Source organism: Macrosteles quadrilineatus, unplaced genomic scaffold, assembly GCF_028750875.1.
Source record: "Macrosteles quadrilineatus isolate MER2022 unplaced genomic scaffold, UCM_ALF_1.0 Scaffold_21__1_contigs__length_2333173, whole genome shotgun sequence".
Taxonomy (NCBI): domain Eukaryota; kingdom Metazoa; phylum Arthropoda; class Insecta; order Hemiptera; family Cicadellidae; genus Macrosteles; species Macrosteles quadrilineatus.
Window position 1 is genome coordinate 504,421 of NW_026542614.1, and position 144,179 is coordinate 648,599.

Sequence of the window (144,179 nt, forward strand, 5' to 3'; positions counted from 1 at the left end):
AAGATTTCCTATTAATTGTCTCCTCCTCCTGTTTTCAATATTTCTCCTTTAAATTCAAGAATTTTTTTATCTTCCAACAAAACAGATTAACTGTTTCGATTAATTTATAATCTCCTAAATATTACAAACATCAATATTTACTCCCAAAAAGATGGTGAGTTTATTTTTATATAGGTCTACAGCTGTTTTTGTTTTTAAATTTGTTTTCAATGTAATTCTTATGGGGAAAATTCGACCTTTGAGAGGGTCTCGTGCTGTTAAGGGTAAGAGATTTTAAATTCTAAAACCTTTATGCAAAACTACAAATTGAGACAGATCATTTGACACCTCAAACGTTAAAATCGGTCCAGAAATAACGGAGGAGTTTTTGCTGTTAAGGGTAAGAGATTTCAAATTCTAAAACCTTTATGAAAAACTACAAATTGAGACAAATCATTTGACACCTCGAATGTTAAAATCGGTCCAGAAATAACGGAGGAGTTTTGTTCACAAAAAACAGTCCTCACGTATTAATATAAAAGATTATAATTCGGGAGAATTTCAATATTAGCAAAGATGAACAAATTACAATCATCTCCTCTAAACGGTTGATTCTTTATAAGATGTGCCAAAAAGTTAATGTTGAAAAAAACACCTGGCATTGCCATGAAACTTGTGAAAAATAACATACTTAGGCTAAGTCAATTGAATGTACAAACACATGCAAACAAATTAGACTCTTACACTATGTTTAATCTATGAAAGTCAGTAGCTTTTTGATGGTTCGAAACTGGACCCAGACCCAGGTGTTCCTGATCATTGGGCTTTAAATAAATGATCCTGACTGATGAACCAGCTAACCTTAAGCTACATAGATCTCACACCATTCTACACTCATCCTTTAATTACGGTACTCATATGGGTGAAACTTGCATAACTTTTCAACTAGTTTAAAATGTCAACGATACGAGTAATACACAGTGTAACTATTAACTACACCCTTAGTTAGACTACAATATAAACCTTAGCACCCATCAAACCTCGTAATAGACTACAAAGCCCAGACAGACGTGTCGATTACTCAGTTATGTCTTCACTACGCCGTTGAATGGTTATGTCCCAGTAACAACAGGGTCCATGCCACGGACTATTGATTAATAGAGCTGACCGGTTTATCTAATTATTCAGGTGATTCTAGGATGGTTCCCACCGTAGGGCTGGGTCGTTCACCTGATAACGGTCCAGGATTTATCCTGCATGGACGAGTACTGATGTCGGCGAGATTACGATCTCGGGGCGGCTTGGGATAAGTCACTGAGTTATTTTGGGAATAGTTTCTTGCTGGGGTACGCGAGGACGTTCATATCTCTTATTTCGAAGAGATCCCTCCCGATCTATTTTTTTGGTGTTGGGTGTTGCTGTATCCTCCCTAAAAAGTTATAAAAGACCAGAATCGTATCAACTATAATCAAAGAATAATAAATGTTTAATTTCACTTTCATTTAACTATACCGATGCTCTGATGAACCCTTGTGGACTCTACTACATAGTAAATCATGAATAAGAATATAATTAACGTTCACGTTAATGAGTTGTTTTCAACTTGATATTTTTCAGTCGTAAATGTAAAATTATGTTTCTACAGCCAAAGGTACGTAGATATTAGTCGATATAAACAACCGTTAAATACTCCGACAAAACTTAACTACCCATAAACAAATCTCTGTACCCTTTGACGGCCCAATAATTAAGGAAATAATGTAGTTAATCTAAGTAACCTTCCGGTTATCTATTCGTCCAAGAGTTACCCCGGGTTCAAGGCTGTTTAGGTAGGTGGGTTTGCTGTGTTTGTTTGGCAAGACAGCCCAGTTTGTTCGTCAGTTTGCCAGGACGTCCACGCAACCTGAAACAATAGTTGCGTCGTCTCAGTGAAAGTGAGAGGTTAGGGCAGCCCAGGCGTAGACCAGTTTTTGTGATGGTAGCGTCAGTCGCCGTCAAGGTAAGTGCAGTCATTCCTCGGTCTAGGTTATGTCGGGCACGTGGTCACTGGTCAATGGCGGCTGTTTAGATCAAACCAAAACAGTATAGCAAACACTTTCATCTGAACTGAACAGTTGTTTGGGCTTGTAGATTGCGAATACGCAAAAAAACGAAAATGTTTTGTTTTGTTAACATTGAGTTGTGTCTGTGTTTTGTTCTAGTGTGTTAGGTACTAGTGTCTCTTTGTTCAGTTCTGAGTTCACAAGAAAATTCGTTTTTTACATCGATTTTTGAGGTTAATTATTCAAATCGTGGCAAGTGTAATATAGTTTTAATTTAAAGGTCAAAGTCAGTTCGCTGCCTTGAATTTCTGAGCATGGCACAAGGGTAGGATCATTTTTTTTTTAATTTGAAAGGGAAGTAATACTTTTAGAAATTATAAAAGTAAATCCCAACATATCCTTACAATAATAATAACAACTTAGATTGTGAATTGGCCTCTGAACAAAAGAACAACGTGCGAACAGACTCGACTCGTTGAGTTGTTCTTTCTTGGTGCGTGACTAATAGACCAAACCCAAATATAGCTGAGATGGTCGCAGTTACTTTAGTAGGGTGAAGGGGTTTACGGTTCTGGAAAACAACAAATAACTTTTAAGCCGTAAAATTAATTTTTTAACCCAAAAAGACGAACGTATGGAGCTGTAAGTTTAGTAACCTATACTTTTATTTAGGTAGGTTGATTGATTGAATGGATATTATATCTTGGTCAATAACATGAAGTCAGGAGCACCACAATGCATATTTTAATCTGAATGTGAGTAAGCGATGCGTGTAGATTGGAGTGACGTGTCTTTTACTACCTTTTACTGACTAATACCTTTGTAGTATCCAATAGTCAATGCTAATACAAGCTGTTTCTTAAGCAAGGGTAATAATTTTTCCCAAGGGGCAAGCCCGCAGATTGCACTTATTGATGCTCTAAAGCTTATTTTGTTACGAGAATGTTTAAACCATTATTTGATAACATTAGTTCGTATTAAATTAAAAACAGGCTCACCTAAATTTACATGATTGTTGTAAATATCACTGAAGTTTCTATTAATGTTCATCCAAGAATAATAACATTTTCAACTGAAATATCCCTGTGTTGCATTTACACTAAGGGATATTTCAATTGAAAATGTTATTATTCTTGGATGAAAATTAATAGAAACTTCAGTGATATTTACAACAATCATGTAAATTTAGGTGAGCTTGTATTTAATAGGTAGGCCTATTTAAATTAATAATTTACTGATTCAGAATTAATTTGGTTGATAGTTTGTTTACCATCCTATTGGGTCATTGTGTAGTGGTTATGGTATTGATGGTTCTAGAATGAATAAATCACAAACACAAAGCTCTACTCACGATGCAATCACATCCAATTACAAACTTTTTTCTTGTTAAAAATTTGATTTATTGCAACAGCTTTATAAAGGTATAGCCCACAGATTGTAATCAATTTTAGATTTCATAGATGAAACATTATCTGAATCTCTCTGGACACCGACAAAAATGTCCCTTTACGCCACCTCGTCTACGTCTTCTTGATAACTCTTGTCTGCACAGATGTTGACAGCCGTGGTTCTGTGCTGTGTGATAACCGCTGTTCTGGGACGACACTATGATCCTGATGATCCAAACCTTCAGTCAGTTCTGCCCAGCAAGGACACCGCCAAATATCCCTGTATGAATGTCTTCTTGATGACTATTGACTCTTGTCTGAACAGATGTTGGCAGCTGTAGTTCTGTGCTGTGTGATAACCGATGTTCTGGGTAGACCCTATGATCCTGATGATCCAAACCTGCAGTCAGTTCTGCCCAGCAAGGACACCGCCAAATATCCCTGTATGAATGTCTTCTTGATGACTATTGTCTCTTGTCTGAACAGATGTTGGCAGCTGTAGTTCTGTGCTGTGTGATAACCGATGTTCTGGGTAGACCCTATGATCCTGATGATCCAAACCTGCAGTCAGTTCTGCACAGCAAGGACACCGCCAAATATCCCTGTATGAATGTCTTCTTGATGACTATTGTCTCTTGTCTGAACAGATGTTGGCAGCTGTAGTTCTGTGCTGTGTGATAACCGATGTTCTGGGTAGACCCTATGATCCTGATGATCCAAACCTGCAGTCAGTTCTGCCCAGCAAGGACACCGCCAAATATCCCTGTATGAATGTCTTCTTGATGACTATTGACTCTTGTCTGCAGCACAGATGTTGGCAGCCGTAGTTCTGTGCTGTGTGATGACCGCTGTCCTGGGACGACCCTATGATCCTGATGATCCAAACCTACAGTCAGTACTGCCCAGCAAGGACACCGCCAAATATCCCTGTATGAATGTCTTCTTGATGACTATTGACTCTTGTCTGCACAGATGTTGGCAGCCGTAGTTCTGTGCTGTGTGATGACCGCTGTCCTGGGACGACCCTATGATCCTGATGATCCAAACCTACAGTCAGTACTGCCCAGCAAGGACACCGCCTTCGAGGCCTTCTACCCTCGCGAGGCTTACGGCGTTGAGAACGGCAATTCTCGTCCTAGGTGAGGTAACCTGTAGGAAACAATTTTAGATGTAAGCACATTTAATTTGGATGTCCTCCTCTACTAGCGACGAGACAAAAGTGGCAACGCCGCAATTCTGGCCTGTCGAAACAGCTGTTGCACTTGACAATGGAACCTATGTGCAACGTTTATGTTTACGTTTGTTATTAATGTTATTGGGGTTATTATTAAATCAACAGACCGGCCGTTGCGACAGTGCCATACATTAGTAGAGGGTCTGACTTAGGGGAGGTACGAATGAGGCATTAGTTCAAAATTCCTCCGTGAACAGCGCTGTAGTAGAGAGCACTTTGGCAATGAAGGTTTACTAATACTAATCGCAAAAATCGTTCTGTTCATAAAATAAAATTATAAATGCCTCAAATTCAATTTTATAATTTTTAAAATATAAAATTAAACTATCATAACCTAACCGAACTAACCAAACTTGCTGATAATTAAATAATATAACAAATGTTTAGTAATGAAAAAATAATTCTGTTTATTAAATAAAACTAGAAATTGCTAAATTAAAATTTATAATGACTTATAATAAAATTAAACTGTCATAACCGAACCAAACCAACCAAACTTGCTGATAATGAAAATATCTTGGACAAAAAGTTAGTGCTGCCAGCGAGATTCGAACCCGGGACCTTCAGCATATCAGCCCGGCACGCTGACCACTAGACCACCGAGGCCGATGGCCACTGACCGTATTGTTTCGGTAATGGCATTCCTTCAGCTAATAAGAAGTCCACAGCTGTCATCGTAGCCTCTTCTGTACCTCCCCTGAGTAAATACCATTAGTAGATGACCTTTTAATAGAGGAGGCTATGGTGGTTGCCGAAGGTTCTACCCACAATGCAATTCCACGTGGGACACTTCTTAAAGTTTCTTAATAAAGGCTAGCAACGAATTTAACATGGGAATGCAATCGAGTACCATCCTTAGTCATAGATTAAAACTAACCTAAAAATGGTTTAGTTTAGATGTTTACCCCTTAACCCCTGTTGCAGCCACGGCCATGCGTCTTTCTACCAACACCGCCACCCCGCCCTGGTGGACACCAACAACAGTCCCGCCTACGGGTTCAGGTTCGACGGCAAACGACGCTTCAACTTTGACGATGAGGAGGACTAAGCGACAATAAACGCTTCAAACCCGGCCTGCCTTGTTTATTTACCTTTGGGGTTCTAGATTACGTTATGTTTTCTTACTATGTCAGAGACTAGTGAACAATGTGGAGATCATGGACACCAAAGAATTTCATTTGAATTAATTTTAATCTTTTGTAGTTATATAAATAAATATTCATATTTAATGTTAATCAGTTACATAGACCCTAGTTGTATGAAGCATCTAGGTCCTAGAGTATCTAATTTCAAACATATTTATGTGATGCAAGACGAAAAGAACCAGAAACAAACACACATATTATATCAATGGGTACTTTACAGCATATAAGTTTTATCTTTGACTTTTGGATGTTGTAACCTAATTCTATAAATATAGGTTTTATCCTACAATCTGCCTAATATACCTGCAAATAAGCATATGTTAAAAATATGAGAAGTTTTTAATCATTATTACACTCTTAAGTATGTGTTTTGAGTAAACATTACAATACATTCGGAGATTTGAACATTTTGTCTTCAAACTTCCTAACACCACAACACCTATTCAATCTAGAGCTGTTTGCAGCTCAATAGCGGGTCTGAGGTCGGATATTGGAGGGCAAATAAAAACAAGAAAAGAGCATTACCATAGCCCTAGTCATCCTTGGTAGGAGGGGGTGGCAGGAGGGGGGGGGGTCAAAGAGTTGCCGCGATGTTAAGCTGACTCATCTCAGATCTGATAACGTTTCTTGTGGTCCAGACTTCATCACCTCGACCACTGGACAACAGGTCTTCACCACGGAAGCGGCGAGAGTATTCTTCCAATGAAACTTGTCATGATTAAGAACTTCTGAAATAAAAGAACATGCAGAATTAAATTGGCTGAAACGAAACGGACAGCATTCATAATATTAAGAAAGGGTCAGAAAAGGATGTTATATTGTTATATTGAAAAATCCTAGACCTCGAATTGAATAACGTTTTAGCTTTGGCTATTAATGCAACAACTGTATCCAATAGCATTGAATATATAACACAGAGTGTTATATATTCAATGCCAATAGTCAATGGTTTTAGGCTGGAAGGGGAGAAGCATACAGATCTAGTGACAGATGTGTGCCGATTAAAATAGAGGCGTTAATTTACTGGCTTAAATGATCAGCTGTTTGACAAGTGTCATCATTCTGAACATGCTTTGCTTGTTAAAGAAACACAAATATTTATGCATTGTTAAAAAAGTTAAATGTTTCACTGACTGTGGTTTTTTTTTGTAATTCGTTTTGATATACTGTGGTCAAAACGTCATCTTCTAAACGTAAATTTGGTTTAGGTTTAGGTTTTATCCCCTTCTTTGATGTTGTGTAGTACTCTCTCCCTCTCTCTTGGATCGGCTGGAGAAGACAAAACTCTTCATGAAAACAAAAAGTTAAAATCTCAAGACCAGTTTGAGATTTCAACAATCTTAAAAAAAAAGTTTTTATGCTCAGTGTTGAGTTATCTCTCAGAGTAAATTCTGTTTCCTTGGGTGTGTTTAAGTTTCCATGATCTTTATTTCTAAAACTTGCCCTTCGAGTTCATCTTATAACCTCCGTATCAATAGACTGTGAATGAGTTTAACTTTTATTGGTAGTTACCATTACCAACGCATTGTCTAAAAATAATATATGTATTGGATGTACGGTAATACGTACCGGTTTATTGTCTTTCAAGATCTCCAATGACGAAGAGTAAATTTTGGTAGTTTATAAAGTTTTAAATCCATTGTACATATTGTCTAATACATTTAACACATGCATTGCACAGTTACCTACTCCATAATACATTTGCTATGCTATGAGGGCCCAACGACAAAGTTCATAGTTTACTGCTAACTCACTCGAGATAAGAAGATTCCCTGACGCTGGACTTGGCGTCAGGTCTGGAATCCTCGGTATTTTGTAATTTGTGTAGCGGGAGCTCAAGGAATAATTGTTAGAGGTAAGAAGAATGCTACTAACCCCAGGGCAGACATATTGGACCCTGTGCCTTGAATACATTACCTCACCTTCATAGCTGCTGGCGTCCATCAAACCAGAGGAATTTGACTGATTGATTTCTGTTTTTTACGTCACTGTTCATTAGACCGATAACGATCATTTACAACACCTTTTACAGCTTCCCTCTCAGGACCAAATTAATAGATTGAAAAATGAATTCAATGGTGGTCTAATTTTGTTAGACAGATTGTAACTAGACTTTGAATAAATTATTCCTTCAAGGGTAAATTAACTTTTAGATTACAATTATATTCAAGCTGAAATGGTGTGAACATTATTATTACCAAAAGATGTGTTAAATGTCTTCATTGCAATGATATTTAGCACACTCTTATTTATCCTGAATCAATTTGATTATTATTATTAAAAAGTACAAGAAAAAACTGTTTTATTCCGTTATAACGACACGTTTACGTTTAATTTGGCATTAGGAGAGAGTAGCAATTAATCTTATGTGTTCCCTAATTTTAGGGCAACCCCGAGTGTATGATGCGAGTTAGGAACGATCCTGAAAGGAATCTGTGTATGTCGACCTAAAACCATTACTAGTTTATTCACAGCCTTATTGACTTCCAGTCTTCAATTAATTTATGGAATTAGATCTCATCCAAAAAGTGGGCCGAAAGTTTGCCCAATGGAAATGAAATCGGTGCGCTACCCTACCCTAACCTAGTTTCTGACCTAACCTTCGTCTGATTTAACCCAACCTAACCCAACCCAACCTAACCTAACCTAACCTAACCCAGCCAACTTCATATGACTTCCGAACCTAACCTAGCCAACTTTCATTGACTCAAAACCTAACCTAACCTGACTTTTCCTAACTTGCATAGAGAAACTTTTACTAGTGGCGGGCCTCTTCTTGACAACCCGACGGAATTTACTTAAAGGTGAAACACCTCAAACATCTAAAGGGTTGAACGCATAGCCTTGAACTCTCCCCTATCTTCCATCCTAGTTTTTGTCTAGACACTTCGCCTCCATCAGCTTAGTGGAACACCAATCATGAGTCACCTTCAAAATGATAAGAGTTGCTTCAGGGGTGAACAGCCAAGTCGACAACTTCTTAGGCAGGTAATGCGTGGTAATGCCAAGAAAACATTCAATTTCGATAAACATGTGGTAATCAACAGAGGACACAATAACCGCATAGCAAAAGTTGGTACTTCTTTCTAGTCTTAATTGTTAGGAAGTGGTTTCTATCAAAAGTGAATTGTTCAGTTATTAAGCTCAAGAAAATATACACAATCGACAACAATTGATCTTTAACACAAGTTTTAGTTACAGACCAATATTCTTGAAACTTAGCTATTTTTATTTGACCAACGCTAGTTGTGATTTTGAGTTTTAGGAGTTGAAAAACACTTTTTCCAAAGTCCACCTCTCTCCTAGGACCGTTATGTGCTTGTATGTGCCACAGTGATCTATGGACCGGACGCTAGAGACTCATTCATTGACCGGTCATTCCGGTCGGAACCACAGGATTCAGTGTTTGTTTTGGTCGGATTCTTCTCAGAGGATAAACAAACCCTTTGTACGATCTAGGAGAGCAAGGTAAACGTACTCGAGGTTGTACAACCACAAACAAGCCTGGAACTGTGTTCTGTGGCGCCTGCTTGATTGATAACATAATGAAGTGAGGTAAGATTAGCATATTCCATACGTTAGTCAGTCTTCATGTGAATTGGAGAAAACCATACAACACGGCAAGAAATGCAATGCAAAACAACTACTGAAATCATCGGCTAGCCAAATTGTGTTGGCCAATTTTTTATAGTCTATCTATGGAACCTAAAACTAGGGTTAAAGGTAGGTTTTTTTCTAGAAGCATCGCAAACGCAGGGGAAAATAGTCAGGGCTGTAGGGAGTTAAGTCCGTAAAGAGGGCATAGTCTTAGGGCTATTGTCGAATGACCACAAGTGTAGTACTCACAAGGCTTAGTACTCTAGTTTGAAAAAGCGTCGTCATTGAATATGACAGGAATATGGTAGAGCTTTTTAACATTTCCGACGAATATGAGATGAGTAAAATTTGAGAACATGAGTGACATACCGAGAGACCTTTTAATTTTGCATGAGGAGGATGCAAAGTTAGTAGCCAAAACCATCTGCCAAAAATGTTGCGTTCTATTTATTGGATCTCAACAGTTCTAAAAAATATCGTCGTTAGTTCCAAAATATGGAGCATCGCTTTTACTCCACACTTATACCTTTGTAATATTCCTTAATACCTGTTACATATTGTTATTAAATGTTTAATTTACTAGTACTAAATTACCTGAATGCTTATTGTTCAGTTGTTTGAACAAATAAAAAAAATAACATAACAAAAACGTAAACAATTTATTAATTAATTGCATTGATTCAATATGCATGACCAAAACAAAAATTTATCAAATAAAACAAAAATTCTCAAACTACAATCGTCCAAACCATTTTCCGCTTTCAAAATCAAATACCTCTTCAAAGATATCATCAACGTACAAGACCTTAAATTTTCATTTCGGCTGCCTCATAGTTCATTTGCCAAGTTCTATCCACTCTTGAACAGAAGCACGGCGACTTGGCCTAGGTAGAAGTACACGAAGTGCCTCGTCTCGTGGGTCACGTAGCTGCCGAAGTTCCTTCCCACAATGCAATGCCACGTAGGGTTGTACTTCTTGTCAAATTCTTTCTTGATGAAGGCAGCAATATCCTTCTCGATGCTGAACTTTTCGAGAGCTTGAGTTGCGCAGTCCACTGCGTCTTGCTGCATCTCCTCCGACATGTCGGCGTTTTTGATGACAGCTTTCCGTTCAGACATGGCGGAAATTCTAGTGCAATCACTCAGACAAGATTTTAAAATACCACTCTGAGTTTCCTCAATGTGTGTCAAGACTTTGGTTATGTTGTCTTCCAACTACACATGTTTCAAATAATGAGATGGAAAAGAGTTAAAGATCAGCTGACGCTAAATTTATTTCGGTTGGAATTATTTGATCCGGTTCAAAGACGTTTGAAACTGCACGAACGAAATCGGTATATATTAGAATAATAAGTACATGATTGAATCAATAACTAAACTGATTTTATTTTTAGCAATCGTTATGTTTACATTAGTCAAATATCAAACGTAAATACAATGAAGTGATATAACGTAAACAACTTTATTTTAACAGATGTATGAACTAAATAAAATAACAATAATAATAAATAAATAAAATAACTAAATATAAGGTAATGGATAATATATCTTGTATAGTTTTTAACGAATGAGGCTAATTCGAATTTATTTTTACTCTTTAATCAATTATCCGTAAGAGGTTTTAGGTAAATGTAAAGATCTTATGGACTGCTGAAGTATAGTTCAGTACTTCATACACAATACTTCAAGCGAATTTCATTATCTTATAATGGATCGATAAGAGAATTTGATTTTCGATTAGAACTTACAATTCAAACACATAATAAGCTCAATTATAGACCACTGTCTCGAGGTATAGAATCAGGTTTACACAGAAAACAATCACAAATTACCCTGATTGATAACAAACACTGGAAGAATGTAAAACAAGGGTTGCGTGCAGTAATAGATTACAATTACTCTAATCACCCCTTTTGCTGGGGCTAAACCGTTCCAGGAAGCTCTTATGAGGTGGAGGGGGAAGGAAAAAATCCTTTTTCGAAGCCGCTGGACATCAAAAAGGGTTTCTAACCCGTTCCGAACCCCGAGGAGGACCGAAAACCTGTGAGAATTATGGAAATGACTAAGACTTCTTCGTCTAGCGTCGATTATTATATTACAGCAGGTCATCGCCCTGTGAATGACCACAGTGATGCAAGACTTTGTCGAAATGTTTATGTGTTCTTCTACTCGTAAATATTACAGCCGTGAGAATCTAGCCACAGGTGTTTAAATCACGCGATGAAATGTGAATGGAGATGCAATACACTTACTGACCTTGGACACTGAGTAGATTCATTCAACTATTTCTCATATAGTTAAAACTGGTAATCGCGTGCATTTGAAACAACAGTAAAAAATAAATTAACATGCTGTAATAATAGATAAACTAGTTTTTGATTGATTTCTTATTTATAGCCGTCACTTTTCTCTGTACAGGTCTTAGGATGTGTAAAATCTATTATACAGGGGTTTTTATGTAACCCGAATTACAAGTAATGAATCACTGTTTGCAAAAGAAGCTCATAAGATGGCAGACCTGCTTCCTCTTCCTCATTTCCAATTTGATTATAAACATAGCATCGTTGTCTACACGGTTTAGTGTTATTGTGAATTTATCGTGAACACATTTTAGATCTTAATGACAACGAACTCCCAATAACTACAAGCCGTGTAGACACAATGCTAAAAATGTTTATTATCAAATTGGGAATCGGGTAGAGGAAGCAGGGCAGCCAGAAAAAGCTTCCTTTGGAAACAGTGACATTCTATACCTGTAATTCGGGCTGTGTTAAATCGCCTTACACAATGACAGAACAATGGCTACACAATTTTGAAATGAATATGGTGCAACTCTATTTACAGTTTTGGAACAAGTGCAGGTTTCAAGGAGCTCACAAGGAACTTATAGTATCTAGGCACCTAATCAGACTGAAATTCTTCTGTAATATTAATAACCATGATGAAGGCACATTTGAGTTCGATTCATTGATAAATATTTCTTCCAAGCCAATAAGCTGATATACAAATTATGACTAACTAACACTCTTGTCTAGAGATCTTGCCTAAAGTTTCAATTATTATTGAAACTCTCTAGGCAAGAACGTTAAGTTGAATTACCGATTCAATGCCTATCAACTTTCTGTTCAGATCAGTGCCGGATCCAATACATGGGCCTTCAAATTAAATGAAAGTACATATTGACAGTGTTTGCGGACAGTGAAGACTGTGCTACATGTGCGCTAAACAGTTTGTTATGGTTTGTCAAATGACAATACATAGCATTATACGTCAGCTTAGACATATCGATGATATAAAGAAAATTGGTCACAAATGGTTTGAGTTGTCTAGGATTCGGAGGACATCACCAATGGTTTGTGTTGTCTAGGTCTCGCAGGACATCACCAATGGTTTGAGTTGTCTTGGTCTCGGAGGACATCACCAATGGGTTGAGTTGCCTAGGTCTCGGAGGACATCACCAATGGTTTGAGTTGTCTATGTCTCGGAGGACATAACCAATGGTTTGAGTTGTCTTGGTCTCGGAGTACATCTCAAATGGTTTGAGTTGCCTAGGTCTCGGAGGACATAACCAATGGTTTGAGTTGTCTTGGTCTCGGAGGACATAACCAATGGTTTGAGTTGCCTAGGTCTCGGAGACATAACCAATGGTTTGAGTTGTCTAGGTCTCGGAGGACATAACCAATGGTTTGAGTTGTCTAGGTCTCGGAGGACATAACCAATGGTTTGAGTTGCCTAGGTCTCGGAGACATAACCAATGGTTTGAGTTGTCTAGGTCTCAGAGGACATTTCCAATGGTTTTAGTTACCTAGGTCTTTAAGGACATCTCCAATGGAATTCGGTTGCATATGTCTTGGAGGACAACACTGGATCACTTCTGATTCAGTAGTGTAGTGACTCAGGTTAGGTCAGGGCCAGGGTTGAGGTATATATTTGGACGAGAGGGCGCGGCGGCCCAGTTGGGCAGACCCTCCTCGCGTCACCTCATCATCTCATCACGCCCTCACGCACGCACGCTCACACGCACACCATGGTGACTGTACAGGGACTGTTGGTGAGTACTTTCATCACTTAATTAGGTTTAACTTTTGAAGTTAACTATACTGTTCAAACTATTATCATCAACTTATTATCAAATCAATGTCAATATTTCCCCTTAAGGCTCAAGCTGCAACAACATAACAATGAATAACCAGGGTCACTATATGTTCAACAATGTTATTCTTAAGAAGCAATTCATCTCAATAACAGCGTTGGAATTTTTTAATGCGACAATTTATAGTGATTTTGTTGAAAATAAGACAAATTTGCGACACAGCAAGTGCACATAGATGAATTAAATTTATTTATATTTTACATCTTTTGGTCACCTTTTACTATTTGGTACACTACATATTTATCTCTATAACTAATTACTATTGAAAAGGGACCAATAAAAAAATTCTCTATAACATAAGCTAACCCGGTGATAATATAGATTAAAATCATTACATACATTTAAAAGTTTGTATAAACATTTTGGAAGAAAATTATATTAGTTTAAAAACTGTACCTTTTGTAGTCCAGAAAAAAACAATAGTTCAAAAAATTGTAAAGCTTGAAACTAAAATATTGACACTATTCAATCTTAAAATATAGTGGTACTTAAAACTTCTAACTATAGTTATAATTTTTACATATTTTTCAAAATCTAGGTTGAAATTAATATTAATAAGGGGTTTGAAAACATAATTCTAAAATTCTATAAATTACATTAAATAAAAATTTTGTTTATTTGTTATACTTGTGTATTTTTTACATCGTTGAAAAATCAATTTGAAAGCTCCTTCGTTATTGGGTCAACTTTTTACTAAATTATGCAGCAATATAAATATTTTATGCAGCCCAACATGCTTAAATGCTTGAAAAGCATTTATGATACAATTTCCAATATTTTTTTATTATGCTTTAACAAATATGTTCCATTCCAAAGCAATACAAACCATGTTTTAATGATGGTGTTATATTTTGAGGTTTGGTTTTATGGTTCTATTATTCAAGCGACTCAAAACTAATTAAAACTTTCTCACGCGTAATTTGAAACTTGAGTCATCTCTACTCAATCCCCAAAGAAGTTAAGCCTGGGAGTTTCTCAGGTTTGGATTGGAATGCGGTCTCTCTAATTCTCCCTCTCTTTCTACCACCCTGAAGTCTTTCTTGCGACGGGATTTAATCTTTTTCCCGCTTGATTCATTTTTTTGGATCCGCCCTCCGTCAACCCTTAATAATTTTGTTAATGGTCGACCCCGACCGAGCAGCTATAATTGTGGCGGGTCTCAAAAGATTGCCTGAGAGTGAAGTTTCGCCGCCGAAACGTCTGTTCCTTCAACTCAGATCGCCATGTTGTGGTGGTACACAGTTTAAAGTTGAAATGGTATTGTAAAGGTTTCGTTGGTTAGACTAATAATATAACCAAAACATGTAGACTTCTCATAACATTGTAGATTTTGAATATAGTGGTTGGTGACACTGATGCTATTGTCGAAAAAAATTGTTCTCTCTATTTTAGGGTTAATTTGATGATTTGTGCGTCGCTGCTTAAATGAATAACTAGGGAACGAGATATCGTTTATGATTAGATCATTTTATTTTAATAAACGAGGTTTTAAATAACTGAAACACAAGAAACAGATTGTAAAATAAACACATCCTCTACAGTGCACCGGACAGAACTAACAATAAAATTGGCTTCAGCTGTTTTATAAGGATTATGCTTTATCAATGATTTTATCCATGGTTCCGTAGATTAGACTCATTATAACAAATAAACTATTCATACACTTTTCACTAAGAAAGTTCTATATGTTGGCATTAGCCTTCTTTAGGAACAAACAAAACAAAGTAGATTAGACTTACTTATTCATGTAGCTCTTCCGATAAGTTATTTCAGTAGTTTCAAAAAAAATGTGTGATCCAACAAATTACAGACCAATTTCTCTGTGACCTAGATTCTGAAAAATTGAGCTTTTAGGCACTATCGTACACTTATACACGGACCAACTGTAGCAATTTTTCAAAGAAAATAGTTGATTGAGCTGCTTACAGAGGATACTTATTGTACTTATTGTCAGGATTAAATGTTTTCTACTATCATTCTGTACTATGATTGTCCTACTAATATTATAAATGAGAAAGTTTAGATGTATGGATGTATGGATGTATGGATGTATGTTTGTGACAAGTGAACGCGAAAAATACTGGTCGGATTGGGCTGAAATTTGGCATGATGATAGCTCACATTCCCGATTAACATATAGGCATATTCTTATTTCAAAATTCCTTTCGGGCTCCGCCCCAGTGGCTCTGGAGTTTCCCATGTTAACCTTATGAGAAATGGAATTATTGAATCTTAACAGCTGTTTCAATTAAACAAGTTGGTTCTGTTCTATGATGTTCAATAGCATTAAAGTTACAAGGATTACCAACAGGGTGCAGCACTATTATTTCTTTTACATTTATGACAACAGCTAATTTGCAACCAAAAGGTGAGTGAGCGTAGCGAACGAACTTCAACCTGGAGGCGAGTTAGCGTAGCGAACGAGCTAACCTGAAGGCAAGTGAGCGCAGCGAACGAGCTCCAACCTAAAGGTGAGTGAGCGTAGCGAACGAGCTCCAACCTAAAGGTGAGTGAGCGTAGCGAACAAACTTCAACCAGGACGTGATTGAGCCATGCGAACGAGATAATCTTGAAAATTAAGAAGTTAAACGGGGCAAAGCCCGCGGGTTACAGCTAGTTTACTATAAAAGATTATATAGTTTACAATTAGTTTGTCATTTGGTTTTGTACTCTTTTGTAATGTACATGAAAAATCTATTTTAACCACAAAAACCTTATAACATTGACTTTCTGTATGTATGTTATTTATTCCCAGTTTTATGTGAACAAACTAGCTAGGCTAATAAATCCAATAGGTGTTAAACCTTCTAAATAGCATGACGTTTAGCGTAGGTTTTTTGCACAGTAAACCTCAACCAATTATGACGTTAATAAGAGCAACGGAGAAGTCAACTGTGTAATTATTGGCTTGAGAAGGCACTTGTTATTCAAGGTGGTGATTTTGTGTCTGTTATTTGGCTTTCACGTTAGCTAATTGGTAAGGTACGCACCAAATGTGCAAGCTTATGAACAAGGCACAGTGTGGATACAAACTTAATTAATAATATTTTACAACTTTTTATAGTATAAGTTAGATCTCGCTTCTTTAATATTTCAAAAGACTATTGATAAGGCACAACAAAATTTCTAAAATTTATAACAGCTGATGTTAGTGTTAATGATTTATTGAGAGTAAAGATGGAAGAATTTGTGATTTACTTGGAAGAAAATTGACCTAAAAAATGTTTATTTCAATTTAATAGTAGTTTTGAAACTTCGAAATTCAAAATGACAAAAATAAAGAACAAGATATGTAAATAATGGACATGAAGGTAAATCATGTATGTGAAAATGCTATTCCAAAATTTGGTAAGTTTTTCTCATATCAGCATACACAAGATTTAAAATTAACCAAAACTAAAATGACGGTTTCTACTACTTACCAGATTGAAAAGCCACGAACGTTTCTATAAAGGTCTTAGATTAGATTTGGTGACCTAACTGGGATAGTGTTAAAAATAAATAACTTTGGTGAAATGTGAACACTTTTAATTGTCAAATAATTATCAACTAATCACATTAATAGTCCTAAGTGAAATTAGTAATGAAGTGAGTACTAAAATGAGTAATAAAATTAGTAATAAATGAGTAATAAGGTGAGTACAGGCTCCTTTCACATAAGTAAGTAAATGAAATTCATTACCAACGCTCTAATAATTATAATTCTTGTTGAAACGTTCTAATCACATACCTGGAATTTATTAATAATTATCGTGATTTAATATAAATTATTACGAAGATAATTATGATAAAAATTATTAGGATTAATACCAAACAATCACTGGCTTATTAAAATGGTGGCTAACCTGGACAATATAGTTTTTTTAAAGTATCAATACAGTAGTAAATTTTTAAAGTATCAATTATTAATAAAGTAGTCGCCTTACCACAAACCACGGCGACGGACGAAGTGTCCCCAGTACGCAACATTTATTATCCCGGGGTTTCATTGATTTATATTATTTACTTGTTCAAATATCCAAAGCTTAAGAATAAATTACTGACCCGTTATAAAAGATAGCTCGATTATACTAACACGACTTTAAAATCAATGGGAAAAGCCCTACGGATGGATATTTTGTAGCAAAAAAAGACACTGGGAGTTTAATTCAAATTTGGTACAAGTTTACAAGCTGTGGAAGAACGAAAGTTTTTTAATGATGTGCTAAATTAAGGTCAAGTTATTTATTTGTAATAAAAAATAGCACAATTGAAAACGGGAGGAGTTTTCTTACTTTCCGAAACGTGGTGTGGTAAAAACACTTTGCGTATGAAAAAGTCAATATAATTACACAGGTTTAGAGCTTGCAACAATTAATAGTTTCCCTCAAATAGTTCGTCCAACAATTACTTTATTCCACGTTCATTACCGAGATGAGTAAAGTATGGAAGTACACAAAACTTGCATAAAAATACTATTATTTACAACCAAACCTACCGCGCCTCAATATACATTATTCTAACTACCATTATCAAACAAAATGTATGATCAAAACCGTCCGCTCTACGGTTAGAATACAAATGTTTCATTACAAGTTACGACTTGCGCACGACTGGAGTAGAGAATATTTTTAATTTAACACTCGGGCCACTAATTACAGAGCGGCCCTAGGAAATTTGACACTTGACAAGCAACTATGCTAGGAAAAGTAAGCAAACCACGCACGTTTGCAATACTGCAGTATAATTTAGGAAACTCTACTAGGTTTTATAATAAACAACTACTATTTTGTAATTAGATTAATTACATTTCTTTGTACACTACAGGTCTTACTTAATACGAATAGCTATTTTTTAAAGGAATCAATGAAAACTGTATGAGGAAATATTTCTTAAAGTGGACCACCAATATTTTTGATACAGGTACTAATATTTTATGTTTTATCCCCAGTCCCAGCTATCTTTTTTGGGCCTACTTTGATTATAACATTACGTTTTTTATATCATGTTGATAAAACCATTCCTACAGTTTATTAGTTAACCCCAGCGAGTACATTATAGTAGAACTCTTGATTCTGGTAAATACACCTTCCCCGCGGTCTCCTGTTTTTATAACTTATAATCATTCGCAGAGTATATTTCAGTGCAACTTTAACAGTTGTGATACGAAATAGTAACACTAGAGCACTTTCAATCTCAGTTGCAGACAATTTACTAACACATAATCACCATAAAAAATTAATAAAACGTCAACGCCATAAATTTCCCAAACACATAAACGCATCATTCAGTCAGAAGCAAGGGTCAGAGTGCATCTGGGACGTGCAACCATAATTATCTGTCAGACGCGCATTTCATCGCGCACCTCCCACCAACCTGCGCACTGTATCAGCTGATGCGCCTCGCCGACAATGGGACATGCGCATGCGCGGGGAAAGCGTCGCAGTGATCGGGGCCGAGCGTGCGCTGTAGATGCGCTGAACATCACGACGCTCAGACACCCGACCCGGCCATCGTGATACTCGCATCGGTTCACCGTGATTAATGACGGCTTATCTCCTACACTTGCCTGGTATTTCATCGACCTATCGATATAATCACCGATTACTTTTGAATTATCACAATCGACTATGATGCACTACGCAGTGAGGGTGTAAAGGTCGCTTCGGTGAGTTATCGGCTGCGGTTTTAAATGGGAAAGTGAATAATGAACAGTTATTTGACATATGAATACGTTTGCGTATTGTAACTAGCTGGAAGATTTGCAGTGAGACAAATGCTTTTCTTATAATAATTGTACGGTATGTAAAACTATGATGAAAGAAACTTTTAAATAGTTATCAGCTCTAACTCTTGAAAATAATCTTTCCGCTGCGTTTTGATTCAAACGAAATGTTTGCTGAGTAAGAGAAAACTAAGGGTGTATGTCTAATTATGTAGGGCGAAATTTGTAGCGCAATGGCCATTTAGTAGACCATTTTATGAAGCACCACCTCAAGCATAAGCTCAATAATCCCTATTTTAAAGTGGGGTAAAGGCAACTTTGTCTATAGTGTACATTTTTTTTAGAAACACCAAGCCAATTAGATGCCAAAATAAGTCGTTTATACCACCTAATACAATTTTATCCTATATAAATAAAATCCAGTAAAGCAATCAAGTAATCGGTCACTCTGTGTGGCAGCCTCAGTCAGCGATCCGTGGTTCATCCAACTTCGTGCACCTTTCTCGGGATGGCTTGTTAACACACTTCTCCACTTGTGGTCATAATCTAGGCTTATCGTAATCCGCGTTAACAAGTTTGAGCGGGTCACGAACATCGCGATTCGTGTTTAAAGACCGGCAGCGCTTCGAGTGACTTGAGGGAGCGAATCGTTGAGGCAATAACCGTGATCGTTGTAACTTTACACCAGTTAGTGACTAAGGCTGACATATTCCTTATACACAGCTGTTAATTAATAGCCCATACAGCCAATGGCAACTAAGGGACCTACAAGTGGACTCCGATGGTAGAAGCTGTGATCGTAGTAACTGTGATCGCTGTAACTGTGATCGTAGTAACTGTGATCGTAGTAACTGTGATCGGCGTAGCTGTGATCGTAGTAACTGTGATCATAGTAACTGTGATCTTAGTAACTGTGATCGTATTAAGTGTTATAGTAGTAAATTTAATCGAAGCAACCTTCCATTTAGTAGATGGACACTGTACTGTAACCATCAAGGCAACAACAATCAAAAGTCATCGTAGTAATCGTATAGGATTCTGTTTTTAAATCGAAACAAATCTTCCATGAGTAAGGATTTTCAGTCATCACAAACCTTTGCAAACTCTAGTTAATAACTTTGAGTAGGTTGGGTTCCTCAGTAGTTAATTACAATGGATTCTAAAAACTATTACCTAGGATAGAAATAAGTATAGTTTCAGTAATAGAAAATTAAGCATGGTTTTTTTTATATTTTGTTTTCATAATTAACTACGATGGTAACTATCAGTTCTAACTCAGTTACTTTCGGGGGAAATTAGAAAAATTAAATTTCACACCGTGTGGAATTCAAGTGAAAGTAGCATCGAAACTATCCGAAAATCCAAAACATCCTGAATGTAATTTTAATTAAACTATCCGTGAACCAAACACATCGCTGAAGAAAGCTATCGAACGCCTCAGGGTTAGTTTTATTGAGTAATAAACATTTAAATTTATTAGCAGGTGCTATCGATGACTTTATGCAGAGCGAGTACCGACTCCATTGTATTCAAACCATCTTCAGCATCAGGTCAAAGGTCGGAGGAAGACTCGGTCGTGCCTCCATCGTGACCCATATCTGTGGAATTAATGAGTTTAGGTCTTAATACCCCACTGACCCCTCCTCCTGCAGAGGACCACACTTCGGATTCGGTTTAACAATCATGTTGTTGACTTTCTACAATATTGTATGGTGAATATCCTTCCGAAAATCCATTCAAAGGTATACTTAGGTGATGAACGAAAGGAAAAACTTCAATTAAAAACATTGCAATCAAGTATGAAATAGATCCAGTAAAACATTCTGTACAGTTGTTTGTAACAAACACAACTTTATTAGCCTACTCTAATGGTCAACTTTTTTATGAACGAGGTGTGTTAGCATGAGTGGAATAGTGGAGGGGGGTTAATTTTGTTCTATAACCAATGGTAATTTTCCACTGTAGATAAAAAAAACATTCTATTTTTGCCCCCACCCCATTAAGAGACACGATTAAAGAAACTAGTTAAATAATCAGATTCAGTCCCTGTCCGCTATAGATTCACAACATCTGTTTGAACGAATATGTTTGAACTATTTTCCCAATTGAACATTGATAGTTAACAAGTTTTGTAGCAATTTCTACAAGGAAAACCTCCAAGAGTCTAACATCTCCGACATTTATAACAGTTACATCGATGTGCAATTCCTACCACATTCTTTCAAGGTTTTTACTCTGGAAACGTGTTCCGTTGTGGTTCGTAATTCGAGCTTGGATTTGTACAGAATTGTGCACACGACACGTTTTATATCAAGTATGTTAAAATAAATATCAAAAATCTATTAACCTCAAAACCTTTATATATTCACACAATACATATTTTAAGGTGCATATATGATCAGCTTGACGTCACTATATAGGTTCCAAGTAGGACATAAGGAAAGTGCTACATACACTTGGGCACTTCAGTGTCAAATTCACGAATATTTGAGAGAAGATTCAGCTCATTGTACATCTACATTGTAAATCATGGAGCCTGCGGCGAATCTGTAATCATCTGTTCAGAACTTTCATAAATCTTCGATTCTCTTCCGAATGTTCATGATATATGATCTCAGTAAGTGGCATCGGTTTCCTCTGCGAGTGATTGTGTGATTGGTATTTTCTTTGAGGCAGAAGGTACATATTTCAAAATTCCATTTCTAACCCTCTCTTGTCTTTTAGAAACAGGGTATACTATAACAAATATCTAAAATTATTGTTGTGAATATTGTTAGGAACACTTAATGGTCAACAATCTATTAAAACAAAATAAATAAAAATTTTAAAATAACCTACATACCCAAGATTACAATGGTATGTATATTTTCGTTTAGGTATTTTAACTAGGCCTAAGTGATGTCCCTCAGCATTTCGAAGTTAAGGATTCGGGAAGTAAATATCGATTGGTCTCTATGAGAAAGAAAAGTAAATATGTGCAACGGTCACATTTTGCTTAGAATACCTTTTCGTAGCTGTTACCCTTTCATAGATCTGAATAAAAAATAATATAATATAACTAACGAACTAAAGATTGCCATTTCGTTCCTGGGAAAAGTCAATAGGTAGCTTTTTGATTGGTCAAAACTGGACCCAGCTGTTCCCGACCATTGGGCTTTAAATAAATGATCCTGATTCATGAAACAGCTGATCTTGGTCAGTAACAAAGCTACATAGATCATCTCACAATCTACACTCATCCTTTAATCATATTTAGGTTAAAATTCGCACCTAGGTGGCGTCCCCATCTCAATTGATAATAATATTAACAAATTATCTGCATTTTGATTTAATCATATTATTTCATTGTGCAAAAGAACTACTGTCGTTGTCTAAGGACGGAATAAAAGTGTTCAATTTTATTTCATATGAATAAATACTGTACAACTGCCATGTAGAGTATTTACTCATTCCTGAAAAGAAAGAGTTAGTTTTGAAATAAGCTTAAAATGTAGTTCAAAACCATCTAAGAGTATTTGATTGCACTTTTACCAGCTAATATAGTATGAATCGCAGACATTTCACTATCCTCACTTACGGAGAAGGCCAGACTGAAAACAAGTTTATGTTCTACGCATGAGTACCGTGTTAAAGTCTAAACGCAGAACATTCTCATTTACTCCTAATAGCACTGAAGTACTAAATTGTATGTAATACAGTCCTTTTGCTTATTAGAAAATATCTACTCTCTAAAGGAATAGCGTGGGATGTAAGTTGTAGTGTTTAAAAAACGTTGACATCTTATGCTGACGAATCACACTTTTACTTAACAGAACCAGTAAAATTTCTGTAAACTGTGGAACTGTCTTTGCAATTGGTGTACTTGAAGGGACCCGAGTACAAATAACACTTTCAATCGTATTCAAAACTTGTTCCCTAGTTAGAACAAATGATGCAATAAACTTTTACTTTTCAAAGATTTTGTTTGCTTAAGACAAATGATTAGGTGAAAACATGTTATTAATTTACAATAAAATAAATTTGTAAGGGTTTACACCTACACCATAAAGAGTGGTTTACCTTCCTCAATTCGGTTACAAAATCAATCTACAATCTATTGTCATGTTTGCCCTTAATCCAATCTGATTGTGGTAAAACACTCAACTGAAATATCAGTTGTAAGAAAAGTTTGTCAGCATCATGGAATATTTGAAAGTGATGTATAGAAATAATCAAACGCTAGGGGGCGAAGCCCTACCATTTTAGTTATTATTGGTCAATCAGTTACATCATTAGCTTTAAAATGACACTTCAATCGTAAAAATTGGTTAAGAGGAACAGCTGGAAAAGGGATGTTACAGAGGAACCCCTTTATCTATTAAGTTCATAGATCGATGGATGTATAGGTGTTTGAAAATAATAGACATTAGTTTTAATTGTTAAGTTATTTATTGGAAAAATATACTAATTATAGCTATAACCATCAAACATATGGACAAATGCTTCATTTTGTTAAATAAATAAGACAGGAGTTCTAAAAGACCCCTTCAGTACTTGTTCACTTTTTCCTTTTGATAAAAAATTAAGTAGTCCAAAACTCACCACGATGAATATTACCGACCACCTATTAACTGAATATCGACAACAATTCTATCACGATTCCACGGTGCGGAAACCCTCTGCTATTCGCACGGAGTAATGCAGTCGTAATTGGATTTTACCTGATCTCAGCACAGCACCTACCAGTGGAAAGGTCAAGTATAAAACTGCCATATCTTACTGAACGTACACGGAGTCTGTAGACGATTCTCTAATGATTCCGCGAACGAGTCGTGTTATCGTAGAGAAGACACTCGATGGGTATGGCGACGTCACGACGGCTCCGATCTATTATTCAGAAGACATCGGTGGCTGAGGGTAGAGTACAGTCCTACTTACAGGTAAGGACTGACGGATTTATGTAGTATTGTTGCGGTGAAGACGGTGTCTTCGCGGGGGTTCTGGAGAATCTGGGGAAAGGTCGACGGGTTAAAGAAGGGTTCTTTGAAGCTATGGTTCTGTAGGATTAGATTAGGTTCAATTGATGCAACTTGTGTGATATTGATTTGGATAATGAAGTGCATACCACATTGAGCAACTGAAGCAAATTTTATATTCAAATAGAGACGTAAATGAGTCATAGAGTGCGCTACTGTGGACATTCTATTTTCTACCTCAAACTTGGTACTTTGATAGTCCAGTTGGATTTGGCTATAAGAAGCTGTACTTTACAATTGGTATATTCGGCAGAAGTCAACCTCACACTCCTAACTCAAAGACTTAGAGAGTGTATAGGGGAAAAATTGGAAATTGTATCTTACGGTTTCGTTTAAAGATCACATTTTACGAAAAATAAGATGACTATTGTGAGATATAAAACTTAATGAGCATTTAATACGTGTCTTATAAGTAAATCCAAATGCAGAAAATAGATTCATTCTATGTATTTAAAAATTTAACTCGTAGAGAAATAAAATCTGTTCCAACGTAACCTTAGAGAAATATTTAAATATAATATTTCTCTAAGGTTACGTTGAAACAGATTTTATTTCTCACTTCGTAAAATGAGTATATCCTTTTCGTCGCTATTTTTTGAAAATACCACACTCCGCGTTGTAAACCTTGAACTCCCGTCGTATAAAAGAGTACATTTTAATTAACACTCCACTCACGAATCGAACCCGCTCCCGGCACCCGATGGGAAGCGACTGTATAATGGTCATCACAATCATTACTGTTGGCCTAAAATCTAAAATTGTTTATGGCTCCTTGTTTCGTCCAGAGCCCAGGTCGTGGCTGAGGTCAAGTACTGACCTCCAGATCATGCTTATATCCTGGAGATGATCAGTACAGCCTCCCAACACGCAACCAATAGTCCATCTCTTCTTCGATGAAGGAGAGCTCTGAGGTGCTGGTCATGTTGGATAGGTTTGGGCTATCGTAGCTATTGACTGGTAGCATCCTAATGATTCGGTAAGAAATCACAACCGGGTAATTATCAGGAATGAGCCATTTGGTAAGACCTTTAAGGCAAACTACACGATCATTGTCTCCATTGTGATACTGAAGCGTGACGAATTTATTTCCCAAACTTCTTCTAAGTTAAAATAGGTATTATGTTTCGCAAACTCACGATTCCTTTCGTCATACACAATTAGTTGTAGATTCATGCGAAGCTGAAAACAAAAAATACCGGTATGGATCATAAACATAAACAAATGACGTTGTTGGCCCGAATCCTAATACTAATAGCATTGAACATATGTTTTGGCAGTTCCATTTAAGCAATGTTAAATAATGTTTATTTTCTGGCTAAAAACGTCATTTGTTTATGTTTATGATCCATACCGGTATTTTTCTAGTATTCGCGGTGAAAACCATAGGATCTTTTTATCATTCAGCTGCATAAATAATTTGCAGCAGTTAAAAACAAGCAGCCTTTGATGTCAATATCGTCGTTCAAAATCTAAAATCCCTATTTATGGATAAGTATCGTGCAATCTGAAAAAATTAAACGTCACATCACATTGTTATAGCTATCGAATCATATATTCTATCTTAAACAGCCTATTCATAGAGACCATGATTTTCCCCATAGAAGGAGGTTTGCGTTACAGGGAAAGCTCGGTCAGTTGCCGTGATCATAGCTAAGGTGGAAGGTTGGGGATGAGTCACACCACTTAACCAACGGTGTTTATTTAAATTACACCCTTCAAGAGCTAGAAAACACGCTAATCCGTCTCACCCAGGGATCGCAACAAAAGACATTCTTTGTACAACACATGCTGTCTATTGTAGAGCGACGTGCGGTATTGTTGACAAAGGTCAGGTTGGTGAAAACATAGAAATGAGAGATATAACAATGTAGGGAGAAGAATCCACTAGGCTTTCTTGTCAAACATCAATTGGTCAATTGGTTTTGTTAGTTTTATGAACTTAATGAAAATGTCTATTGAATGCCAAGACACATTCTTAACACAAAGTACAACTTTCATTAATGCAATCAACCATCGTCAGAGTGTGCTCAGCCTTGAGTCGTACTATTAATTTGGTATAAAAAGTGTAAGCGTTTTAGAAAGTGAAAGGAGGAAATCATTTCAGTTCAACAATTTCTTGGGGCAGTGAATTTAATTCGAACAAAACACCTACACCTAGCTCATCTTCCTAGACAGAAACTCGTTAGTAAGAGCACGTGTTTAAACACTGTAAGAATACAGGTATAAAAAATAATACTATAATAATAATAATACGACGTAGGAAGTGGCGTAAGAAGTAGTAAAGTTTAGCAACGCAGAGTGTGGGAACGGTTTGTGGCAGTTAGGTCAATGTATCTGTAATACCTAAATGCTATGAGAAGGGAAGGATACAGGTCCATGGCGTAGGAAATGGTGAAGGAAGTAGTAAAGACTGGCATCGCAGAGTGAGGGAATGATTTTCCCCGAGCAGAGCTCGGTCCCCAGGTACTAATAAATAATTTAAACACTTTGTTTTAGAATTTATTCTTTTGAATTTAAATTTTGTTTCTCTGTTTCAGACATTCTCTTGCCTCCTTCTGGCTGAGGTGATGGTTTGCCATGGATTTTGGTATTTCTCCAGCAGTCCATCGAATACCGCCAAGAAAATGTGAGTACTTGAACTTCAAATTCCTCCTATCTATTGCGATCTGTTGGAAGTCAAATAGAATATTTACAACCTCAAACAATTCCACAACGAGCCTACTTGCACCTATCTAACTGATGCAAATATAAACACAACACAGGAAGGCGAAAGTCCCATGTAGTTTCCACTATCGTTTTGCACTCATCGAATATCGAGGAAGTTTACAGCTGTTGTTGATACTAAACTAACCAGAGTGTCTCCACTCTCCGGGTAATAGTAGTCGATAGACTCCAGAAACACGAGACTTTCCCCACGATACTATCAGCAACGCCTCTGAGGCAGCCACTGCTGAGCAGATGCTGAAGTCTTGACCAGGGTCAGCATAGATACCGCAGGACAACTGTATGTCCTCAATAGACCAATGACCTTAGATGTCCTGTGTCGGAGACATCTACTTTAACTGCCTCCAGGAGTGCACCGCTGACCCTTCATGTCTTCAGCTGGCGACATTATCCTGAGTACTCCAAGAAACGATTGTGCATTCGTATTTATTTTGCGAGATTTGAATGAATAACGGATGTGGTCGAGGTTAAGCATATCCAGAGGAGGTAATTTTATGCGGATTGTTTTGTGAAATTCCCTCCATGGAGGAGCATATAATAGTGGTTGAGTTCAGTTCAATTCGTGTCCCTTGTAAATTAAATTAAAAATTGTTGTTAATTAATATGCACTTTAATAGATCGTGGGATGGAGTCTACGAATTGGTGATTATGTGGAAAATAAAAGTCTAATGTTGTTTATTGTCGAATACCAAAGAGTTTTCCTTTCTTCTATCAGCCCCAAGAAAATTATCTAGACTTCTTTAATTGGTGTAGTGATTATTTATGCATTTATTACAATTTTGATATCATATCCACTCAATCTCCTCTAAAAAGACTTTAAATTGGTGTATAACAATGGTTTTATAAGGTTTATACGTTGATTTGTTTTTCGAAATTCCACAAAATAGGTTAAAGCGTTTTTGATGTTTTCTCTTTACTATTCTACCTGTAAATTACACCAAACAATATTTTCTTGTTCACTTATCACAATGGCCATAATGCATGGCTGATGACTTCCAAAATGAAATAAGCTCCTGCTCGTGTATCAGACATATAACAATATCTGGGTGTATACAAATTTAGAGAGTTCTTGAATCCTTGTTTAGGTTTCTTGTTTTAGTTCTCAATCGGTGGCCTATGCTATGGATTGTCCAAATTTAGGTTTTTACAGATAATCATATCAGTTCAAGTATTGATTGGACCCAATGTACCTTCTTCCAATACATAGGAAAGTGTGTAGTAGTCATTGCTGCTATCGCTGAGCATTATACAGTTTTCACGGAGGGTTAGGCGCAAATCGCACGACTTCTGGTGTGTAATTTCCGCGAATCACATGGTAATGAATTCCTCCCAGTCGCTTCCCAAACTGAAATCTGTTCATAAACTCACACCCGATTTGTAATTTACGCCCAAGATTGAAGTGATTTTACCAGGAAAAGGGTTAAAGAATGTTCTCCAAATTATTAAAGTGATCCCAAATGAATGATTGAGGGGTATTAAAATGGGTCACGATAAAGATGTTCCCCACCAAATCAGCCATTCTAGATCATAATACACCAATGACACTATTGGGAGACTTTTTTTGTGATAGAGCGCAGGATTTTGTTCTTGAGGTCCTAAGTTCAAATCCTAGCTATCACTAATGGCTATATGACCTTCTAGGCGGGCATTAATTGCGCCAACTAACCTGAGCCAGGTAGTCAGGTATTCCAGAATTGCGCCAGCTACTCCAGGGAGATATCCGATTCGTTCATTAAGTGTAACAAGTGGCGGCCCTCTTTGCCTGTATAAATAGTAGGTTAGGATAGGTTAGGTCGACACTTAAACAAGGACATTCCTTCTGCCAGCAATTCACCCCTCTGGCTTGGGCTTAGTGCAATAAGGAACATTTTTTGGGACAATTTAAGGGCTTGGCGCAATTAAGGAACTCTTTTGCGCAATTAATGCACTGCCGACCTTCTAGCTTAGACTCAAATATGTTGTGTTCTCGGCTAGAGACTAGCATGCTAGGACGCAAACACTAATAGTCTTGCAATGCTTAGTTTTAAAGTCAAATTTCCCCCTTTCCCGAATTCCAAAAATGCCGTGGGAGCCGAAATGACCACGACCTTGCCTAGTGCATCCTCCATTACCATAAACGTGCAAGAAAGCGAGTGCACGAGGCCCGTGTCATTCAATAAATTACAATGTAGAAACTATACAATTATCACGGGGTAATTTGAATTTAGCGTCCGTCCGGCGACGACCCCCTGACCCTGACCACGGAGGTGTGTAGAAAGCCCCGGGTGATAAAGTACGATTTTGGCGATATGTGAAGCCTCTGCCCCTGCCACGCCTACTGTACTTGCTTACTTTTCCTAGGAAAATCTTCTGACTCTGAACTTAAAGGTTAATTGATATAAACAAATCAGAAGTGAAGAAAATTCCGGCTGATAACCTAGGATGTTTGTGATGTTGTGACGATTTTGCCCACACCCTTGTATATACTTTTTAGCCGGAATAATTCAATTTCCCTAATGGAATTGGTATCACCCATCGATGTATAATAACTCTACATCGATGGTATCACCCGGGCAGTTACCTTCTAAGGACTCAGGTATTTTTCTAGCAAACAAGAAAATATAACTGAGTAGAGCAATAAGGGCGGGTATTAATTGCGCCAACTGACATGAGTCAGGTAGACAGGTATTCCTGAATTGCGCCAACTACTCCAGGGAGCCACCCGATACGATAATTATCGGCTGGCGGCCGTCTTTGACTGTATAATTGAGTAGGTTAGGTTAGGTTAGGCTAGGTTAGGTTAGGTTAGGATAGGTTTAGTTAGGTTAGGTTAGGATAGGTTAGGTTAAACAAGGACAACCCTTAGTTTCTCGCTCCTTTCACACTATACGATTTCGCTCGTACGAGTGTTAATCGTACGGGCAGATGATCGTGGGTCTGTTGCTTTCACACTATACGATTTGTAATCGTACGATTAAAAAAATCTTAACCCCCACTCCACTAGAACAGAGTTCATTGACATTTCAGTGGAAGGTTTTAAGTAGTATGGATCACGAGGAAATTATGCCGGCAACTCACCCCTACCTGGCTTGGGCTTGGGGCAACTAAGGAACATATTTTGGGACCCTTTGAGGGCTTGGAACATTTCAGGAACTCTTTGGCGCAATTAATGCACGGCAGACAATAACACCCCGATTTCATCGATATGAGAAGCCGCTGTCCAAAATGTTTGTTTACCTCTCCCTTGGAATATTTTGGCTCCTATGCAGTTTAATTGCTCCTGTAGTGAGTTCTCACACAACTCACTCGAAGGGTAATTTTGTGTAACCAAAAAAGAGCTGTGTAGAATATCTCTGGTCTTGAACTACTATATTTTTGGGATTTGTGAATACATCCCAACTCTTCCAGGTACTAACTTATCCCGAAGACTTTAATACTTATAATTATATTTAGTTTAATTATTCCCGAGCTATGTCTATCACACGGGTAATTACACTCAAAGGGTAATTTGATGTAACCAAAATTACCGTCGAAGGTGAAGTTCACCTTAAATTACGAGGGAGTTGTAATCGCGTCCACTTAGCTAGGCGTGATCGTGTGGGAAAACAGCGGACAACTTAAGCCGGGAATTTGAAAGCGGTTAAATTACACTTCCAAGCAATTTTTTTGAACGCTCAGGTTTCAGCGTGAAAAATATAAATGGCTTGATGTAATGTGTGTTAGTCGAGAAATGTAATGAACCTCTCAATCGGTTGCGGATTTACCTTATTTTAAAGATCACATTGAAGATTTAAGGAGCCAATTTACTAGCATACTACAGGTCAATGATACAACTAACAGCTGTTTTAGCCTATCTCACGGAAATGCAACAATGTTAACAGCTGATAAAATAGCAAACAACAGTAAAGTCGACAATTTCAACTCCCAGACCAAAACTAGACAGAGGATGTTGAAGAACTTAGTAGGTTAATACTGGTAATATATTTATATTGAGTTACCATAGGCTACTAAGTATCAAGGCAACCCGTTACTTTAATGTTTGGTATTAACCTTTATAACGATTCCGGCTGCAATAAGATGGTTAGGTTCATTTGTCTTCCCTATTAACATAAGTGATTTGAATTGTGGTGTATTTGCGGTTGACATTGTGCAGTTTCTCAATTACTGTTGGAAAATGAAACTATCTAAGTTAAATTGTATTTTATTTGTTAGCTCGTTTAGCAAATAGTAACTGCGTTGATGCTTTTATAATTTGTTTAATAACTAATTAATTTAGAGTATGTAATGAAACAATGAAAGTACAAGGGTAGCTCAATTAATCGCCATATTGCATTATAACCTTGCATTACAGTTAGCCCAAGCAATATATTTTGAATAGTTTTAGTTACCTTCTATGTTCTAACTACTAAAGATTAACGAAAATTGATTATTGATATGATTTATTTCCAAACCAATGGCTGTTTAATCATTTTCAAGTACTGAACATATTTTTGATGATACATCCAAGGAATTGTCAATTAGAAAAAGAAACTCAATTTAAGCATAATGAATGGCATACAACACTATAACAGCCCTCAAAATGTTTAACTTTACCATGGGAGCGAGCTGGTCGTGTAAGTGTGTGAAGCTTCGGTCCTCGAGGCCCCGGGTTCAAATCATGCACAACATAAAAGATTTATTTATCTGATAACACCGTAACCATATAGGTCTAGCTTGAAGTTTTGTAACGTTTTATGACGCTGAATGTGTAAAACTGGTCTGGGCTAGTATGCACCCTAGGATGTAAACATGAAACATATTCAAGCCAATAACAATCCACATACATTATCATCGATTTTACAACTAAATTTCTGTCCAAACTGTCTCATAAGTTCCCCAAAAATTCAAAATCGGCCTTACGTATTAAACATTCTAAATTTGATAAAACATTGACCTTAACACACAAATTAATTATTAATTTCGTCAAAACAAGTCTAGTGACAAATTCAGGTTTGACCGAGGAATATTTTAAATGTTCACAACACCAGCCGTGTTTTACAACAGTGAAGTTGGCGCTATAACTCAGATCTTCCCACTTTCTTCACAGTGTCCGGCTTTGCCGATATTGTGGGATATCCGGACTCGGACATATCCTTGACCACGACTGTGAGATGCGCTGTGAGCTGTGACTCACTGACTCATCGCCGGTGGTGAGATGTCGCTGTGTAAAGAAACCATAAGTTAGAAATTATGGCTTATAATTACCACTGTGCTAGATTACAAATATCTGAAAGCAAATAACCTGTGTCGAATTGAAAATTTAAATACGATTAGCTGTAGTTTAGGTCCTATTTTAACGTTAAATGAAGCTTCATATAGATAACCGTCACATAAAAATTCCAAGATTTTTTCTGGAAATAGAATAAAAATAGAAGACGCATAAAAGTGTTAACTAAAGTCGGTAAGTGTACAGCTGATTTATTTTAGACTAATACTTAGTAACGGTCTATGTAAAACATTTTCCAATAAAAAATATGAGTTAAAAACAAATTTGACACAAAGTGATTGAAATAGTGAAAAGGAATTTTACAACTTACCTACCTTTGTTTACCAACAAGTAATGGACAACATTTACGCCCAGTTTTTCCGCCTTTTCTGCAAGCATTTTTTTCCCTTGCAAAAAAATTCTCCAGTACTTCCTTCCGGATCTATATTTTCTCTACTCCTTTTATAAAGTTTTACTGCATTTTCGTGCTAAGCCTAAAAAATAAAATATTTAAGCTCGTCAGTTGGTTACATGTATAACAGGTTAGGGCATTCAATAACTTTACAAACAATTATGATGCCTTTCAAGACACCAACCTCGAAAAATATGCAAACTTTCGAAAAGAATCTAACTATGTTAAAACTATGTTAAATTTGCCTAAATAAAATAATTTTTCCTACAGTTACCTAACAATGTACATGTTCTCTCACTGATTTGAGAAAGCAAAGTGGCCAATTCGCTCATCAGTGAGACAATGTTAACATTGTCTCACTCTAATTACTTTGTCTCACTCCAGATTTGCAACGTGAAGGCACGAAATAGTGAGCGCGTAACATGCAGGCAACGTCGTATGCGCGCGAAATACGTTGGCAGCACTGGCTGTAAATCAGCTGGTCAGCTGTTGTACTGTTGTATTTGTCACTTCACATTAAATTGATTAAATGTTATATTAAAAGTTCACTTCTGTGTAAAATAGGTTATGTTTCTTCACCAATTTATTTGTTTTATGGTAACTGTAGGAAAAGTATAATGTGCAACTCGCGTTCAAAGTACAATTGCCTCACTCGAGAAACCATTCCTCACTCGCCTACGGCTCGTGAGTAAGGATTTCTCTCGAGTGAGTCAATTGCTCACTTTTCTCACTAGTTGCACAAATAACTATTTCCTACAGTTACCTAACATTGTACATATGTTCTCTCGCTGATTTGAGAAAACAAAGTGGCCAATTCGCTCATCAGTGAGACAATGTTAACATTGTCGCACTCTAATTACTTTGTCTCACTCCAGATTTGCAACGTGAAGGCACGAAAGTGGCCAATTCGCTCATCAGTGAGACAATGTTAACATTGCCTTACTCTAATTACTTTGTCTCACTCCAGATTTTCAACGTGAAGGCACGTTTCTTTACCAATTTATTTGTTAAATGGTAACTGTAGGAAAAATATAATGTGCAACTCGAGTGCAAAGTGCAATCGCCTCACTCGAGATACCATTCCTCACGAGCCGTTTCTCTCGAGTGAGGCAGTTGCACAAATAACTATACCAGCTGGGCTTAGTGTAAAGTCGTCAACTTATTACACGTATATTTAGGGGGTTCAATAACTTTGCAAACAATGAAACGTTTTCCGAATCAACCTGACAATCTTCCGGAAAGAATCTAAAAATGAAAACGAAGCTAAATTTGCATCTGATCGTGCCCGCCGGATTGTTTATACAGTAGCTAATTATCGAAGCCGCAATCCACACGACAGGTATGCATTCAGTAATTAGGTACATTAGCCAATACCTGACGGGGAGGCATCGACTACGTGCAGGGCTTTAACCGGACTACGTGCGCGGAAATAATTACATATGGCTTAATCAACTAATGAGCCGATTTTCGATATTTATGCAAGCAATTATTGCTTGATTACTTTCCTGTTTCGGAGTTGAGTCACGCGTTGAACGTGTCCAAGCTGTACAGGGAGAGTGGATAAGAATTATTTGTTTGGGAACAAAGATTCTGTAGTATAATGGTGTTTTGAAATTATTTTACATACACAATAGTAAGGTTTAACAATTATAATTGTCACAGTGATATTCAAATTGTTCTCGAATACGAAAACACTAGTGTTATGTTTTAAATATTTTTTTAAGAAAACATACGGTGTCTATGATCGTTAAATTTTGTAATTATTTGAAATCACAAAATTTCACTCAATAACACAAGTACTCATGTTTACTCTAGCCGAAAAATAATATCTATATCTACGAGATAAAAGATATTTACAAAACCTACATATGGAAAGATCTAAAATATAGTATGGAATTATTATTCCGTACTTGACTTAAAGTCTATATTGGAGGAGGAGTCATTCAGCACTCTTAACAAGGGGTTTTTATATTATTTGTAGTCACTGTCTACTTAAGAAATTAAAAAAAAACACTTTTAAATGTACGTAATACTAGTTAACATAATAATGTGAACACAAAAAATGTTAACATTCATTTTTAATAGGATTTTTCAGAATATGATAAGGTTTAACAATGTTTGGTTTCTACCAACATATATTTTAAATCAATGGTGCCAATACCATGGTTAATAAAATTCTTTTGCCAAATATTGTATGTTGTAAATGAAGAACTTTATCTGTGTTACTTACAACTATCTTATGTTGTTTGTATTTGGGTAAGCAATGGTATAGAAAATTGAATAACAAAATCTAGAATAAAGCTTGAGTACTATACTTTTGTCAAATACTTACTTGTGTTCGCAGGGGCGGGCCTCCTCCGCCGATGCCAGGGTACTCCGTGAGGTCCGAGACCCCCTACGGTCCCTGGTCAGGTCCCCCGGCCCCCTACCAGGCCGACCCTAGCGGCCACCTGACCGTAGCTCTGCCAGTGGCCGTGCCCTACCAACCACAGGTCAGTATAGGTTCATCGCTGAAGACAGGAGAAAGTTTCATCCTGGAGACTTATCGTAAAGGGATTTTAAAATGGAGAAAGTCAAATTTGGCTTTAATGCATTTGGAAAGTATATGCGACTTTTTTCTACAGTTGGCACTTTTCACTTGGAAAATGTTACATGTTCATCTTATGTTATATTCCTTTTAGAATTTTAATTGTTGACAGTTTTATCATGTTTTCGTTAGAATGCTAAATAGAAGTACTGTATAGTGAAAAGAAAATATTTCATATTAATATTAATTTGAGATGGGGAGACTCAAATGTGCGTATTTCATCCCAAATATGAGTGAAGGATGAGTGTAGAGTGGTGTGTGCTTTGCGTAGCTTTGTTACTGACTAAGATCAACTGTTTCATTAGTCAGGGCCATTTATTGAAAGCCCAAATTAACAAGGACAGCTGGGTCAAGATTCGAACCATCAAAAAGCCACACTTTTGTCATAATCGAACCGGCGACCTTTTGATTACTAGATAAACACTATAACCACTGAGCTACCCAGCTGCTGCACAGACTTGTAACTGCATTAGACCGCTCTATTAGACAGACAAATATTTTATTTATTTATACATCACGATTGATCTATTGAGCTCTTGTAGAAATCAAAGGTGGTTTGATTGACAATCCACTAATAGAAACCCCAAATTTAGTGGTCCTAGATAGTTTCATACAAGCATCGAATAAAAAAATGTTTTGTAAGCCTGGTACTTAATCATTCCGGTGAACCCAAGATTACCTTTTTCTTAGACTGAAAGAAACAAATTTTATACGTTTTAGTACACAATTCTATGTCTGTAATATGAAGAACCTCAAACTGCATTCCATCAAAGTTGATAAGACCTTTATGAAACACCCTATACAATAACATTTCCTAAAAACGGTTACTTCAATAATTTGTTTTGCTATTCAAGCTGCATCTAAGTAAATAAAAATTGTATATTGTTAGCCATGTACAGAATAAATAAACAACCAATTTCGTTTGTACCCAAAAACTATCAAAAAGTTACACCGCATAGTATACTTAACCTTGGTTTCCATGGTCCAATACTGCACCCAACTGTCCTTGAATAGTCTTTCCTAACCAGCTGATCTTAGTAACAATGAACCACCCACATATGGCGTGGAGATGGAACAATGCCGATATGCAGAGTTTCCTTTTCACCCTACATTTTCTCACAGCGAACCACCCCTGGTCGACTTGACAGTTCCCGCGATAATTGTAGGAAAGGGCAACCCCGTCTCAGCGATCTAGAGATAAGGACCTCCATAATCAATGCTCATGCGAGCTTCGTGTGAAAGCCATGCGGGAAGCTCCATTCGTGAGATGTCCTGCGCCTGCGCTGTACCACTTTCCGTTCTCTCCCGCCATCCCACCGGAAATAGATAAGTCCCTTCCAATCACCATCAACCGAAGGTAAAATAAAACTCGAATCCTTCGTCGAACCCTTTTTTTCCTGCTATAAAAAGAAGATTGTGATTGCTCTAGAGGTTCCACCCGGACGGTTTCTTTGGTGACATCGTGATTTGATGGGACGGTTAGATGAAACTTGGTTTTTTTGTGAATAGATAAAATTCCTCGTAAAATTAGTTACATAGCGCGTTCAACGCTGTAATCTAACAAGTAAAAGATTGATGAGAAATATACATAATTTTGTAAAAAAATTACAATCAACTATCGTGAAAATTGTGTGTAAAATGTGGAAGAATACTAGTTTTCCCGTGACGGCTTTGTAACTTTTGTTCTTGTAACAATTGACAATTTTACTACCAATTAATCAAACATACTTCTCACAAACACGAGGAATCTCTTTCTCAAAAGGTTATTTTCATCACGTGTTTTTCAGAATCACAACACTCACTTATATCTATACTATTATATAAAAATCTAATGGTGTCTGTCTGTATGTGTGTTACTAATAGGTGCAAAAACTACTGAACCAACTGGGCTTAAATTTTACAAAAAAATAGCTACCATACCATTATACCATTATACCACCACCATTATAGGACTATTCACATTTCAATACTGACCGTAGGCTTTGCCCCTTTGGCTTTTTAAAAGTTCTGAGGTGAACATTTTAAAAGTAAATATTGATTGGTCTCCATGGCTGCAATGAGAACACTAACAATATTTGTTTCCATTTTCTTTGACAATTAAATTTAAACAAGACGAACTGCTAAACTGCATATTTCACAATTTCAGATAGCTGATACAAAGAAATGAAATATAATATTTTCCATAACTATGTCAATGATTATAGAAAAAAAGATTCTCTAACCGTTGCTGTATCAACTCGAACTCTGCTTTGGATTTTTTTAAGCGTCTAATTTATGAAAATAATGTTATTGATATGATTTCATGGAAACATTATGAAAATTACAATGTATATTAGATGTTTTGTATGAATTTGGAGGCTACTTTAAATAAATTCGAACTGATTAACATGTGTTAGATTAACTTAACATAACTTGCACATCACATTGTTTTTTTATACGTATATTTAGGTAAACTAAGTTATTGTGTTTTGCTAAACCTATGCTTAAATTAACCTAAAGAATATTATCAATAACTAAATTGTACTTCGTTGATTTTTGTTTTCTAAAATCTGTTGTATATGTGTAACTATATTTATTTATCAAATGGTAATACAAAATACTCTTATTTTATCTTAACATAGCTTTCAGTTCACATTTAATTAATTTGATACATTTATTCTTTTGCCACACCACTGATCAAATTAAACCAAGGAAAATATCATAAAACTAAGCAGTACACAGTGTTCTTTTGTTTCTAAAATCAATGAAATATCTGTTACTATATTTACTTAATGGTAAGTGTGAAAATATAAAGGCAATGGACGATGGAACTGATTAAAGAACTGGTTTGTATATTAAGTTGTTTGTTGATATTTTTGTAGAGTAGAATCAGAGATTTAATGAAACATAGACTGTATTTGCTATTACATTTTGTAGTCCTTGATGCTTTGATAATCATATTAGTTTTGTCTGCTATCTTTAATGCTAAATTATTTGTTTAACATTTTTTATAGTACCTATAGATATAGTTTCGTTAATATTTCAAAAGACTGTATTGATAAGGCACAGCAATATTTCTGAAGTTTATACTGTAACAGCTGACTTAGTTTTGCTAATGATTTATTGTGAGTAAAGAAACTGAAGATGGAAGGATTTGTGATTTAATATAAAAAAGAGTGAAATAAAAAAAAATCATTTAAATTTAATAATTAGTATTTTTGAAACTTAAAATTTGAAATTTAAAATGTCAATAATAAACTAAAAGATACGTAATTAAGGGAGATTAAGGTAAATCATGTATTTCAAAGTTTTATTGAAGATTTGGTCAGTTTTTCTCATATCAGCCTACACAAGATTTAAAATTAATCAAAACTAAAATAGTGGTATCCACTACTTACCAGATTTAAAAGTCATAATCAAACGTTTCTATTAAGGCCATAAAAATTAAATTTTGTTTCTAAAAGCGTTGGCGGATGTGTAACTATTATATGCAACAGATGTAAAGATTAAAATGTTTCTATTTTGTGTCCTCTTCCCGTTGCAAAGCACGGGTACAACAGCTAGTTAGAACATAAACGGTAGAGATCATAAACACAAACAAATAAAGTCCAAACCAGCTGTTGCTGTTATAAGTATACGATTCGGACAAGATGTAAATTGTTTACGTTTATACTGTTTCTGTTCTGATATTCGTGATGGGACCGTCTTGGTTTTGATGGCTCAATACTGTACCCAACTGTCGTTGAGAAATGGGCATTGCAAAATTACCAGCTGATCTTAGTAACAATACTGTCATGTCCAACGCTCATTCTTCAATCGTCTTCGAATAACCTCATTGTATTGGTGTCGTAAAACTAACGTATTTTTCCCAAGTTATTGGAACCAGATCACCTTATTCTTCATGGTGAAATCCATTGATTTAAGAAACTATCAAACATAAAAAAACTATCTAGAAAACATACATGACCATCAAACCTTGTAGGAAGTAGCTAGACAGTTAATCGTGTAGATTCCTCTTTTAATCAATCTAGAGTATCAATTTAGTCACTAATGGGTTTAAATAATCCTGATCCTGAGTGATGAAACAGCTGACCTTAGTCTTGGCCAGTAACAAGCTACTCAGATCACCACACAACATAGTACACTCATCCTTCACTCATATTTGGGTTAAAATACGCACCAAGGTTGCGTCTCCATCCAAACTAATTGATAATAGTATTTTTTTTATTTCCTCCTGAAGGTGATTCAGTTCTGTAAAATATGTCTGTTTATATTTCTACTTCTTGTCCCCAGATGGCACCGCCTCCACAGACCCTTCAAGGTCGCCTCCACGACGTGCAACTCGTCCCCTGCCTCTGCCCCGTCAGCACCCTCATGGGCAAGGACTTCGACCCCTCGCAGCCCCAGACCCAAGGAGCGCCCCAGGCCTCCAACTACGCTCAGATGCAGCACCAGGCGTCATCCACCGCCAACAACCCCTAGGAACATCAGAGATCCTTGTACAACCTTCCGGACGATTGACCTTGGAGCAGTCGGATAGCAATTCATCTTTTGCAACAACTTTGTTCCTAAAACTTGGTTTTCCTAGGCGTGGAAGCGGAGAGCGGAGAGAGGAACGCGGAGAGCAGAAATGATATTAACATGGTGTTCCGCTCCGCTTCTAGGAAAACAGTAACATTAAATTACCAAGTGGACAAGTGGAGTCCGCTCTCAGCGTTCCTCTCTCCGCTCTCCACTTCCGCGCTTAGAAAAACCCGGCCTAAGGAAGTTATGTTTTTACACTTTTATTGTTTGAAAAAAAATAATGTTCACTGTTTGAAAGTAATAACAGACAAAAAAATTTAATTTTCTCAAAAAGCCTGCTCAAAATTTTGAATTTGGCATTTTCAGAAAAAGAATATTTGTTGAAGAACTATACACATTCGAAAAACGTTTGAACGATAAGACTGATTAAAAGACTGATGATTGTATTTATTTATTTATTAGGATGCACTTGTGTTTAATTATAAGCTTAAATATAGTTGTTTAGGATTTTACAGTTGTTTAGTTATTTGCATTTCCTGATTTGAGACCGTGAACAGGATGATATTTTATTGAGTCATTATGGTCCAATTTTGAGTCCTGATTGAGCAATATCGAGTAATGGGAACGTATGGGATTGTTATTGGGTTTTTAAATTTAAGGAAATTAGTGTTTTCAAGTTTCTACCCTTAATGCCCAGTGTTGACCGCCATCATGTAGAGCTTTTGCATATTAAGAATTTTTTATATTGAGACATTTTTATTCAATTGAAAAACACAAAAAATAAAAAAAAAAAAACTGTACTTTTAGAGATTGTAAGTAATTCTTATCAAGGAAAGGAAAACTGTTTAAGTGGGCTATCTACAACTTAACAAGTTTAAGTTATAGATATGTTTTGATCAAATTTAACAAATTCACTAATCTAAATACTATACTATTCCCCGTATCAGCAAACCTAAGTACTCGTTAAATTTAATATTACTTGAATACATTTTTAATATGATTTGTTTATGGAATTATTGTGAAAATCCAATCAAATGGATTAACATTTGCTGAGTCTGCAGGATTGCTGCTTTGGGCGCATTTGACTATATTTACTTCAAAAAAGTTCGCAAACCTTTGACAAACCCCAGTTTGCAGGAGTTGTTTGTGTACAACAACGCCTGGAGCTTGTTTCTTGTTTCTTGTTGGAGTGTGATTCAATCCATAACACAACCATGACTAAGGTAGCCCAATTAACGCCTTTTACGACGGGAGTGATTTGGTTTAATGGTAGAGCTCGGGACTTAAGTCCCCAAGGTCCCGGGTTCAAATCCCGTCGATGACCAATGGATCTAAGTGATAATGCCCCCCTGACCTAGCCTAAAGTAATGTAGAAAACATGAGCTAGAACCTAAAGGATCTAAAAACCCCTTTTACGACGCACTATGTACATTAAGTTATAATTGAAGTTATGTATTGAGGAAAATGTTTACAAAACCTCTACGATTCTATCGCATTCCAAAAGCGATGCGTGAGCGTGGACAGGCCACGGAACTGGTTACACACGGCACAATTCCTGCGGACATTTGACCATATCTCTTCTGCGCCTACTTTCCACGCTGTTTTGCATTGGCCTATGGCAAGATGCGCTGGGGACGCTTTCAGCAACAGCGCACCGCACCGCCGGGTTCCCATAGCAAGGCACGACTCACAACAGAGGGGTAGAGACAATGCTCGCCATACTCATACTCATCTGTTAATTCTATGTCGTGTCACTTTTTGCACAATTATACTGAGTCATTGTACATCTATGTTTTGTGTTTGTAAACACAAACCACTTACTAGTTGTGTCAGTTGGAATGGATTTATGTTACACAATATTATGATCGTTTTGCTATGTAAAAGCAAATAACAAGGAACATAAGAAATACTAGTTAGTTGTTTATCTGAGTAATGTTAGCTTTTTAGCTGGTTAATTGACTATAGTCTGCATGATGGAACCGGTCTCCTAGGGGCTGGAACCATTAGCCAGTCTTCGGGTGGACGGAAGTTCAGGAGACAAGTTCCGTCATAAAGAGTATAGATGTAGCTCAAGTAATCAATTGGCTGCCGAGTCGTTTCTGAGATGAAACAGTAGCTTTTGGTTTGAATCTGCACACTGTCCTTGATCTTTGGGTTTATAATAGGCAGTCTATATTAATTTCGGTAACAGCTGATTTAACAGGTCCATTTAAATAGTAATCTACCTATCTATATATTAATAGGCAAGCATGTTTCATTAAAACCTTTTTTCTCAGCTCGTGTGCATCGCAGGGAAAATCTACGCATACCGTTAGAAAGATATTTGCCTGAAGATGTGCAGAACCCTTTTATAAATTAAAACAGGCTCAAAAATATGCACAAAATTTAATTAAAAAAAAAATAACAATTACCTTATAAACAGAAAATAAAACAAATGGAAGAAATTAAAATCATATGTTTTATTTACAGCGTGGGGTGAACATATAGAAGTCTATACATTACATATTTTTGGTCGAGTTTTCGACCACTGGATGACCTCTAGTATTAATAAAATCATGTTTACTTACGCGCCAGTGACATCATTTGTTTATGTTTATGATGCATAATCGTGGATACACCTTCTTCTAAGGGCACGGACCACGAATACTAGAAACGGACATAGTTAAGTGTTGTATTTAATCAGACTTAAATATTAAATATGCATCAGCTGTTACTTTTGTTTTATTTTTTTAGTTAGTTTGTTTACTTGTTTCCGAGTTAATAATATAAGATGTTTACTATTAAGTTAATAGTTTTGATAATACAAATAAATAAATAAATAAATACCACGCAAAAGCATATGAGATTGTCATTTTAAAGCAATAAGTATGATTGAGATTTGCCTGTATAATCCATAGTTACTTTTTATGTTTGTTCCATTTGCGAAGCTATCTAAAGGAGCCAAAAACCATCCACTGACCAATTTTAAAGGTAACCAATTTTTTACCCACCCACTACCCGCATGTCGCCTAGGCCCACTTCTGGGTGTGTGTTCCTTTCTCTGAATTATCTCCAAATTCCCAGCCAGGAGTGTTTATGGTTTCCGTCACGAGTTGCTCCTGAGGTCCCGGGGCCAGCCAAGTGACGAAGAGATCCCGAAGGTAGCAATTAGACGATCTCTGGAGAAACGGCAAACTACTCCGTGTGGGGCGCCTGGCGCGTTCACATGCCAATTACCGTGGTATCGGCTCACAGTAGCTTCCCATTGTACTGTCTACATGTTGTTAGATGTGTCTGGGACGGGTCTACCACAGTGTCATTATTGTGAACAAGGATGCTTACCTTCCCACCACAGCAAACCTGCAAAGCGAATATCCATTTGCCTGATTTGATTTTCCCTTAAATCTATGTTTAATTAATGGTAACATTAGGTTTAACAAGTACCCAGGTTTGCTGCTACACGGAGTGTAGTAAAGTGTGTTTATTGTGAAATATTAATAGCTTAGTATAAAATAAATCAATTTGCTAAGTTTGAACAAAATATATACATGAACAAGAAAACTACAACAGTTTAATCTATAAGAATAACATGGGAATTTACCGTGTTTTGGAATTTTTTCCATAAGCATTTAGCGCATGAAAACACTTAAATTAATTAAATATTTTTTTTAAGCTTCACAAAATGGCTTGAAAAGAAATTGCAAAATTTTATATTTTGAGGGTTAAAATGGGAAACCCTAATTTTTACCCCATAAAACCAGCCATAAAACCCTGTTCCCATCGTCCGATCTTACTGGTTTGCGAACTCATTCAAGTTTATCCCGCCATTCTCCTTCAAGCCAAATTTCATCAAAATCGGACAAAAGTTATTTAAGTTATCGCGTTCACAGACACACACACACATATGGTACATATATAAACATTTGAACGTTAGTGTTAAATTGGTCCCGGGTCCAGGTCTTTACGTGCCACCTACGGTAATAGCTACTTCCCTATAGGGAAATTCGCTAAAAGTACAACCGCACTAATCCGGTATACTGTGGTCATGCACATTCAATGGCCTGGTATTACTCTTAAGGGATTTTCGCAGTAAAATGATCAGATAAGTGTTGATAACTTCTCCATTTTAGTAGTAGCATTGTAGTAGGCATACTCCAGTAAGCGTTGCAATAACCTTTTTAGACTGTGAACAGTAATCCGGTATTCTCTATGCTCTCTGTAGTCCCAAACGTTACTGACTTGTGTTTTCTGTAGTATGTTCTATAGTAGTCGACTATTAACACTGAATAAAATTATAAATAAGCACTTAGTTAATTATGGAAATAAATGTTACATTCTTAATAGTCTAAATAGTTTTTAAATTAATAAAATGTTTTGAGGGACAATTTAATTGTCTAGCTATGCTGTTGAGTAGTAATAGTGCTAAAAAAAACCCTTCAAATCTGAAGGTCACTGGTTCGATTCCTGTGATATCGTAACTGGACCCAGATTCCAATTGTTTTTGTGCCTCAACTAAAAATGCTATTTATCAAAACGTCCGAAAAGTCTACGTTACATGGTAAAAAGACCAGAGTTTGGATCGTTCCCTTAAAAAACTAAAAAAATGCCAAATGCGTAATAAAACCAAAAAATGTTTAAAATTTGTGTAAATATTCATGCATAGTATTTAAGAAACTGATCCGTCAATCTCCTCTAAACAGATTTTTGATTTATGATAAACAATATTTATGGTAGCATTGAATAAATAACTTACTTATCCTACTACTATTATAAATGAGAAAGTTTGGATGTTTGGATGTATGGATGTATGGATGTATGGATGTATGGATGTATGGATGTGACAAGTGAACGCGAAAAATACTGGTCGGATTGGGCTGAAATTTGGCATGATGATAGCTCAAATTCCCGATTAACATATAGGCATATTCTTATTTCAAAAATCCTTTCGGGCTCCGCCCCAGTGGCTCTGGAGTTTCCCTTGTTAACCTTATGAGAAATGGAATTATTGAATCTTAACAGCTGTTTCAATTAAACAAGTTGGTTCTGTTCTATGATGTTCAATAGCATTAAAGTTACTAGGATTACCAACAGGGTGCAGCTCTATTATTTATTTTACATTTATGACAACAGCTAATTTGCAACCAAAAGGTGAGTGAGCGTAGCGAACGAACTTCAACCTGGAGGCGAGTTAGCGTAGCGAACGAGCTAACCTGAAGGCAAGTGAGCGCAGCGAACGAGCTCCAACCTAAAGGTGAGTGAGCGTAGCGCACAAACATCAACCAGGACGTGATTGAACCATGCGAACGAGATAATCTTGAAAATTAAGAAGTTAAACTGGGCAAAGCCCGCGGGCTACAGCTAGTTGATAAATAAAATGCAATGTTGTTTATTTATTCTATGATGGTAGTCTCTATCTAAGGATGTATACAAATAGTTCCTAATCGCTTCTTACCCTATCTTTCACTCTTATTTTACCGCTTCCTATATACCAAAACCTTTTCCTGAAAACGAAAGTGTTCGACTTCCTAGTGGACCTAGGGACTGGACATCGGACGTCCTCGTCACGGCGACCGCGGCCAGCGAAAGGAAAAGTGACTTTCTCTGGAGCCGATAGAGAAACTGTAACACCATCAGATATGACGAAACGCGGCTATACTGGCCGTCCAGGGGGCGGGGGGTGGGTTATGTAAAGGTAATGTTTTGACTGCAGTGGAACTGACCAGTCAGGCTAGGCAAAGCTGGTTGTACTGCACTAAGAAAGTGCATTTAGGAATTAGCTGAAAGTACTTCATAACTGGCCGCTTTATAGTTCACCAAATAGGGAGTAAAGTTTGCTGGTGTGTAGTCATATTTTGACCACATTACGTTTCGGAAGGTAAGGAAACTCCTCGTGTTTTTAAGTGACTAACTTAACCTGAATTTTACCTTACTAAACTATCCAACATAATCTACATAAAAACACTAGTTAGGGTTAGGTTGGATAGGGTAGTTGATTGACAGTTAGTCACTTGAAAACGGAAAACGGAACTTGGAAACGTAATGTAATCAAATCACTTAGCGTAGGAGTCCATAAACAAACATTTAAAAAGGAGTCGATTTATGAGTTTTCAACAGTGGATGTTAAACAAGTCATTATTCTAACCTATTTTGAAACTATTCTAAACAATTTAAACTTAACTACTGTAAATATACGGAATTGCGGTACAACTAAATAATAGACTTAAACTTGTAAAATCTTCATAAAGAGAAATACATCTTTAAGGCACTTGAACCTGGCACTTAAACAAACGTTACCACCCGATACGCATTACATGATACACTCTTCAAAACAGGCTGCAGACATCAGTAATTTCAGGATGAAAAGTCTACTTGCACAATTCGATTATTCAAAGCCACTAAAGTCCAAGCTATCATCTGCTGTAATACTACCATTTATTTACGGTACTATCTATCGAATATCGGATACTCGTACTTAAGCTATCGGATACTCGGATAGTAGCCGAGGTCGAGCCTGTATCTCGCGGTGCCATCTTAATGAAGCCAATGATAATATCGGCGACACGGCGAACTCTGGCCTACGACACACATCGACTACATGGGGAAGCGTCCATCGCGCATGGTCGTAAATTTGGTCCTAATTTGCTTTACACAGAATGCATTTTCCTGCAAGGCTATATCTCAAAGAAATGACATTTTAAATTGCAACTCGAGAGTTCATTCGAGAATGAAGTTAGAACATCTTTTCTCTACTCAAGTATTCAATAATTTTGTAATTAGTAAACAAAGGGGATATTATCAAAGATTTTTTTCTATCCATATACGTCTACTATACTGGCATAACTCATTAGTCGAGGAGTACATAAACATAATTTAATATATGTTATTATGAAAATTTCCTTAATGTAAAAGGGTGCCTTAGACCGTTAGTGTATCCCACCTACTTACAAGTTGCCTTGTTAGAAAATACATTGATATTGTGTTGTATACTTGATATTAAGTGTGTATCAAGTAATTTACTGTCACAGGGGAAAATCCAAGTATGAATGGAGATGAGTGTATGATGAGTGGCGCAAGACTGACCTGTTCCTTAGACACAGCTGTTAAAAAAGTCCATATACAGCTAATGGCAACTAACTAAGGGACCTACAGCTTATAGTGGAATCTGAACCACATTTTTGCCTTGTGATTATCGAATTTGTCTAATTACCAGGATAGTACTGCGTGCAGTCGTAGTACTCACTAGTGTGGACGTTGATCCACACCAGGGAGTATCGCATCCACGGTGCATACATATAAATATCCCCAATAAAAGAATAAAATTTCTCGTAATGGTTCGATATGCAACTTTAATCTAATACATTATTATTAAATTATAATTACCTTCCACCACTGCATTATGACACATAACTACAGTCGGGTGTAATTCTAGTTTTCCAACATTTCAACTATTATTGAATTGCCTTCTTCAGATTTGGATGTTGCATCGTATAACCCTTTTCAACAGCCATATAATTAACTCTGTTTAAAATGCTAAAGACTTAGTGATAATTATGAGGAAATATTTCTCCATCGTAAAATTATTTTGCATAATTCGCTAATCTGCATGCGAGAAGCAAGCAGGCTACAAAGAATAACGTATAAACCAAAAGTAATCACCACTAAGAATTCCCGTTTCGCCATTTAGTATTAAGATATCCCCTTACCAGTGTCTTAAAGTCTTAAGCCATTAACCATACAATCGGTGTTTTCTAGAAGTTCTCGTCGCGGGCGCCAGACGGACCAACCGCTGGAAAGTGGTTGTAGAAACGCTCGTCGATCACTGTAATTCGCACATTGTGAGCTAAACCAAACCACAGTGGTCAAGACGGTGGTCATCGCTGACCACACCTGGGGTAAAGGTCAATATAGTTGGTCCGGGTAATGCAGTGTTAACTGATGACGATGTGCAACTGATGTTTACACCTAGAGAGAGTTAAGTCTCAGAATAGCAAGTGTAGTGAAATGGGGAAGCGTAGATGTACATATTAATAGGCAAGCTGTTCCTTTAAAACCTTTTTTTCTCAGCTCGTGTGCAACGCAGGGAAAACCTACGCATACTGTTAGAAAGATATTTTCCTGTAGATGTGCAGAACCGCTTTATAAATTAAAATAAACTAAAATAAGCACAAGAATGAGTTTGAAATTTCAAAAAAAAATACATGGGCCCTATGGGTTGCCATGATGGTGCAGAAATAACAACGAAATACAAAACAAATTGAAGAAATTCCAATCACACGTTTTATTTACAGCGTGAGTTGAAAGAATAAAAGTCTGTACTTTTTGCCCAGTATTCGACCACCTGGACGTAATACAAATAGTTGACAGTGTAAAAACTGTTTGTATAGCATAGAGATTTGTAAAGGAATCGATTTCATTCTAAATTAGTTGGTATTGTTAGGTTTTAGCAAAAATTGCATTGTCAGAATTTTTGGCCAGCGTAGTACAACAAAAAAACAGTTTGAATTGAATAAATTAGGAATGTAAAAGAGATTAGTAATCTTGTAGAACAATTTACAGAAAAAATCAGAATCTGTCCGTCCAAATGTTTCTGTTAATTCAGAAAAATGTCCGAATCTGTAGCCACAAATAAAAACATCTGATACCAATAAGTGCTTTAGTTCAACAGAAAACACTATGGTTCAACTATATGGCTTACAAGCAATCGTATGTTATAGTAGCTGATGTACCATTGCTTTACAGCGGGAAGATGTACTAAAAAAACTAATCCAAACACTTGTTAAGTAGTTCGAATTTATGAACAAAAAGCCTCCAAATTTACACACAAAATTATAACCTACATTTTAGTTATAGCAAATGATAATGCTGTTACAATGATAATCTATCAATAATATTATTTTCATAGCTTACAATTGAAGAATCTTTGTTTATTTCCATAATCAATAGTTTTAGAATAAATAACCTATGACAATGTTTTGGACTAAAAAAGCCTACCACATAGTTTTGTAAAATATTTTATTAAACTTGTTTGGATCAGCTGTCTGAACTTTTGAAATAAGCATTTGTCAGTTCTGTTTGTTTACGTTGAAATGTCAAAGCAAAGGTAAACATAGTCAATTTTCTCATGCTTCCATGGAGACCAATTAATATTTATTTTTGGAAACCTCACCTAAAAACTTTGGACATCCAAGAGGCGTAGCCCGAGAGGAACTCAGGGAAATGAAGGGCCTATGACATTCCAAGGGTATGTGGACAATATTTGAGCTTAATTTTGACTGTATTGGTTTAGTATTTTAGTCCTGACAGCTGCCCAGACAGACACCACCTAAATCTTATAATAGTACAGATAGATATACTAACACAAATGAACGGAATCCCTAAACACCTAGACAATATGAAAGTTAGTGTACTTACTTATAAACTGAGTGCAGTAACGAGGTGGTTTTAAGATGCGTGTCTCCACGATAGCGACACACGCTGTATAAATAACGGACAATGCGCCAGTATAATGCAATGGTTACGACGTTACTGCCAATAAGGACAATTTGCATGCGTCTTCGGTTCGTATAGCTACGATAGAATAATAAATAGAGAACATTATGTATTTAACAATTTATCTTTTTAATTAACAGCTAGTAATGTTGTACGTTCCTTTTACCAGAAACGCATTGACTTGCTGAAAACTGTGTACTATGTATTTAGAATACGTTTTTGTACTGCTTTTAGCGAATTTCCCTATAGGGAAGTATAGCTATTACCGTAGGTCTCATGGTAAGACTTAGGCCCGGGACCGATTTACTTTTTCATTTTGATGTCCCCAGAGGCCAAAAACACCATTCGTTCTAATTTTTATATATATGTATATATATATATATATATAGATTTATATATATATGTGTCCGTGAACACGTTAACTTGAGTAATTTTTATCCGATTTTGATGAAATTTGGTTTGAAGGTGTAAGGCGGGATAAACTTGAATGAGTTCGTGATCCAGCATGATCGGACCATGGGAAGAGGGTTTTATGGGGTAAAAATTGGTTTTTCTCGCTTCTGACCCTCAAAACACAAAATTTCTCAATTTTTCTCTAAACCTTCTTAAAGAGCTTAAAAAAAAAACAATTCAGTATATCAAAGTGTTTTTGTACGGTTATTGGTTACGGAGAAAACTAAAAAATTGTAAATTTAAAATTCCCATGTTATTCTTATGGAGAATATTGTAAAATGTTGTAGTTTGCTTGTTTATGGATATCTTTTGATCAAACTTGGCAAATATATTCATTTTATACTAATCAATAATTATTTTACTTAAAACACACACTTTATTAGTTTCCTTGTAGCAGCAAACCTAGGTACTCGTTAAACCTAATGTTATTTAAATAGATCGATTGAAAATCAATTCAGCCAAATGGAAATTCGCTTAGACGGCAGGTTTGCTGCGGCGGGGGTATTATATTGTTTGATTCATCTGATTTTTATATCCCAGTATTAGGCCTAAATTTGAAGGATTGGAACTTACAAAGTAATTTTAATATGTGCGGAAAATAGTGTAATTGGATCAAAATTAAAATATTAATCAAAGTGACTGAGTATTCCAAACCGTTTTAAAAGGTTATTTAATCTTTGCCCATTGATATCTCATTACGATAGTAACTCTTGCTATATATACTATTAAACATTCCGTTGATTAAAACAAATCAACTAGATTTAAGAAGAGAAAAACATGAATGAATATAACCTTTTTAAAATGTAAGGGTACAATTCAAAAACTAAATTTTTTATAGGTCAGTATTTACATTGGGCACCATATTGGAAGATGAATTAAAAATAATCAGGTAAATATTTATTTTATATTTAGTATAAAGTTGTATACATCTAGCTAAGTGTTTATAATTTTTGTCTTATAAATTAGCTATTGGAAACTAAATAACACCTGAATACCAAAAATATTGTAAGTTTAAATCATTTTGTTCATGAAATACAGGACGTTTTTAACACAACCTAAATTACAAGTACAAAAATTCACTATTTAAGGTCAAAAGAAGATCATGAATGTTGGCAACCTTGCTCCTTTTGTCTTATTGTCCATCAGCTGATAAGCATTTTAGCATTGTTGTCTATGGCGTTTCGTTTTTTTATTGTTAATAAAACTGAACATGGTGTTTTCACAAGCTTAAAGAGTATGAATTGTCCAAGCATGCATTAATAAGCTATCCGTTTTATGCAAAGGCATTTTTGTAATCAAGCTCTTAGAGATTCAGTAACTTATACATCAACCAAAACTTTATATACTACAAAAACCAATAATGCAATACTTATGTTTTCCATAAATGAGTATTATTAGTCGTAAACATGGGTTGCGTTATAGAGAAAATCATTTTGAATCTTGTTCACAACATTTTACAAATAACACCAAACCGTGTAGAAATAAATGATAAAATGCATATCAGCTGATCGGTAATTAAGTAAAGGTAGCAAGGCTGCTAACATGTGAGCTTGTTTTGTCCCTAAACAGTATATCTCTGTACCACCCTGGCTTATTATGAAATAGTCTTAAAATACGAATTAATTTAAAATTTAAAAACAAATCGTATTTTGACAGTACAGTATACAATGTTATGACGGCACTCTATGCAATACCCGCCAAACAGCCGAGCCCCTAGATTGCCTATTCGAGCCTTGTATAAAGCTTGTATCTTAAGTAGTGATTTTAATAGAGTGTCTAATTGTTTGGCTGTTGGGCAGAAAAATAACAGTTGATATATTTATCACTAGCTTTGTCTAAGAAGGTTTTTAAAAATATTAAATTGACGTGAAGTCTTTCTTTATCGAATGCAATCATTACACAATGTTTTAGTTTTACGAAGTAAAAGTGGAACACAGTTTGTCGGAACCCCCTTTTATGCCAAGCCGAGGAAAGATTATATAAGGTAAAATAATATGATCATGTTTTATAATCCAAACAAATCACAAAAAATGGTTGTAAAATATTAAAATTTAAAGCTGTAAAATTTAAAAATTAAAGGGACTGATAACAATCTCTTTAAGTATACTTTTATTTACAAATTGTCAACACTATATTCTTGTAATTTTGTCAACATTAGTTTTTATAAGAAGGCATCAACATAATTTCTTCTATTAATTCTAGTAGTACTTAGCATTTTCTAACTATTTTGAAAAAATGTACACACTAGAGAAATAGGTCTATTATTTTACATGTCAGCTTAGTCACTACTCGGTTATTTTGAAATGTGACTATTTTATTCGACCACTCCAGTACGAGTCGAGTGATGTATTTAAGTTCTCTCCAATCCAGTTAAACTAGTCTTTGAAATATAGATGGAATAGCTAGGGAATAAATTATTTTTACATTTCTCTAGTGTAGTCAGTTAAGTGCTGTTTTTTTAGACTCAGTTGTTTTGAGTTTGGTTTATGCAATCACTCCAGTCTTCTCCAGTGATACTACTTCACGTTCCCTCCAGCCCAGTCCAGTCAGACTGAAACTGTGAGAAGGTGGACAACAGAAGTAAGAGTGAGTCATGTGAATTACTGTTCGCGGCATCTACAGAAGACACTACAGACGAGATAGACGTAATGTACTGCAGTGTGTGGTCATGTCCAAGAGTATCTGCTACATTATGGGTTTTCTATTGTTTTCACTCATTCATATCCCGTCTGTTTTATCATATCTGTCAAGACTATTTATTAACATTCCACCGTATAAATTGTCAACGTAAATATCTTGGTTTGCTGAAACTAGTGTTTTTGATTAGATCAACTCCCTATAGAGTGCCAAAGAATGTATGCCATATACGTCATAGAGTTTAGTGTTATGCGTGTGTACAGGTTTTATGTGAGGTACTCATTTTTTTTAAATATATTTGAAAAATGAGTTTAAAATATATAAATAGCTATTTGCGTAACTAGAGGGCGAAGTAGCAGCAAAGGCAATTTGTACATCATATTTTTCCTACAGTTATTATAAAGCATAAAAGTTATTAGTCTTTCATACACTGAACGTTTAAGGTTAGGTTAAATCCAAGCGTTGAACGAAATGGGAAACATTGCAACAGCTGATCGTAGTCGTAGTATATTTAAGCGTTGCCAACCTATTTTCTAGCGTCTACGGATTACGTGCATAATAAATGCACGCTGTTTTGTGTTTTTTTTTTTATAAAAAAGAGGTTGGCGGCCTCCTTTAACCTTGCATTTGTCCGTCCACATAGACTACAGATCTGTGCGTGGAACGTATCCAGCAAACTCAACCAAACTCAGAAAGGGGTGAGCCGGTACAGTACAAAGGTTTGGTTGGAATACTGGTGTGCGACAAGTAAAAAAGTGTGCGGCAAAGTAAGTAAATGCAGAGATTAGCAGCTTTCTGTACTATAATCAGTGCAAGGAAGCCCACTTTGTCGGGTGACTGTAGGAAAATTTTATTTAATGGGATATAATGAATCTTTGATTTTTAAATAGAATTTTTGTTTTTATGAATCGGTCACACGCCATAGTCAACAGGTTAACCATAACGATGGTAATAATCTTTTAGCGCAATGCAACTCAGCTGTGATTTCACTTATATGCGTGAAGATAATTAATTTTAATAGTCTGAGTTACATCAATATAACATTCCAATATTACCTCCTTGACCATCTTTGGCGAAACTTCATTAGGCGTTTTACTCAGCGCCATTGCCTCTTCACTGTTTTATCGTCTGAAGTTCAGTGCTATGTCTATCAGTGACCTACTGAATTAGTCTTTCCATTGCTTGGTCTGACCTATGTTCTTATTTCTGAGGATTTACAAGTAGTGACTCTTTATTATTTAATGTTTCTCTCTCACTAATATAAATTGTTTGACAGCTAACTGTAACAATGTTTGGGTTTTAAAAACTTTAGACTTTAATTTCGTATTACTTTTCCACCCATCCTGATCATGGATAGGGCGAGATATTTTCACCAATACTACATTTCAAAGAAAACCATCTTGTCTACGAGTTTAAAGCTATTATAATATGTATCCAATCCCAATTGTACTGGGGACATTTTTCGACGATGGGTACGTATATTGATCCTAGTTAAACTTTTAGAGTTTTCCAAAGAGCAGTATGTTGAATATTGGAATGTAGGCCTAATATTTATTAAAATCAATTCAAACACGAGCTACAGTTTTGATTTTGGGATTGAATTTTGTGTTTGAATTACCTTAATCAAACTAAAATTTCCCTAAGAAGACATCACCGCCACCAACCTGTGCTCATCTTCCACTTGAAATTAATACTTTAAAACTTTTAATCCTTTTCTTTGAAATGATGACCATAAAAGGAAGGTATTTTAAGCCAAGTATGGATGGAGATGAGTGTAGAATGAGTAGCGCGATCTTGTAGTCTTGTTAGTGACTAAGGCTAGGTTATATTCCCTAGACACAGCTGTTAATTAATAGATCCATGTTTGCCTCCTGGATTGATTAATAATAATAATAATAGGTTAAATACCTTGTATACGTCCTCAATCCAAGTCGTCTTTTACAATGACTATAGTTTCGGGGCCAACAGCCCCATTGTCAAATTTTCTGTCTTGTTAATTACTGTTTATAGCATTGGTCACCGTTGAAGTTTACATATACACATACACTGACACACGAAACATTTATATTTACACGTAACATTGAAAAATTATACTTTTGTTTAGGCCGGCCAAAAGTATAATTTTTCAATGTTACGTGTAAATATAAATGTTTCGTGTGTCAGTGTATGTGTATATGTAAACTTCAACGGTGACCAATGCTATAAACAGTAATTAACAAGACAGAAAATTTGACAATGGGGCTGTTGGCCTCGAAACTATAGTCATTGTAAAAGACGACTTGGATTGAGGACGTATACAAGGTATTTAACCTATTATTATTATTGTTAATTAATAGCCCATACAGCTAATGTCAACTAAGGGACCTACAGTTTATAGTGGAATCCGAACTGCATTTTTACATTGGTATTAACGAATTGGTCCAATTATCAGGATAGTAATGCGGACAGTCGTAGTACTCACTAGTGCGTACGTTAATCCACACCAGTGAGTATGTCACCCACAGTGTATGCCTATAAATATCCACAATTCGTGACCTCGTAGTAGCTGGATTACAGTACGACAGTGTAAACAATTCAAAGACTTGTTACAAAGTCAGAGCTCAAACTAAAACATCCAGACAATATTTAAACTCCAGAAGCTGTAGCCTGAACGTCACACTGAGTTGAGTTGACAGTCATGGCGAGTTTGACTCGCAAAACTCGAACTCAGAACCAGTTCGCGGCTGATCTCTCAATCGCGGGGATCAAACTTGTCAACCTCAATCCCACTGAACGGTGACACGAAGCGGTTAGATGACTTTATGGTGTTGTACTGCAGTCAGGTGGCTTCTGTTTTATAATCTGAGCACATCTCTTGAATATCTTGACGCTGAAATACAAAGTCCTTGGCAATTCTGACTTTGAGGCTTGAGTTCTGTCAGTACAAAATGATTATCAATATTGGCGTGAATGATTTGAGTATAAGGCACGATATAAGGTTTTTTTAGGGTACCTTATACGTTGTGGATGGTGTTTTCTGTAGATTCAATTGGATTTTTTATGATACATAATAGTAAATCAACCAAATACTAAGATAATACTGTATTAAAAATCTGTATTATAATCAACTAAACAAATAATATTTTTGCACTTTTCTTTTTCGCAAATAAACCTTTTCATTGAGCAATTACGAAGCTAAACCTCGCTTTCACCACTAGAAAAGAATAGTTGACATATAAATCAAAAAAGTATAAACAAATAGCATCTATACTTTAAAGAAGTATATATTTACTTGTGGCACGACCCAACTGAAGCTGTTTACACCCAAACACACTAGAGAGTTGTATGTGAAAGGTATCAAGACACAAACACTATAAGACTCTTATGTTAACACGACTCACACAATCTTAGTCGTGACAGTCCATATAGAGACTGGAGACTTGAGCGGGTGGTAGTACTGATGGCGCATGGTCTCTACGGTCCACTCATCACTATTTCAAATATTGTCGTGTTCTTGGCTCAACTCCTGATGACGGAGTTAGATTGCAGATGTCAAAACTTCCTGAACAATTTTGATTTGTATTCAGTTGTGGAAAATATTCCTTTAGTGATACACAAACAAAACACTTCTCTAGTAAAACATTGCAGCACTGTAATGATGTGTTGAAGGTTGAGATAAAACTTTTAGATCATTGGGATTTTTCAGAATATTTTGAGTAAGACATAGGTACAATTGTATCCATTCCTAAGACACAAATTAGAAAACATTGTAAGAACAACTGCACAGGTTACAGTAGATACTTTAATATAGTCTTAATATTAAGTTAATTAATTATAACTGGGCAATCTTGGTTTTCAACGGGAACCGGAGTTTTGCCAACGGGTGTCAGGTAGATGGGGGGGATGCCTTCGGCCACCTCTTGGTGCGGAGATTTGCCAACGGTGGTGGTGGGAGAAAGAGTGTGACGGAGGGAAGGAGAGCGATTGTCAGGGTTGTCTACGCTTGGCAGTTATGCGCTTGTCGCAGTGGGTTAGATTAGGTTAGGTTAGGTTAGGTTAGGTTAGGTTAGGTTAGGTTAGGTTAGGTTAGGTTAGGTTAGGTTAGGTTAGGTTAGGTTAAAAATTCAATACATATCCTTTCACAGTCAGAAGTGCATAACTCCATTACTTTGAACACAGTCAGCATCCTGCCTGGTTTGTCCACCCCTTGCGGAAGCCACCCTCACGGTCACGTGTAATCTCTCTCTCTCCTCCTCCCCCTCTCGCGCAACCCACAACCGTTGGCAAAACTCCGCAGTATGTGGAATTCATGGATGGGGACCCTTTCTACCTGATACCCGTTGGCATAACTCCTACACTCGTTTTCAACCATCCTTAAAAAATGTTTAGTGTCAACGGATATATACAGTTTAGATTGAACTATAGTTATATAAAACAAAAAAATATTTTAAAGAAATTTAAGTTGTCTTTAAAGGTGACTTTTTAGTTGTGCTTTAAGGAATGTACAAATGTACTCGTAATATATTTTATACAATAGATTAATAAAAAGTTGTTTTTGCATTAAATATATGCACTAACAATGATAATGAAAATGAAGTAAAATTCTAAAATTATTTGTTATAAAATTCAAAATATTTAGCCCGATAAGTTAAATGAAACCAGCCTTGCATTTAGTAAAAGACAACATTTTCCTTACTTGAATCTCCCTCTAAAAAAATATTTTGTAATTATATTGACGTACAGTTTATGATTATATTTTTCTGATTTGCTTTCCCTTAACTTACAGTATTTATTATATTCGCTGAACAACGCAAACATTTAAAATACTAATCAAAAAGTCATAGGCCTATCTCTTAACTTTTAACATATTCATGCAAATAATCGAATAAGATAGTTGTAGGAATTTCTTCCTTAGCCATACTTCATTTGGTTTTCCACTGACTACTGTAGCTTTGAATTCAACCATTACTTAAAAAGCACTCTCATAATGCAATATCCTCCGAGTCAACGGTTTGTAAGTCAATTACAAATACACGTGCCAAAGCGCACAGCTTCATTTAAAAAATGATACGTTTGGAGAAAAGAGGTGAAAAATTAGGAGGTCGACCTTTAATGGCGGGAGGGGGCGAATGGCGACGGAAATGAAAAACACAATTATTTGGAGAGCAGAGAAACTGGGGCTAATAACTCCCGCGAAAAACACCGCTGTCACTGAGACGGACATTTGATCTTTGAATTGGAGGGAGATTTCTTCGTGATTGTTTTGTCTTCATTATTGTCAAGTTCTTAACGAATGCGTGGGTTATTATTTAACATTAGTGGTATGTTTAGAACCTTAATTAGTAAGCGATTCTTATAAAGTCCAAGTTTTTTGCTAAAGCATAAATTAATAAAAATGCTAGGTATACGGGAGAGAGGTACAGAATTTACCAGAGTAATAAATACAAATATAAATATGAATAAGAAAAATCACATTTCAAAGGCTAAGAAATCTGAAATGTTGTAAATTGTTCTAAAATAACAAAATGTACCAGTAGTAGAGTCCCGCAAACTCGGCACTCGATAACCCGGCAGTCTGGATTACTCGGCCATCACCTGGCTCAGAAAATTAGTAATTTTTTGAGTCCGAGTTAAACATGGACTCAAGCCAAATCATTCGCAGCTCGTACTAAGGATTTGTTGTACTGTATTTGATGACTTAATACTAACTTGTATTATAAATATAAATAAAAGAGACAGTTAATAAGCTTAAAAATTGTATTGTTATTATTTTTAACCCTAGTTCCAGATAACCCGGAATTTCACAAACTCGGCACCCTTCCAGTCCACATCACGCCGAGTTTGCGGGACTCTACTATCGAAACTATCAGAAATGACTTTTCTGTTTATAATGACATGATATTTTTACTGTATGTATTTGGATTGGAAGAGATACTCCTTAAAAATATATCAAACCTAAGTTAAGTACAGAATATACTAAAATTAAAGCAAACAATAATGTGGATGATCCAGAACATTAATTATTTATATTTCATTGGTTTCATTGGCCTTTAAGTTAAAATTGATTATTCAACTTACTTTCTAAACAAACGATACTGTATTACGGGACTGTCAAGAACAGATATTCACGTTACAAAATCAATAGATAACGACTAAATATTGTAATGTCTAGATGTTGTCAAACTAGTCAAGACACATAAAGTAGTCGAAGTTGGCTATGAGAAATCGTCACCAATGAAGGGTCTGGTGTATTGAATCTCCATGTATTAGTAGTGTATAGCAATTGTCCCGTCTACCTACGCGATGGCACGGGGAACTTTTGTACACTGGGAATATACACTCGGTTAATTGATGTTAATTGTTGCGATACAATTAGTATTGTTAGAGAGTTTGTTTTTGGTTCAGATGTAAAATAGGATTTGGCAATTAGTACAACAGACGTTTCCAATATAAAGAATTAGTTGGAGGGATTGCATTTTTCTATAAACTTACACAACTATAGGCTCTTAGACATCTATCTATTCTTCCTACATAATATCTATTATATTGCTAAAGTGATACATTCAAATTTTATGTAAACTGTTAAGACCATTTACCAGATAAAAATATAGGCATATGGCACATCAAAATGAAGCTTAGATGTAGATTTGCCGAAAAATATTAATATGGACGAATATCCTAAGGGCTCTGCCCTACAGGCTGATTTCCAAAGGGCTACACCTGGCATGCTTCCAATCAAAGTTTAAATGATTTAATTTGATTTAGTTAATGAAACAGCTGGTCAGTACAATGAACTGGTGTTTGTTTATTTTCTCGAAAAAGATGTTTGTGGTGACGCTTTATGTAGATTGAGGAGGGTTATGTTTGGTTTTAAAGAAAGGTTGTACCTATACGTTTTGTAAAGTATTGCTCAAAGTTTCATTTTGTAATTTTGTAATTTATATAGAAAGCTACATGTATGGAGGCTTGACCAAAATTTAAGAATTGAGGTAAAACATGCCATTCATGAAGCATCAATATGAAGCTATTGATGCTATTGCTACACTAAGGTAGGCTATGTTGTCATATTGTTTGGATCTATTAACATTAAAAGTAGGGGTTTGAAAGTAAGTAGGTTTACACTTTTAAATCAGTTTATATTTTCAAACTAAATCATAGAGTTGCTGTTTTTTTTTCACACATCAGCACCACTTTAATAGCTCTCTATGTCACATTTTTCCCCGTTGCAAAGCACGGGTATAGCAGCTTGTAAAGTATTATGCGAGTACTACTGACGTTACTCTCTAATACATAGTATCATTAATTTGAAATTTGGTGTTTATGATTTTCTGTGTGTTTATATACTGCACACACGATCACAAAAACAATATTTATGACCAAACATAGATGACAACTTGTTGTAAAGACTCAAATATGCTATACTAATTAGTATAGCATATTTTTATTTTATACTTTGTTAAAATTAATATAAAAAATTCGGTACAAGTACTTAGTAAGTAGAAGGTGGCACACAAACGAAGAAACAGCTTAAACACTCAAAGTTAAGCTAAACAAAGTTATTTGAAATTTGTAAAACCTTCCGCATATTTACCACCAAGATGAAGTTTGAATAGATATTTTTTACTTGTTGACAAAATACCACTGAATATTATAGTTTTACAATAATAATTAATTGATCACATACTTCTTTTAAAGTATTGGTAAAATGCACTGTTCTAAATGGTACAAATAAAAAAGTTAAATAACATTTTTTTGCAATTTAGTTTTTAAAGTAATAGGTTCCTACGTTTCTAGGGCTTGTAAATAATGTAACTATCAAATCATGTGCACAAAACCTAAAAATTAACTCAAAAATGATTCCAGCCACAAACAACTCTCAAAACATACCACACAAACCGCATACACATGACCTTGACAACACGTTAACCCTAACACAACCGAAATAACAGAATAATCGAAAGTGGGATTTACCATAATCGAATCTTCGGACCTTTGTAAGTTTTCGAATAAAATAAGATGTTAATTGGCAACCCTGGTCATCCTGCTTTCTAGGCATGCAGTGATGTAAGGGCAGGGGCTCTATGGGCCCCGGCTTGGGGAGATCTCGGATATAAAGTTGTATCAAGGTCACGGCCAAGCATTCGTGGTTCTGCGCTCGACGACGCCACATCCTCCGTTCAGCGGTGAGTCCCTCTCTGGTTAGCGCATGCAAATTTGGATTTACACGGGTCGGTGAGCAGATTTTTTTGCATAGGGTAAATACAAATTAATTTTACTTTCGGTTAAACAATTATTTTGAGTTTTAGTTTTTACCTTAAGATTTTTTAAGTAAAAATATTTTTATTTTAAACCTTTGTCGAAATTTTTGACTCAGTTTTGAACGGTTTTTTTCATATAATTTTTATAGAAATTTGGCAATTTTCATTTTGAGATAGTGTATGTAAAAGATTTTGTAGCCTACGTAAGTGAGTAAATTTTTCTTTTATACGCTTAGGATGCAAACATTAATTTTCCAAAAATGTGGTAAAGTTGAGTAATAATTATATTAGTTTAATTGTTTGCAAAATAAATTCGTAATAAGTTAGTTAAACCTTTTTATTTTGAAACTATAGCCCCTAATGTATATAAACTGCTTTCTGTGTATAAAGAAATTATTTTATAGTTTCTGTTCAACTGTGGAGCTTAATTATCACATATATCGTTTGAAAGTAAAAGTTTTTGTGACATAAAATAACACAAATCCGATTTTGTGATCCATAATCAGTGTTTAGTTACAATGATGCAAAGGTTTACCTATTTATCCTATAATTAAGTCTATGCTAATATGAGTAAATGCTAATAGTTTTAAATGTTTCGTTTGAATTACAACTAATACTTTAAATTGCACATTGTATCAAATCAATTGAAGATTATTTTACCATCAATCGCAACGATAAACAAATATTTTGTTAACTTTGTTATAATAAATTCAATTAACTGAATTAAGTATTAAATTTTTTATTCCTATAAAAACTAATGTTAGAACATCCAAGCTGAGACTTATGAGGAATTTATCCATAGGCATATGTATCAATTTAAAGATACAAAATAAAAAAATATATGTACACACAATAAATAATACAAGCCACAAATTAAAGTAGCCTCCTCAGATTTTATTTTATTTTATTTCAACGGACATTCCATTTTGTTTGATGTGGTGCTATTTGTTTACAAACTTATCTATCAATATAATAGTAGTGCAATGTACAGTTCAAGATGGCTAATATTAAATAACAACTATAAATTTGACACTTAGACATAGGCAACAAAAACAAATAACAATAATATAGTAACTAACAACAATAACCTATAGCAAAAACAACAACAATGACGATCGCCCTATATACTAACCATAAATAACAAGGAAAAAAGGCATGTTCAACAAAATAAATATTTGAGCATTTAAATATTTATAAATATTTATAGATCAAAGCCACATACATTTGTAGCTTCATTGTCATTAAAAATAATCAGACAATTTTAGAAAGGCTGAAAAATTGACTTCAATTTAAAGTCACAACCTAAAGTAAACTTTCTTGTATTCAGTTAACAATGTTGTACAGTTGTATGGGTATGGCAAACAATTTTTAGAAGCTTTTTAAATATCTTGTGTAGTCCAAACAGCAGCGTCCCCATGATGTGACAGGTGTTTATATTTCACTTTTAGTATTTAAATAGCCTAATTGGAAATTTTTAAACCTGCCAAACCAATACGTAACCGAACGAAACTTCCGATTTCTTTTAAAACCAGTAAAAAAACTCGTTCTATAAACCTTGCGAAATTCATTTTCATTTGAATACCCTTTCGGAATCCAAATGATCAGTGAGAGTCTCACTTTTCGAGTTTTAGGCTCATTAGGTACAAGATCGTACGAAGCCCTCATTAGATGTAAATCAGCCCAATTAATTGATGACGATAGGCGCCGCTAACCCTATCTACACATCTCCACACTTTCTGGACAGCTGATACACATATCAGCTGATACAGAATCTCTATTGGGCGGTTTGCACTCTCTCCGGACCCATTAATTAGCGATTGTTTACAAATCTGTTGAAATTGCTTATATTGTAAGTAAGGATAACAAAATATACTTCCAGTTCTAGAATATATCAGGTGACAGTTAACACGTTGAAATATTATGTACGTGAAATATAAATACATATAACTTGATCTGAAAAATTGCAATTTTGTAGTTTTGTTGAATATACAATAACAATGTTTTAAAATAGCTTGTATGTGCAATAAACTTCTCAATAAGTTTATCAACAATTTCTATGTTTTTCAAATTTATTAAATGACTAGAATACTTTGTATGTTACTTAAACTACGAATGTAGTATACAATTTTTCATTATGAAATACAATGTGTACAGTTAAAAATATTTTAAAGCTACATGCGTCAAGGCTATATTCCTAAAATGTAGACATGAAAGCATTAGGAAAAGGTATAGCGAGGAGTGTAGGGTATTAATAAGGTTTTCTGCAAATTGAAGCTCTAAAGCAAAGTACAAACTATTTAACAAACATTTGAGGAATTTAATTTCAATACTTTACTTGACCAAATTAGTTAATGTGATCAAACAAATTCCTCAATAGTATTAAAGAATCAGTATTAGCATTGACTATGTATTATTAGTCAAAGGTACTAGAGAAAGATATTATTAGTATCTGAAACTTTAAATACCAAGATTATTACAATTTTATAGAACAAATAAAACGATACCTCAATATAAATATAAAAAGTTGGACCTGATTGATTTCGCAAGTAAAATTTAACTTTCGTCTTAATCCATTCAATTAGTAAGGTAATCAATATAAGTAATTAGTACAAAAATCATTTGCTTAAATCATATAACCAAGCTTAATTTTATTTCTTACTAATTCTCTTTCAAAACTACGTTGGTTGGGGTCGCTTTTACACAATGTGGATCTTTTACACAAATCCTTTGAGGTATCGAAGCTTTAGCAGCTTTATCCATAGAGGACGCGGGCTTTGAATTTCATCAAAGTTCAAGTACAATTAGTATTCGGGTTGGATGGGCACCCTGACACCAAAGGCCGTACAAATAATGGTTCAAATTAATGAGTTTTCGGTACTTATGGATTAAACGGAGGCCACATTTTGTCAGCGCGCTGCGGCGGTTATGTTAGGTTGGGTTATCGTAAATATTATGTGTGTAGGACTTTCCTCGCTTCGTTATGAATCGAACGATACTTTTTATTATGATAACCCAACCTAACATAACCGCCGCAGCGCGCTGACAAAATGTGGCCTCCGTTTAATCCATAAGTACCGAGTTTTCTTTTGGCATTTATCACCCCGCCATTGGCCGGCAACATTGTTTAAGTTTAAAAAATAAATATGATGGGTAATTTTCTACTATCTTGACTTCAAACTCTCTACTCATTAATGTGTTAAAATATGCCCAGGTGACACGTTTTTAAACTTCTAAATTTGGTTTTAATAAAAAAAAACATATGAAACCACTAAAACTTAAAACTTAAAGCTGAGAAAGGTTAGTAGCTTTTTGATAGTTCGAAACTGGACCCAGCTGTTCCTGATCATTGGGCTTTGAATAAATGATCCTGACTAATGAAACCGCTGATCTTAGTCAGTAACAAAGCTACACAGGTCATCACACACCATTCTACACTCATCATTCACTCATATTTGGGTTAAAATACGCACCTAGGTGGCGTCCCCATCTCAATAATTGATTGATTAATTGATTGATTGATATAAATGTAAACAAAAAAATGTAAGTAAAACATATTTCATGTTTATTTCAAGTTTTTTGGTTTGAATCGAAAATATAAATCCAGTTTCAAATCTGCACACCTAGAAGCGTGTTTTGATATACAGGATGTTTCCAAATTGTCTGGACATATTTTGTGGACTTGTTCCTTGGGCTAAGACACACATAAAATGACATTAAAGTATGGGTCTAAAATGCCTAGATTTCTGTTTGTTTGTCTGTTTGTGGTTTTTAAGAATTATTTAATATTTTTTAATGATTTTCAAGAAATAAATTTCAAAATTAGTATAAAATGTGTATTATAGTAGGTAAAAATAGCTTACAAAGTTTCGTTCCAATATCTCAAGCTATTTCAATATGTCGGCCATTTAAAATCTTTAATGCCAAATTTCACGAAAACCGTAAATATTAAGGAAGTTGTTTTCAAATCAATAAGATAGAGAATTTAAATCCAAATCAAATGACACTAAAAATCGGAATGGTTTTAAATGGTTTTAAAATCGGACGACAAACAACCGAGTTATAAGTTTTCTTCTACATTCGGTTACGCAATTTAATATGACTTCAACATTGTATATTATTTGTTATTTTACAGAGCAGTATAGTATGGTAGTCCTATTAAATTGCGTAGCCGAATGTAGAAAAAAACTGATAACTCGGTTGTTTGTCATCCGATTTTGACAAATAAGGTTTAATTTGGAAACACCATGTATAATACATGAACTTAATACAATTACTATTGGATTCTTTATGCCACTTTGAAAATAATAAATCAATCATTTGGTTTTGTAGCTTTTTCATAAAATATTTTCAAATTACTTAGATTTTTTATTTTTTAGAATATTCTTTTGTAAAATAGAACTTTAAATCTGATTTTGTTACTAAACATTCATACTCGCTACTAGCAGTATTACTAATAGAATACTACAGTACACCCTTGAACGTATGTGAAGTCTAATACATCTCAATCAGAGCACAATGTTCGCTCCAATTTTCTCCCATCACAATGAAACGCTACATATTGCCACGGTCCAACTGGCGACTGATGAAGGCATTATGAAGTGGCCAAAACGATGTTGCTGTTGTCAAAAGAAATTAATTCGTTGTTGTTATCAATAGAAATGAGTAATCTTAAAGGGTTCTAAATAGTTTCAAAGCCAAATAAGTATAAAATCGCGCTCTTTGATTTTATTGAGATAGGTATATAGTCCCTTTTTATTTTTTTTTGTCTGGCTTTCTATCACAAATATATAGACTAGTTTTAAAGGGTAAAATTACCAAAATTAATAAAAAAAATCAACAAAACTCATAATTTGACTAAACGTTTGAGATGCCTAAGGCACTTACAAAAGAACGTGTTAATGTTTGGTTTTAAAATAACCGTTATCAGCAAAATTACACATACTTTCCAACAAATATCATTCGCTTGCCAACAACCCTTATTAGAATGCAGTGGAAGTAGGCTAACTATGGTATTTTATGGGTGATATCATACAAGTTGCAACAACTTTCAAACCATAATTTACAGCATTGGGGGTTGTATCATTTCGTTAAGCTGCTTTGAAAAAATCACATTTTCCCGTTATTTTAATGTGAAATAACCCTTAAAAATCCTAATCCAAAAATAAAATGGAGAAAAACGAAACGCCTGCAGATACCATGGATTTTGACCAATATACAAAATTTCATCAAAATCGGGCCAAAAGTGGGGTCTATGTAGCTCTGTACACATCCACTTTGTCAAATTTTCTCCCAATGTTTACTATTACATTTTATGAAATAACGAACAGCTGTTTGAATTAGTTCTCACTTCTAGCTGTCACTGATATGTTTACATTAAAAGTTGTTTACAAATACCGCAACCATTTCCGATCAAGTTTTGTTAGCACATCCAAACGAAGTGAGATTAAAAACGTTGTGCCTTACAAACGGTTTAATTAATCGCAATTGCAACGATTGTTCTTGAGTTTTGATTACCGGAGAAAATGCCACGAATCAGTGTTGTATTAGTGCTGGGAAACTTACATTTTTTTTTATCATCGTCACCAATAGCTTACGATAAAGGTTTCCACTCATTGACGGCGCTTCGTGGATCGTGGATGTTGCTGCGATCTTGGAAGATCTTTCTAATTTCGCTGTGATCGTAACAGAGGTTTAACTTATAGATGTAGCTAAACTCGCAACTCGCTTTTCCAATGTGTCACTTTTGGTTTTTACTTACTTACATTTCGACAACGATGTCGGTACTTTTCCTACTTAGGAAGTAAAACTACAAACGTCCAAAACCCCAGATTTGTGCGTTTTTGTCACATTTCCTCCGAATGTTTGCTAGATATATGTACCGATTATCGTTTAAAGATTACGTACTCTTTTAAATAAGAAACCTTTGTTTGGATAAAGGTGGTTTTTTTAAACTGTCATTAAATTTTAACATTAAAAGTTGCTTACAAATAATGCTTATAATGGGAAATAACTTTGATTTTTGAAAACTTACAAAAAATTAAAACCAAGGGGGATTAATAACTTTGGTACTGCACCACATCAAGTGAAAGTCTTTTTGAGCAAACCGTAGTGAGTTTTTAAAGCTTTACGTTGTTAACGTTACATGTTTCATGTTTTGTGGCCTGTGTATTTATTTATTCATATATTTTCCAACGGATTAACACCTATAATACAGTTTGATTAGAAGGGCAGTTTGAATTAGTCGTAAGTACTATAATTCTTTTCTTAAGTGTAAACGTTGGTTTTTGGTACCGGTACTTTTCCTTAGAACCGGTGGTAATTCATGAGAGCTACGAGTCAAATATTTGGTCTTCTATGAGTATATCTTTTCTGAATTTACTATTTTTTTATATTCTACACTCGAAAACATACAGTTCAAATATTCCGTCTCAAACTCTTCCTGTATAATATGTTTTAATTTGAATTGAGAAAATCAAACAATGAGTAAACCCAATAAAAGCCCTTTATATAGATTGACATAAGAACGATTTTGTTCATGAGAAGTTGATCAAATTTTTGTAGAAGTGACGAAAGTAAATAAACAAACTAAGGAATTTTTTTGGCTCAACTGGAACACAAACTGGAAAACAATCAGAAACCCGATTCCCACAATTCACAATGAAAATCGAGCCAAGCACTGATCAGTCAATTTGGGCCGTAAGAATCTCACGATTGCCAAAATCTTCTCCACAACCTCTGACCCCCCCCCCCCCAGGTGACCCAAGGTCAGTCGATATCGTCCCCCAATCACAACGTCTCGTCCCCAAAGTGTGTGTTTTACCGCACGAACCCAAACCCAACCTCCATAACCCCGAATTTTCATGTGTAAATTTCTCCAAATTAGGCGTGCGCTTTGTCCATTATTTCTCCTTGTATCCGGATACTAATGATGGCGTGTCCATTATCTAAATTCAGACATTACTGGTAAACAAGGGGCTTGTATTTGTAGTGAGATAGTGTGTGGGAGGGTAAAATGTATATTTTGTCCAACCAAACGTTTTTGTAATTTGTTTATATTTTATCACGATTTTCTGTTTCTTTTCTTTACTATTTTGACGATTTGATTATACTGCATTTAATTGTTTATTCTGTCGCATCGAGTTTGAAATGTGTAATTCATGCCTACATGAAACAAAAATCAACACTAAAATGGTGGTGATATAGCTTGAGGAAATGTCGCACGAAAGTTGTGAATACTTATTAATTCCTTACTTACCAATGCCAACAAGAAGATATATCTCTTTATTGTTTGTGTTTGTCTACTCAGTTGCATTATATAATGGTATTTTTTTTCTGTGATTGCAGTATGTTTATGCATTTCAATAGTTATAGAACAATCTTTTATCCAAGAAAACTTGGAAAACGAAACTAAATGTATTTTATGCAAATACATGAAATTTTCTAGTCTGAAACATATTTGACTTGGATAACATGTCCGGTATTGTTTTAGTGAGCTGATGTCAATTATATGCGCATATCCTATATTTTATATTCTATATTACAGTTTGCGTTCTAATATAAAAAAAAAAAACAGTAATGTCTACTAGAGGACTGGTATAAATTTATAGACGTTCGTTTGGTGATACTAGTTTTGAATTCAATTACAAGGAATAATTATTATACCCTTACATTTGCCAGAAAGAAGCGCACTCAGTCCTCTGCTGACTTTTTAAGATGATAAATCTAAATAGATTGTGTTTCATCTAATGTATTACACAACCGTACCAGTAGCTTCTGTAGTGTAGGAGAAACAGAACGGCTCAGAAAGTTTACAGTCATCAACTCTATATTAGCTAACTCACCTTCGTTTGGGCTTTCTTCACTTTCCCTCTCAAAGGTGTCCTCCGTATATCTTCAGGAAGTAAACTCGGGTATTAATTCTTTTTGGGGTTCACTTTCGTTTTTAATGCCACCTGGACCATTTCCCGCCAACAAAGCGATGCTTTCCCGGGGAAAGTGCAGCTTCGTCATTGTTGATATTTCACTAATCCTATTATTATTGTTATGGGCAAACCTCTATTGTAGAATGGTTTGGAAATGGCATACGGGTTTTGGTTGTGTGGTATACGTTTTAGAGAGGTCTGTGATGTTTTTGTTTGGAGAACTATTTGTTAGACAATTTATTTCACACACAACTTGGATGGTTTGATAGTTTATTGGACTACGTTCCCAATTCCAGTGTGAAGAAAGTTTAGATTTCATACCTTAATGTTATTTTGTAAAATCGATCACCACTCACCATCCTTTATATGTATTTACCGTTTTTTGAAATAACAGTGTGTTTTAAGAGTGTTATTAAACGTATTTTATTTATTTTCTGTAAAATAAATGATAACAATAATCGTTCCAGCTTACTAAGTTTTAAGTTTTTAAGTTTTAACTATGATGAAATTCATACGGGCTTAGGTAATCATAATTCCATAATGATTACACCATATTGGATATTTACCAGTTTTCGCTCCACATTCCATCGAACGATCGGTATGTTATAGCTAACAGTTGTACAATTCAATTAGTCACATAATCTCATTAGCATAGCTTAACGCCTAATTAATTGGTGAACGAATGTGTGAGCATAGCTGTACTCTCTCTTTCGAACAGTTCAAAAATTTGAATATTCCTTAACAACGCGTAAAATCTTTGGCGTATAACTTGTTTCAAATATATTCCTAGGAATCAGGAAAACACTGTCAACTTCCAAAGTTGTCTAATACGTTCAGTATCTATGCATTATGCACGGTAAATTATGACGCCCTTGTACAAATAGCAAATACTATAACATTCTTCAACAGCTGTTGCATAACATTTTTAAATAAACTTCCTTCAACAAGTTATCAAACTACGGGATTTAATATCACCTGTCACCGATACGTTCGATCGTTAATCTTAAACGAAAGCGTAATGAAAGTAGTACCTGGCGCGGATGAATATTTATATGAGACACGGTATAGCGAGTGGCTTTCTACTGGTGATAAGGGGCAGATCTTCGTGCGATAGCCAATGTCCGAAACTGCAGACAATCGCCTTTATGAACACTACTGTGTCATGTAGGGTGAAATTGTTTTACATTTCCAATTTGTTTAATAGCCTCTCTCGCAGTCGTTTAGGAGTTCGCTTGTAGTATGTTGTGTGGTGCTTTTTTTAATTCGGAAGGCAACGGATTGTGATGGGCCTTCAAACCTTTTAACAAGATTTTAGGATCTATAAAGCTTCATCATTGAGCTCAAACATCATTATTTTAGTTGACTGTATTGCAAAGGCCAGTTAGAAGACTTGAAAATAACCGAAGTCAAGCTTTTAAATGTCAGGTTAAAATTCCTCCTGAAATTTTGATTGCTATTTTTAACACCATTGGCTGAAATGTTGCGGTAACTAAGACTTACAAACAGTACTGTCAGTTAGACGGTAGACTGGGTGGGTCTTTTTGAGAAGAGGTTTATTTTTTAAATTTGCCCGATACAAAGGAAGGTCACCTTCATTATTCAGACACCAAAAAGTCATGTAACCTTCAGGTAAGGTTTGTTTACGTGACGTAAAAAACCTAACCTAAATAGCATCAGCCGTGTCCCTCTCTGTTAAAAACCCTACAGGGTACAATACACTGGTAACGAAAAGTAGCATTATTGTCCCGTATTTGGACAAAGTGCATTCCCGAAAATTGGACGGATTCAATGACTTCCAATGGACCATATGGCTTGCTGCATGTTGCCGAAAGAATTTTACCTGATTTTATTATTGTTATAATCCATATTATTTTTTTGTTATTTTTTTCTTACTGAGGATATTCAAATTGAACTCTGTCTGGTTAACGTTTTTCTTCCTTTTGCGTAGAAAATGTCCTAGCATCTTATATCTATATCAAGGCATTTTCAATTAAAAACTTCATTATTAGCATTTTTAATTCATTTTATGTTCTCAAAGCACTTTTCAGTACTATCTTTGGGTTTTGGATACTTATATCAACTAAAGAGGGTAGCAGAGTGAAAAATGCTTACATCACAGAATAAGCTTTCTTGGTTTGACGGGCTCTTATGGAAACTGGATTCATCTGTCTTCGATCATTGGGTTTGGTCCTGGCTATACCAGCTGATCTTAGTCAGTAACAAAGCTGTTAATTATTCATTCATTCAACACTCCGCCTTCATTATTCATTATTCTTGTCCTTCATCCATCGTCACCTTACAATATGAAAATTTATATCAAAATATCGTTATTCTCTTTCATCCATAAGAGCAATTGACACTGTCCAAAACAGAATAACATAGCATACGATCACTAAAACAAACAGATGAAATACAGTACATTTTCAGAAGCGCGCAGTAACCCCGATCTTGCTTTATTAAACACGTATCTAATTATTGAAGGACAAAAGCTTATCTACAGATTTGAAACGTTTGGATTTCAGCCATGAATCTAGGATTTGGGATCTAGGATCTAGGTTTTGAATTTTCATAGGAATTGTTACTGAGGAAGAGGGTAGTTGTAAATTGTATACTAAGATATTTGTAGTTATTGTGAGTAAGTGTAAGTTACCCGTACGTGTTTTTGAGAGGATGGCCATGTAATTTGCATGTAAGTCGGATTGGAGACTGATATGTAATAGGAAGTTAAAAATATCAAAAGATGGATGGGTGAAAAGATGCACCCTGGCGAGTTGGAGTCTAATATCTAATCTTCAATGGGCTTATTAACATCTAGTATAGGTGGGCACCCCGTCTATATATTGGGACCAGATTTGTTAACCTTTACTTCAGTTAAACTCATTAATTACATGTTATAATTAAGAACAGTTTACTAAATCAACTGACTTGATTGCACGGTTGTTCCAGCTCCTGGAGATGAGTTCAAGGAACAGTTCACCGACGGGCTGATAGGAGATCATTGGTGAGTTAGTGATTCATCAGTTTCAGTTTCAGTATCAGTCACGAAGGACCAAACTGATTCGCCACCCCGCAACATGAAATTATTAAGTATGAGTTCAGATTATAGATAACACATACCTAATTACTGTTACTCTCACTGATGGAATAAGAAGTGCGTTTTAAAAAATCCGTAATTTTGCTTGCCAGTGTTTAGAAGAATTTTTCGTGGACCTAATGATACCTGCATAGGCCTACCCGATAAAAAATAGATTTTGTGCTTAGAAAAATTGGTAGAAAGTAAAATAATAACAAAAAGTCAACGTTAGACAGTAGTTAGACCATCCTCTTGAAAAATAACGTCGAAAAAAGAAATAAACACTAAAAACATTAGTAAAAGTTGTATATTAGTAGGTAACGTGTATACAGTAATCGTATATTTCACTACTATAGGGTGTAAAGTGACCCAACAATGTTTGGAAGTGACACTGATCGCTAGTGTCAACGAAATTTTTTAAATATTATTTTAGGTTTAATTTAATGATTTGAGCTTTACTGTTTGGTTACACAACTAGGGGACGAGTGGTTTATGATCAGATATTTTTATTTTGCTAAACGAGGTCTGAAAGTGACTGAAATAACAAGAAACAAATTGTAAACTAAACACGACCTCTACACTGCACCGGACAGAACTAACAATACAATTGGCTTCAGCTGCTCCATAAGGATGAGAAATCTTAGGGAGTATGTTTTATTTATGCGTAGACCCACGACGCATGTATTAAAAAACTCTTTTTGCTGTGGTATGACGAATAATTATTTTTAACCATGTTTAACTTGCTAAGTGAGCCATATAGATAATTGCTAGTTCTGTCCGGTGCACAGGTCGTGTTTTGTTTACAATTTGTTTCTTGCTATTTCAGTCATGTACAACTTCGTTTAACCAGATAAAACGATCTAATCATAAACAATTACTCGTCCTCTAGTTACAAAACCAAACAGTAAAGCACAAATCATGAAATTAACCCTAAAATAATATAAACAAATTTCGTCGTCACTAGCAATCAGTGTCACCGGACATGAACTAGACACGAAAAACGAGCTTCAAAATGTACAATGGGATGAGAAGTCTACTTTTGTTGTCTTATACCCAACTGTTGAGCCGTTGGCTCCGTGTTTCAGTTTTCCCTCTCGTTTGTTTGTTGCTTGCTCTGGTTTCATCGGTTCATTTTACGACAGGCCCTCTCACTCTCTCTAGACAACTCCACAAATTAAAACTCGTGAAAGCCGAGACAACTCTTGGTCGATTATGAATGTCTTGTATCGTCAACCCAGTACGTACGTAGCAATTGATTTCCTTCAGTTTTGGGTTAAAGTTAATAATGGGACTACAAATTGGGGAAGAAGTCTTGGAAGGATCTATGTGATATGTAAAAAGTATATGAGTCTTTATCATCGCCATTGGCGTTTATTAGTTTTTTTCATGAGCGAGCGACCCAAACCCTGTCTCTTTGATGTCCACCTTTTATTAACCATTAATCTTAAATATCAGGTGATGTAGGTCCAGAATATATTTCACTACTAGCAGAGTACCCGTCCTTCGTACGGGGTTGGCATAAGTATAAACGGCTTATTGCGGTTATACTCGAGCTTTGCGTTTGCAATGGGGGAGGACAAAGTTTGATAACATTTGCTTCTTTAAATTTACAGTATTCTATATAGTATTACACATCTACCATAACCATAATGTTCTAATACTTCACCTAAACAATAGATAAACATAAATTATCAAAAATTCGCAAAGTATCACAAATTATCCATGAAATTAAAATCATAAACATAACTAACTGTAAACAATCCTACTTTGACAGTTAGTTCTCATTGCCTATTACAGTTTTTTATTGCTGCTTAGTTCAAATTAGCTGTTTTCATAAATGCAAAAATAGTTATTTGTGTAACTAGTGGTGAAAGTGGCACTTTGCTGCACACGAGAGCAATGTTTACGCACGAGCCGCAGGCGAGTGCGGAATGATCTCGAGTGCAGCAAAGGCCTTTTTCACTCGTGTTACACATTATATTTTTCCTACAGTCGTTATAAAGCATATAAATAATTAGTCTTTCAAACACTATACAACACGTTTTTAGGTTCAGCTGGCAACACAAATGGTGCCCTAGAGAATGTAGTACCCGCGGTCCGTATCACTCCGCTATTTTTCCTCGGCAATAAATGTGCTACGCGTTTTGAGAATATAGTTCCGCATGTTTTTGTAATTTGAAGTGGTTTCCGTGCCTGAAAAAAAATGCTTTAAAGGTATTTTCTTGTTTATTAAGATCGTAGGAATGTTTTAAAAACGTTTAAAAGAAAAGCCCAGAAAGTTCAGGAATAACGAAACTATAAACACGAAATGACAGGTTAAATCGTATTTATAATAGTCAATCAGCTGCTCATAGTATTATTATCTTTAAGTGTTGCCAACCTATTTCCAAGCGTACACGGATTACTTGCATAATAGAACCACGCTGTTTTGTGTTGTTTCGTTGGAATCCTGATGTGCGGCAAAGTATAAACCGTACGGCAAAGTATAAACCATACGGCAAAGTATAAATATGCAGCAATTAGCAGCTTTCTGTACTATAAACAGTACAAGGAAGCCAACTTTGTCGGGTGACTGTAGGAAAAATATAGTGCTGCTGGTGATGTTGGTAAATCTTATAAGTTTTTAATGCTTTTCCATATCATAGAACCAACTTTTTAAGTTGAAACAGCTGACTAAATTCTTTAATTTCCCTTTCAATATGAATACTCATAAGGTTAACATGGGGAACTAAAGAGCCACTGGGGCGGAGCCCGAAAGGATTTTTGAGATAAGAATATGCCTATATGTTAATCGGGATTGTGAGCTATCATCATGCCAAATTTCAGCCCAATCCGTCCAGTAGTTAATGCGTGATTGAACTTCAAACAAACAAACACACAAACTTTAACATTTATAATATTAGTAAGATAACGACTCCTCCATCACACTTTCGGTAAACACAATTTGAACATTAGAGCCTGAAAAGAGCGAAATAATTGTAAACTCGGACTTTGTGTCACTACAGATTAATCATCCAGTCATTGTTTTGACATGCTTGTGTATTACCTGACAATTTAAAAATATTTATATCTGGTGTATCTATAGTGTTTATTGATAGGCTTTTTGTTTTACACCTTTAAACAATTTTAACCAGATATAAGAATTGGTATGTAAAAATATTATTCGTCTTTTGGCACGATGTATTATGGAGGACTAAAACGTTACTGGACACAAACTAACATAACAGCTTCAGATTAAAAGGTGGCGATAATCCATAAATTAACATGCTTCTAGTATACTGTATAAAGTCATCAATAATACATCTCTGGTTTATATAATTACTAGTTTAATAGCAAATGCATGTATTTCATACGCCTAAAATGTGGATTTGGACACAAAGTAGTAAAATTTTACTATCGTTGTAATTTTTATCCTTTATCCTTTTATCCTTTTATTGTTTCAAAACTTCTTTGTTCAACTACTGAAAGCTTGATACGTGCTACCATTGACTTTTGGATTCCGAACCAAACATTCTCCTAAATCTTTTGGCAAAAGATTTAATGTGACATAAAATAGCTCACAAATATTACCCTTAATAAGACGGTGTATTCGAAATGAATCACTAATTATTGACAACACCGTTTTCTGCGGCTTGATTCCACCACGCAAGTTGTCATTCTAAAACGATCTTCAGTTTAAGTACACACCGAATATATTTGTATCAATACTCAAAATACCAACCCTAAGGTGTGGATGAAGATATAAACTGAAGAATTAAGTTTTCCAGAAGTCGCATTTAACTTGTCTTCACCATTATTTATCACTCACCTCAGGTTATTAGCTCATTTATCGTCGACTAGACTTGGCTCGCTCACTCAGTAACTTTCTTCAGCAAATCTCTCGCCCATCTTAATAAATCAAACTAACGAGATGTCTTTTTTGGAGCACAGTAGTTCAGATCTTCGTCTAGAGTGGTAACGGTTGTTTGAAGATTATTTTAGAGGGTTTTCACAATTACTTTTCTTAATAAACTCGTGTGCTGTTTTTTATACGAGTCTACAATGGCAAACTCATATTGGAGGGACCTATTTTGAATCTTACTAATATAATAAATGTGAAAGTTTTTGTGTTTGTTTGTTTGAAGTTCAATCACGCATAAACCACTGGACGGATTGGGCTGAAATTTGGCATGATGATAGCTTACATTCCCGATTAACATATAGGCATATTCTTATCACAAAAATCCTTTCGGGTTCCACCCCAGTGGCTCTGTAATTCCCCATGTTAACCTTATGAGTATTCATATTTAAAGGGAATTAAAGAATTTAGTCAGCTGTTTCAACTTAATAAAATGGTTCTATGATATGGAAAAGCATTAAAAAGATTACCAACAGGGTGCAGCACTATATATTTTTTTGCATTTATGAAAACAGCTTATTTGAACTAAGCAACAAAAAAGTGTGATTCGCAATGAGAACTGTCAAAGTAGGATTGTTTACAGTTATGTTTATGTTTTACATTTTATGAATAATTTGTGATATTTTGCGAATTGTTGATAATTTATTTTTCTCTATTGTTTAGGTGAATTGGTAGAACATTATGGATATGGTAGATGTGTAGTACTATAGAAAACTGTAAATTTAAAAAAGCAAATTTTATCAAACTGTGTCCTCCCTTATTGCAAACGCAAAGCTTGAGTATAACTGCAATAAGCATTTTATACTTATATTCCAACCCCGTACGAAGGACGGGTACTCTGCTAGTTATAAATAAATCTAAAAATGTTTGTTAGCAAAACTTACATTGTGAGAAATTTTGTATTGTGTTTAATGATTTGTGTTACTATTATTTGTATTATAACACGTTTTGGATTTATTTATTTTATTTAATTGATTCAACTAGGGCCTATATGTATTTTACCACAGCCACCTCTTTTACACATGACAACATCTCTTTAAGTTTGCAGAGTACCTCTTCTTGTTTTTTTATCTTATGCATATTCAAGCATTTTTTTTATATTTGTACTGTGTAGTATGTGTAAGATAAATTTAACAATACAGATTTTATGATTTTTTTGTAGAATGTAGCAGTACATTTGTGTATCACTCGTACACTATTGTATTGTGCAGTACAATACGCTTTAATGATGGTTTTGCATTTTACAGATGGCCGATGGCTGCAGGCGCTGTACTGCTTGTTGCCGCCGTGGTGTTCATACACGGCGCCGACTCTGGGTAAGTCACAATAGAATAAAATTCTATAGCATCGAATCCTATATCATCGAATCCTATATCATCGAATCCCATAACATCGAATCTTATAGCATTAAATCCTATAGCATCGAATTCCGTAGCAACGACACTCATACCGAATTACATTTGTAGTATGCCATATCACCGAATTATTTATTCTGTATCAACACCCGCACCACATACACATAAAGATATCCATAAAAACAACAGGTCACGTTGTGTGTTCAAGCTACTTAAACAAATTCCCAACCTATAAATTGAATCATATATTTAAATCAATTCGTCGTGATCTCAGTTAAGCGGGCGCGAGATGCGCAATCGCATTACAACTCTAACACAATCGCATTTGTATATCTTTACAGTAATATAATTTAGTATAAGTATTCAGAGGAGCGAAAGATGAGTTTTGGAGGAGATTATCTATCTCTCTTGCACTACAATCACTTCATTCCATCCCAATCGGCACGAGCTTTGCAGGATGGGTTTGATGGTTAAGCAGATCCATTAACTTGGATACCTAACAAGATATCAAATAGCTCATAATATAAATTGTCTAATGAATAAAAGTCCATGTATTTTTCACACTCATACCAACCTTACCAGAATTTGAACGCAATGGATACCCAATCGGAAACGTTATCTAACCGTACAGATGCATGAAGAATCTTTAGATTGCTAAATTGTAAACTGAGACTGTGTGATAAGAAGCACCAGGTCAAGATAATTCATAAAGGATTTATATTCGGTTGACCATAAAATATTTTCTAAATGCAATCGTGCAAATGCAATTTTGTAAATACATCATCATGATCATGATGCATTATGTTAAGGTCTAAAGACTTGGTCTTATTTCAATATTTAATAACATTTTTACTCTGTCGTATTTGTCCAACAGGATCAGATTTGATTATATTTTAAGTAACTTCTATAATGAAATATTTAAAATACAGAACCTAATTAAGTGTTTTAGATAGTGACAACACAGTGATGATAGATCTAAGTGACCGAATTGTGGTATTCAGTTACTAATTTGTTAATTTTTGTTCCAGCACACCTCCAAAATTCATAAAAGCAGCTTATGGAGTTCAGAAGGCGTTGTATGCTAAGGACTATGGCTACTCATTGGTGCCAATCCCACCGCGTATCCTGAAGCAGGCCTTCCCTCCCAAGAACCTTCCTCTGGTAGGTCCTGTCCCGGAGATCAGCAGACAGGGCCGAGCTCTCAAGTACTATAGAGGTCGCAGCTCCTCCAGGCGTAGAAGAAAGCGCCCCACCAGCTACAGGAAGAGGCCGTCGTCATATGGAGTTCCCGTGTACGCTACCAAGTACAAAAACTACATCCCCTCGAGGAGGCCACCACATATCTCGCCTTACAGCAGGTACAAGAAAAAGAGGAGACCCTACAGAGGACCTCCCAGGAGACCCACGACGTACAGAGAAGTCCCTCCGGAGTTTGACGATTACGAACAAGAAATCCCGACTGACGACTACGACGAATACGACCACAGAGATGAAGACTACCCTTACTTCGACATACCCTCCAAGAGGCTACCTCTGGAGTACGATAAGGAGTTTCTGAATCGTCACGCGGACTTGTACAATCGCGGGTATAACCCTGGAGTGCCTAGAGGACGACCGAAGGACGTGATCGGACAATACACCGACCATGTCAGGACCAGAGTGCGTTACCAGCCGCAGAAGGAAGAGCACCACGAACATCACGAACACCACGTGGAACACCCTGAAAAGCACGAAGAATCCCAGGAGAATTTGTGGCCTGGAGAGGTGTCCAACGTGCACACGAATCTGTGGCAAGACTCGGCTAGCCACTCGGATGCGATCTCCTGGGGGGAGGAGTCCCACACACCACCACCCTCTTGGCATGAACAGTCGAACGAGTGGAACAACCCGCGTCCCCCTCGTCAAGACAACCAGTGGCAAGTGTACCAACCACAGCAACACCAGAACCAACAGCAGCAGACGTTGCAGACGCAGCACTTCCAGTGGCCTCCGAGACCTACCAGAGCGCAGGACCTTCGGGCGTGGACGACGTCGTTGAGACCCAAGCCTCAAGCGGCTGCGGTCAACCATCCTTCCAGACCTGTAGTATCTAGAGAGCAGGAGACTCAGAGCACTAGACAGGTGTACAACTGGGACCCGGTCTCTCACACCTACCAGCTGGTGGAGTCAGACACTAGACCCAAGTATCAGTCGCACTACTCGGAACAGGACTTCCGTTACAGCACGCTCGACAGGAAGTCCACCGAGAGCAAGAGGAGCCACCGGGCCTACAGCGAGCCGGACATCGGGTACGGCCAAGGTATGGAAGTGATCGACGACGGGGTTGCAGGGTGGAAGGTGAAGAAGTGAGGGATACGAACAAGAGAACAGTTGAAAACGGGTTTAGTTATATATTATTTTACTCTTTTTGGCCAGGTTGTATATTTATTTTATGGGTTAACTATCCCAATAATCTAATATAAGTTTCATTTACTACGCAAAGCACACATTACTGCCTTAAATGTACATAGTCTTAATACGTTAGTACAATTATAGCTTATATCTGTAAGTAAATCTAATGTGTCAATGCAAATTGTGTATAGGACAAGTATTGATGATGTATATACCTTTTAGTCTAAGCCTCGTTGTTCACTACTTGTAGATATTTCCGTATATTACGATGCACTATTTCTGTAACTATTAACCGTCAGTTTTGAAAATTATTGAACAGTTTCTTTGTAGGAAATTGTTTTAATAGAGAATTATCACACTTTTGTTTAGTTTCGAGTACCTATTTTATTTATTTTTCTCTTTTCCGTGACCTTTCACCCTTGTTTTGCTTTTGTTATGTTTTTGTTTTGCTTGTTTATTGTTTATTTTGTTAAACCGTTTCACCGGTACTATTAGGCCTAGATATGTTATTTTTCTAGAGTAGTTTTAGTTCGTTGTTATTATTTATAGTAAAACATTGTAAACCAAAGCTGTACATATTATTTATACTTGTTAATAAATGATTTACGTTTGGATGGTCGCTCTTACTTTCTGTTCACTTTCTCTGTTTAATTGAGGTCTTTCTCCGACAGGTGGCGACAGGCTAGAGGCTCTGCTTATCTCACTCACACATTACACCCGTTACATTCCATATCCACAGATCTATGGTATTTAAATAATGAAGACTCAGTGTTAAAAACTGCATTTTAAGAGTTTAGCCTGGTAATTGACTTTTGGACATTGAAGAAGACGTCACAGTTTTATACCAGCTGGCACCAATCGTATATAATAAAAACGTCACAGGTTTTTTCATGATTCTGATCCACAACTTGACAAATTTGATTTTTGTGTTGAAAGAAAGATAATTTTGAAAGGAAGTGAATGTCGAAGCAATAATTTTATATAATTAAATCTAAGGCTTACCTTACGATCCAATTTATATATTCATCCAATTATATATCCAATTTTATATATCCATAAATTGGATCGTAAGGTAAGCCTTGGATTTAATTATGTTCAATAACGATCCAGAGGCTATATCTCCAAATAATTTTATTTTAGGATTTCAGTTTTTTACTTTAATTTTTGATTTTTAAAATGCTATACTATAATTTGTTAATTTTTTTTATTTTAACGCCAGTGGCATTTCACGAGAGAGTTACGAGAGATAAATGTTTAGTGAATGGTTAGTTTCAATGAAATTTGGTTTAACTAACAGCTAACAGCTGGTTTCAAACTGTTGATACAATTTTTACGTTAGAAGTTGTTAACAATAATATTGATCGTCAATAAAAAATGTGGTAGAATAAAAAGTATAAATAGTAAAACCCAGCCAGCTAGCATCGTGATAACTAAATTCTGAGGTTATTCAACGTAAACGTATTCGGATAACTATGAAAACAGCTGTCTTCCCTCCTCTCATCTGGGCTGCACTACGGACTTGGGACTAACAATGCGGTATAACTCGTCGCCGCACTCTAATGTTTATTTTCATTACTGAAAATTTTTTTAATCGATGCAGTCAAACGCTAATGTGCGGCCAAACACTACGGAAGTCCTAAAAAGTAGGAGGAAAACCAACGAGAAGAGAGACTTCCTTTTTAAAAAGATTGTCCAACTATATATGAGCTCCATAGCATGAAACCATGTAAAATTAATTATCATAGTGTAATTGTAATTGTAAGAAGAAATATCAGTACCTATGTAACGGAGACTATGTTATGATAAAGCGGATTAATCCACTTATGGTCATCTCAGTCAAAAACTCCTGGAAGAATTCAGTTAACTACATGCCCATTATATACATACACATTTCATATAGTAGATTCCCCAGTCTAATTGTATGAAATTATCTTTTAACATTCTTATCTATATGGTCACTTAGCTGCATTCTACAATGACAGTGAATAGGTTTTCCAAAGATAATTTGTAACATATACTCATACTAGCAGCAATACTAGCAAAGGCAATTCAACATGTTAATTGATTATAACTTAAAATCTAGTTGCCTTTGCAACGGGGCCAATATGCAAAAGAGACAATGTTGGTTATTTGAAAATGGCTTAAGAATGGTTTCACACCTACCATTTAATTTAGAAACGAAATTGAACCATATTAGTTAAATTGATAATAGTACGTTGTTGTTAACTCAGACTCGGAACACTTATATAGGCTACTTGGGATACAGTTCAATGATAGATTTTAAGTTATAATCAATTAACATGTTGAATGGTTTGTAGGCTACTGTAAACGAAAAGCTATCACAATAGTTCCAAACCTGTCAATAGTGTATTTTTCTAACTTATTTTTGTGAAATAATAATCAGGCAAATGGAAATATTTTCTTAGTCTGCAGGTTTGCTGCGGCAGGGGTATCTTATTCCTATTCAGACAAAAATTTATGTAAAAATAATTCGCATAAAACTCAGGATAAGAGTCTGGCTTATTCCCTGTAATAGTATATTTCATCCCTAGGGCCGAAAATGAGGTTTTGTTGACAGTTTCATTTAAGTAATGATGAATAATGTTTACATTCGGGCTAGTGACATAACTTTTTTTATGTTTATGATCCATACCCTTTCTGTTCTAATATCTGTGCAGTATTTAATATGTTTGAACCAGCTGTATGGAAATGCGAAATCAAAATTAATTAATTTGACAGTTGGTTCTGCTTGTTTACATTTTTTAACACATTTTTTGTTTACATTTTTTGATGGATACCATCAATCAATATTTACTTTTAAATCTCTCACCTCAGATTTTTGAAAGCCCACGGAGCAGAGCCCTAGGTCAATATCGTAGCGGGAATAGCTCTATATGTGTCCTCGGAGCTGTAGCTTCCTTTGTGTGCAATTTGAGCCAAGTCGGTTCAGTAGTTTTTGAGTTTATCTCATACATACAAACATACAGACACATAGACAGACACCACCTCTTCTTTATAATAGTAAGATAATTGCCTCTTACTCCTACTAATATTAAAGTGAGAAAGTTTGGATGTATGGATGGATGGATGGATGTTTATGACAAGTAAACGCAAAAAATACTACCGACACGGTAAAAATTTGGTATGATGATAGCTCACATTTCCGATTAACATATACGCATATTCTTATCTAAAAAATCTTTTCGGGCTCCGCCCCAGTGCCTCAGGAGTTTCCCTGTTAACCTTGTAATGAATGTTAACCTTACTCATATTTAAAAGGTACTAGGTGAACCTGTGCGAATTCGCACGAATAATAAATTAGGATATTATAGCAACGTCGTTAGAAGTTGCGTCGTTGTATCGACGTTGGTCTTGAGCTCGATCGTTTACTATATGCATTCTAAGTTCTTTTTGCTGTTCAGTAGGGGTATTTTGCAGGACGGAGCTCATCATGCTGAAAACTTGCGCGTATGGGTTAATATCAAGTTGAGTCAGTGCTGCAAGAGCCATTAGCTTTGTTTAGTATTCTTTCTTGAACAGCGGTTTCGAAGTCCGTAGGTATAAATTTGGGCATATTTGGGATGCTCCCCTTCTGACGGTTGAAAGGTGACAATCGGGTGATAAATTGTGTCGTGCACCTTATACATGAAAGGCCCTCCACCGGTATGTTCTTCAATTTTAGATCGGATGCTGACCATTGCGAGCGCAGAGTTGTACGATCTACTAATGTTCTCTTTGTAGTTTCTGCTCAAATGATTTGCTCCATTAAGTAGGCTCTTAATATAATAGATTTCTTGGTATGGTGGTAGATTCACTTTGCCTTTATGGCAGCAGGATGAAAATCCTTCGCATCGTCCTCTTTGTTCTTCTTTAAAATGTAGCGCACCACATTTCTGACATTTTAATGCCATCTCGCCAAGTGAATGCTGCTGAACTCTTGTTCTTGGCAGTGTAATTTTGTAAATACACGTTGCTACTAACTTTTCCAGCTCTTCGTCTGGGCTCCTTCCGTTTTGTATTGCTTGCCGTATGTTGACTCGCTGTGTCCGACCGGCAATATTTCTTTGTCGTCGGGTCCTTGGCATGTTCAAACGAAAATATAATGTAAAACTTTCCTCCCGTCGTGTCCTATAGGTAACATTTCTTTACCGGGTTCCTAATTATTTTTAGAAAAATGCAAACTGTTTACATTTCAAAACCAAACAAAACAGCTGGGATTTAACTTTTTTTGAACTAATGTATTGACATCTGTTTCAGAATATAATAACATTCAAATCAATCACAATGTTATCCTTATGGAAGGAACTTTGAGGGCAGCCCACGCCCTTAAAAATATATATTTCGAAAATCTAAAGCCAGTTTGCACATCTACACACCTATAAAATTTTGGTATATAATATGTGGAGTTAAATCTTAAAATAAAAAAGCCTTATTGTTCACAAAGTTTCATGTCGCGTATCTATATAAATAAAATTACAGTTTTGTCTGTACATTGCTTAGAATCATGCAGTTTTTGGTTATTTTAACGTTTCATAGCCTAAGAAAGCCGAAACGAGTCTTATCTCAATTTCTGTCTGTATGTCTGTCTGTCCATTCTGTGACTCCGTCTGTAACGCCAAAATGCCATTTTACGCGGCCTACTCCTAGGAAACTAGATTACCGATCAAGTTTCTAATCATTTTTCTGTATTTACTGAATTGATGAGAGTGTCTTTGGCTATAAAAACATGGCCTCGCTTCTTTGAAAACAAAATAACAAACCACCAAAAACCCAATTTTGTTAGATTTTTGTCAAATTTTCTCCCAATGTTTACTATTACATTTTATGAAATAACGAACAGCTGTTTGGATTAGTTCTCACTTCTAGCTCTCACTGACTGATATGTTTACATTCAAAGTTGTTTACAAATACCGCAACCATTTGCGATCCGAAACGGCACACGGAAGATTTCTCAGGTGCCGTTTGACGTCACTAACTGCTGACGTCACTTTGAGGGAACACCAATACCGCAACGATACGAGTTGAGCCATCGGCCTCGGTGGTGCAGTGGATAGTGTGGCGGGCTGATAATCCGAATGTACCGGGTGCGATTCCCGCCGGCAGCACTAACTTTTTATCAAAATTTTTTTTCATATCAACAAGTTTGGTTGGTTTGGTTAGGTTATGACAGTTTAATTTTATAATTAAAAAATCGAATTTTAGGCATTTATAATTTTATTTTATGAACAAAACTATTTTTTAGATTAGTAAACCTTTATTCGATTTTTCTATTATCAGCACGTTTGGTTAGTTTGGTTAGGTTATGACAGTTTAATTTAATAATAGAAAAATTATAAAATTGTCTGTTTCTTCAGACGCAGCAGTTAGTAACGTCAGCAGTTAGTGACGTCAAACGGCACCTGAGAAATCTTCCGTGTGCCCCACCGTTTCCGATCAAGTTTAGTCAGCACATCCAAACCAAGTGAGATTAAAAACGTTGTGCCTTACTTAACCTGTTTAATTAATCGCAAATGCAACGATTGTTCTTGAGTTTTAATAACCGGGGAAAATACCGTGAAGCAGTGTTGTATTAGTGCAAGGAAACTTACATTTTTTTTAATTATCGTCACCAATAGCTTACAAAAAAGGTTTCCACTCAATGACGGCGCCTTAAGGACTAAAAAATCACAACTGCAGTGGGTGATCGTGGATGTTGCTGCGATCTTGGAAGATCTTTCTGATTTCGCTGTGATCGTACCGTAACAGAGGTTTAACTTAACAGATGTAGCTAAACTCGCTTATCCAATGTGTCACTTTTGGTTTCTACTTACTTACATTTCGACAACGATATCGGTACTTTTCCTAATTAGGAAATAAAACTACAAACGTACAAAACCCCAGATTTGTGCGTTTTTGTCACATTTCCTCCAAATGTTTGCTAGATATATGTACCGATTATCGTTTAGAGATTACGTAATCTTTTAAATAAGAAACCTTTGTTTGGATAAAGGTGGTTTCTTCAAACTGTCATTAATATGTTAACATCTTTTCTTAAATGTAAACGTTGGTATTTGATACTGCTACTTTTCTTTAGAACCGGTGGTAGCAGTAAGAATCATTTTTACATACAAACACATCACTATTTTCAATATTTATTTATAAACACTGCACCTTATTGCTTATTAAATTTAATTGATGTCTTACTGTATAATTTTTAGCGTTTTCTGTCTGGACTCCAAAATGTTGTGTGGACTCAATTCTGTATTTGTGTGTGTATGTCTATTGGTAACGCATTAATGTCCTTATTTTTCGTGGAAAAGACAAGAGAACCATTGTTAATAAAAATTTCAACCCGAATAAAGTGTGCAGTAGTGAGGTTGAGGTAGTGTTTTAACTACTTTTAACCAGTGTGAAAAGCAACTTTCAATTACAGGCCTACCTTAGGGATATGCCTCATAGATCTATACTGTAAAGCAATTCCTTTTATCGTTAGATATAAAATATGGACTAACACGATCGGGTGACATTTAATTGCGAAGCATTAGTTTTGGCTTTGAAACTGTCAGATATTCTATTTGAGAAGGTTTATATATATTCCTAAACAATTATAGTTTTGCCATCATATCTGGAGAAATGCACACTAAATATGCAAACCAACTCCTGTTCTGAAGATAAGGTTTTAACTTACTACAAGATTCCCGTACGTAGAACGGGCAAACAGCTAGTTAAATATATAGATTGAAGAATTCTATCAGCTGTTTTAACTGCACAAGTTGGTTAAAAAGTAATAAATTTTACCAACGGGTTACAGCACTATTATTTTTTGAACTTATGACAACAGCTAATTTTAACAAACTAGCAACAAAAAGCTGTGGTACACAATGAGAACTTTTCTTTTTTCTATTGTTTAGGTGCAGTGGTAGAACATTATGGCTATGGTAGCTGTGCAATACTATAGCATACCGTATGAATTTAAAGAACAAAATTTTCTTAATCCGTGTCCTCTCCCAAAACTACAATAAGCATTTAATACTTATATGCCAACCCCGTACCATTTAGACCATAGACGGGTACTCTGCCAGTTAAATATAGATTAATGTTTCAAATAAATAAGCGAACAGCTGATTTTCGGCCCTAGGGATGTAAGTGGAGTGTGGAGGGCTGAGCAGTCCGAGTGAAGCTCGAACTCTCGGCCCTCACTTGGCTTCTAAACCACCCTCGTCAAATTGACAAAATTGCACGCTGGATCTCCTTCATCAACTCCTTCAAATTCAAAATTTATCACATTCGAGGAAGAGACAACGTCATTGCTGATTAACGCTCTGCTACCATATGTGGCGTTTGAGGTGGTGAACTACTGAGTGACGGTGGTACTGTAAACCTAAAATACCATGTGTGCTGATATGCATGTCGAAGATGCTGATGAAAAGTAATTTCGAGATGGGTTTTGCTAACCGGGTGATGGGACCCTAACCAGTCGCAAAATAATTAGTAATCAGGCGTCATTAGGCATGTTAGGCCCTTTTTTATATTCAAGAGGATTACCACCTCATAACTTACACTAGGCTAATATCAGTTTTTTTTTATGTTGTTCAGAAACAAATCTAGGGTTAGGTTTGGTCAATGGGATGCCTTTACTTTACAATAACTTTGATAAACCTGTACAAAAGGAGAATAAACTTAAAAAAAATAACTGGGGTGGGGTGCAAATTTTGTGGTTATGACCAAGAAATAAGCTTATCTCAAAACACTTTTATTTGACTTTTCATATTTGACGAAGACATTTTCCAATATTTCAATCAGAAAAGCCTTTTTATCATCATCAAACAAAAGACCAAAGCTACCTTATTAAACCAATTTATTCACAAACATGTTTGCTGCCTTTAGCAGAGTTAAACGTCTGGAGTCATTCAAATTATTTATTGAAAATAATATCAACAAAAGCAAACAAACAACAAACTGTTTTTACACAAAAGATATGTTGTACTGCGATTTCTATCCTGACAGATAGATAATTTCCTTCTGAGTTTGTTTAAATATTACAATAATTTGTATTACTTTTGAGCTTTTTAGGGACTTTTGTCCCTACAAGCCCCTGTGATTCGTTAAGATATATACTAGTGACCTATTTGAAAGAAAGTTTATACTCAACACAAGAAATAAATCAATCGTTTTCTCTTTTTTTGTGGTTGTTTATTTACATTATAGAATGAAAAAACAAATCTGCTGCACTATTATATTGAACATTGCACTGTTGAAAAGCGAGTAGTCAAAATGTCAATCTTCAACAAGCATGCAGGATGCCAATCGCCAACGTAGTTTAGTTAATTTGTTTCATTCATGTCGCTAGGTGGGATAACCTCTTTGACGGCGAACGGACGTTCATAGGTACAGAATTTTTCACACCAGTACCAGGAGAATGTAAAAGCCGATTTGATTGCTTCCCCAAAGTCGATCCTGTAACCCTTATCTGATGTCCAGGCGTGATCGGTGTATACTCGGCAATTCCAATATCCGTCGTTTAAGTACTGAACAGATATTCTCTTGTAATCTTTTTGCTTTTCCTCTCCTCTTATTCTGATGAGCCTGAGCACTAGGTTGCTATCCACATCACTAAGCTTTATAGGCTTGTTTTCGCGGAGAGTCAAGGTGAAGTATTCTATTGCATAGCCTTTGTAATATACAACCAACCAGAGATTGTTTGAATCGGTGCTATGTTGGCGGCAGGATAGAGCTTCGATTTCAAACAAAGCATTATTTTTCGTCAATTTCATTTTGTCACATTTAGTTTTATCGGGCACTGAAGAATATTTGACTGAAACATAAAAACAAAAAATTTGGTACCAAACAAGAATCGAACGACGTTGTGACTCATACAATTACAAATTCTAAAGCTTTCATGATCTCGGCTGGTGCATCAGAGTTCTCAAGTGCAGCTGGAAGAACCGTTTGTTTGTTAATATTTCAATGACGGAATCAAGTGGGAGACGGACAACGGCCCAGATCTTTGTTTGGGTTAATCCCCTAATTTATGGCCTGAGGGTAGTGTTCACCGGAGGAGGGGTGGGAAATCGAGAATTTTGAATCCCACCGTAGGCGATAACCTTTTGTCAAGGATTTCTCTTAGAATGCAATTACTTCTTAACTGTACATCTTTGGTTAAAATTTAAGGCATTTATAATTTTATGATCAGAACTATTTTTCGATTAGTAAACCTTTATGCGATTGTTTCATTATCAGCAAGTTTGGTTGGTTTGGTTAGGTTATGACCCAGTTTAATTTTATAATTTAAAAATTATAAAATTGAATTTTAGGCATTTGTGATTTTATTTTATCGACATAAAACTATTTTTTGATTGGTAAACCTTCATTCGATATTTTCATTATCTGAAAGTTTGGTTAGTTTGGTTAGGTTATGACAGTTAAATTAAATTTAAATTTAACCTACAAACGATACGTTTTGACAGAGACTCATTTTGCCGCCAACAGTTTAGCTATGCACGGTATGATGCGGAAGCGTTCGACACCAACCTAGAACTGACAGGTCAACCGACCGTGATTAATAGGATTACAGCCTGGACCATGTGCCTACACCAGATAGTGCAGTAAAAATAAGATAAAAATTCCATAAACCTAAAAAAAAATAAATAGCACAACCGGGGAATTTGGTACAGATGTTGGGTGTACCTTCCTTTTGAACATACTAAAAGTCCCCTAAAATTGAAGCTGTGCTACGGCCGCCATATTGGAAAATGGCGGCATATTTCTGTATTTTTTGCTATAGTGACTTTATTATTAGAGATACAGGAAAAAGCTAAATATACAAAATGTAGGTCATCTAAAAATTCACATTTTTTGTATTTACCATCTTTCTCTAAACCCAACGGTTTTTGAGTTATTTGTTATTAAGTATTATATTTAGTTTTTTCCATTTATCAAAAATAGGTGAAACACATGGAAATTGACCGTTACTTTCAAGGATTATGATAATTTATCCCATTTAGTTAAATAGTGTGATACTATAAAATCTTAAAATTTAAGCTTATTTTAAAAGTCATCCCTTTTATTGTTTACTAGGTGGCGTTCGCAGAAGCATCCACAAAATTGAGCGGAGTCATCAATGGTTCATATTATATTGTTTTTGTCATACTGCAGTGAAAACAGTCGTCATTGATGCATGCGTTGCGGGTCTAAAGTAGCATTTTTACTCTTTAGGGAATAAAATTCGTTTTTAGCCTCTATGGAGTAAAACTCAGCTGTTGTCAACTCAGTTGTAAATTTCTATTGTAAACGATTGAATACGTATCGAATTATGTAACGATTCGTGCTTCATAATCATTTTAACCTACAGTCTACAGTCTCTTCCCATTGCATTTTAGCTTTGGAGATACATTAATCCATTCCCACACTCAACACTGCCCACCTTTACTACTTCCTTCACCACCCCCTACGTCGTGGACCTGTTTCCGTCTCTTACCATAGCATTTTAGGATTGCAGATACATTAATGTAATTGCCAAAGACAGTTTCCACACTCTGCACTGCAAGCCTTACTAATTCCTTCACCATTTCCTACGTCATAGACATGTTTCCTTCCCTTCTCACAGCATTTAAGTATTAGATACATTTATCTAACTGCCCAAACGGTTCCCTCACTCTGCACTGCCAGCCTTTACTACTTCCTACGTCGTGGGGGATGTTTCCTTCCCTTCTCATAGCATTTTATGATTGAAGATACATTAATCTAACTGCCACAGACGGTTCTCAACATATGTTCATACCTACTTCCTAACCCACTTCCTACATCGTGGACCTGTTTTCATCAATTTCCATAGCATTTTAGGAATTTAGATACGTTAATCTAATTGCCACAAACATTGCCCACACTCCGCACTGCTAGCCTTTACTACTTCTTTCACCATTTTCTATGTCGTGGGCATGCTTCCATCCCTTATCATAGCATTTCAGCATTGCAGATACATTAATCTAACTGCTACAAACGGTTTCCAGTTCCCAAACTCCACACTGCTCACCTTACTACTTCCATCACCTCTTCTTACGTCGCAGACATGTTTCCCTCTCTTCCCATAGAATTTTAAGATTGTAGATACCAAGATACCATAATCTAATCGTCATAAACAGTTCCCACACTCCGAAAAACTCGCCTTTACCACTTCCTTCATCTCTTCCTACGTCACGGACCTGTTTACCTCCCTTCCCATAGCATTTTAGGATTGGGGATACCTTAATCTAATCGTCATAAACAGTTACCACACTCCAAAAAACTCGCCTTTACTGCTTTCTTCATCACTTCCTACGTCACGGACCTCTTTACTTCCCTTCCCTTAGCATTATTGGAATGCAAATACCTTAATCTAATAGTCATAAACAGTTTCCACACTCCGGACAGCTCGCCTTGACTATTTCCTTCACCACTTCCCACGTCGTGGACCCGTTTTCCTCCCTTCCCATAGCATTTTAGGATTGCAGATACCTTAATCTAATTGTCATAAATAGTTCCCACTCTCCGGACAGCTCGCCTTGACTATTTCCTTCTCCTTCACCACTTCCTACGTCGCGGACCCGTTTTCCTCCCTTCCAATAGAATTTTAGGAATGCAGATACCTAAATCTAATCGTCATAAACAGTTTCTCCTCACTCCGGACAGCTCACCTTGACTACATCCTTCACCACTTCCTACGTCGCGGACCTGTTTTCGTCCCTTCCCACAGAATTTTAGGAATGCAGATACCTTAATCTAATCGTCATAAACAGTTCCCACACTCCAGGCAGCTCGTCTTGACTACTTCCTTCACCACTTCCTACGTCACGGAACCGTTTTCCTCCCTTCCCATAGAATTTTAGGAATGCAGATACCTACCTAAATCTAATCGTCTTAAACAGTTTCCACACTCCAGACTGCTCACCTTTACTACTTCCTTCGCCACTTCCTACGTCACTGACCTCAAGCTAGTGTCGTCATTTGATTATATTTATGATCCATACCACCGTTTATGTTCTAATATCTGTGGAATAATGCTGTAATGGAAGGGGTCGAATATTGTAAAGAGGAAGTGTTTGGCAATGTTGTGTGAGTAGGCTGGTAGTGTTGTTAAACAATAACTTGTTGTGCTGACCTACTGAAGGCTGTTGCTTTAAGTAGGCCAGTGCACTTGATCAAGGGGTCAGTTTTGGTGTGTAGTGTTTGTGTGGTGCACCTGAGGACGGGGTCCTGCTGGGGGAGCTGGAGCCCAAGGCCCTTGGCCTTGGGTCCAGGTAAGAAAATGTAAAGGGTTTTCAAAATTGGGGTTTAGAGTCTTTTCCAAATTGGGGTTTAAGTTCCTAACTTATTTATACAGTTCCAGTCTACTCTACCTTTTTGATTGTTAGTTATCTCTGTGTTCTTTGTGTTGTTTTGAGTAATTATTAAAGTTGGGTTTTGTAAGCGAGTGCTGAGTTTCATTCCTGAGCTACGTCACCCAAAGTAACAGTAAGTATTCCAAGGGGAATACGACCGTTACAAGGTGATGGAAGCGCCAGGAGTTTTGTAACTTTTTACAAAACTTCGATCTTGGTACCTCTTAGATAAATAATTGGCTTTAATTTTTGGGGTTCTTTTAGTGAAGAAAAATTTGGTTTTTGAATATATTTTTTTTTTTAAATTTGTAATCACCACTTTGGTGCAGTTTTAATCAGTTTTTTGGGAGTTCAGTGTGTTTTGGGACAGCAGTGAACGGCTGGAATGTCGTAAATGTGAAGTTTTCCAGTGATGTTTAGTGCGAGTTTATGTGTCATGTGCGGGTTGCACGTGAGTTCGATATGTGTTCGTGTGGGTTACACGAGTGTTCTAAGCGTCATGTGCGGGTTGCACGTGAGTTCGATATGTGTTCGTGTTTGGTTACACGAGTGTTCTATGCGTCATGTGCGGGTTGCACGTGAGTTCGATATGTGTTTGTGTTCGGTGTTCGGTTACACGAGTGTTCTTTGCGTCATGTGCGGGTTGCACGTGAGTTCGATATGTGTTCGTGTTCGGTTACACGAGTGTTCTATGCGTCATGTGCGGGTTGCACGTGAGTTCGATATGTGTTCGTTTTGGGTTACACGAGTGTTCTATGCGTCATGTGCGGGTTGCACGTGTGTTCGATATGTGTTCGTGTTTGGTTACACGAGTGTTCTATGCGTCATGTGAGTTTGATATGTGTTCCTTGAGTTTATTGTGTATCGTGTTTGGAAGCACGAGAGTTTTTGCGTTATGTGCTAAGTGCTCATGGTTGTTAAGCATTGCGTGCTGGATGCACGAGGTATTATGTGTTGTGCTGGCTGCACAGGGTTTTCATTTTTTACGTGCTGGGAGCACAAGGTGAATTTTTGTAATGTGCTGAGTGCACGAGGTATTTTTGTGCTGTATGCTAAGTGCTAGCTGCACAAGGTTTTTATTTGTTCTGTGCTGGGTGCACATGTGTAATGTGTGTTTCAGATGTTGTTTGCTGTGCACAAGTGTGTGTATTTGCCTGGTTAAATATATGTTGTATCTGGGATCTTGTAGTTCCCAGGTTTCTCGAAGATGTGATTCTGTGGTTGCAGACCTGCTATTTCTACTCTAGAGTGTATATTGTGCGAATAATGTGGCGGACACATGTTGTCAAACTATTCTGTTTCAGCTCTTTATGCGCAGTAGATGCAGTGAATGGTGGATCAATATATTATATTTTGTAGAAGTAGTTTGAGGGATAATTATTCATAGTGTATTATGGTGTACTGTTTTAGAAATATATTTGAGTTTAAACTTTAATTTGGTAGTAATATTTTTTTTTTCAGATGGGGATTTTTACGAATGGTCAATACTGTTAATGATTAGAGTAGGTGTTCATGTTGATATTTCAGGGTATTGCACAAGCTTAGTTGCAGTGGCAGAAGTCAGCATGTTTGTAGGCTGAGGAATGCTGATCATAGGGTAAATGGCCTCTCTGTGACCTGACCTTGCTGAGTGCTGACCGTGTTTTGTTACAATGTTTACCTTTTAATACTGATGCTCTAGAGTTTGCTTTGGGAAATCAGCAATGCATGAATGTTTTATTTTGGGAACAAATTTTTGTTTTTACAGGTGATAGATTGTTGGAGAAATTTTAAAAGGGAAATTGGTTTTGCTTACGGGTTAGATTGTAACGATTTGGGCCCAAATAATTTTTTTCCAGCAATTTTTTTTTATGCATTTTCATTGGAATATTATATATGCCGTTTTAAAGTGCATTTTTGAAATAACACATTGAAGCTAAAATTTAACTTGTTTTTAATATGGAAGCAAACATAATTTCACTTAATGTTATGAGGAGAAATGACCAAAATGTTGGTAAACTTTTAAACATAAATTATGTAAGCTATATTGAATGGGGTAGTTTGAAAATTTTAAACTATTATTTTGACAATGATAAATTGTGTTTGTGTTTTAAAAATGCTATGGGGAAGTCTAATTTTATTGGAAGATGATTTTGTTTTGTTTTTTCTTTGTTTATACTATTTTAGAGATAAATTGTATCATATTTCACAAAGGTGGCAACTGTATTGGGAAACAATGTTTTAAATTTTGCAATAGTTTCCTCTAGTAAAATTAACAGTCTGGCAAAATTTAAAGACACAGACGGATTATGTATTAAAAGAATATTTTATTGAGATATATTTTGTTGTTTAGATTTTTAATTATCAGGGACTTAAATGGGAGACAAATTGAATATTTTTGTTTATTCAGAATTAAATTAAATTATACTAGAAATGAAAGACTGTTCCATCATTTATTGTTTTAAATGCTTTGAAAAAGGTTATATTTGAAGAATTTAAAGTAAATCAATCTGAAATTATTTATAATGTTTTGTTGTTTAATCGTAGAGGCCAATGATTTGTTAAGGTAACACATTCCAAACACTTCCCTTAGTTTCAATAATTTTTGTTTCAATGTTGGTTGTTTTGTTTTGTTCTTAATGTGAGTTTGAGAATTTCTTTAAAAGTCTAGGGTTTTTTTATAAATTATATGTTGTATTTGTGAGTTATATGTTTGTGTAGGCTTCCTATTTACCCATCCCCACTGACCAACTGTAGACAAGGCTACAAGAACTTCATGATTTGCCGTGTTATCTTCAACATTGTGATCGGAGGAAGAGACTTTGTCAAACTCAATGAAAACTGGGGAAACGCAGCTGGGGGCAATGGCTTTTAAGAAGAGGAGAACTTCAGGCTGCAGTACACTCAATCAATGGCAAAAGCAGTCCAACGTCATCGTCAACCAAAGTCGATTCATCATCAATGCTGTCAAGGAACGCTGGATGGACTACAGACTATACACACCGAAGTGGGAGACATCGCAGAAGACATGGCTGTGGTCAAACATCTGAAGACCAACGACTGTTCGAGGAGGCTTTATCAACGCAACTGCTGAGGAAGTCAGCAAACAGTTGGTCAGTTCTTCCCCTCCTAAACCTTATTTTGATTTTGTTTAGGTACAATTTTAAAAGATTTTAATCAGTTTTGGTTGGGTAATTTTTTTTTTTCTGAGTGGATGTATCTATGTAGTTGAGACGCTGGGGACATCGTCTGGAGGAAATGGGGGGATGTAATGGAAGGGGTCGAATATTGTAAAGAGGAAGTGTTTGGCAATGTTGTGTGAGTAGGCTGGTAGTGTTGTTAAACAATAACTTGTTGTGCTGACCTACTGAAGGCTGTTGCTTTAAGTAGGCCAGTGCACTTGATCAAGGGGTCAGTTTTGGTGTGTAGTGTTTGTGTGGTGCACCTGAGGACGGGGTCCTGCTGGGGGAGCTGGAGCCCAAGGCCCTTGGCCTTGGGTCCAGGTAAGAAAATGTAAAGGGTTTTCAAAATTGGGGTTTAGAGTCTTTTCCAAATTGGGGTTTAAGTTCCTAACTTATTTATACAGTTCCAGTCTACTCTACCTTTTTGATTGTTAGTTATCTCTGTGTTCTTTGTGTTGTTTTGAGTAATTATTAAAGTTGGGTTTTGTAAGCGAGTGCTGAGTTTCATTCCTGAGCTACGTCACCCAAAGTAACAGTAAGTATTGCAAGGGGAATACGACCGTTACAAGGGAGATATAGGTTTTATATTTGTAGATATTTGTAAACTAGAGGTTATAGAGGTTGAATTGTAGATAGTGACCTTGCCAACTAGGAAGCGTGCTGGAGGTGTTTTGGTAAACACTGGGTGCTTTGCACTCAGTAGCTGTCTGGTCAATAAATAGGCCACCTGAGGTAGAGAAAGGGGTCAGTTGCCCGGGGCAAGGTGCCCAGGAGAGTTGGGTGAGTACTGGTTTCTCTATCTTGGGGTTAGGCCCTGTAGTCGGGGGTTTGTACGGGAAGTTTTGATTTAAGGGGACTGTAAGTTAGTTGGGGTTTCGTGTTTTGTTTTGAAGGAATTCTTTTGGGGATTAATACTTTGATTTGATTAGATTACAAGGGAATAGTTTCACTTCGTTTTGGGGATTATAAATCTAAGATTCAAGCTACCTCCAGAGCGGTTCTTACCAGGTATTTGTTAGTAGGCTATACTTAAGAGTAACTGTCACTGTATTAAAGCTTGATTACTTTAGACAAATTAAAATCCTATTTGATGAACACAATCTGATTCTCTTATTGAACAGCTACCCAGCTCATAGCATAAAGTAGAATAAGTTTAAAGATTCGGGTTTGCTATAAAGCTACGCTCCCATGTGCGTATGCAGAATAACCTATGAAAAGCGAGGGGGTTTTCTGCATATCACAAGTGGTGTATAGGCGCCGGAATTTTGTAAACTTTTACAAAATTTTCGATTCTGGTACCTCATTTAATTTGGCTCTAAAATATTTTTGTTTGTAAATCATTTTCTGTTTGCGATACAAAACGAGTTGGGTTGCTGTGAGGACATGCTAGGTTTGTGCTAGCTCGGCATAGTTAGCAGTATTGCTACATAGATTCTGTTGTACTTTGTTCAGTAGGGATTAAGCAATCCAGTCTAATAGTGTCTAGTAAGGTATACAGTGAGGCAATATTTTCGATCAAAGCATTCTCTTAACCTACTTTAGAAGTTTAGAGTTACAGTTACAATAGAAAATGAATTGTTTATTTTACGAAGAGAATGGATGTGGGTCTAAGTTTAACTGACATAAAAAATTTAAACAAGGAGCAAGCGAAAGAATTGTTTCATAAATTAGAATTACCTATACCGAAGGGAGCTGACTTAGAGTTTTTACGATCTAGTCTTAGGTTAATGAAATTAGATGATAAGAATAAGCAAGAAGGTGTATCATTTTATGAGGATATAAGTAAGTGGAATAGGAGAGTTAGTTTTATTCAAGAACAGCTTTCAAATGAAAATTTAAATAGGGAAGTTGTTTACGAAAACCAGAGCAAGGACGAGTGCGAGCACGAGGTTGAGAACGATTACGAAGAAATCGACGATTTCAGTTCAACTTCGGGTTCTGTTGGTTTTCAAAACATGGCCGTGAATAAAGAAAAACAGCCGTTCTTTCATCCTGGAAATTTCTCGGGGTCGCCGGGCGAATCCATCGTATCATTTATAAAACGATTCGAGAGGGCGGCTATAGTCAACAATTGGGACCAGAACAAAATTAAGACATATTTTCCTATTTATCTTTCTCAGACGGCCCTGGATATTTTTGAGAATATCGAAAGAAAGAATGGAGAAATAGAATGGGAGGAGATTAAGAGAAGGTTCATACAAGTTTTCTCTCCAGCTGAATCGCAGGAGTTAATGTTAGCTAAGCTGAACTCACGAGTTCAGTTGCCAACGGAATCGGTGATACAATATTTCGCGGACGTTGAAAAATTGTGTGCGGGTGTTGACCCTGGGATGTCGGAGGCCAGGATTTGTGGTCATATCCTAAAAGGACTCAACCCAGCCCTCCTCCAGCAAATTTCGATGCTGGACAATTCGACAACGGGGAGACTACGGGAGAACATTTCGAAGTATGAAATGTCATCATTTTTAATAAGGCAAAGGTTAGGGCTGGAAAATATTGGTGGCACCCCTAACACGACAGTTAACGAAGGTTTAGAGAAAAAGCTAGATTCGCTAACCCAGCTGGTGCAGCAGCTACAGGTTGCCAATCTTTCCGGGAAGAGAGAGGAACGTAAGGGGGAGGCTATCCATTATCAAGACGTAGATAGGGCGAGAGGGAGATACCGTGACGATTCTCGTGAGGTTAGGGATTCTTCACGTAGGAGAAGCTGGTCCCGGGGTTGGGATAGAGAATACCGGGGTAGGTCCAGGGAGAGACGTGGTGTGGAACGAGGTTATAATCAGAACGAGATGAGCTATGATAGAGGACATAGGAGCATTAGTCAGGATAGGAGAGTAAGGTTCAATGACCAACGAGACAGGGGATGTTATTCATGTGGGGCTTTTGGCCATTTTGCCAGGGAATGTAACAACAGGAATCAAAAAAACTTGAGGGGCTGGGAGGGGAAATTCAACCCTCCCAGGTAAATTGTGTTACAACAAATCAGGACATTTTCGAAAATATTGGTAACAGCAACATTCTATCAAAAATTGAACAGAAAATCTTACAACAAAAATGTGTATTAGACATGCTAAGGTGGGGGGTCATTAACTCTAGTTGTGTTGATGATCAAGAAGGTCGTAGCAGTGCAGAGAACTCGAGTAGTGCTGACGTTGCGCCGCTCAGCGCTGAGGCCTTGGTGTGTAAGTCCGGTGACATTGTTGAGTCAGTAAACAACAATCACAATACTACTACGCTAGCCTTGCATGTCAATGGGTTATTAAATGGTAAGAATGTACAAATATCACTAGACTCAGGGGCAAATGTATCATTAATAGATTGCAGTCTAGTTAAAGAGAATACTATGGTCAACCCAGGAGGGGTTTTACTAAAGTCTGCAAATAATTCTCCTTTAGATGTATTAGGCAAAACTGATATCAAATTTACAATTGGTGATTTTCGTTTCAATCAAAATGTCTATGTTGTATCAAATTTAAGTTCCAAAGTTCTTTTAGGGAATGACTTTCTCTTGAAATATAATGTGATTTTGGATTATGCCGAAAATTTAATTAAGTTTGATTTTAATAATTCTAAGCTGACATTGCGTATGGACAAGGATTGGTTATTGAGTTTCAATACTAAACAGGAGGTGTTACAACAACACATAGGTGTTTACACTACAGAGGACGTACAAATTCCTCCTCATTGTAGAGTTGCGGTTCCGGTTCGAACAGATTTAATATTACAAGATGATATCCCTTATATTTTTGAGGATGGGAATATGTTACACAGAAAGAGTCTTTACTGTGTGGCAGGAAGTGCAATGACTCCACCAGTTATTTATGTGACGAATACTCAGAAGGTTACCACGACCTTATGGAATGACACATGTATTGGCTCGGTTACGCTCGAAGAAGGGTTGTGTCCGGAAAATTGCAACGGGGACATGGTTGTGGAGGAATGTGTTAATCGTTTAGTTAATAATGCTAGTTCTGAAACAGACACTACGGTTAAGGACATGGCAGGGAACATAATTGATCTAAATCCAGATTTAGCTCCTGAAGAATACGAAGCTGCAAAGGCTTTGATTTCGAGATATTTGGATGTTTTTGCCAAAGATGCAGAGGACTTAAATGAGGCGAGGGTGCCTGCCAGTTCTTTTGAAATGCGGTCAGAAGATCCTATAGCTGTGCCTCCATATAAATTAAGTAAACTAGAGCGGGAAGAAATGGATAGGCAGATTGAAGAGTTAGAGAAGGCAGGTGTAATTGAGAAATCACGGAGTGATTTTGCTGCACCAGCATTTTTGGTCAAAAAGCCAGGTAATAAATTTAGATTGGTTGTAAATTATTCCAAAACAAATGCTGCTATCGTGCCCGATAGATTTCCTCTAGCTAGGATCGATTCCATACTAGACACACTGGAGTCATCAAAATATTTTTGTACAATGGATATTAATCAGGCCTTTTTCCAAATTCCATTAAAAGAAAGATGTCGGAAATATACAGCTTTCGTTACGCACAAGGGTTTGTATCAATGGAAACGTCTACCGATGGGCATTAGTATTGCAACACAATGCTTCTCGAGAGCAATTAACCAGGTTTTCTCTGACATGCTTTATCATGGTGTAGTTGTCTACGTGGACGATGTGTGCACATACGCACCAAGTTTTGAGGAAGCGTTGGGACGATTGGAATTAACATTTCAAAGATTAAGGGAATCAAAATTGAAGATTAAGACACAAAAATGTCATTTTTTCTATCCAGAGGTGGAGTTGTTAGGACACAAGATAGGTCGAGAAGGGATCCAACCCTTACAAAGTAGGGTCGAAGCGATGTTGGACATACCAACCCCGAAAACACTTAAGGACGTGAGAAGTTTCTTAGGTGCCACATCTTATTACAGGAAGTTCATAAAGTCATATTCAGAGTTAGCATATCCTTTAACTGAGTTAACAAAGAAAAACAAGGTTGGCAGGAATGTCCTGATTTGGACTGAGGAGCACGAGGTATCATTTAATGCACTGAAACAAGCTTTGGCCAGTCCACCGGTTTTAGCTTTCTTTTCGGAACAAAAGCAAACTGTTTTGCGAACAGATGCTTGTCGAAAGGGCTTAAGTGGTGAATTACTTCAGTACCAGGAGGATGGTACTTTGAGGCCCGTTGCCTACGTAAGTCGTAAGATCTCTGGAACGGAGAATAAGTGGAGTGTTTCGGAACTAGAACTATTGGCGATCGTGTTTTCTGTCAATCATTTCCGCAGTCTGTTGTACGGAAAATACTTTGAGGTTCAGAGTGATCACAGTTCCCTACAGTATTACACGAATATCAAGTGTTTGACGTCAAGATTGAATAGATTGGCATTAAAATTGATGGATTTTGATTTCAAAATTGTACACAAGACTGGTGCTAGTATGAGGATAGCTGATTTGATGAGTAGATATCCCATAGACAGAGAACTAGACCAGGAAGCAGCAAAGGAGGAGTTTGAAATTAACATTATTAAAACAGTAAACATACGACAGTTGCAGCTAGAAGATAGATACTTGTTTAGCATTAGGTCAGCGATTGTGGACCCAGAGAATGCTGACGCCAAGGTTCGTAGGGCAGCGCGGTTGTATGTGTTGACAGACGATGTGTTGTATTACAAACAATATACGCCGCATCAGACAAAACTTGTCCTTGCTTTGCCAGAGAGTTTAAAAGAGGACGTTTTAAAAGCATACCATGAATCATTGACATCTGGTGCCCATAGTGGGATTGCTAAAACAATTGGAAAAATCAGGGAAAAATATTTTTGGAGGAACATGATAACGGACATTAGAAACTACGTGACGTCATGTTTTCAATGCCAGGTTAATAAACCTGATAGGCAGAAACCAGCAGGGTTATTGCAACCTATTGTTCCACCGATAAGGCCTTTTAGTAATATAGTTTTAGACTATTTAGGGCCTTTGCCAAGATCTAACAAGAAACTGTATATTTTAGTTTGCATGGACAGCACTACTCGTTATGCTGTGGTTCGATCCACTGAGAAAGCGGATTCTCATGCTACAGCACGTTTTGTGTTAGAAGTCATTATACCGAGATTTGGTGTACCGGCCATCATTAGAAGCGACCGTGGGGGACATCTTGTGGCTGATATGTTACAACAATTGTACTCTGCACTGGGCATTGAATTGAAGCATAGCTCAGCTTATCATCCCCAAAGTCAGGGCATTGTTGAGCGTTATAACTCCACCCTGCTAACAATGTTGAAGTTCTATGTCAATGAAGGACATACGGACTGGTCTAAGTATATTGATATGGTGACCTTTGTGTATAACACGAGTGTTCAGGCTTCCAGTGGATATTCCCCGTTTTATCTTTTGCATGGGTTCGAGGCCACACAGCCAATAGATTTAGCAATTTTGCCAAAAATTCCAGACCATGATGTACTAAAGGCTGTGACAGCGTTACATGATATACGGGCCAAGCTACCTGATGTGTATGCTAAAGCACAAGAGAGACAACGGAAGTATTATGACGAGAAGAGAAGGGAATGTTCATTTGACGTAGGAGACCAGGTTTTGGTGGAAGCACCATTTGTAGGGAAAATTGGCTCAAGGAAGCTCGCTCCATTGTATAAAGGGCCATATAGGATATCGAAGGTTCTTACTCCTTTAAACTATGAAATTGACTTGATGAAGGCAGGAAAATGGTCAAAGGATGTTGTGCATATCAGTAGACTCAAAAGATATCACACGGGAGAGCCTAAAGGTGAAGGGTGACAGAGAGAAGGAGTGAACATGAAACCGGTATTTTTGTATATAGTAAGGTATATTGTCGTGATAACATTGTTCTATTTTTTATTTTTATTTTAGACATAAGTTCATTCAAAAAGTAGCGATAGCTAAAAAACGTAGAAGTAAAAGAGTTGTATTTTTTTTTTTTGTAAATAATAAAGTATTTGTTCATGTATCATTTGTGTATTTGATTTTAGGTAGGTAGCCTATAAGTTGAGTCAGATTTAGGGAATTTGTATGTAACTGATAGGATTGTATTATTTCTTGAATTGTTTATTTGCTGTGTAATATTTCCCTGTTCATCCTTGTTCTTCCAAGTTTCCCCACTATCACTCAGAGGTGCTACACAGATGCTGAAGTGCCGCTTGTTTCAGTACTAATATTCTGAACTGAGTAGGGGTATTTAGGATTGAACAAGTAAGGCTCTCATATGGCATTCATAGAGTTTTGGGCAGAATGCCCAAGTCAGCGGGATTACCTGAGTGATATCCTTCCATGCCTATTGCCTAATGTATATATATATTTTTTTTAAAGTAAGTTTATTTAGGTGTAGGCGCTATCTCGTTATTGTTGTATATACAGTATTGATTTTGGTTAAGTGATGATATAGGCAGTGAGGTATCTGAATATGTTCTATTGTTTAGTATTGTTTTGAAGATTTATAGTGCAAATTGTGATTACTTTAGATAGGTACCTTTCTTTGAGATAATACCCTAGGGTTATTTTTGTATCAGCAAGATTTTAAAAATATGTATTATATTTTGGAATAAGAGTGTTAGTGTGTTAGATTTTGAGCGTGGGAGTGTAAAGTTATAAAAGTTCTTAATAGGGTAATATTTTTTATTACGATATGTACTGGTTTTTAATAGCTTAATTAGAATAGGTAGGTAAATTATAATATGTTTTTTTTTTAGCGGTCATTGTATGGAAGCACTTTGGAGGTTTTTCTTTTCAGTTTCGGAGAATTAACTTTCAGTTTTTAAAGTAAAAAGGGGTGTTTTGTGAGTTTAAATCAAGTTTAACAAGGGCTGGCCTCAGGATAGTATACCTTTACTTATTCAATCAGGACTGGCTGGCTAGTGTGGATATGCTTATCCAATGTTTGATTAGTTTATTTCATATAGTAATGTTTTATCTTAGTTGTTTTCAGAAAAATTAGCATTGTTTTGGAGTCCAGTCCAAGTTGGTAAGCTGACAAGCTGAAGTTGGCCGACCTTGCACACTCAGCTAGTTGTCTACATCAGCACTACTACAGAAAACTACCTGGTGACTCAGCACATTCCATCTACCCACTGGAGACAAGGCGCTTTGCACTCATTCATTGCTATCACCACTGAGGAAAACAATGCTTTAGTTAAAATGTTTAAGATTATGGATAAAAATGTAATTTGTTTTGTTTTCTCAGTTTTGAAATATTGTAAAGTAATTTGTCTTAGGGTTTTTTTTTATAATTGGGGGACTTTTTTTTTTGTAAAACTTTTGTTTGAAATTGTCGTTAATTTTTTTTATGTTAAAAGAGACGCTGAGGACATCGTCTGGAGGAGAAGGGGGGATGTAAGGGAGATATAGGTTTTATATTTGTAGATATTTGTAAACTAGAGGTTATAGAGGTTGAATTGTAGATAGTGACCTTGCCAACTAGGAAGCGTGCTGGAGGTGTTTTGGTAAACACTGGGTGCTTTGCACTCAGTAGCTGTCTGGTCAATAAATAGGCCACCTGAGGTAGAGAAAGGGGTCAGTTGCCCGGGGCAAGGTGCCCAGGAGAGTTGGGTGAGTACTGGTTTCTCTATCTTGGGGTTAGGCCCTGTAGTCGGGGGTTTGTACGGGAAGTTTTGATTTAAGGGGACTGTAAGTTAGTTGGGGTTTCGTGTTTTGTTTTGAAGGAATTCTTTTGGGGATTAATACTTTGATTTGATTAGATTACAAGGGAATAGTTTCACTTCGTTTTGGGTATTATAAATCTAAGATTCAAGCTACCTCCAGAGCGGTTCTTACCAGGTATTTGTTAGTAGGCTATACTTAAGAGTAACTGTCACTGTATTAAAGCTTGATTACTTTAGACAAATTAAAATCCTATTTGATGAACACAATCTGATTCTCTTATTGAACAGCTACCCAGCTCATAGCATAAAGTAGAATAAGTTTAAAGATTCGGGTTTGCTATAAAGCTACGCTCCCATGTGCGTATGCAGAATAACCTATGAAAAGCGAGGGGGTTTTCTGCATATCACAATGCTATCAGCTATTTATTTATCTACTGCATTCAAAAGTCAACAGCTGATCATATGTCTTTGTTTATGTGTCAAATACTGATTCCATAAGGATTACATTGAAACTTTGAGACCCAGTGGGGCGGATTCCTGAGAGACTTTTTTAACGCCATATAGATGTTGGCACTCACCGATATGGTCTTTATTACCATGCAAAATTTGAAAACGATTGATTCAGCCGTCTAGGAGGAGTTTGCGTATTACGAAATGCATAAAAGTCGATGTATAAGAGCTTCGCTCGCTCCGCTCAATAAAATCTTAAATTTTAAGCTTATTTTATGAGTAAAACAACTCTGCCACAGCAAACCTGCAGACTCAGCAAATTTCCATTTAATTGGATGTTTTATTAATTGTATTTAAATAAAATTAGATTCAAAAGGTACCTAGGTTTGCTGCTACAGGTAGGTTATTATAGTGTGTGATTTGTTTAGTAAAATATCAATAACTTAGTATAAAAAAAATTATTGTTTTTAAGTTTGATCATAATAAATCTATAAACATACAAACTGCAACAGTTAACTAATCCATAATAATAGCATGGTAGCTTAAGATTTACAATTTACAAATTTAAATATACAAATATTGGTTGTGTTTACTAAAAATATGGCGATTATTTGTCACAATTCGAATACTAACCGAAGGGGTTTTCAAACAAGTAAATTAAGTACTGTAATATTAACTCGTACCAAGTATCGGAAATATTGTATGCAGTGAGGTAACCAACCATATTTTGTAAACTACGCAATAGTCATATTAATATTTTATACTCATTTTTACCCATTTAATAAATTAACATTTTAATATTTTGATGGCACTACCACTATCAACTAAGTGGGATGAATAATTGTCGTAAACCTTGAAAGTAACCGTCAATTGCGATGGGTCTCACCGATTTTTGATAAATAAAACTAACTATACTTAGTCACCAACATGAACCAGACACGAAAAACACCCTTCCAAATTTACAATGGGATGTCAAGTATAGTTAGTTAGTGTGGTGGTGCTATCAAAATACTAAAATGTTAACTATTAAATGGGTAAAAAATTAAGATAAAATATTAATATGACTATTGCGTACTTTACAAAATATGGTAGATTAATATTTTCGGTGCTTGGTACGAATTAATATTACTTAAATAACAGGCTCCATCTCCTTTTGAAAACGCATTTGGTTAATATTCTAATCGTGACGGATAATCACCATCTTTTTAGTAAACACAACCAAAATTTGTATATTTAAATTTGTTTATTGTAAATTTAAAACTCCCATGCTATTCTTATGAATTAGTTAACTGTTGCAGTTTGCTTGTTTATAGATATATTTTGATCAAACTTGGAAAATTAGTTATTTTATACTAAGGTATTGATATTTTACTTAAAATAAAACACACTATAATAACCTACCTGTAGCAGCAAACCTAGGTACCTGTTGAACCTAATTTTATTTATATACATTTTTAATAAAACATCCAATCAAATGGAAATTTGCTGAGTCTGCAGGTTTGCTGTGGCAGAGTTGTTTTACTCATAAAATAAGCTTAAATTTTAAGATTTTATAGTATCACACTATTTAACTAAATGGGATAAATTATCATAATCCTTTAAAGTAACGGTCAATTTCCATGTGTTTCACCTATTTTTGATAAATGGAAAAAACTAAATATAATACTTAATAACAAATAACTCAAAAACCGTTGGGTTTAGAGAAAGATGGTAAATACAAAAAATCTGTATTTTTAGATGACCTACATTTTGTATGTTTAGCTTTTTCCTGTATCTCTAATAATAAAGTCACTATATTGAAAAATACAGAAATATGCCGCCATTTTCCAATATGGCGGCTGTAGCACAGCTTCAATTTTAGGGGACTTTTAGTATGTTCAAAAGGAAGGTACACCTAACATCTGTACCAAATTCCCCGGTTGTGCTAATTTTTTTTTGTCAAAACATATTTTTATTATACTAAGAATCAAGTAGGCTACTTTAAAAACAAACTTATCAAAACTTTTAGTTTAAACTAAAAAAAGTAATTTACAGAATTTACAACAAATGAAGCAACAATTATGAAGATATAATTACCCACTATACCTCCTTTCACTAATACCCCTCCCCTGAATTAATCGGGTCTGGTTCACGACTTGCACACGCTCCGCTACCACAATCACTCTTACGCTCTGCGAAGTCAAACGGCACTCGTGCCTACCTGACGGGGTTTGACAGTGTATGACCCTCACGACTTGCACACTCTCCGCTACCCAATCACTCTTACGCTCTGCGAAATCAAACGGCACTCGTGCCTACCTGACGGGGTTTGACAGTGTATGACCCTCACGACTTGCACACGCTCCGCTACCCCAATTACTCTTACGCTCTGCGAAGTCAAACGGCACTCGTGCCTACCTGACGGGTTTTGACAGTGTATGACCCTCACGACTTGCACACTCTCCGCTACCCCAATCACTCTTACGCTCTGCGAAGTCAAACAGCACTCGTGTCTACCCGACGGGTTTTGACAGTGTATGACCCTCACGAGTTGCACACTCTCCGCTACCCAATCACTCTTACGCTCTGCGAAGTCAAACGGCACTCGTGCCTACCTGACGGGTTTTTGACAGTGTATGACCCTCACGACCGACTTGCACACTCTCCGCTACCCAATCACTCTTACGCTCTGCGAAGTCAAACGGCAGTCGTGCCTACCTGACGGGTTTTTGACAGTGTATGACCCTCACGACCGACTTGCACACTCTCCGCTACCCAATCACTCTTACGCTCTGCGAAGTCAAACGGCAGTCGTGCCTACCTGACGGGTTTTTGACAGTGTATGACCCTCACGACCGACTTGCACACTCTCCGCTACCCAATCACTCTTACGCTCTGCGAAGTCAAACGGCAGTCGTGCCTACCTTACGGGTTTTTGACAGTGTATGACCCTCACGACCGACTTGCACACTCTCCGCTACCCAATCACTCTTACGCTCTGCGAAGTCAAACGGCAGTCGTGCCTACCTGACGGGTTTTTGACAGTGTATGACCCTCACGACCGTCTTGCACACTCTCCACTTCCCCTTCTGGGTTGCTCGCACAACTCTCGGTATGTCAACGACAATTCTCCACCGCACCTTATTGTTTTTTTTTTGTCATATTTGAGCGGCTAATCACAACGAAAGCCCAGAGAACACGAGAAGGACATGCGAGACGAGGGACTTCCTTTTGAAAAAGATCCATAAAATAAATTAACAAATAAATTTGTTAACATAATCATGTAAAGTTCGTAGGGTAGAGAAAACCACTACTGTAAAGGTATTGTATGATGACAAGCTGTTATTTATTCGTCACCTTTTATTTAATCAACCAAGATATACGTGGAAGGTAAATGACGCTCTGAGGTTTATCTCCCCCCGTTTGCGCGGTTTATGTGCCGACCTCGAGTGTAGTGTTAACATATAAACTACACACCCTGTCAGTAATCAACCGAAGCGAAGGGCTAATGGACTTTTCCTTGTCTCCATAAGTCTCACACGTACATTTTATATTTAAAGTTGTTTTTTTTCTCCTCAAGAGTCCTTGGAGGCTGGTGGCCATCTTGGTTTAATTTCAAACAGCCACTGAAGATTTATTTACCATCTAAAAATATTTTTCAAATACCAAATATCTAGGGCAGAGTGAAATTAGAAATTTGCATTTTAGTTTTATGACTGTTTTATCATTTGAAACAGCCCAATGACTCTTACCAATAAGCGCATATCAATACACTTCAACGTTTCAATGTATTTTTTTTAATCTCTACAAAATGGTGTTGAAAGAAATTGCAAAATGTTAAGATTTTTTGTTAAAAATGGGAATACCCAATGCTTACCACCATAAAGACCCCCATCACCCCATTCGCATTGTCAGATTATACTGGTTCACGAATTTGTTTGAATTATTGTAGATTTACGGGGTTATACAAAATTTCATCCTAATCGGATATTTTTATTCGAGTAAAGAGTAACGGACACAAATACATATAATATATCTATATAATATAAATTTGAACGGATGGTGTTTTAGGCCTCTAGGGACGTCAAAACGAAAGAATAAATCGGCCCGGGTCTAAGTCATACCACGAGACCTTCAGCTAATAGCTTATTCCCTATAAAGGAAGTTCGCTAAAAATAATATGTTGATATTTGAAACTGAAAAAACTGTCATCTTTATAAAAAAAATATAAAAGCTTAATTTAAGAATTAATGCTCTGTAAAATATATTTCAAATATATTAAAAACCATAACCTACCTATATATTTCTTTCCCGCATCGTAATCCTTGATAATCTCGTTACACTCGTCCATTGCTATGTATCTCAGATCATTGCCATAATATGTGTCACACCACCATTTCCCTGCATTAAGGAACTTAATAAGGTATAATGGCATGCCGTAAAAATCTCTCTTGTCCACATTGATATATTCGCACACATTTTCTACGTCTTGATGCAACTTTTTCTTATTCTCTAGGTTGCTTAAGATGACATTTTCAACCTCGTAGACTCCTACGAATTTGGGATCTCTAAAGGTAAGTACATTACCAATTTGATTTAGCCAGTTGTTCGTGTTCTTCTGTGTATGAACTTCTATACGCACCCCTAAGTTGTTACTCCCAATTGTAAGAGCTGTGAACTTGGCGATGAATTTGAAAATCGTGTTCTTGTTCTTACACACTTCTACAGAGTCTTCGATGTATGCAAGTTTTGCTCGACTAAGTTCATTCGTCCCCTTGACAACTGCAATAAAAATGAAATATATGGCTTGTGTATATACAGGGTGATTTGTACTCAGTGTGACAAAATTGTTTTGGTGTAAGTACAAAGTAAATGGAGTGTGATGATGCATATCAAATGTTCCAAGTCTAAAAATTAGCTTCACAAAAAATTATTTTATGTTTTTCAAAAATAACCATGCTTTTAAACTTAATACAGCGATTTCTCAATTACCTGTATATTGATTTGAGTAAATAATGTCATTTTCGTGTTCTATATTAAATTTTGAACAAGAATAATAGAAAATAACGGAGGTTCAGTTGTAAAAACTCCATTGTAAATAGATTCAAAGATAGAAATTAAGATGTGTGATAAAAATTTTAAAAACAATGGTCTATTGCAATTTCCACACCCTGTATACAAGAAAGTGTCGGAATATGTTAAAAACTGCGCCATTTTATAAGCTTTCCAACCTTATGTGTGAAGTTTGGTGCAGATCCGTCAAAAGGGCTCTGCCCCAGTGGCTCTCGAGTTTCCCATGTTAACGTTATGAGTACTCATATTTAAAGGGAATTAAAGAATCTCAACAGCTGGTTCAACTAAGCAATTTTATTCTGTGACTAGCTGTGTGCCCGTTCTACGCACAGGGATCTTATAGTAGTCAGTTGAAACCTTCTTATATTAAGATTAAGAACAGCAATTAGTTTGCATATTTGCAGATATGCTGGCAAAACTATTATATTATAAACCTTCGCAAATACAGTATCTGACAGTTCAAGCCAAAATAAATGCTTCGCAATTAAATGTCAAGCGGATCGTGTTGGTCCATATGTCCAATGATTAAACTAAAAAATGTTTTATAGATCCATGAAGCGTAGCCCTAAAGTAGGCCTATAATTGAAAGTTACTTTCCACATCGGTTAACTTAAACGTATTTAAAGTACTACCTCAACCTCACCATTTAACACTTTATTCCGGTTGACATTTTCAGTATCAAAGGTGCTCTTGTCCATTCCGTGAAACACTGAGAAATAAGGACATTAATGCGTTACCAACATACAACAAAACAACACAATACAACAATCCAACAAAGGCCACGAACTATTGATACATAAACAATATAAAGGCGTAAACAATTCATGATGGTTTGCCCAAAAAATGTTTTACTCAAATAGGTTATCATTTTCTTAGCATACCGGGTAAGCTAAGATTTGGAATCCAGACAGAAAAAGCAAAACTTATACAGAGTTAAGACATCACTGAAATTGAATACGGACGGCTCTAATAAATAAGGTGCAACACCAACGATATCAAATTTGTAAACTACCGGTTCTAAGGAAAAGAACCAGTACCTACGTAAGAACCTACCTAAGAACTATAGTAAATCGGACCAATTAAATACATTAATATCTAGTCCCGATGTTATTGATCTCGTGCTTTTGGATTTTCTCGTAAAAAGTTATAGTGTAAACTTATCGGTGTCAGTTTGAAAAAAAAGCAACCGTACCCAAACAACGTTTTGTTATTTAATAGAATACGCATTCTCTAAACAATGATCTATTAACATTAGAAGGAAATTTGACGAAAATCACACAATGTTGGGGTTTTGGTCATTTGTAATTTTATTTTTTAAGTAGGTAGGCCATGCATTCTATGGAAAAGTACCGGTATCAAGGATCGTCGTCAAAAAGGTTGTTATGAATAAATATGTAGGCTTACGTACCCAAGATATGAGTTATGGGCCTATTGGCTGTATGGTCCAGCGATTGCATCACACGGTGAGTAGAAACAGAAAGTGACACATTGGAAAAGCGAGTTTAGCACTTCCTCTGTTAAACCTCTGTTACAATCACCCACTGCAGTTGTGATTTTTTACTTTACACTTTACACAACCGCCATTGAAGCGCCGTCAATGAGTGGAAACATTTTTTGTAAGCTATTGGCAACGATCATTTCAGTGTCCAGCCCTATACAACACTGATTCGAGGTCTTCTTCTTTCTGGTTGTCAAAACTCAAGAAACATTTTATACTCAAAGAATTTCTGGTTCCGATTTGGACGATGTCTAGTTATTTAATTTCATTTACGGTTACACTATTGGACTATATTATTGCACTTGCGATTAATTAAATCCGTTATGTAAGAAAAACGTTTTTAATCTCACTTGGTTGGGATTTGCTTTCAAAACGTGATTCGAAATAGTTGCGGTATTTGTAAACAACATTTGTAAACATGTCATTGACAGCTAGAAAAAATAATCTTGATCCGAACAGCTGTTCGTTATTTCATAGACGATTATGTGATAAAAATTGGACGAAAATTTGACAAAAATCGCACAAAACTGCATTTTTGAACGTCCGTAATTTTATTTACAAAGTAGTGAGGCTATATTTAAATCACTAAAGACACTCTCGCCAATCTAGTGAATACATTAAAATGACTTGGATCTTGATATGTACTCTGGTTTTCACGGAGAAGATTGCGTAAAATGCCATCTTGAGTGTTACAGACAAAGGGACAGACAGACAGACAGAAATTGAGATAAGACTCGTTTCTGCTTCTTTAATGTATAAAACGTAAAAATAACCTAAAAGTATATAATTCTGAGCAATGTACAGACAAAACTCTAATTTTATTTATATAGATGTTCAATAGAATTCAAAAGTTAATAGGTTTACCAACAGGATGCAGCACGATTTTTTTTAATTTATGACAACAGCTAATTTGCAACCAAAAGGTGAGTGAGCGTAGCGAACGAACTTCAACCTGGAGGCGAGTTAGCGTAGCGAACGAGCTAACCTGAAGGCAAGTGAGCGCAGCGAACGAGCTCCAACGTAAAGGTGAGTGAGCGTAGCGAACGAACTTCAACTAGGATCTTGAAAATGAACAAGCATTTGACATAAACCCACATTAGGACAGGACGACGTCTGTCGGGCCAGCTAGTTACTGATAAAAATAAACTGTTTCAGTAATCTGACACTTACTTTCTCCCACTAGCTTGCAATAGGATTTCGGTCCGTGGTACGAACGCTATTTTTCATCACACTATACCTTATTACCACTATTCACCACAATAATAATGCACACTGATAGTCAACACAACTACAACTTTAAGGTTATGTGAAGAAATAATTTGGAAATCAGCAAAAATAATAATAAATATTTGTTAGGCAGTGGTGACAATAAAACAATTCTATTGCAATGCTATGGATATTTATTGTGTATTTAATATGCATTCATGTTTTGAAAAAGTAAGCGGGCAGCTGATTTTGCGGCCCTAGAGATGTAAAAACCTGATTTCCGTTACTTTATAAGGTTTATGAGAAAATCACATAAAATAATGAAATGAAATGAAAAATGTCTTTATTTAAGAGGCGAAGTTAGGACTTGCAAGTCCTCTCTACCACTTAACCTCTACCTACTGCTCAATATAATAGATTTAATCTTTGCCCCAAACCTCGCACGGTTTCCTATGGATTTGATATGGCCAGGAAGAGAATGCCACATTCGAATTGCAGATACCAAGAAGGATTTGTTAAAAACTGTTGACCGGTGAATTGGTGTAGATAAAAGGTGAGAGCCTCTACGAGTGGCACGGGTGCTGATGTCAGAAATAAAATGGAAGTTGTCTGATAAATAAAATACAATAACTTTTGAACTTCAATTTTTACAGCAATTAATGAGCTAATTAACTTTTGTTGAGTTAAAAGGACTAAACTAATTGTTTTTGTGAGAATCAAATTATATCAAATAAAATATGCTTTATGGCCGTATAAAACACAGTAACTGCATGGCTTGAGTTACATTATTCAAATACCTAAATAAAATACAACATTGCACATTAGTAACAAACCCCTACTACCTATTTATAACAGAATAAAAACAGTTTTCTATTTTAAATATTTTAAGTTTTCGTTTGAATACATTGGTGTCACTTATTTATTGACTTGAGCTTGTCGGGCAGGGAGTTGAACAATATTGTGGCATTATAAAACACACCACATGGCGATTAAAGAAGGAAGTTTTATGGTGTGGAACATTTAAATCGGTTCTTTTTCTAGTAATTTAAATTGGAGTGAGGAATTAAAGGTAAAAAAGCTATGGTTTTGCTTTGAAAATATTAAAGAATCTATATAAATAAAATTAGAGTTTTGTCTGTACATTGCTCAGAATCATAAATTTTTAGGTCAGAAGCCGAAAAAAGTCTCATCTAAATTTCTGTCTGTCTGTCTTTCTGTAACACTCAAGATGGCATTTTACGCAATCTTCCCCAGGAAAACGAGAATACCTATCTAGATCCAAGCCACTTTAATGTATTCACTGGATTGGTGAGAGTGTCCTTAGCCATAAAAATATGGCCTCACTAATTTGTAAATAAAATTAAGGACGTTCAAAAATGCAGTTTTGTGCGATTTTTGTCAAGTTTTCGTCCTATTTTTATCACATAGTCATCTATAAAATAACGAACAGCTGTTCGGATCAAGATTATTTCTTCTAACTGTCACTGATATGTTTACAAATGTTGTTTACAAATACCGCAACCATTTCCGATCACGTTTTGAAGGCAAGTCCCATCCAAGTGAGATTAAAAACGTGTTTCTTACATAAAGGATTTAATTAACCGCAAGTGGAATAATATAGTGTAACCGTAAATTAAATAACTAGGCATCATCCAGGTCAGGAACCAGAGATTCTTTGTGTATAAAATTGTTCTTCAGTTTTGATAACCAGAAAGAAGACTTAAATTTAATAATGATCGTCGCCAATAGCTTAGAAACAATGTTTCCACTCATTGACGGTGCTTCAATGGCGGTTGTGTAAAGTGTAAAGTAAAAATTACAACTGCAGTGGGTGATTGAAACAGAGGTTTACGGATGATGCTAAACTCGATTTTCCAATGTGTCACTTTCTGTTCCTACCATGGACTATATACATATATGGTCAATAGTTCCTACTCACCGTGTGATGCAATCGCTGGACCATACAGCCAATAGGCCCGTAGCCCATCTCTTGGGTACGTACGCCTACCCAATTAGAACAACCTTTTTCGTCGACGATTTTTGATACCGGTACTTTTCCCTAGAATACACGGCCTACCTACTTAAGAAACAAAATTACAAACTTCCAAAACCCCAACGTTGTGTGATTTTAATCACATTTCCTTAATCATTGTTTAGGGAATACGTAATCTATTAAATAACAAAAAGTTGTTGTATAAGATTGTTTTTTTTTTTCAAACTGACACAGATAAGTTTACATTAAAAGTTGTTTACAAATAAAGCAATTAATGGGAAATAACTTTGATTGCCGATAACTTTTTACGAGAAAATCCAAAACCAAGTGATCAATAACCTTTATTAACGCATATAATTGGTCGGATGTACTATAGTTCTTAACCGTAAACGTTGGTTTTTGGTACTGGTTCTTTTCCTTTGAACCGGTAGTAGCAGCAAGAATCATTTTTACGTACCAACACATTACTGTAATTTACAAATTAGTTATCGTTTGTGTTGCACCTTATTTATTACAGGCATATTCAATTTAATTGATGTCTTAACTGTATAAGTTTTGCTTTTTCTGTCTGGATTCCAAAATGTTAGTTTATGCTAAGAAAACGATAACGCATTTTAGTAAAACATCACGCATTCAGCAAACCATCATGAAATGTTAATACGCTTTAAACGTTGTTTATGTATCAATAGTTCGTGGCCTATTTTGGTAATTTTTATTATAAATTACCAATCTAAATCGTCTATAGTACTTCATTTCATATAGCAAGCCGACTCATGTAGCATTTCGACAGCATTTCGGGTCATCTTCGGTCTAAGCAAATATAAAATTTTTTATAACATTAACAAAGATTTCAAATAATAATTGTATACTAGGGGAAACCCGTCGAAATCGACGGTTACTTTCAAGGCTTACGTTAATTTGTCTAACTGCGTTAAATTTGGTGAAATATACATATTTTAAGCATTTAGCATTCTTTAAAGAGTAATAAGTGTAAAAACAATAATGATATTAATTGCGTTAGTTTCCGACCCTGGTTGATCATTCAATGATTAAAATATTTCCCATACCGTACGTCATCGGAGTTATTATTAGTATGTTATATGACATCTCATCCTTATCCTTTGGAAGAACATTTAAATAGTATTAAAAATCGTATTAGTGGGTCTTTTGTAGTTAAACACTTCTGTGATTTCATCAGTGTAATATGTATAATAAATTGAATGTATAATGTATGTATAATATAATGTATGTACATATAATGTATGTATAATATATGTATAATTTGAAAAGAAAATAATTTTTGGTAAGACATATTCTAGATTCAAAGGGAGGTATATCCGTTACAGTGTATGATTGATTTTTCCTTCGTCACGTGGCGTCAGTTCATATCGTACTTCTGTGCCAATGAATGAACCCTCTAGCATAGTTTTGAGAAATTGACTGTGGGGTTACTGTTAAAGCTGGAATTCCTTGACATGGGGTCTCAGCCTTATCAATAACATAAAGTTGTCAAAATAATCTCTCTACGGAATGTTAGGTGTAGTGGAATACTTGAAGTGAAGTTGGCGGCTTCATTGGCAACCAATAATGCAAATGACATAGCAATGGGTCATTTCCAAAAGCAAAATACTGTAAATTGGCTGTTACGTATATATTGACGTTTACATAATGTTAATCAATAATGTTAATACATAATTAATGTGTATCTATATATAGTTAATGTGTATCTTATAAAGGATTATGTGATCTAGTTTAAAAGGAATATGACCTTTCCGTCATGACAGTAGCTGCTTAAATCGTATTTTCTCTTTGTACCATATTTTACAGCCCAAATGTAGTGTTATTTTCAATTATGTTGCCAACCCAGTGCGCCAAAGTCCTTAATATAGGCAGCTGGCAGGTGCAAATAATTTGTCAAGATGGGTACCATTTTAGGCAAGGTGTCTATGTTTGGATGTTATTAGACACGATAAGAGCAGATATTTCTACATAAATATTTGATATGTGTAGAATAATAATATGATAAAATGTAGGCATAAGTGGTGAAAAAGGCAGACACCAACCCGTACAATATATATAAGATAGTTCAATAAGAAACAATTTAAGAATTGCTGTGATAAAAGGATTTACCACTGATTTCGTAATAGAACTTTATATTGCAAAACATGACATGATAAAGAAGAAAATCAATTTTGAAATCAGAAAATAACATTGCAAATACTTATTTGGTAGAATTCAGTAACTGTATTATAATGTTATATTCACATATTATCATATGTTAAATGTATCATATGTTAGTTGGAGGTAAACAACATCAGACATGTTTATGTTTCAGTCTTGAGTGGAATGGTAAATAAACTTCTAAGCTTTAAATGTTAAAGCTTCTAATTTTATTTATATTTTCTAACTAAAACATGGTGTCAGGTGTATTTTGAAACCTAGAAGAAATAATGGAAGATCTGGATTGTTTAGGTTGCCTGAACCTATGAGTTTTGAAGGAAATGTGAGTGAAAATTGGAAAAGATTTCGTCAGAAGTTTGAACTGTACTTAATAGGAACTGGTCATGGTAAGAAACTTAAAGATGAAGTTAAGATTGCGCAGCTGCTTAATCTGTTAGGCGATGATGGCCTAGATGTATATAATACTTTTAAATTTGAAGATAATGACAAAGATAGTTTTGATTGCGTACTTGATAAGTTTGAATCTTACTGTTGTCTTCTGAAAAATGTTATATTTGAGTGGTTTAAATTCTATAGAATGAAGCAGGAAGAAGGTCAAGACTTCAGTAAGTTTGTTATGCAGTTAAAAATAGCAGCTAAATCATGCGAGTTTCTTGAACCTGACAATATGATTAGAGATAGAATTGTCTTAGGTATAAGAGATAAAAGTACTCAAGAGCGTCTATTAAGAGATACAAAACTTGACTTGAAAAAAGCTATTGATTTCTGTATGATTGTAGAGAGTAGCAAGGATCAATGTAGGACTATTGTAGAGCACAATGAAACCAAGCTTTCGGGGACTAAGTCGGATCCATACAGTGTATGTGTTGTTAATAATGTACCAAATCAAGAACTTTCGCGGAGTATTGCAAAAGAAAAACAGAATGATCTATGTAGCTTTTGCGGCTACAAACATGTACGGGGTAAATGTCCTGCATATGGCAAAACATGCTCGAAATGTGATGGTAAAAATCATTTTGCAAAGGTTTGTAGGAGCAAAACTATAAAATCTCATGCTGTTACAAACGAGGAACAACACGATGAAGACTCTTGTGTGAGCGATGTTAGTTTAGGCTCGGTAAGCTTAAACATTAGTTGAGTGAAAGGTCAAAGTGAAAAATCGTGGATGGAAAACTTGACTGTTGGTGGTACACAAGTTAAATTTAAACTAGATACAGGTGCAGAGATCAGTGTTTTACCTGCTAGTTATGTACGGAAAATGAACATTACACACGTAAAACGTAGTTCTTATGTACTCTCAGCCTGGTGTGATGAAAAATTCAAAATCAAACCTCTAGGTCTTGTGATATTACAATGTAAAACAATTACAGGTGTAACTGCAGATGTGAATTTTGCTGTAGTGAATGTCGAACATGAACTGCCGATTTTAGGACTGAAAGATTGTGTCAATTTAGGACTCATTAAGAGAGTGTCATCGATATGTTATGTTATCGATATCGATATGTCATCATATTCAGCTTAAGGAGGGTGCTATCCCACAACGCAGGTGTAAAACAACGATCCCGGTCACTGAGGGAAACCAACGCTGAATGATGGAGTACAAGACAGGTTAAATACAAGACAACACCTGCAGAAAAAATATTATGATCGGTCAGCCAAAGACTTAAGGGTTGTAAGAAATAACGAAAGAGTTGTCTTCAGAAATGAAGGAAGGTGGGAGCAGGGAAAGATTGTTAATCAAGGACCAACTCCAAGAAGTTACTGGGTAGAAGGTGATAACGGGGCTACATTAAGAAGAAATCGCTGCCATCTGAAACCATCACTCACTCAACAAAACAATTCCCAGTCAGTTCCAAGGCAAGACGAGCCAGTACAACTAAGACCTCGTAGAGAAATCAAGCTACCATCAAGATTTCAGAATACAATATAATGGAATGGTCTCAAAAGAAGGGAGAAGTTTGGTTGGTTACTGTTTTTAGTTAATTCTTTCAAATTTGTTTGCTGTTTTTTAAAGGGGAAAGATGTATTATAATGTTATATTCACATATTATCATATGTTAAATGTATCATATGTTAGTTGGAGGTAAACAATATCAGACATGTTTATGTTTCAGTCTTGAGTGGAATGGTAAATAAACTTCTGAGCTTTAAATGTTAAAGCTTCTAATTTTATTTATATTTTCTAACTAAAATAGTAACTCCCAATAAATATGTGTTGTTTGAGATACAATTTAAAAAGGAACAGCTGTTTTATTAAAAAGTATTATTCACATGGCCAAAATGTAAACAAATCTGTGGAGTCATCTTTAAAGGCTTCTGGGGCAGAGCCCTAAGTGATTTTGCTTAGTTTTTCTTTTGATTACTCATCTACAGACCAAGACCTTTCTTTGGACACCCCTACCAAGTTCCTATGCCCAGCCGATCTCTCAAATTAGTGGGGACAAAGTTTCCAATTAAATATTTCAATTCCCCCATGTTAATCTTATGGGAGAAAATCCAATTTTGATGGCCTGTGGGGCAAAGCCCGAGGATTTTTATTACAGGAATTGGTGAAAGGGGGCGGGGCGTCTACACAAAAAAATACTTTATTTTGACACGTTGTTTGTACAAATCCGTCCATTATTAACGGAGGAGTAGTGTTTTGTAGAAATCGCCTTCACGTATTATATATAAGGATGTACTTTGTTATGCTTAAAGCATAGCAAATTCCCTAATTAAGTTCTGTATTTGTTTGTGTATGTCTGTTGGTAACGCATTAATGATATAATTTCTCAGTGTTTCACGGAAAGTACAAGACCACCATGATAATGAAAATGTCAATACAAATAAAGTGTTAAATTGTGAGGTTGAGGTAGTAGGTACCTTAAATACTTTTAACCATTGTGGAAAGTAAATTTCAATTATAGTCCTACCTCAGGGCTATGCCTCATAGATATTTAAAGCATTTTTTAGTTTAATCATTGGATTTAACATATGGACCAACAAGATCCGGGTGACATTTAATTGCGAAGCATTATTTTTGGCTTGAAACTGTCAGATACTGTATTTGCGAAGGTTTATATAATAGTTTTGTCAGCATATCTGAAAGTATGCAAACCAACTGCTGTGCTTAATATAAGAAGGTTTTAACTGACTACGATAAGATCACCGTGCGTAGAACGGGCACACAGCTAGTCGTAAATATAGATGCAAGGGAAAGTGAGTATAAGTTAATGAAAATCGATTTACATGATTCTCTCCAACCAGCAATAACCCGCACAGCCTTTTTCTGGAGTGCAAAAATATGTTTTGTTGCAGACGTTTCAGTTCCCTATACCGTGACTGCATATGAGAGAATGGGGAACACCACTGCATAGTATGCTGAGAGAAGAACAGTTTTTTCTGCAAATGGAGCCAGCCGACGTAAAACAAAAGTGCCGGAATTTATCCTTCGTGCGCCAATGTCAGTATGACATGTGAATTTCAGACTCTTGTCAATGTTTAGCCCTAAAAACTTCAAATTATTCACAGGGGACACCGCAACATCGTAGATCCAAACACAGGGATGAGATAAACTCTTTCTTTCTTTCATGATATGCTGAAGTCAATTAAAGCAGTTTTGTGATTGTCTATGGCTAGACCATTATTCTGAAATATTGGATGATTTTATTGGACTCCAAAAAAGTAGCTACTTCCATCGCATTGTGGGTAGGTTTCTCCATAACAATAGATGTGTCATCTGCAAATAGACATAGATGGGCATCTGAAATTAAATTTCCGATGTCATTTAGGTACAGGATGAATATAAAATGCTCTAAAATGTTACCTTGAGGCACACCAGCTTTGACAAACAAGACATCAGGATTGCACTTTTCAGGGTGTTATTTTCTGTGTATGGTAATTGAACGACTTGCCTTCGTCCTCTGAGATAAGAAGACAACCATGGATTCGTCACTCCTCGTACTCCAACGTTGTCAAGCTTTTCTAGCAATAAATCATGAGATACCATATCAAAAGTTTTCCGCAGATCAAAGAAGACTTCAGAGGCAGGATGCTCTTTTGTCTAATGCATTCACAACCTATCGATGATTCAAAAACATTGCATTGACAGTAGACCCACCTTTGACGAAACCAAACTGATTGGGGCACAAAAGATTGTTTTGGTTCACGAAAGTCAACAACCTATTTAAAATACCTGCCTTTTCAATCGTTTTTGAAAATGTTGGAAGTTATTGAAATAGGTCTAAATCATTAGATCTTGAACACTGCTTTACTAGTAGACTGGCTTTACAATAGATAATTTTATTGCGACTGATAAACTTCGCGTTTGAAAGGATTGGTTGATGATATGAACCAAACGATATACCAAAAATTCACAACAGGACTTCAGAAGATTTGATGACACACTATCACAGCCTGATGATGGCTTTGTTTTCAAGGAGATGATTATTTCTACTACCTCTTTCTTGCTTACAGGTATTAAGAAAAACAAGGTTTCAGAAGAAACAGATTTCAAATTAGTAGAAGAATTTCGGCGAGCATTTCAATTTTCACTGCCTACTTTCACAAAATATCTATTGAACATATTAGAAACCAATTTTCAATCACCAATACTTGAACCACTCTCATCCTTGATGTTGATAATATCAGAAGATGGTTTCCTCAAGCCTCTATTTTCATTTACAATCTTTCAGACAATCTCGGTTTTATTAACAGACTTATTTATAATATCAAGCACTTTAAAAGACTTGGCAGCTTTGATGCTATTCCTAAACTGTCTTTTCAACAAGAGAAAGTGTTGTCTAATGACGTGCGAAGAATCCACACCCTTTGTAAAGCAATGCCAATGAGCAACATTATCACGGAGTATCAGTAGAGATGTTGATTCAAGGGCACTTTTCTGTGTCAGGCAAGCTTGTGAATTTTGGTCTTTTTTCTGTAAAGGATCGTTCTGATTTTCCGTTATTTTAGGGGTTTTATGGGGAAACCACCCTTAAATAAAATTTTAAAAACTTTAACAAATGTCTGGAGGTACTATGGACTAGTCACATGCCAAATTGCATTACAATCGGACCACAAGTGTGGTCTGTAGCTCTGTACACTTCCACACACACGCACACACGCACGCACGCACACACACCTAAACATACATACATTAAGGACAAGTATGTTATAAGTTAAAAATAAATTTAAGATTTTACAAAAGCACACTTACTGTTCCATTTTTTTTCTTCTCCAGAGCATTGTATGACAATCTGAAAATTTCCAATATTTCAATTTAATTTTTAACGTAAAGAACTTTGAAGTAAGCTATAGTGCTAGTTTTGTTTTTGGTTGTTATTATTTACCATCTTAAAAATATATGGCTTGAGCAGAACCAAGTCCCTGGAACTACACTAAAGGGCCCAAGTAGGCTACCTGAACTGTGCCACCGGGTTCCCGGAACTACACCAAAGGGCCCAGTTAGGCTCTCAAACTGCACCACCATGTTCCCGGGACTACAGAAAAGGGCCCAGTTAGGCTACCTGAACTGTGCCACCGGGTTCCCGGGACTACACCAAAGGACCCAGTTAGGCTCTCAAACTGCGCCACCATGTTCCCGGGACTACAGAAAAGGGCCCAGTTAGGCTACCTGAACTGTGCCACCGGGTTCCCGGGACTACACCAAAGGACCCAGAACTGCGCCAAAAAGATTCAATCTACCTCTAAAGTATCAATCTAACTTACACAGCTTACTGGGACTGGCCGATTTGTCTACTCTTCGAGCGTCTATACTTTTGAATCTACTCTAACTAAATTAAAATTTGAATAACAATTTAAATTAATATGAAAAATACATTTTTGCTGAACTACTGTGAAATTACCTGTTTAGGTTTAGTACGGTGCAATTAGACCTAAACCAAGACATCAAGAAAAGTTTCAAACCAGCGCCAAATTGTTTTGAATACACTTCCCTCATTATGTAAAAAAGTTACACTGATTTGAGTGGGGATGGACCAAATCCGAGCAGTGGTCAAATTTAATCCGAGGAAAGGTTTAGGGTTTAGGGTCTAGGTCTTTCAATGAGACCTATGGTAATAGCTTATTCCCTATATGGAAAAGAGTATTCTAGCACGACTAAATGAAGAATATTTTGAGGTTTCTAGTCATAGTACGGCAGCTTACAACCCCTGATGTTGTTGACCTGCTATCACGAAAAATGACTAAGATGTCTCTATTAATTCAAGGAGGCCATTTTAAACGTAATGAAATAAGAAAAAACTAATTAAGTGAAAACAAGCTGTTGCAATTATTCTTTGCAACGGGCAGGACGTTGATGAACGAGTCCAAGTATCTATTTCAAATCCTAATCCAAACATAATATGTTAACAATTGTTAACACGTTTACTTTATCAAATTTTAAGAAGCTACTATCTCCAAACAGGCTAGTAGCAAACATCGAAAGTTTGACAATTCGAATGGTTTCTGCTTTTTGAGTTTTGTCTGGATTTTATTAGTCCAAGCTGCACTAACTATCTAAATAATAAAACTGTCTTCTCGGTATTTTGTATTCCTTTATTTTTTTATTTTAGTTATTCTTTATTTTTTTCTTTCAATCAAATTATTACCAATTAACTGTCATGTATTTTTTTATAAATATCTAATTTTTGTTTCAATTTATAATATTTATTTACAGAGGAAATTTCTCACGCACGGGCAGTAGCCTATATGAGAGGAATATTTAATGACTATGTCAGTATATTATTACATAACTATGGCATAACGGGCATAACTATAAAATTTGTACTGACAAAGTATTGTAACATAGTATTTTACTTACTGAAATAAACATTATTTTGGTTCTATTTTGGTTTTATTTGATTTGGCTACCTCCATGTGAAGTTTTATTTAGATCTTTTGAGTGGTTCCCGTGCGATTAAGTAGTATACAAACACAACATCCATCATCTCATCTTGTCTTATCTTATCTTACTAATATTATAAATGTGAAAGTTTGTGTGTTTGTTTGTGTGTTTGTTTGTTTGTTTGTTTGTTTGAAGTTCAATCACGCATTAACTACTGGAAGGATTGGGCTGAAATTTGGCATGATGATAGATCCCATTCCCGATTAACATATAGGCAAATTCTTATCTCAAAAATCCTTTCGGGCTCCGCCCCAGTGGCTCCGTAGTTCCCCATGTTAACCTTATGAGTATTCATATTTAAAGGGAATTAAAGAATTTAGTCAGCTGTTTCAACTAAAAAAGTTGGTTTTATAATATGCAAAAGCATTAAAATGTTATAAGGCTTACCAACAGGGTGCAGCACTATTATTTTTTGCATTTTACTAATTTGAACTAAGCAGCAACAAAAAACTGTAATACGCAATGAGAACTATCAAAGTAGGATTGTTTACAGTTAAGTTTATGTTTTTAATTTCATGAATAATTTGCGATATTTCTAATTTTTAATAATTTTTCTCTGTTGTTTAGGGGAAGTGGTATAACATTATGGCTATGGTAGATGTGTAATACTATAGTATACCGTAAATTTTAAAAATCAAATTTTATCAAACTGTGTCCTCCCCCATTGCAAACGCAAAGCTTGAGCATAACTGCAATAAGCATTTTATGCTAATATGCCAACCCCGTACGACGGACGGGCATTCTGCTAGTATTTACATATTTAGATAAAACATTGAAAAATAAAGAAAAGATAAGTTAATTGATTATATTGGCTCTTATAAAATGATACCAAATTTACAAAATTACTCATGAATAATATTCCCCATCCTGTTTTCACCCCCTTCTACCTAAAACCGGAACGCAAATCAGTGTAACGTTTTTAAACATGTTAAGAGAGGTTTAACTAACGATTTAGAACCCATTACAAACCTTTTTATGGGTGTCCGTGGGTTTCCTACATTTAAAAAGCCACTTTTTTATCATCAGATAAAATCACATTTACCCCTCAATATCTCCTGAACCGTTCATAGTAGATAGGTATTGTATGGTATCATCTTGCTCGAAATGTAATGTTCTTTATTTTGGTAATTCATAATATATCAGTAAAAACGCATCGTTTTCGAGATATTTGTAAAATAGTAAAAAAGTCTTATTCCCCTTCCTCTTCTTTAAACCCTCCTTCCCAAATCCGACACTGAAACCAGTGTAACTTTTTTACACATATTAAGGGAGGTCTATTGAACAGTTTGGCACTCATTAGAAACTTTTTCTATGGGTGTACATGGTTTTTCTACATTTAAAAAAACTACTTTTTTGGAATTTTAATAAAAAATCACATTTACCCGCAAATATCTCCTGAACCGTTCATAGTAGACAGATATTCCATGATATCATTTTGTTTGAAATTTAATGTAGATTAATTTTGTAGTTCATTATATTTTGAGGAAAACGCACCGTTTTTGAGGTATTTGCGAAAAAGTAAAAATAATCCTATTTTCAACCCCTCCTCCCCAAACCCGACACTCAAATCAGTTTAACTTTTTTTTACATATTGATGGAAGTGTATTCAACAATTTGGCGCTGGTTTGAAACTTTTTTTATGTCCTGGTTTGGTCTTTTTCAAGCTTATTGCACTGTACTAGTTGTACGTTTATCAACTGCAAAAACTCATCATTACATTGTTTACTATTCAAAAGTAATGTTAACTATCTTTTTTTATTTTGCTGACCAACGCAAATAAACATTTGTTACGATTTCCTCGACTCAACACGCATTTTGTAACATCGAAAGATGTCCCATCATCGTGAGCTTAAAAATAGAAGGCATAACCTAAAAAAATCTATAAGTATTGTAAGGTTTCTATCTGCATGATAAATTGTCCAATGCATATTTTTAACTTAAAATATTTTAGTCTTTGAAGTGTTGCCAAAAGACCTAACTTTTAAGTAATCACTATATTCTCATTCATATTTAAAGTGCTTGATAGATTTCGCACATTATACATATTTTCTCAACTATTTTAACCGCTAACTTTTTACTCTTGTTATTATTTTTTATTTACTTTTAGATCTAACATTTATGTGGGCAAATGAAATTAAAGTAATATTAGTAATGGTATTGCCAAGAGTATAACGAAAGACTAATTGAATACTTCAAAATCGTTGGACCCTTACATGCCTGTGGTCAGTGTAGTAAATACATAATTACATCTTGAAATTGCTGATATTTCCTTGTCCCCATTGGCTCTACATGTTAAACCATAATTTTCAATTTTCAATACAAATTATTATTTAAAGAGGTTCCTGACATTCTATTTCGTACTAATCTGTATTATATTTACACTAACTATACTGGTAAGTTAACAACCACGATAAAAATGCTGAGATTCGATTAAAATATTTAAAATTGGTGAATTGTTCTTATAAAATAGTCGAACATTGTGCTAGGTATAATATTGTCCACACTTACCAAAATCAGAATAATCGCAAACGAAATCACCAGTTGGCTGCCCAGAGCCATTTCCATGTACTTGTACCTCCAATGTGGGACTTTCAGTTATGCCTTATTCCAATTGTAAATGTTAAAATGCCTGTTCTGTAAATTAGTTCTCTTCATTACGAAACCCATTATTGGTCATTATAAAGCAGATGTGTAATTTCGGTCGATTCTCTTTCGCTACCGTAGTTACACAACAATATGCGATAACGTACCCATCTATACTACAATACGAGTAACGTTTTGCACACAATAATTTCAAAAACGGCTGAACGGCTCCTATGATGTCCTCTAAATATTTAGGAATATCTTAGTTTCGGGCTAAAAACAATATCCATACTAGCCACTGTTCTGGGAAAATTAGTTTTTCGTTAAAAAACCTAAATGAAATATTTATATTTTCAATATTGGTCTTATGGAAAGCTAGACAATAACTACAGTAATAACCTATTCCCTATTTGGCAAATTCGCTAAAACCACGATAAAATGCTAATATTCAATTACAAAATTCAAAACATGTAAATTGTTCTCATAAAATTATCAAACTATATACTAGGTATAATATCATCCACTTACCAAAATCAGAATAGTCGCAATACAAATCTTCAGTCCGCTGCTCAGATTCATTCCCATGTACTTGTATCTCTACTGCCAAATGTTCAGTTATAAACTGTCGTACTTGTAGACGTTGAAACTGGCTCATGTTCTGTTAATTCTAAAAATTAAATAATTATAAAACCCATCAGTCATCATTAAGCAGATAAGTAATTTCGGCTAAGTTAAGAGTTCGCTTGCAACCGTAGTTATAAACTCAAATTTAATATCGTAAATCGAATTTAATATATTAAAAATATTTTCAAATGTTGAGTATTATTTACCAAAACAAAAAGATAGAATAATGCTGAAAATATCATAAAAAGGACGCAATTCTCATTTCAAAGAACTATGCAATTTTCTTAATTGGGTTATGAATTTTATATAATTATCTATAAGTCCTTTAATCAATAAATACCTCCGCCACAGCAAACCTGCAGACTAAGTGAATTTTAATTTTCCTGGCTGGATTTCAACTAAAATATTTCCTTAAAATTGACAAATTTGTTTTCTATTGAAATAAAATTAATTTTAATGAGTAGTTAGGTTTGCTGCTACAGTAAGTTTTTATTGAAATGTCGATAGCATAGTATTAAAGAAACGAAATAGCCGAATTCGATTAAAATATATACACAAAATAAATATATAGTGTTAAATATAAATACAAGCAAACTACATCCGTTTTTATACTCCATAAGAATAACATGGTAATTATAAATTTAGTTTTAGCGAATTACCTATATATCGGGAATAAGCTATTACCGTAGTACTCCTGGTAAGACCTGGACCCCAGACCGATCTACTTTTTCGTTTTGAGGTCCCTAGAGGCCAAAACACCCTCCGTTCAAATTCATTTATCTATATCTATACTAATATATAAAAATCTAATGGTGTCCGTCTGTATGTGTATTACTAATAGGTGCAAAAACTACTGAACCCACTGGGCTTAAATTTTACAAAAATATAGCTACCATACCAAGGACCATTATAGGACTATTCACACTTCGATACTGACAGTGGGCTTTGCCCCTTTGGCTTTAAAAGTTCTGAGGTGAGGATTTTAAAAGTAAATATTGATTGGTCTCCATGGCTGCAATGAGAATACTCACAATGTTTACATTTGCCTTGGCATTTTAATGTAAACAAGAACAAACTGCCAAATTGCATATTTACAATTTAAGACAGCTGATCCAATGAAATAAAATATAATATTTCACATAGTTATGTGGTTGGTTTATTTAATCTAAAAATTTATCGAAGGTCATTTATTCAAAAACTATGTCAATGATTATAGAAATAACAAAAAATATTCTAAAAGCGTTGCTCTATCAACTCAGGCTCTGCTTTCGATTTTTAAAGTGTCTTAAGTGTTATGAAAAAAATGTTATTGATATATTTTCATGGAAACAGTAAGAAAATTACAATGTGTTTTGTATGAATTTGGAGGCTTCTTTAAATAAATTTGAGATTTCTTTAAATAAATTTCTTTAAATAACTGCTTAACATGTGTAAGATTAACTTAACATAACTTGCACATCACATTGTTTTTTTATATGTATATTTAGGTAAATTTAGTTATTGTGTTTTGCTAAACCTATGCTTAAATTAAACTAAAGAATATCATCAATAACTAAATTGTACGTAGATTTTGTGTTCTAAAATCTGTTGTATATGTGTATACAACAGTGTATACATATAGGCCTAATATTTAATTATCAAATGGTAATACAAAATACTCTTATTTTATCTTGACATAGCTTTCAGTTCTAATTTACTTTATTTGATAAATTTATTATTTGGGTATTGCCACACCACTGATAAATTAAACCAAGGAAAATATCATAAAACTAAGCAGTACACAGTGTTCTTTTGTTTCTAAAATCAATTAAATATCTGTTGCTATGTTTACTTAATAGTAAGTGTGAAAATGTAAAGGCAATAGACGATGGAACTGATTAAAAGAACTGGTATGCTATTAAGTTGTTTGTTGATATTTTTGTAGAGTAGAATCAGAGATGCAATGAAACATATACTGTATTTGCTATTACATTTTTTGGTCCTCGGCGCTTTGATAATCATATTAGTTTTGTCTGCTGTCTTTAATGCTAAATTATTTGTTTAAAATTTTGTATGGTATAGATATAGTTTCTTTAATACTTTCAAAAGACTATTGATAAGGCACAACAATATTTCTAAAGCTTATAACAGCTGACTTAGTTTTTTTTAGTGAAGAAACTGAAGATGAAGGATTTGTGATTTAATATGAAGAAAAGTGAAATAAAAAAAATGTTCATTTAAATAAATTAATTAGTATTTTTGCATATTCAAAATTGAAATTTAAAATGTCATTGGTCAGTGTTTCTCATATCAGCCTACAGAATATTTAAAATTAATCAAAACCAAAATGTGTTACAGTATCCACTACTTACCAGATTTAAAAGTCATAACTTAAACGTTTCTAATAAGGCCATAAAAGTTGAATTTTGTTTCTAAAAGCGATGGCGGATGTGTAACTATTATATGCAACAGATATAAAGATTAAAAAGTTTCTATTTTGTGTCCTCTTCCCGTTGCAAAGCACGGGTACAACAGCTAGTATTTATATAAGTGTGTATCTGTTAGCGCGATAACTAGAGCAAAACTGATCCTATTTTGATGTACTAACGTGTAAACTGGTGTAAACCTACGTTTATTCGAACGAGTTTACGAACCAGTATGATCGAACTATGGTCACGGGGGTTTATGGGGGGTTTAATGGGGTAAACATTGGTTTTCCCATATTTTCCCCCACGATAAACAACCCAGTAGTTCTTTACATCGTTGGTACAAACTAGAAACAGAAAGTGCTGTGAGCGCATTCTGTCGGCCGCTCACTCAAACAGCTGTAACAATAACAAGTTAGTGTTGCAGTTATCGTAAAACTAGCTGTTGTACCCGTGCTTTGCAACGGAAAGAGGACACAAAAAAGAAACATTTTTATCTTTACATCTGTTGCATATAATAAAGTTACACATCCACCAATGCTTTTAGAAACAAAATTCAACTTTTATGGCCTTAATAGAAACGTTTAAGTTATCATTTTTAAATCTTAATTAATTTTAAATCTTGTGTAGGCTGATATGAGAAAAACTTACCATATCTTCGAATAAAACTTTCACATACATGATTTACCTTCATCTCCCTTTGTGCATACCTTTTTTCTTTATTTTTGAAATTTTAAATTTCTATTTTGAAGTTGCAAAAATACTAATTTTTTTATTTAAATGAACATTTTTTTAATTTTACTCTTTTTCATATTAAATCACAAATTCTTCCATCTTCAGTTTCTTCACTCACAATAAATCATTAGCAAAACTAAGTCAGCTGTTATAATCTTTAGAAATATTATTGAGCCTTATCAATAGTCTTTTGAAATATTAAAAAAACTATATCTGTACTATAAAAAATGTTAAACAAATAATTTTAGTATTAACGACAGCAGACAAAACTAATATGATTATCAAAGCATCAAGGACCAAGGACAAAAAAAATGTAATAGCAAATACAGTATATGTTTCATTGCATCTCTGATTCTACTCTACAAAAATATCAACAAACAACTTAATACCATACCAGTTCTTTTAATCAGTTCCATCGTCTATTGCCTTTACATTTTCACACTTACCATTAAGTAAACATGGTAACAGATATTTCATTGATTTTAGAAACAAAAGAACACTGTGTACTGCTTAGTTTTATTATATTTTCCTTTCATTTAATTTAATCAGTGATGTGACAAAACACAAATAATAAATTTATCAAATAAAGTAAATGTGAACTGAAAGCTATGTTAAGATAAAATAATAGTATTTAAATCAACGATATACAATTTAATTATTGATGATATTCTTTAGTTTAATTTAAGCATTGGTATAGTAGCAAAGCACAATAACTAAATTTACCTAAATATACATATAAAAAAAACAATGTGAAGTGAAAGTTATGTTAAGTTAATCTTACACATGTTAAGCAGTTCGAATTTACCTAAAGTAGACTCCAAATTCATATAAAACATCTATACATTGTTATTTTCTTATTGTTTCCATGAAAAATATCAATAACATTATTTTCATAACACTTAAGACACCTTAAAATCAAAAGTAGAGCCTGAGGTGATGCAGCAATGCGTTTAGAACATTTTGTTATTTCTATAATCATTGACATAGTTTTTGAATAAATGATCTTTGATAATTTTTTAGATTAAATAAACCAACCACATAATTGTATGAAATATTATATTAAATTTCATTGGATCAGCTGTCTTAAAATGTGAAATATGCAATTTGGCAGTTCTTCTTGTTTACATTGAAATGTCAAAGCAAATGTAAACATTGTAAGTATTCTCATTGCAGCCATGGAGACCAATCAATATTTACTTTTAAAATCCTCACCTCAGAACCTTTAAAGCCAAAGGGGCAAAGCCCATGATCAGTATGGAAGTGTGAATAGTCCTATAATGGTCCTTGGTATGGTAACTATATTTTTGTAAAATTTAAGCCCAGTTGGTTCAGTAGTTTTTGCACCTATTAGTAATACACATACAGACAGACACCATTAGATTTTTATATAATAGTATAGATGTTTTGTTTGTCGTACAACGTTATAGTAGGTACTTCCTCATTGTCGTAATGTTATGGTGCGTTGGTCGATATTTTTATATACCTTCTTTTGAACCAGACACAGTGTCCAGTGTCATAATGAGGGAAGGTTCTTGGAGGGTGATCAATTTTCGTACAAAAACGCCGTGTACTATCGGTTCAATATCGTAATACTAAGTATCGATATTATTTCGGATCAAATGGGTTCGATTCAATCGATTGATGGTTGAATGAATGTAATGAACACCATTACCGCAACAATACGATGTGTTTCCATCTGTGTTCGTGGTGTAGTGGATAGAGTACTAGCATTGACTATTGGAGACTGACTATTGGATACTGTTGTATCGATATTCAAAGGTACTAGTCTGATGACCGAGAGGTAACCAGATTGAATCCCACCGGTGACACTAACTTTTTTGGTAAAGATTGTCCTTAGAATGCGATTACTTCTTGACTGTAGTACATCTGTTGTTAGAATTGGAGGCATATATTTTATTTTATGAACAGAATCAATATTTTCAATTAGTAAACCTTCATTCGATTTTTATCTTCTATATTTTTTATATTATCGGCAAGTTTGGTTAGGTTATGACAGTTTAATTTTATTATAGAAAGCTATCATTTCGTCCGTATCACAATAAGCCTCTGACAGGATCTGTGTCAAATGACAGCTACAATCGCGTCGATAGTATAGATGGTGTCGTGATTCGATAGAAAAACGAACGATAGTCACGAAATCGCACGCATTTTTAGACGAAAAAGTGGTCACCATGAAAAGAGTGGAGGCTCTTGAAACAGTTCAAATACTGAGACGAAGAACAATTCTAGCGTTTGTATTGGTGCATTAAGTAACATCTTTGATTATTGATAGAACTGGATAATCCGATTCCCAAGCCGAGTAAATTCATAGATAAAACATACTCCCTAGTAGATCCTTATGGATCAGCTAAAGACAATTTTATTGCTAGTTCCGTCCGGTGCATTGTAGGGTTGTGTTTTGTTTACAATCTGTTTCTTGTTATTTAAGTCATTTAAAAGCTCGTTTAACCAAATAAAACTATCTAATCATAAACAATTCGTCCCCTAGTTATAAAACCAAACAGTAAAGCACATATAATAAAATTAACCGAAAAATGATAGGGAAAAACCTTTTTGTTTCCTGAAAGTTGTTTGTAAAGTTGACGGTTTTCGTGAAATTAGGCATCAAATATTTGAAAGGGCTGCCATTTTGAAACTGTTGATGATTTTTTTAGAATAATTTTGAAAGAAAATAGGTCATAATAAGATAAACATTTTGCAAAATCTAAACGCTGTATCTCAAACAGTTTAGGAGTTATTTATTATTTTTTTTACACATAATAATTACAGACAGACGGAAAGCTAGGCACCACAGACATGTTCCTATGGTAGAATGTGTTTGTCTTTACCTAAGCAATAACGCTATATACTTGTGTCCAGAGAGTCGCGGGACACCCTGTATATGTATTTTAAGCATCAATTCTCAAGTTTTATTAGAAACTTAGTATGACTTGATATGAGCACCATTAGTGGCCTGGCATAAATCTAAGCGAAATTTGACCTCTTCCCAGGTTTTGGTCAGTACTTCAGGGGATTTTGCACCGATACATGCGAATATTCTCTGTTGGAGGTGATTCAGATATCGAATCTGCACCGAGTAAACATCATTCTTTACTGCCCCCAAAGGGAAAAGTCCAGAGAATTCATATCTGGACTCCTAGGAGGCCATTGGATGGGCCCTTCCCTGCCAATCCACCGATCAAGCGGTTATCGCCAACGCAAACTCTAGTGTGGTGGCACTCGATCCTGTTGAAAATAGACAGGGCCATCCTCCATCTCAATGTCATCCAACTGTGGGAAAACGAACTCCTCTAACATATCACAATAAATTAATTTCCCCGTTTATAGAATTTTTAACAATAATTAAAGGGCCTGGAACCGTATTGTGCATGAGGCCACACCAAACATTCAGCTCATAATAACAGCTGACTTGTGTTCAACAATTAACACCCATAACCAAAATGAAGCCTGTGCAAACATTAACAAGGGACGTCAACCGTTTAGATTCATTTTAAATAAAATATTATTAAAAATTAAAAAAAAAATATGTAAAAAACCCTCAAACAATGGATGTAAATGCCCTAGTGTATATCATATCGAGTTATACAATGTTTCTAATAAAACTTGAAAAATGTAGCTTTAAATATAAATATAAAACACTAAACATTGTCTTTTATTTGGCATCGATATTGACCTTTCAAATGTTTCAGTTCTTTATTGGACACCCTGTGAGTTGACCATTTTACCGGGTCTACGTTTGACTTCGTAAAGTATTAACAGAACTAATGATTGCCTTACCAGGTTGGGTGGCATTTCATGGTTACTCCGAAGAACAACATTGGACACAGTAAGCTGTCAGGGCAGAGCCCTAGGAGAGTATTAAAATAAAATATGACTATCTCCATTAAGCCTGTGGTTATATTGGCTCACACCAATTATGTAGTATTTGACAGTTAGTTATCATTGTGTATCACAGCATTTCGTTGCTGCTTTGTTCAAATTAGCTGTTATCAGCAAGTCCAAACAAAAAGTTAATAGTGCTGCACCCTGTTTGTCAATCTTGTAACTTTATAATGCTATTTAACATTGCTGGAAGCCAGAATGTTTGCCAATGAATCAATTCAAAATTTTTAAGATTGATTCCACTCCAACGAACAGGGCAATAAATGAATGCTCTCATCATTTGCTAGACTGGATGCTGAAAGTAAATCTTAGGTCTAAATCAGACTGCAAAAGAAAGGATACCTGTGATACACCATACTCCACATTAACTGTGTTGACAAAAAATGGTTCACTGAACGTAAGGAACAACACACAATTGTTTTTCTCATTCCTTTAGTTAGTTGTTTATTAGTATGCTAGAATGAACAACACGAATCTCCTTCATTGTATAAAAAAACAATGTGTCAAAAATTGGACTTTTTATTTATCAACAATTATCTTCAATAGACATGCAGGATACCAATCTCCATCGCAGTTCACTTTGATTAGTAATCATCCATATCACCTGGTGTGACAGTGTCTGGGTTGGCAAGTGGGCGTGGATAGATGAGGAATTTGTCGCACCTGCGGCCCGTAAAAAACAATATTACTTTCTCATATGAGTCTGGACTATAAGAATTACTTCTGATATGTTTGGTGAATGCATGACATGCCCAATATCCTTTATCTAAGTACTGAGCACTTATTCTAGTGTAAGACCCTTTATGTATTTCCTCTCCTCTCATTCTAATGAGCCTGCGAACTTTGTCTTCTTGCCCTTCCAAATCACCAAGATTTATCATCTTCTTTTCGCGGAAAGACAAGTAGTAGTGTCCTAGCTCAAGGCCTTTGTGATATGTAATCAACCTTAGTTTATATGAATCGGTATCATATTGGCGGCAGGATAGAGCATCAATTTTAAATTTATCATTGTTTTTCGTAAGTGTTCTTTTATTACATTCACTTGATTTCAAATTGGGCGCTGACGAAGTTGTAACAACTGTAAAAAGAAAACAAGTATCAATTGCAACGTGGTGAAAAACTATTTAACTTTTCGGGATGTGGATAGGGGATCATTGTTCTATTGTACAGGTGAAAGACCAAATTGTTTGGATGAGGAGAAATATAGCAGAGAACTCATGTTTAGGGAGAAACTGTTTAGTGAGATGTACGTATATACAGCAGAGTACTCATGTGTGGGGGACAACTGTTTGTTGGGTTGTAGGGTGATAAAACAGAACTCTCGTGTTTAAGAAGAACTGTTTGTAGGGGTTTACGGTGATACAACAGAGTTCTCGTGTTTAAGAAGAAATGTTTGTTGGGTTGTAGAGTGATACAACAGAGTTCTCGTGTTTAAAAAGAAGATCTGTTTATTGGGTTGTAGGGTGATACAACAGAGTACCCTTGTGTAAGAAGAAGAAATGTTTGTTGGGTTGTAGGGTGATACAACAAAGTTCTCGTGTTTAAGAAGAACTGTTTGTTGGGTTGTAGAGTGATACAACAGAGTACTCTTTTGTAAGAAGAAGAACTGTTTGTTGGGATGTAGGCTGATACAACAGAGTACCCTTGTGTAAGAAGAAGAAATGTTTGTTGGGTTGTAGGGTGATACAACAGAGTTCTCGTGTTTAAGAAGAACTGTTTGTTGGGTTGTAGAGTGATACAACAGAGTTCTCGTGTTTAAAAAGAAGATCTGTTTGTTGGGTTGTAGGGTGATTCAACAGAGTACTCTTGTGCAAGAAAAATAATTGTTTGTTGGGATGTAGGTTGATACAACAGAGTACTCTTGTGTAAAAAGAAGAACTGTTTGTTGAGTTGTAAGGTGATACAACAGAGTTCTTTTGTGTAAAAAGAAGAACTATTTGTTGGGTTGTAAGGTGATACAACAGAGTTATTTTGTGTAAGAAATAGAACTGTTTGTTGGGATATAGGCTAATAGAACAGTGCATTTTTTGTAAGAAGAACGGTTTGTTTTATTGTATCAGAACGCTGCAATTTGCAGCGATGTAGCTGATGTAGTTCTTAAACAATCGAATCTCCCGCCTCGTTCGAGATAAGGTCAGTGATATGTTAATACAAGAAACATATCCGATGCCAACATTCACCGCCAGATGATTGAAGGCTATGGCCCTAATGCAATGAGTAAGAGTAAAGTGTGGAAATGGGTTATTGAGAGTAAAAATGTTATTGAAATAATTTTCACTTTGTGGTCTTCTTTGAGAAGCCTAAGTACCCACAAAAACACAATTCCTTTTGAAATTAACATTTTTACTCCTAATTAAATAAATTATTATTTATTATTTATTAATTTATCCGTAATTTTCTAAATAATTTAGTTACCATGTAGAGTTTAGGTCTTAAATGTCAAAACTATTTCCCACAGAAGAGTGAGTTACCTTTAAGTATAGTCGCTTAGATTTTCATAATAGGGGATGTCTATAAGCCTCGTTTAATGAAATTGGTCGATTCCGCAATTGTAATAAATTCTTATGATGTCAATTCAAATTGACATACTCTTAACACATATTGCAGCCAACGCGTTTGAAAACTCAGAAAACATGGAAAAATTAATTTATGAAAGGTTTCGTCGTATGTTACAACCAATATGACACGTAAAGCTAGAATAAAAAAATACATAGTTGGTATCGGAAGCTGAAAAGATGAGGCCTTTTTATCAATCCATTTGAGAAGGATGCCCTGTAGGATTCAAATATCTTGTACATTACCTGTATATATACTTCCCGCGTCGTAATCCTTTATCAACTCGTTACACTTGTCCAATTCCATGTATTTCAGATCATAGCCATAATACGTGTCACACCACCAATCCTCGTCCGTTGAATACTTGAACTTGATGTAGTATAAAGGTAGATTGTACAAGTTGCTTTCTTCCACTCCGAAATAGTTGCAAACATTTCCTTCTAATGTTTCACGCGCCGTTTCTTTATAATTCTTCTCTCCGCCGTCAAAGACGACCTTTTCAACCTCGTAGGCTGCTACGAAGTTGTGATCGCGAATCATGAGTGTATTCACTACGCCATTTACCAAGGAGCTCCTTGTTGTATGAACTTCTATACGCACCCCGATGTTGTTACTCCCAAGAGGATGAGCGACGAGCACGGCTTTGAATTTGAAAGGCTTGAACTTATCCCCACACACCTTGAATGTATCTTTGATGCCTGCGAGTCGTGCTCGACTGAGTTTTTTTGTCCCCTTGACAACTGCAATCAAATTGGAATAAATGTTCGTCTGCAGGATCAGTCTGTTTTCGAATGTAGTTATACTAAAATTACACTCTCAGTATCACTATAAATGAATATACACGTTTTAACTGTGACATGTAAAACTCAATTTAATAATGTACCTTTGGGTTTGAAAATCAAGAAGATTTTTTAAATCATTGCTTCATTGGGTTAAAATAGATTTAGTAATCGAATAACATATTTTGTGATAGATAGACAGAAATGAAAATGTATAATCTTTGAAATTCCATTCTTTTTAGAATCGTGCGACATAGAAGAGCAGTCTGTGTTTATTAAATAGTTAAAAATCCGGTCAAAAATTTATTTATTTCTAAGTTTTATAAAGATGAAACTAAATTTACAGAGAACTAGTTGTTCCCGTTCTTCGCAACAGGGTAAGAAAACAGAAATTAATTATGTGGTGATTTTAATTTAATCAATTAAACACTAGTTTCTTATTCTGTTTGAATTAAATATGATATTCATGGATTTTAGAGATAATTCCGCATTTAAAATGCTCTCCCCTTTAAAAACTGTTTCACATCCACCATATGGATAATAGAGGGAAAGCTAAATCGTACTTACAGTATTGCTTATTTCACTCAATGAATACAAAACCTTTTTTAATTGAGATCTTTAATGTGTTTTTCCTACAGTTACCTGAGAAAGTGGGCTTTCTTGTACTGATTATAGCACGCAAAGTAGCTAATTGCTGCATTTAGGCCCTACTTAATTTTTCCGCACTCCAGTATTCTAACCAAAAAACACGAAACAGTGTACTTTTATTAAACACGTAATACGTGTACGGTTCAAAAAGGTTGGCAACATGCAATGATACTATGACTGCAGCAGCTGCAGCCATAGCAGCTGGTGCAGTATTTCCGATTTCTTAACACTTGGATTTAACCTAACCTAAAAACGTGTCGTAAATTGGTTGAAAGACTTACTATTTATATGCTTTATAGTAGGAAAAAATGTAATGTGTAACACGAGCTCAAAGTGTCTTTGCTGCACTCGAGAAACTTTCTCTCATGTGCAGCAAAGGGCCACTTTACATACTAGCTACAAATAACTATTTCACCACACTACGATGTTTGTAGCCGTTTTACAAACGTTTATTGGAGGTCGAAAGCTACGTATTGCTGTCCATCATGCCAGCAGCCATCGTCCTTTGGGGCCGAGCAGGTTTTTACGGCCTAATGGCCGAAAAATCGCCTGTTCGCTTATTTACTTAATACACAAGTAGTACCTATGTAAATGCATTGCAATAGACTTGTTTTATTATCGCCGCTGTCTAGCAACTATTGTTTTTTGTTTATTGTTTACTATATTTTTTCTATTTCGTATAGTGTGGTGAAAAATAGCGCTCGTATCACGGGCTGAAGGGTTTTGCAGGTCTCGATATCAAACCGACAAAACCACATTTTCTGCACTACATACGAAATATTCTATTTCATATCCTGTATTGCATTGTAAAAGGGCTATAAGTAGCATAGAAAATCTACAAGAATCGAAAGTTTTACTCAGGAAAAAGTAAACAATCACAAATAAAACAAATTGTACAGTTGACGGCTCAAATATTTGAAATGTGATTTAATAGAACACTTGATTAAGGTCCGTGCCCTTAGCAGAGGGGGTTTTTTAACTGATGTTTTACGGGGATGTTTTAACCAAGACCTTTCATTCAGGTAGTTAGTTGTACGGCTTGGTGTTCTCAAATGTTCGTGATTCTTATTAGCGTCTATATACATGGTTCTAGATGTATTTATTGTAAAAGATGAAACATTTTAAATACGAGTCAAAAAGCTGTTTAAATCTCATATATCAGGATTTAGTAAAAACTCTATATTTATAACAGCAGTGTAAAGTGTTCATTTATTCATGATTGTAACAAACGGAAGAGTCACTTGCTAAAAGAGTACATGAGAAAGAACTTTGAAAAATAAGTTAATGAGGAAGGAAAATAAATTGAAAAAGATACATAAGTTCTAATATGGTAATGCTACGTGCTATATTATTCTCAGATAAAACAAATAAATATCGTAATATAACAAAATAATCGCAATCTTCAAGAAACCTAAAAGGCTACGTATACACAGTTTTACTATAGTTAAACAAAATCTATGCTACTGTCACACATTTTAAAGCTTTATAGGTTTTTAATTAAACAATCGAAACCTTAGTTTTGTATCTAAAATACTAATACTAGTCAAATTGGTGTCATCACCCAAATGCAGATATGTAAACAGACTCTATATTCTAATGTCTGGTATTTCATGAAAGAGCAAACTAACAAGATGAGCCTTTTGACTTCCCGTAGCAAAAGTATAATAAGTTCCAAATAAATTTAAGATTTTACAAAATCACACTTACTGTTCAATTTTTTTTCTCCTTGAACAGAGCATTGTCCGACGATCTGAAAATGTCCAATATTTCAATTTAATATTTAATGTAATGAACTACCAAGTAAGTTGTTGTGCCAGTTTTGTTTTTGATTATATATTTACTATCTCAACGTCCATGGCTTGAACAGAACCAAGTTAAAACACACGAAGACTGTTCCTCCAAATAGTTGACATTCGTACAATGTGAAACCAAAGTTAAAAATCTTAAAGATTGTCTAAGCGGCTGTCAATTCTACCCAATCCAACAAATAGACATGATAAACACAAATCTGTACAAACTGAAGGACATTGGAAGGTTAGGGGTTCTAAAATGCAACACTTTAGTGAAATCATTATGAAAACTATTAATTTCACTTTCATATTTTTTATCTGAAATACATGTTCTAGCTAGTGGGGAAGTTGGATAAATAGATATGAATCAGTGAGTGAGTGAGTGAGCCAAGTCAGTAGGGCTTTGACTTTTACATATTTAGATTCAAACGGATGGTGTATCTGTCCCGGGGTCCATGTATTTTACCTACGGTATTTGGCAAATTCGCTAAAACCACAATAAAATTCTAATATTCAATTACAAAATTCAAAACACGTAAATTGTTCTTACAAAATGATCAAACTATATACTAGATATAATATCATCCACTTACCAAAATCAGAATAGTCGCAATACAAATCTTCAGTCCGCTGCTCAGATTCATGGCCATGTACTTGTATCTCTACTGCCAAATGTTCAGTTACAAACTGTCGTACTTGTATTACGAAACCCATCAGTCATCATTAAGCAGATGTGTAATTTCTGCCGAGTTAAGAGTTCGCTTGCAACCGTAGTTATAAACTAAAATTTAATATCGTAAATCGAATTTAATATATTCAAAATATTTTCAAATGTTGAGTATTAATTACCAAAACAAACAAAAAGTTGTAGCAAATTTAATAAGCTTTAACCTTTATATTTAACAATTTAAGCTACGACACGCCGTTTTTAAGTGATAAGCAAAAAAACGCAAATTGGGGCATTTACACCTCCTACCAGCAGAGAGCGGCAGGCAACCGCTTGCAACCGTAGTTATAAACTAAAATTTAATATCGTAAATCGAATTTAATATATTCAAAATATTTTCAAATGTTGAGTATTAATTACCAAAACAAACAAAAAGTTGTAGCAAATTTAATAAGCTTTAACCTTTACATTTAACAATTTAAGCTACGACACGCCGTTTTTAAGTGATAAGCAAAAAAAACGCAAATTGGGGCATTTACACCTCCTACCAGCAGAGAGCGGCAGGGTGATTTTATTCTCACCTATCATATATTCATTAGGGGACCCTCCCTGACACATTTTTGAAAAAATTGGGAATACATAGATTTGTTCCTCTATTTTTCCTTATTTGGACTTATTTTCTTGAACTAAGATAGAATAATGCTGAAAATATCCTAAAAAGGATGCAATTCTCATTTCAAAGAACTATGCAATTTTCTTAATTGTGTTATGAATTTAATATAAAATCTAAAACTCATTTAATTATAAATACCTCCGCCACAGCAAACCTGCAGACTAAGTGAATTTCCATTTACCTGGCTGGATTTCTACTAAAATATTCCATTGTTGAGGGTAGCCTCCGGATTACGTTGAATATAAAAATTGGTGTAAATACCTGCTTCTTGTAATCCAAAATTTTGCTGCTATGACGCAACTAGTCTAGACGCTACATCTATCCGGTCCATCGACCATTTTTAGCTTTTGCTCGTTAAATTGTACTTTTTCTTTTCAATGCTCGTGTTCGTAACCGTGACCATGTTCGAGTAATGTGTGTATTGACGACCTTCTGATGAAGTGATTTGACATCCCCTGGACGCCCGAAGATCACTTCGTGAGAAGTTGTTGAAACTAGTTGCGTCATAGCAGCAACATTTTGGATTACAAGAAGCAGGTATTTACACCAATTTTTAAAATATTCCCTTAAAATTTACGGATTTGTTTTCTATCTAAATAACATTAATTTTAATGAGTACTTAGGTTTGCTGCTACAGTGAGTTAAGAACAGGTTTTTATGGGGGTTTAATGGGGTAAAAATTTAGTTTCTCATTTTTTTCCACGTTAAACAACCCAGTAGTTCTTTACATCGTTGGTAGAAACCAGAAAGTGCTGTGAGCGCATTCTGTCGGCCGCTCACTCAACCACTTTTAACAATAACAAGTGTTGCAGTTATCGTAAAATGTTTTGTTTGTCGTAAAATATTTACGACACAACGTTATCGTACTTCCCGACTGTCGTAATGTTATGGTACGTTGGTCGATATTTTTATATATCTTTTTTTTAACCAGGCACAGAGTGTCCAGTGTCATAATGAGGGAAGGATCTTGAAGGGAGGCCATTTTTACGTACAAAACGCCGTGTACTATCGGTTCAATATCGTAATACTAAGTATCGATATTATTTCGGATCAAATGGGTTCGATTCAATCGATTGATGGTTGAATGAATGTAATGAACACCATTACCACAACAATACTATGTGTTTCCATCTGTGTTCGTGGTGTAGTGGATAGAGTACTAGCATTGACTATTGGAGACTGACTATTGGATACTGTTGTATCGATAGTCAAAGGTACTAGTCTGATGACCGAGAGGTAACCAGACTGAATCCCACCGGTGACACTAACTTTTTGTCAAAGATTGTCCTTAGAATGCGATTACTTCTTAACTGTAGTACATCTGTTGTTAGAATTGGAGGCATATATTTTATTTTATGAACAGAACTATATTTTCGATTAGTAAACCTTCATTCGATTTTTATCTTCTATCTTTTTTATATTATCAGCAAGTTTGGTTAGGTTTGACAGTTTAATTTTATTATAGAAAGCTATCATTTCGTCCGTATCACAATAAGCCTCTGACAGGATCTGTGTCAAATGACAGCTACAATCGCGTCGATAGTATAGATGGTGTCGTGATTCGATAGAAAAACGAACGATAGTCACGAAATCGCACGCATTTTTAGACGAAAAAGTGGTCACCATGAAAAGAGTGGAGGCTCTTGAAACAGTTCAAATACTGAGACGAAGAACAATTCTAGTGTTTGTATTGGTGCATTAAGTAACATCTTTGATTATTGATAGAACTGGATAATCCGATTCCCAAGCCGAGTAAATTCATAGATAAAACATACTCGCTAGTAGATCCTTATGGATCAGCTAAAGACAATTTTATTGCTAGTTCCGTCCGGTGCATTGTAGGGTTGTGTTTTGTTTACAATCTGTTTCTTGTTATTTAAGTCATTTAAAATCTCGTTTAACCAAATAAAACTATCTAATCATAAACAATTCGTCCCCTAGTTATAAAACCAAACAGTAAAGCACAAATAATAAAATTAACCGAAAAATGATAGGGAAAACCCTTTTTGTTTCCTGAAAATTTTTTGTAAAGTTGACGGTTTTCGTGAAATTAGGCATCAACTATTTGAAAGGGCTGTCATTTTGAAACTGTTGATGATTTTTTAAGAATAATTTTGAAAGAAAATAGGTCATAATAAGATAAACATTTTGCAAAATCTAAACGCTGTATCTCAAACAGTTTAGGAGTTATTTATTATTTTTTTTACACATAATAATTACAGACAGACGGAAAGCTAGGCACCACAGACCCATGTTCCTATGGTAGAATGTGTTTGTCTTTACCTAAGCAATAACGCTATATACTTGTGTCCAGAGAGTCGCGGGACACCCTGTATATGTATTTTAAGCATCAATTCTCAAGTTTTATTAGAAACTTAGTATGACTTGATATGAACACCATTAGTGGCCTGGCATAAATCTAAGCGAAATTTGACCTCTTCCCAGGTTTTGGTCAGTACTTCAGGGGATTTTGCACCGACACATGCGAATATTCTCTGTTGGAGGTGATTCAGATACCGAATATGCACCGAGTAAACATCATTCTTTACTGCCCCAAAAGGGAAAAGTCCAGAGAATTCATATCTGGACTCCTAGGAGGCCATTGGATGGGCCCTTCCCTGCCAATCCACCGATCAAGCGGTTATCGCCAACGCAAACTCTAGTGTGGTGGCACTCGATCCTGTTGAAAATAGACAGGGCCATCCTCCATCTCAATGTCATCCAACTGTGGGAAAACGAACTCCTCTAACATATCACAATAAATTAATTTCCCCGTTTATAGAATTTTTAACAATAATTAAAGGGCCTGGAACCGTATCGTGCATGAGGCCACACCAAACATTCAGCTCATAATAACAGCTGACTTGTGTTCAACAATTAACACCCATAACCAAAATGAAGCCTGTGCAAACATTAACAAGGGACGTCAACCGTTTGGATTCATTTGAAATAAAATATTATCAAAAACTAAAAAAAAAATATGTAAAAAACCCCCAAACGATGGATGTAAATTCCCTAGTGTATATCATATTGAGTTATACAATGTTTCTAATAAAACTTGAAAAAGTTAGCTTCAAATATAAATAAAAAACACTAAACATTGTCTTTTATTTGGCATCGATATTGACCTTTCAAATGTTTCAGTTCTTTATTGGACACCCTGTGAGTTGACCATTTTACCGGGTCTACGTTTGACTTCGTAAAGTATTAACAGAACTAATGATTGCCTTACCAGGTTGGGTGGCATTTCATGGTTACTCCGAAGAACAACATTGGACACAATAACCTGTCAGGGCAGAGCCCTAGGAGAGTATTAAAATAAAATATGACTATCTCCATTAAGCCTGTGGTTATATTGGCTCACACCAATTTATGTAGTATTTGACAGTTAGTTATCATTGTGTATCACAGCATTTCGTTGCTGCTTTGATCAAATTAGCTGTTATCAGCAAGTCCAAACAAAAAGTTAATAGTGCTGCACCCTGTTTGTCAATCTTGTAACTTTATAATGCTATTTAACATTGCTGGAAGCCAGAATGTTTGCCAATGAATCAATTCAAAATTTTTTAGATTGATTCCACTCCAACAAACAGGGCAATAAATGAATGCTCTCATCATTTGCTAGACTGGATGCTGAAAGTAAATCTTAGGTCTAAATCAGAAATAAGAGTGCAAAAGAAAGGATACGTGTGATACATCATACTCCACATTAACTGTGTTGACAAAAAAGGGTTCACTGAACGTAAGGAACAACACACAATTGTTTTTTCTCATTCCTTTAGTTAGTTGTTTATTAGTATGCTAGAATGAACAACACGAATCTCCTTCATTGTATACAAAAACAATGTATCAAAAAATTTGACTTTTTTATCAACAATTATTTTCAATAGACATGCAGGATACCAGTCTCCATCGCAGTTCACTTTGATTAGTAATCATCCATATCACCTGGTGTGACAGTCTCTGAGTCGGCAAGTGGACGTGGATAGGTGAGGAATTTACCGCACCAGCCGCCCGTAAAAAGCGATTTTAATTTCTCATAAGAGTCTGGACTATAAGAATTACTTCTGATATCTTTGGTGAATGCATGACATGCCCAATATCCTTTATCTAAGTACTGAGCACTTATTCTAGTGTAAGACCCTTTATGTATTTCCTCTCCTCTCATTCTAATGAGCCTGCGAACTTTGTCACCTTCTCCATTCAAATCACTAAGATTTATCATCCTTTTTTCGCGGAAAGACAAGTAATAGTGTCCTAGCTCAATGCTTTTGTGATATGTAATCAACCTTAGTTTATTTGAATCGGTATCATATTTGGGGCAGGATAG

The 144,179-nt window shown here is 35.6% G+C and overlaps 6 protein-coding genes across 9 annotated transcripts; 3 read left to right on the plus strand and 3 right to left on the minus strand.

Annotated features, from left to right (window-relative positions):
* The first annotated feature begins 4,385 nt into the window (after positions 1-4,385).
* Positions 4,386-5,710, plus strand: LOC129005481 (uncharacterized). Its single transcript, XM_054434384.1, has 2 exons — positions 4,386-4,548; positions 5,568-5,710. The coding sequence occupies exons 1-2, from the start codon at positions 4,412-4,414 to the stop codon at positions 5,689-5,691; spliced, it is 261 nt and encodes an 86-aa protein (XP_054290359.1). The 5' UTR covers positions 4,386-4,411; the 3' UTR covers positions 5,692-5,710.
* Positions 5,711-10,030: 4,320 nt separating this feature from the next.
* Positions 10,031-10,599, minus strand: LOC129005421 (dynein light chain 2, cytoplasmic-like). The gene has a single exon (XM_054434308.1). It carries the CDS (start codon positions 10,502-10,504, stop codon positions 10,235-10,237), a length of 270 nt encoding a protein of 89 aa, XP_054290283.1. The 5' UTR covers positions 10,505-10,599; the 3' UTR covers positions 10,031-10,234.
* A 2,813-nt stretch (positions 10,600-13,412) lies between these two features.
* On the plus strand, positions 13,413-39,665 carry LOC129005445 (uncharacterized). The gene is made up of 4 exons (XM_054434333.1): positions 13,413-13,436; positions 26,795-26,883; positions 34,962-35,109; positions 39,477-39,665. The coding sequence occupies exons 1-4, from the start codon at positions 13,413-13,415 to the stop codon at positions 39,663-39,665; spliced, it is 450 nt and encodes a 149-aa protein (XP_054290308.1).
* A 20,728-nt stretch (positions 39,666-60,393) lies between these two features.
* LOC129005418 (uncharacterized) lies at positions 60,394-79,753 on the plus strand. Of its 2 annotated transcripts, none has more exons than XM_054434306.1 (4): positions 60,394-60,427; positions 71,371-71,425; positions 76,643-76,711; positions 77,779-79,753. In XM_054434306.1, the coding sequence occupies exons 3-4, from the start codon at positions 76,650-76,652 to the stop codon at positions 79,097-79,099; spliced, it is 1,383 nt and encodes a 460-aa protein (XP_054290281.1). In that variant the 5' UTR covers positions 60,394-60,427; positions 71,371-71,425; positions 76,643-76,649; the 3' UTR covers positions 79,100-79,753. The 2 variants fall into 2 exon arrangements, with proteins under 2 accessions (XP_054290281.1, XP_054290280.1); XM_054434305.1 differs by lacking the exon at positions 60,394-60,427 and adding an exon at positions 60,454-60,472.
* A 7,349-nt stretch (positions 79,754-87,102) lies between these two features.
* Positions 87,103-125,115, minus strand: LOC129005406 (uncharacterized). Of its 2 annotated transcripts, XM_054434291.1 has the most exons (4): positions 124,995-125,115; positions 120,798-120,837; positions 107,949-108,434; positions 87,119-87,935 (listed from the first exon to the last, which is right to left on the minus strand). In XM_054434291.1, the coding sequence occupies exons 1-4, from the start codon at positions 125,049-125,051 to the stop codon at positions 87,445-87,447; spliced, it is 1,074 nt and encodes a 357-aa protein (XP_054290266.1). In that variant the 5' UTR covers positions 125,052-125,115; the 3' UTR covers positions 87,119-87,444. The 2 variants fall into 2 exon arrangements, with proteins under 2 accessions (XP_054290267.1, XP_054290266.1); XM_054434292.1 differs by lacking the exons at positions 120,798-120,837; positions 124,995-125,115 and adding an exon at positions 109,369-109,428 and having other exon boundaries at positions 87,103-87,935.
* An 8,129-nt stretch (positions 125,116-133,244) lies between these two features.
* On the minus strand, positions 133,245-139,216 carry LOC129005470 (uncharacterized). 2 transcript variants are annotated; one of them, XM_054434365.1, is made up of 4 exons: positions 139,103-139,216; positions 138,427-138,469; positions 135,538-136,032; positions 133,245-133,399 (listed from the first exon to the last, which is right to left on the minus strand). In XM_054434365.1, exons 1-4 carry the CDS (start codon positions 139,157-139,159, stop codon positions 133,263-133,265), a joined length of 732 nt encoding a protein of 243 aa, XP_054290340.1. In that variant the 5' UTR covers positions 139,160-139,216; the 3' UTR covers positions 133,245-133,262. The 2 variants fall into 2 exon arrangements, with proteins under 2 accessions (XP_054290340.1, XP_054290339.1); XM_054434364.1 differs by having other exon boundaries at positions 133,245-133,814.
* Between the last annotated feature and the right edge of the window lie 4,963 nt (positions 139,217-144,179).

Excerpts from the sequence above, each read along its gene's own strand:
- LOC129005481 (XM_054434384.1), top strand. The coding sequence starts at position 4,412 with ATGACCGCTGTCCTGGGACGACCCTATGATCCTGATGATCCAAACCTA. Across the intron at positions 4,549-5,567 it reads AACGGCAATTCTCGTCCTAG|CCACGGCCATGCGTCTTTCT; the intron begins GTGAGGTAACCT and ends CCCCTGTTGCAG.
- LOC129005421 (XM_054434308.1), bottom strand. The coding sequence starts at position 10,504 with ATGTCTGAACGGAAAGCTGTCATCAAAAACGCCGACATGTCGGAGGAG.
- LOC129005445 (XM_054434333.1), top strand. The coding sequence starts at position 13,413 with ATGGTGACTGTACAGGGACTGTTG. Across the intron at positions 13,437-26,794 it reads TGACTGTACAGGGACTGTTG|ACATTCTCTTGCCTCCTTCT; the intron begins GTGAGTACTTTC and ends TCTCTGTTTCAG. Across the intron at positions 26,884-34,961 it reads TCGAATACCGCCAAGAAAAT|GGGCGGGCCTCCTCCGCCGA; the intron begins GTGAGTACTTGA and ends TTGTGTTCGCAG.
- LOC129005418 (XM_054434306.1), top strand. The coding sequence starts at position 76,650 with ATGGCTGCAGGCGCTGTACTGCTTGTTGCCGCCGTGGTGTTCATACAC. Across the intron at positions 76,712-77,778 it reads ATACACGGCGCCGACTCTGG|CACACCTCCAAAATTCATAA; the intron begins GTAAGTCACAAT and ends TTTTTGTTCCAG.
- LOC129005406 (XM_054434291.1), bottom strand. The coding sequence starts at position 125,051 with ATGGAAATGGCTCTGGGCAGCCAACTGGTGATTTCGTTTGCGATTATT. Across the intron at positions 120,838-124,994 it reads TTGCGATTATTCTGATTTTG|ATTGTCATACAATGCTCTGG; the intron begins GTAAGTGTGGAC and ends GGAAATTTTCAG. Across the intron at positions 108,435-120,797 it reads AGAAGAAAAAAAATGGAACA|TTGTCAAGGGGACGAATGAA; the intron begins GTAAGTGTGCTT and ends TTTTTATTGCAG.
- LOC129005470 (XM_054434364.1), bottom strand. The coding sequence starts at position 139,159 with ATGGCCATGAATCTGAGCAGCGGACTGAAGATTTGTATTGCGACTATT. Across the intron at positions 138,470-139,102 it reads TTGCGACTATTCTGATTTTG|ATCGTCGGACAATGCTCTGT; the intron begins GTAAGTGGATGA and ends GGACATTTTCAG. Across the intron at positions 136,033-138,426 it reads AGGAGAAAAAAAATTGAACA|TTGTCAAGGGGACAAAAAAA; the intron begins GTAAGTGTGATT and ends ATTTGATTGCAG.